The sequence below is a fragment of the Macrosteles quadrilineatus genome, unplaced genomic scaffold (genome assembly GCF_028750875.1).
Source record: "Macrosteles quadrilineatus isolate MER2022 unplaced genomic scaffold, UCM_ALF_1.0 Scaffold_8__2_contigs__length_117827958, whole genome shotgun sequence".
Lineage (NCBI taxonomy): Eukaryota > Metazoa > Arthropoda > Insecta > Hemiptera > Cicadellidae > Macrosteles > Macrosteles quadrilineatus.
Window position 1 is genome coordinate 89717248 of NW_026542601.1, and position 144179 is coordinate 89861426.

At 35.5% G+C, this 144179-nt stretch overlaps 6 protein-coding genes and 2 long non-coding RNA genes across 8 annotated transcripts; 4 read left to right on the forward strand and 4 right to left on the reverse strand.

The window, feature by feature from the left end:
* Positions 1-4338: 4338 nt before the first annotated feature.
* Positions 4339-53561, reverse strand: LOC128999700 (leucine-rich repeat and calponin homology domain-containing protein). The gene is made up of 13 exons (XM_054426335.1): positions 53067-53561; positions 25401-25545; positions 19479-19711; positions 18047-18183; positions 15356-15556; positions 14783-14889; positions 13255-13386; positions 12626-12746; positions 11527-11661; positions 10727-10942; positions 8134-8271; positions 6902-6979; positions 4339-5431 (listed from the first exon to the last, which is right to left on the reverse strand). The coding sequence occupies exons 1-13, from the start codon at positions 53239-53241 to the stop codon at positions 5243-5245; spliced, it is 2007 nt and encodes a 668-aa protein (XP_054282310.1). The 5' UTR covers positions 53242-53561; the 3' UTR covers positions 4339-5242.
* Positions 53562-59412: 5851 nt separating this feature from the next.
* LOC129000893 (26S proteasome non-ATPase regulatory subunit 7) lies at positions 59413-66639 on the forward strand. Its single transcript, XM_054427968.1, has 5 exons — positions 59413-59783; positions 62643-62735; positions 63966-64144; positions 64694-64897; positions 66287-66639. Exons 1-5 carry the CDS (start codon positions 59615-59617, stop codon positions 66575-66577), a joined length of 936 nt encoding a protein of 311 aa, XP_054283943.1. The 5' UTR covers positions 59413-59614; the 3' UTR covers positions 66578-66639.
* A 476-nt stretch (positions 66640-67115) lies between these two features.
* On the reverse strand, positions 67116-78720 carry LOC129000892 (DNA primase large subunit-like). Its single transcript, XM_054427967.1, has 9 exons — positions 78378-78720; positions 76506-76624; positions 74332-74547; positions 73213-73425; positions 72287-72439; positions 71892-72071; positions 69320-69518; positions 68519-68707; positions 67116-67877 (listed from the first exon to the last, which is right to left on the reverse strand). The coding sequence occupies exons 1-9, from the start codon at positions 78526-78528 to the stop codon at positions 67780-67782; spliced, it is 1518 nt and encodes a 505-aa protein (XP_054283942.1). The 5' UTR covers positions 78529-78720; the 3' UTR covers positions 67116-67779.
* Positions 78721-91390: 12670 nt separating this feature from the next.
* On the forward strand, positions 91391-95036 carry LOC129001767 (beta-1,3-galactosyltransferase brn). The gene has a single exon (XM_054429206.1). The coding sequence runs from the start codon at positions 91631-91633 to the stop codon at positions 92843-92845; it is 1215 nt and encodes a 404-aa protein (XP_054285181.1). The 5' UTR covers positions 91391-91630; the 3' UTR covers positions 92846-95036.
* A 4531-nt stretch (positions 95037-99567) lies between these two features.
* Positions 99568-105333, reverse strand: LOC129000091 (serine/threonine-protein kinase Nek7-like). The gene is made up of 5 exons (XM_054426970.1): positions 105098-105333; positions 102828-103047; positions 101549-101751; positions 100447-100560; positions 99568-100034 (listed from the first exon to the last, which is right to left on the reverse strand). Exons 1-5 carry the CDS (start codon positions 105320-105322, stop codon positions 99846-99848), a joined length of 951 nt encoding a protein of 316 aa, XP_054282945.1. The 5' UTR covers positions 105323-105333; the 3' UTR covers positions 99568-99845.
* Positions 105334-110251: 4918 nt separating this feature from the next.
* On the forward strand, positions 110252-138134 carry LOC129001197 (venom dipeptidyl peptidase 4-like). The gene is made up of 15 exons (XM_054428410.1): positions 110252-110437; positions 119372-119463; positions 120760-120834; positions 121320-121372; positions 124269-124453; positions 125291-125460; positions 126133-126236; positions 130162-130288; positions 131045-131262; positions 131838-132042; positions 132685-132872; positions 133225-133422; positions 134695-134855; positions 136109-136320; positions 137777-138134. The coding sequence occupies exons 1-15, from the start codon at positions 110302-110304 to the stop codon at positions 137933-137935; spliced, it is 2283 nt and encodes a 760-aa protein (XP_054284385.1). The 5' UTR covers positions 110252-110301; the 3' UTR covers positions 137936-138134.
* Positions 127664-128550, forward strand: LOC129001198 (uncharacterized). Its single transcript, XR_008491404.1, has 2 exons — positions 127664-127924; positions 128440-128550. It is a non-coding gene; the product is annotated as an uncharacterized LOC129001198 (long non-coding RNA).
* Positions 138135-139836: 1702 nt separating the features above from the next.
* LOC129001866 (uncharacterized) lies at positions 139837-143932 on the reverse strand. Its single transcript, XR_008491504.1, has 3 exons — positions 143783-143932; positions 141308-141448; positions 139837-140158 (listed from the first exon to the last, which is right to left on the reverse strand). It is a non-coding gene; the product is annotated as an uncharacterized LOC129001866 (long non-coding RNA).
* Between the last annotated feature and the right edge of the window lie 247 nt (positions 143933-144179).

Below are 144179 nucleotides of genomic sequence, written 5' to 3' on the forward strand. Positions count from 1 at the left end.
GCTTGTTTTACCACGAATTGTGACCAACATTAACACAATGTTTAAAATGGCTCGTTTGTTATTTTATCATAAAAAATTTCCATTCTTAAAACCACTTGTTCAAACACTTCTGTAAATGATAAAACTAATTAAAAGAAACATGTTGCAGAGAAAAAGTTGTCCAGGAAGAAAACTGGATTGTAACTGAGTTTCTAAAATACTGTATTTAAAAAACAGAAAGACAAATAGAACGTGCTAAGTAAGATAATGAAAAAAAAATAATGGAAACAAATTATATATAAAAAAAAAAAAAAACATAAATGACAAGAGTTTCTTTTTCCTGTTCAAATATAGGTAGGCCTAAAAGAGAAAAAAATCAATGGATTCAACGGTGTAACAAAGAAATTTCCTAACCTACATTTATTGTTCCCACAAAGGCACTTGTACGGTAAAAAAATTCATATGTAAACATTTACCTTTTTAATCTACAATTTCCTTTCTGATAGGCTATTCCTTCCTCCGATGATTAGCTATTCCTTTTACTTTTGAAGGTAAGGCACTTCTTCTATGTTACAATATAGGTTTCAACCCAATATAAAGATAAATAAAATGGTAAAAATAATTTGTAACACATTACACCAAAGTAATAGTAGGTAATCAGTTAGTTATAGCCTAGTAATATTTTTTGATAATTGTTGGGTCATTGTTAATACACATATGGTTTGAACGAAGGTGAAGATTTGAATGAGAATGAACTAAATCCAGTTTTCTTCCTTGAGAAAATCAAACAACGCTTAGAGAAAAAAAAGCACACGATTACTAGAAAAATACCGGTATGGATCATTAACATAAACAAATGACGTTGTTGGCCCGAATCCTATACTAATAGCATTGAACATATGTTTTGGCAGTTCCATTTAAGCAATGTTAAATAATGTTTATTTTCGGGCCAAAAACGTCATTTGTTTATGTTTATGATCCATACCGGTATTTTTCTGGTAATCGTGGAATAATATAATTATAAATATTTTAAATGCAGACTTAAGTCAAGTTTCATTATTATTCATTACATTCCATTCCAGAACACAGCATAATACAGACCTGACCAATATATCTAGCACCCCTACCTGACATCACCACCTAACAAAATCTATATATTTAATTTATATAGCATACTACAAACCTAATCAAGCTACGCAACAAATATATAATCTCTACCAGCAACAAATCAGATCCAAGCACCACTCACTTTCTCAGACAATAGCATTATGATTATATGGCATTATATTGTGCTACAGGACAAATTAATATGGCTGAAAAACGGTTCACCAACTTTAATTGATTATCTTATCCTAAGCAGTAGGAAAAAATAATACATAGAATGTTAAGAAAAACTGATTGGGAAAATTGTAAAAATAAATATATCAAGGAGAAAATAAATGTCATCAAAATAAATTATGGGACAAGTTCAACAACCTGCTACAACACTGTCAAAACTTAAATTTCTTTAACTTTTCCATTTAGGTTGATTATTATGCAAATTTTGGAGTAAAAAACTATTTTATTTAATGAAATTACAGTATAACTATAGACAAATCAAATAAATATAGACCGACAGCAGTGCTGCGGTAAGCATATGTTCTGGTGTCCATCGCTAGGAGTGCCGTGTAGTTACGGCGCACACTGCTGCAGTGTCTGCTGGTAGCATATGGCTCCTCGCCTGCAGCGGTGTGCGCTGTAACTACACGGCACTCCTAGCGGCACATGGTGGAACCTTCCTTTGACAATCTATATGTATTCTATTTGTCTATAATTAGACTATTCACTTTCAAAAGAATTTTGGAACTTCCTTATTATTCCTTATTATTTAATTCTTTATTGGTTTCAATCGTATTTAGAGTCTTAACAATTGGAAATCAAGTAATCAAACAATTAGTAATTAAGTAATTGAAGAAATCAAGTAATTAGTAATCAAACAATGTTTTTTGTGGTTGTGATATATTATTAAGGTGTTAAATACACTATTTAGGGAAAGATTTTATTATTTATTTTTACCTTCTGGGGGGGAAGCAGCATGTACAATAGAAATAAGAATGTACTATACAAAACAATAAAACATTGTAATAGTTGCATCATTCCTACTTGTCCGGGTTGACTATAGGTGCATGTTATAGACAACAAAACACTAACTGTCAATAATACAATTAAAAGTATCTGCCCTATAAATGTGTAAAGGCGATGTAATAAAAGTTAATATTTGGTACTGTGATGCAAAGAAAATAATTATTTCTACATCCATAAATATATTATATCATAAGGTTCTTATGCTAATTCGTAACAACTATTATACAACAATAAAAAGCATTGATAATACTGTATAATACTGTTTGTGCGTAGCAAAAAATAACATTAAGTGTAAAACATAACTGACAATTAAAACTAATAATTGTTTGTGTTTAATTTGAGCTTCAATATGATATTTGATACGCCAAAGACAAATTAAGTATAATTTTCATTCCAGAAATCTGAACAGAGTTTGCAAAAAAAAAAACAACTATTCTACAAATTTAATTTAACCAAACAGAATAATTTTCAAAGAACATTTCAGTTTATTTAAAATTACTATATGACGATTCTAGTGAAGTGTTCGTACAAGCACAGAACAAGATTTCAACGGATATAATGACTAGATTCAATTAAACTTAGATTCTAACAACAAAAAGCTGATAGTGAAAACAACTATTTTCAACATCAATGAAAATACTTCGAAAATGAAAATACCAATTATAAAATTACGATGCAATAAAAAGTAAAATAATGCACAAATATTTCAACAACCTTACCTTACTACTAAAGTATTTTAAAATAATAGCGATAAATACCACATGAAATTATTTGGTTTATGGTGTTAAGTAAATCTAAATAATATGATATAAATCAGATAAAAAGTTTAAGTACAAACCTAACTAGATTCGGTGGACAAAGTATAAGTGTTGTATAAAATAGAACCTCAAATAAATAGCGTTGTCTATATAACTAAACAGCCTTATGTTTTAGTAGACCAAATTAACTTTAATTTGCATTGAGTCATACGAATATTTACAAACTATCCATGAAACTACTGTAAGATTTACTGTAAGACACATCAACCAAGGCTTATGTAGTACATATTTTCAAAATATAGTGATGCGAAGGGGTTGTTTAACCCCCTTATGTCGTAAGACACTTACAATGTAAAGTAAACTGGATTTATTTCCAAGCAAACTACTTAGGGTTAAGCTACTTTTTGTTTTAGTATCATCACCAACATTTTCAAATAATATAGCTTGAATGAATATTATTGAGTTGGTTGCACTATAGAAACTGTTTTGAAAGTTCAATTTAATCCAAATATAAAACTGAATTTATTAAAACAAAACAACTAGCTTCTCTCGTTGGTCCCCTTGTATAATCCTCATAAATAAAAAAGTGGGAGAAAAGAGAATAACAATTCATACCCTAAGCAGACTTTTAAATCATTATCTGACAAGGTCAATTCAAAAGAACTCGATAATAATATTTTAAAGGGAAACCTGGATCCCAATTGATCTATCGTTACTAAAATGCAAGGCTTAAAAACCACCTGGTTTTTTGGAATTTACAAACATGACATTGTAAACAAATTGATCAAATAACTTTATAATTCATAAGCGTTATCATTTGAGGACTAACTACAAAACTATCATTTAACTTATGACCAAATGGAAGCAATTTCTTAGGAGCAAAGTGAAAATTCAGCCTTTGAAAACAACCAAATAATAAATGCTTTTCAGGAATGTACTTAACACAAATAAATGCTACAAATAAATCGTTGACATGAACAATTTTTAAAGAAATGCAATTATAGTTTTAAAAACTAGGCTTCGATCTCAAACTCGTAAAAATTTTACAAAGGGAAAACCCAATTAAATAGAGTAATATTATTACTTATAACTATCTTAAATACTTAACTAAATTAACGCTGATAATATTTATGTAGACATTATCCATCACACATCTCAAATTGCACTTTCTTTCCTCAGTTGACATGATTGACATCCTTAAAATCTAAATGACACTGCTAAACATCCATTAAATATATGTTTTTTTGGAAAGATAAATATAAACTTTGGATAAAACCTTAAGGTTGTACAAAAGAGAAAAAAAGTTGACTCAAAAGCCAATTTCATTATTAGAACCATGTCAAAACAAATTTTCAGGTTTTAGATTCACACAAAATACGACTCAATTTACATTCAAATGAGAAAAATCCAAAATGTGATTTAATATTTTATTACCTTTATTTTTTTCAACTAGGAATAATTTGCATAAAGACAAAAATGAACAACCTTCAGGATTCATTTTACACGTTCTTAAACAACTATCTAAATAAAGGTAGAGCACTAACAAGATAAACGATTGTTGAACATACTTTGGAAGCGTAAAAAAGTGCCTACTAAAGCCTTAATGATGGTGAAGAAATAATGAAGGTTTATTAAGAAAAGAACAAAGGAATAACTAGTTTTGTTTTAACTTAGCCTTCCACAGATAACTAAGATTGTTAAAACTGCTCTTAACACTTGACACAAACTGTGTATATTTCAGGCCCCTGATTGCTATTTTAATGTTGGAAGAAATTAGATTTTAGTTAACCTTTTTTAATTTAGTCTGTTATAAAACTAACCTTATGATCACTGATCACCGATCAGAAAATGCTACAGGAAAATTGTCTGTAAAATTAAAATTTGAAACTGATTTTTATTATTATATTCAAAAGAAAACCAAGTATCTGATTCTGCTAGCTTATTTGAGAGTTTGAGTGCAGGTTCAGAAATCAGAACGTGGTACTGCAAATTCAGAACTTCCATCTACAACTTTGATTGATAAGATTATTCAGTCCACTCGCTGAGGGAGTATATTAGGACAAAATAACAATGTAACGTTATGTGATCTTTAATTGTGTATCAATTATTTTGTGGACTTTAACTTTCTCGGCTAAGCTAGCTGAATTATCTATTTTAAAAATTCAAATTAAAAACTCCTAAAACTATTTTTAAGCACTTTCTATAAATAAACGGAATTACTAAGCTATAGTAGGCACTTTGTTAACTTAAACTCAGTAAACTCTTCAGATTCTTCAGAAGATCCTCGCTTTTCCAAATCAGATTGAAAATCCCATTTAAAAGTAAACCAAAAACATCTGATCCTCAGAGTTATTCAGATCTTTAACTCTGCATCCATCCGTCTAATCCGGTGGTGGGAACAAGTAGAGCAGTATCATGGAGATTACGAGCAACGCAACACACAGCAGTGTAGAGAGAGTGGTGGGGGGAGGTGGTGGTGTCTCGGCGACGGACAGCAGGTAGTGTACTGTGCGCGACAGTTCTAACAATCCGCCACCTTCCACGACGTCGTCTCGACTACACAATGCCGCCTGCAACCAACACAGGCGTTAGTGACACTCCACCACTCCCCACCACACCTCCACACCACCGTCTAGGCTATGTACAGTCAACACACAAAGTATACATGTACAGTCAACACGCAATATACCAGACATTTTAACTACGGGTCTAGGGGCACGCTCTTCTTCCTTTGGGTCAAAATTATTATTCTTTGGGTCTAAGGCTAAAATGAAATTGCATTGGAAGTTGTTTTTTAAATATAAGCCTAATTGTAATACTGAAAATTGGGTCTACAAAACTACTTCAATACTTTTGGGTCATATGCCAAAATAATGTTGCTTAGGAAAGTATTACTGTTTTTCATTATTAATTAATTTAATAACTATAACTCAGTTTTTTTTTACAATATTGAACATTATCTCCAGCAAATCACGGTGAAATCATGAACATTTTCTACATTAATGGAAAAAATGTGAACATCTTTTAGGGTCACAGCACAGTTGTAAATTTCTTCCAAGCTGCAGTGAAATTAAGAACGTATTTTGATTTCATGGCTATGTCACACCTACATCCGCCGCGGGAGTACCCCGCGCGGACTACTTTGAGCCATGTCACACCAAAAGTACCGTGTCCGCGGCGGTAGTTTTGATGTGTTTTCATAACAATTCGTTTATGATAACACAACATAAGAACACATCCTATTATCCTATTTAGTAAGCCGGGGGGGGGGGGGGGGGGTGTAAGTTAGATCCCCTTAGGTATTGTTGGCCTAATGTCATCAATGACCTGCAGTTTCCAGATGGCTACAAAAACTTTAAGAATTATAAGGAATTCAATACTAAACCAAAAAGGAACAGCATAATTATGTGTGGTAATACTGGTAATAGGATTGTTTATGTCATAAAGTTAAATTAAGTTACGTGAAACATCCCCAGCTTTCATTTCTGAATGATCACTACTGCTTGAAAAAGAAAGATTTATTCCTCATTTCTCACTATGTCCTCCAAACACACTTTGATCGTGTCCAATATTTTGTTGCTGTTATATCAATGACTATAGCAAGCTATAACCCTAATCAATCTACTCTAACTCTAGACTAATTCAATCGTATCAAACCAAATAGCTGACCTTAGCAAACCTTAGTGACAGCTGATGGTTTTTAGCAAGAGAATATGGAAGCAATTTTTATTTTTGGAAATAAATAATGGTAAACAATAAATAAACTTTATTTGTACATGAATTATCTTAAAAAGTGGTTCAGTATGACAAGAAGAAGTTGACCACATGGGCCAAAAGTGTATATTCGGCCCTCACTCATATTACCACTGAGACGAAACAAAAGTCTTTCAACTATTGCCATGTCGAAATGAGCTCATGTCAAAATTAAGTATACTTAGCTCGTTTTCTGATGAATTTTCTAATAATATTTTGTAAACAAATTTGTTATTAAAAGTATTTTCTTAAAAATAAAGTAAATCTTGACTGAGAAAAAAACTCACCTCTTCAACTCCAATCCTCCGACAGGCTTCTAGGAAATTGTCAACGTTTCGGCGACATCTTGGAGTAGTTAGTTTAGGCTAAAATAAACAAAAAAAGTTAAAATCTGCAAAAAATTGGACTATTTTATACTAAACAATAATAATGCTACGATACATTGTCATTGACATTAGATACCAAGATTTCTCATTACGTAACTAAGTATACAATGCTGTTATCTGCTATGTAACAATGTTGGGCAGTGAAATCATATTAATCCAATACTTTTGAGAAATGTATCTCAAATTGATTGTTTCCAATAGACTCGGGTTCACATAAATTGGATATCTACTTGCAGTATCTTAAGTAAATTGTACATAGGCTCTAATTGGTTACTTATTTTGTTGTATATTATGCTAAACGGTATTTATCCGATTACTCTTTCCTTGTTCCTTGTTTTGTTCTGTATTTGTAATGTGCTTGTTAATAAACATATGTTACGACTGACTCTTTATTTACGTTTTTAGTTGGTATCGTTAAAATGCAATACCGTCATGGCCACCAATCAACACATAACACCCACGTTAAATTTCTAAATGTTTAAAATGTTTAAATTTATGGAGGATAAAACTCTGTCTAATTTGTACAATTTCAGATTTATACTTTCTCAAAGTCGGTTACTGTGAATGTGCTAAATTTGGTCCCAATTGCTTCAGCCGTTCAAGAGGAGGTATTTGTAAAACAAAAGCAGAAATGTAGTGTAAGAGCTTCGCTCAGTTAACATCTGAAGCAGGTTGTGATATCCTAAGTTATGTGCTGCTATGTATGAGTTAATTGTATCTCTCTTGTTTAGGAAAGATATATTCAGATTAAGATATTATTGTTATAGAAAAATTTAAAATGCATACTGAAATGTTATGTTCCAAGGGATGGTACAAGTTCTACCCATAGCTTTAAGTTTGGGGAGAGTTGGAGAATCAGTCGGTAGCGCCGAGATAGCTATGTTGAGGGTTCGGAACCTGGTACCTGCCATTAGTATTTATCAGTACATTTCACCCTCGTACTGTACCGGCTCCCCCCTAGCTTTCCAGAATGCTTTCTGTGGCCTATATGGACGGGCAAACACAAGGTAAAAATGCCACCAAACTCTTATTGAAAAAATTAGGAAAGAAAACCTACCCTAAGTGCAAACTACCATATTTTGTATACTACCCTATTAATGAGACAAAAATACTGATGAAAATTATTAACTCACAACAGCAGGAGAAGGAACATGGATGCTAGCCACAGATCTAGGTCTGACATGGTTGGCTAGATGACACAAGACCACTCCATCACTAAGAGCTGGTGCTAGGTCTGCTGGTAGTGTCATCTTCAGTCTGGTCTCTATGTTCTGTCAACAACATCAGTATATTAGTGTAACATGGATGCTAGCCCATGGTGGGCACTAAGTAGAATAATAGCAAAAGAAGAAAAGAAAATAGCAATAGTGTCAGATTTAAAAGGACTGGTGCTTGAAGGGAGAATATAAGGTCCAGTTGGATCAGTGATAACATAAATATCAATCCACCTGTAAACAATGACTAGGTGTGCGGCCTCAGGTCCGCCGATTAAGCGGAGTGAACAAAATAGTTAACAAACAATAATTTATTCTTAATAAAATTTAAATAAAAAAATAAACTACAAAATAAAAACTGAAAAAAACTTTAATGGTCAATGCAATACGAGTAGATCACCTAACGTCCATTTACTGTTTGTTTATGCCTGTAACTGGCTGGCCAAAAATGGCTCAGTTAGCAATTCCTTGATATAGTTCGGCCGCTTAGAAAACGACCTGCGCGCTAATGCTAAACCAATGCTGGAGGAGGTCGCTTTCTAAGCGGCCGAACTATAGTTCCTGTTTTGATTACCTCACATACATTTTGATTGCATAATTGCAATCACAGCTGATAATTTAGTACAGCTGATTCCAAACTCTTGTCATAATTCATATGTATATAAATCAATATAATTTTCCATGCTATTAAAAATATTGGTACTTTCCTGTTAAAGGGAACATTCATTATTATCGATATTTTTTTTCGATATATCGATATTTTTGTTTCCGATCAGATCTATTACAAATTGACAACAACAACCAACTGATCTTGTTTAGGCTAAAATAGTCTATATGGATTAAGAAATGAAACTGGTCTAAGCTAACCTAACATAACCAACCAAACTTGCTGTACCATTTAAAACTTCCGTTTGGGTTTGATAATAGAAAAGGCAAGTTAAACACAGCATTTTTAAATGTTACAGCAAGTTTGGTTAGTTATGTTAGGTTATGTTTTTTTTAGAACAGTTTCATATACTGAACAATATTTATCGTAGTTGTCAGCTGATATGTTTCAATTTGTTAATATCGATATATCGAAAAAAATCATCGATAATAATGAATGTTCCCTTTAACAGGAAAGTACCAAAATATTTAATCAACACAAGCGCACATTTCCACCATGAATCATGCCTCAAAACCAGTATCTATTTACAGTCAAAAGTAAAAAAACTGTTTTCAATAGCCTATTAATTTCTAGCTTTGGATAACAATTTGCTAGTTGCCTAGTAAGTTAAAACAGCTGATTTAAATTATTTTTTTTTGTTCTAGTTGGGATTAAATAAATAAAATCAGCACGGTAGTGTACCTCAAATACAGTGGTTTTTCCAAATGCCCTGTAATACTTTCTATGTATTCTTTGATCAATGGTTTTCACCTGAGTGATTTTCCTTTGTGCTGTATTTAGATCGTATAATAGGTTGCTAATAAGCATATGGTATGATTCTTTGTTTACATCCACATTGTTATCACGTAAGCATATAGCAACTCATAAGGCTAATGCTAAAAAAAGTTAGTTTTAAATTAAAAAGACATTACCAAATTGAAATCTATTTTTATTTTAACATGAACACTGTTTGTTGAAACAACCCTGGAAAGTTTGGAATATGTTCAGCTGTTATTGAGTTAATTGATTACATAGTTGGCATAAGGTCCGATCCCAAAGAGCTTTGCTCAATAAAGCAGGTTTGTTTGCGAGTTAACTTGCACTATTAAAAAAGGTTCAAATACCTGCTATTAAGCAATCCAAATTTGTTGTTAGAACAACTTGTTTCGGTGTCTGTGTGACACCATCATCAGGCTGCACAAGGACAGTTTTCTTTCTTCATACGAAGAGCGTCATATTTACACGAAAATAAATAAACATTTACAGACGACACAAACACGAACACGAGACATTTATGGTAACTGATCAGTTAAGAAAACAGACGACCATAAATGTCTCGTGTTCGTGTTTGTGTCGTCTGTAAATGTTTATTTATTTTCGTGTAAATATGACGCTCTTCGTATGAAGAAAGAAAACTGTCCTTGTGCAGCCTGATGATGGTGTCACACAGACACCGAAACTAGTTGTTCTAACAACAAATTTGGATTGCTTAATAGCAGGTATTTGAACCTTTTTTTAATATTATTTGGCAATCCGGAGGCTAACAACTACAATGAAGTTAACTTGCACATTGATCTTGTGTTTGGTTTATTGGAATTTCTTCTGTAGGATTTGATATATCACTGGCAGAGGGAACACTACAAACCAGAGAAAGTTTTCCTGGGATACCCCATCCTCTTATATGTTCTAGATTACTGACATTACAGTTTATGGTGTTCATTTGTGTGATCTGCCAGGCTAGATGTCATGGGCTCCAATGACTAGATCGGACTTTCTATTCTGTTAAGAAAGGGCATATTTACAAGAAAACAGAGACAATAGAGAATTAACAGTGGACTTGAAATACGATAACTAATAATGACTTACAGTTCTCAGTTGTTGTATCAGCTCCGCCTCCTCCTTTGCCTTCTCAAACTCGCGTCGCATGGTGAAGCTCAGCTTGTCTGGAGGGATGTTGCGGTTCCACGCTGCGGGGCGAGGTGGAGGGGGTGTGGTGCCGACGTAACCTAGACTGGTAGTCAGCAGTTGGGGTGCTGAAGGCTTAACATAGGCAGTGCAACCATTCACACCAGCATGATTGTCCTATAAAAAGAATAAATTATTTTAATTAAAAATTTAGAAATAATAGACATTTTCAGGCACAGTTGATTATTGAACAATTGTTTTGAATATCTACAACCTTTTTTTAAGTGGTGTGTCGTTCAGCTTGACTTTGAGAAAACAAGGGAATAAACTATATCTTTTTCAATTTTCGCCATAACTATTGAACGTACAAAAATGATTCAATGTACTAATTTTTTTAAGCTCTAAAAAAATTTCAGAGAAATTGCAAAATTTAATCCTTTGGAAAAAATTTAAAACCCTATTTTTAACCCCATTAAACACCGTTTTCATGGTCGAATCATGCTGGTTTGCGAACTTGATCAAATAAATTTGTGTTTACATGTTTGTACCAATTTTCAAGAAAAATGATTAAATTAAAAAAGTTGTTATCGGACATTAGATATATGAACGTGTTTTTTTGAATCATCAAAACGAAGAAGTAAATTGGTGCCAGTCCTAGGGCTATTTCTTACTACAAGACCTACGTTAATAGCTCATTTCCTTTATGGAGATAATTCACCAAAAAGAGTTGGTACCGCTACGGTCTGATCCTCGTACATTACCTGCACTCCAGGTGGTGGTGGGGGAGGGGTATAGTTGAGGTTGCGAGATGGAATGACTTTCTGTACAGGACGTTTGTTGACCTCATGGCCTGGGCTAGGACTGCTGTCCGTCTTGTGACCAGGGGAATCAGAGTCCTACAAATGGACATCCATGGTTATCTAACATTCATTGTTGAATTTGTACATCCAGACAAAGATTATTGTTGTAAACACACTTTACTTTTGATGTCAGGGTACTTGTAACAACTTTAACTATTTTTAAAATGTGATGTAAAAATTAAGGCAAAAAATTTAAAAAAAATTGATGTATGAAAACAACATTTTTAGCTAAGTTAGCTAGCGTTTTCATAATTCATCACATTTTCAGAACAAGCATTCTTAATTATTGCCAACAAGGTTCTTGCTAGTCATGGTTTTGTAAACGTTCAGACTTCATTTTTAAATTCCCTTTCAACAAAGTCATACTCTAAGTGTTCTTTATTACAGTAGAACCTCGATAGCAAGACCCTCATAAGGATTATTAAGACTTGTTATTAAGGTTGACTTATTATCGAGGTTTGCAACAACATGTGATTAGGAATAAAATAAACTCTAGGGGATTTTAAAATGACACTTGATATCCAGGGTGGCTCGTTATCGAGGTCCCCACAATATAATTTTACGATTTATCTTTAAATTTTTAATCATTACTGTACCTCAATTCTTTCAAGGTCAAACATTTCAGTTTTGTTTTTACACTTTATATTACACTCGATATCGTCACAGACATTTTATTTTTATTTTTTAGATATTAATAACTTAGGCATTTGAGGTTTAGTTTATATTCCACTGTTTATTCATAAAATTCTAGAACTACTTTAAAATCTATGAATGCTAGTCAGGACATAAATTGATAGAAAAGTGACTCTAGACCTCGTACACATAATCAACATTAGACGCATTCTTGTTATTCAATTAAACAACCTGAACACAAAACAAAGTTTTGAATGCTTGGTTTGAAGATGACCACTTGTGAGATACTTAATACTTACTTTAATACTTTCTTATGAAATGGCGACCATACAATGTAGGTATTTTAAGCCAAGTATGAATGACTTACATTGACATGATTGTTCACATGTTGGTAGGTGGGGGAGGGTGTATGGTCTTCTGAACTGGTGTTTCTACTTTTGTAAATATTATCTGCAGCCCTCTGTGCTCTGAGTGCTTCTTTGTACTCCCTACGACAAAACATGTGTTAACTCAACAACGCTGATTTTAAATGCAAATATGTAAAAGTTTAACTTTACTTTTCAAATGTATCATTTAGTGATGTCAGGTCCTTATTAAATTACGAGACAATAATGGTTTCGGACCAAAATTAATTTTCGGTTCTCGGCACTCAATGAAATGGTACTAATTTGTTTTTTAATAGGTTGTATTTAAGCAAGATCGTAGGCATTGATCACATATGTTGCTGTGACTGCTTTTCTCATTTTTGGTAGTTTTTTTTAACAAATTCTAATAAAACACAACTTGGCCCTTGGGGACAAAATTACTGTCACGGCCTTTGCAATTCGCCTGATACCACAATGCATAGTCAATAGTCATCATTGTCAAATTGTGCCGCCAATAGGCATGTGCTCTGTAATGGTACCCCTCCCAAGTTCTTGTATGATAGATAATTGCCTGCAGGTACAAATGCATCACTACATACAACCAAAAAGTACTATAAGCTGCAATACTGACTTGTAGGACTGTATATGCTGGTAGGGTCGTGGGTCGTTGTCTTGACTGGCCTGTTCCACTGTCGGGGAGAGAGAAGCTCCGGAACCTAGCCCGTTCATTGACTGTCCACTCTTGCTGTACCTCGACCCTAGACTGTACCCACAGAGAAACAATCACATAAGTAAACGATCACAGAGAAATAATGAAAAATTGGTCCAACAGTGGTGTACACCATACAAAATTTCTATGTCCATTTATACATCCAAGTTCCACAAGAAGTTTATAAAAAAAAATATCTTCTTAAAATGCTCTTTAGTATGAAAAAAGTGGTAATTTATATTTCTAATGAAATACTGTATGAAAAACATAAAGAGCAAAGGCAATCGTTAAAAGAAAATTAAAATTGAAACATCAAAATCAAGATTCTAATTGGTACGTAAAATGTTTATTTGAAGTCTACCCAAATTCTGTTTGGATGTAGAGCCATAGAATTTTTCAAATGGTAATCGAACATTAAAGTATTTATCAAATGGATGTTTATTGGATATCCTTGCACAAAGAACTAGGAGAAGTAAAACTCACTTGATCATGAGAGCTATGAGTGGCAGGAGATATGAGAATAAACAAGTTGAGTTCTTTAAATTGAAAGATGCAACTCACACTCAATCATGTTAAATGTAAACCGTCTAAAATGAGAATGTAAAAAATTCACTATTTACGTGCTAGCACTGCTTAGAATTGTTACTTTGATTTGTACAAGAAGTACAATACATATAACACATCAGCTTTGGTTTGAATCTAAACAAAAATATCCTTAAAGCTAAAGAACATTTCGTAGAGACGTTGTCTGAACATCTGAAAATGAAGAACACTCACACAAGCCTAGAAGCTACGCACCCCTGAAGGATCACTATGCTACTGAAGTAACAGACTGTTACAGTGTATAAATAACCCTCCCTAGTGTTGACATCTGCTACCTCTCCCCTAATACCCACTTCACAGTATATATAGCCCAAGACATAAAGTGAATACAGGTTATTGTTTGTGTTAAACTGAACTTCTGAAAGGATTATTGTTAGGGTAGCAGGCTCGCCTGGGAGAGAGGACCACTGGCACAACGACACAAAAAAATTACATCAAACACAAAAATTTGAATACTTTTCTGTCGCTGAAGTCCAGTGGGGAAGTTTGAACATGAAGACATCTTTCTTCCCAACTCCATTCCTTGGTTTAAAATACTGTCAATATCAGTTATAACATTTGTATACATATTGGGAGGTTTTGGTGTTTGATGTGTCTGAAAAGGCTGGGTTTTTTCCCATTCAGGCAAGCCTGCTATTTCAACAACCCTTTCAACTTCTAAAATAGTACAGCCATTGAGCCTTTACCCTGATATTCAATATTTTTTTGCAAAACAAAAATTTTAAAATTAAAGATTCTTCGGATGTTATTAACAACTAGTATTGGACTGATGTTCACTTTTTTTAAGTATCTTTACCAAAGGCTACTTAAAACAAAGTTTTAGTGAGGAAACATCTTGATAACTTGCCTAGAACTTGACAAAGATTTGATCCCACTCTCTGAGCTGTTTTGTCGGCTTACTTCTCGTTCAGAACTTGATCTTTCTAACCTCTTTTTACCCAGTTCGTTGAGTGTCTGTAGAAAAAATACCAATTGTTACAATTAGAATAAAACATAACTATACTAAAACATTTGGTTAGTATTTATGAAAAAATACTAACAATAAAACAATTTCCATTTTCCATATTTCTTTTTATGTTGAGTAAATTGACTAAAAACATTTCAGACAACATAGAGAGAAAAAATTAGCTGGATGCCTATAACTAATACAAAAAGTTTAGTAGGCCCCCGTGTTATAGTTCAGTCTTATTTCCAAGTGGATTTTTTTGTTGAAAATTTTTAAAATTATATGTTCTCCAAGAAACCATTATAAAGTAAGTAAAATTAATTAATAACACAAAAAAAGGGAAAAACTAAACACCTTTAGTTGAATTGTAGCTTGCCCCGAAGATGGAGAGCTGGAAAAACTCCAGTAGACTTAAGGTCCAACAGTCGACAGTGGAACCAACCACTAAAGTTGACTTCAGCTAATCTACTATACCTCGTCGGAGTTGTTGATGCTAGAGTCGCCGGCGCAGGGACTGGTGTTGTGGTGTCGCCGGTGTTGTTGCTTGGCGCGCAGCTCACTCAGTTTACGACTCACTTTGCGCTCCTCTACGCCGCCGCGCCACCTCACCTTGTCTTCCTTAACACTGCGCAGCTCCAGATACTTGAATACATGCACTCTGCCTCGCACACAGATCTGCAAACACATGTTGTTATCAAATAGACGGTTCATACGTTAGTAAAATTAAATGAATAGCTTTGTATGGAACTAACTTGTAAGAGAAAGTGCTTGTATAAGATTGTAACAAAATGATCTTTATAGGTCTATTTCACATTTAGGTTAACTCTTGCTCTATGGATCATCCCTTGACTTAATCATGCTGGTATCACATTTTACTCTTCACATGAGCACAAAAATCCAAATTGATTAGAAACAAGTTTTTTTTTTTTGGGGGGGGGGGGCACACAAATGCATTAAGTTAATTTTAAAGAAGCAAGAATGTTGGATTTGAGGTACTACAAGGCAATATAGCAAGAGCGGAGACAGACACAACTTACACTAGCAGGAGGAGAGACGAGGGGATTGTGAGACAGTTCTAGACTGACGAGAGAGTTCATGGTGCAAAGTTCTACAGGCAGATTTGAGGTACTACAAGGTAACATAGCAATAGCGGAGACAGACACAACTTACACTAGCAGGAGGAGAGACAAGGGGATTGTGAGACAGTTCTAGACTGACGAGAGAGTTCATGGTGCAAAGTTCTACAGGCAGATTTGAGGTACTACAAGGTAACATAGCAATAGCGGAGACAGACACAACTTACACTAGCAGGAGGAGAGACAAGGGGATTGTGAGACAGTTCTAGACTGACGAGAGAGTTCATGGTGCAAAGTTCTACAGGCAGATTTGAGGTACTACAAGGTAACATAGCAATAGCGGAGACAGACACAACTTACACTAGCAGGAGGAGAGACAAGGGGATTGTGAGACAGTTCTAGACTGACGAGAGAGTTCATGGTGCAAAGTTCTACAGGCAGATTTGAGGTACTACAAGGTAACATAGCAATAGCGGAGACAGACACAACTTACACTAGCAGGAGGAGAGACAAGGGGATTGTGAGACAGTTCTAGACTGACGAGAGAGTTCATGGTGCAAAGTTCTACAGGCAGATTTGAGGTACTACAAGGTAACATAGCAATAGCGGAGACAGACACAACTTACACTAGCAGGAGGAGAGACAAGGGGATTGTGAGACAGTTCTAGACTGACGAGAGAGTTCATGGTGCAAAGTTCTACAGGCAGATTTGAGGTACTACAAGGTAACATAGCAATAGCGGAGACAGACACAACTTACACTAGCAGGAGGAGAGACAAGGGGATTGTGAGACAGTTCTAGACTGACGAGAGAGTTCATGGTGCAAAGTTCTACAGGCAGATTTGAGGTACTACAAGGTAACATAGCAATAGCGGAGACAGACACAACTTACACTAGCAGGAGGAGAGACAAGGGGATTGTGAGACAGTTCTAGACTGACGAGAGAGTTCATGGTGCAAAGTTCTACAGGCAGATTTGAGGTACTACAAGGTAACATAGCAATAGCGGAGACAGGCACAACTTACACTAGCAGGAGGAGAGACAAGGGGATTGTGAGACAGTTCTAGACTGACGAGAGAGTTCATGGTGCAAAGTTCTACAGGCAGATTTGAGGTACTACAAGGTAACATAGCAATAGCGGAGACAGACACAACTTACACTAGCAGGAGGAGAGACAAGGGGATTGTGAGACAGTTCTAGACTGACGAGAGAGTTCATGGTGCAAAGTTCTACAGGCAGATTTGAGGTACTACAAGGTAATATAGCAATAGCGGAGACAGACACAACTTACACTAGCAGGAGGAGAGACAAGGGGATTGTGAGACAGTTCTAGACTGACGAGAGAGTTCATGGTGCAAAGTTCTACAGGCAGATTTGAGGTACTACAAGGTAACATAGCAATAGCGGAGACAGACACAACTTACACTAGCAGGAGGAGAGACAAGGGGATTGTGAGACAGTTCTAGACTGACGAGAGAGTTCATGGTGCAAAGTTCTACAGGCAGATTTGAGGTACTACAAGGTAATATAGCAATAGCGGAGACAGACACAACTTACACTAGCAGGAGGAGAGACAAGGGGATTGTGAGACAGTTCTAGACTGACGAGAGAGTTCATGGTGCAAAGTTCTACAGGCAGATTTGAGGTACTACAAGGTAACATAGCAATAGCGGAGACAGACACAACTTACACTAGCAGGAGGAGAGACAAGGGGATTGTGAGACAGTTCTAGACTGACGAGAGAGTTCATGGTGCAAAGTTCTACAGGCAGATTTGAGGTACTACAAGGTAATATAGCAATAGCGGAGACAGACACAACTTACACTAGCAGGAGGAGAGACAAGGGGATTGTGAGACAGTTCTAGACTGACGAGAGAGTTCATGGTGCAAAGTTCTACAGGCAGATTTGAGGTACTACAAGGTAACATAGCAATAGCGGAGACAGACACAACTTACACTAGCAGGAGGAGAGACAAGGGGATTGTGAGACAGTTCTAGACTGACGAGAGAGTTCATGGTGCAAAGTTCTACAGGCAGATTTGAGGTACTACAAGGTAATATAGCAATAGCGGAGACAGACACAACTTACACTAGCAGGAGGAGAGACAAGGGGATTGTGAGACAGTTCTAGACTGACGAGAGAGTTCATGGTGCGAAGTTCTACAGGCAGCGTGGCTATTCGATTCTCACTGAGATCCATATGTAAAAGCTTCAGGTACGTCACTTCTGCAATAACACACATGTTGCTTTATTTCTTTATATTTCACTGATTTCTTTAAATAGGGCAGTAGAGGTAGTCAATTAATAAAAGAAATCTTTCTTGAAAGATAAGGTTTGGGGCATAACAATTTTGAAGTTTAAGTAATTTTTTATGAACCTTTGTTCTGCAGTGGCATTCTATAACCCTTTCATAGTTAGCTTTTGTCGTTAAATGTTCATTGCATTTCAGAAACCGATATTTAAAAAAGCAAATTAAAGAGTGTTACATCCAATATACAGTTTCTTTATGTTTTACCAACACAATGCTTTTCCATTGTTGCTTTTAATTTTAAAAATGAAAAAAAAAACTAATCAGTAGCTACAGTGAAATTACATCGAATCAGTAACAAAAGGATTTTTGAGGTAAGAATATGTCTATATGTCAAACGGGAATGTGATCTATCATCATACCAAACTTCAACCCTGTCTGTTTAGTATTTTTCCCGTTTACTTGTCACAAACATCCATACATCCAAACTTTCTCACATATAATATTAGTAGGATGAGTTAAAATAACCCCGCTGCAGCAAACCTGCCGACTAAGCGAATTTCCATTTGTCTGAATTGATTTTCAGTTAAATATATTTTAATAACATTAGGTTTAACGAGTACCTAGGTTTGCTGCTACAAGGAAACTAATAAAGTGTGTTTTTGAGTAAAATATTGATAGCTTAGTACAAAATAAATAAATTTGCCAAGTTTGATCAAAATATATCCATAAACAAGCAAACTACAACATTTGACAATATTCTCCATAAGAATAACATGGGAATTTTAAATTTACAATTTTTTTTAATTTTCTCCGTTACTAATAATCGAACAAAAATACCTTTATATACTAAATTATTTGTTTTTTTAACCTCTTTAAAAAGGTCTAAAGAGAAATCGGGAAATTTTGTGTTTTGAGGGTCAAAAGTGAGAAAAACCAATTTTTACCCCATAAAACTCCCCGTAAAGCCCCGTTCCCATTGTCCGATCGTGCTGGTTCGCGAACTCATTCAAGTTTATCCCGCTTTACACCTTTAAACCAAATTTCATCAAAATCGGACAAAAAATACTCAAGTTATCGCGTTCACGGACGTATATATATAAGTCTATATATATATATATATATATACATATATAACAATTTTAACGAATGGTGTTTTTGGCCTCTGGGGACATCAAAATGAAAAAGTAAATCGGTCCCGGGTCTAGGTCTTACCGTGCCACCTACGGTAATAGCTACTTCCCTAAAGGGAAATTCGCTAAAATGAACTTACCAATAGGTAACTCTAACAGCAGGTTGTTCCTAACATTGAGCATCCTCAATCTCGACAGTTGCCCCATCTGTGGAGGAAGGTGAGCAATCTGGTTGCAACTAACGTCAAACTCCATGAGAGAGTTGCAGCGACCGATCTCCTCCGGTAGAGAGGTCAACCTGTTGTTGGCAACCAGCAAGATCTCCAACGGTAGCTGACACAGAGCTGCTGGTAGACTTGTCAGGTGGTTGCGACTGGAACATGTCAAATGGAGGATAAAACATGATGTCAAACTTGTCAATTAGAGAGGTCAACCTGTTGTTGGCAACCAGCAAGATCTCCAACGGTAGCTGACACAGAGCTGCTGGTAGACTTGTCAGGTGGTTGCGACTGGAACATGTCAAATGTAGGATAAAACATGATGTCAAACATGTCAATTAGAGAGGTCAACCTGTTGTTGGCAACCAGCAAGATCTCCAACGGTAGCTGACACAGAGCTGCTGGTAGACTTGTCAGGTGGTTGCGACTGGAACATGTCAAACAGAGGATAATACATGATGTCAAACATGTCAATTAGAGAGGTCAACCTGTTGTTGGCAACCAACAAGATCTCCATCGGTAGCTGACACAGTGCTGCTGGTAGACTTGTCAGGTGGTTGCGACTGGAACATGTCAAACAGAGGATAATACATGATGTCAAACATGTCAATTAGAGAGGTCAACCTGTTGTTGGCAACCAACAAGATCTCCATCGGTAGCTGACACAGTGCTGCTGGTAGACTTGTCAGGTGGTTGCGACTGGAACATGTCAAACAGAGGATAATACATGATGTCAAACATGTCAATTAGAGAGGTCAACCTGTTGTTGGCAACCAACAAGATCTCCATCGGTAGCTGACACAGTGCTGCTGGTAGACTTGTCAGGTAGTTACGACAGGAACATGTCAAGTAGAGGATATTACTTATCACTTTACTTGTCAGGTAGAGCCTTCAACAACAAGGGTTGTTCGTAAATAAAGGCATCAAACGAGCTTGATATTTAAATTTTATCCATGTGAAGGCCAAACCACACAGAGCTACTGCGGCGGACGTGAAGTTTGAAAAATCGCTCACAGTGTTAACAAATGGAACAGGTCACACAGAGCAACCAAGAGGTCGACGTGGTAGTGTCCACTTGCTGAGCAATATTTTTAGACTACCAAGGGGGATACTAACCTATCAAGCGCAGAGGTTACCTTATAGGGTAGTTGGTATCATTTTTCTTTATTTATTCTTCAACTAGTGACAACACTTTATTGATCTATTCTGATTTCAGTCTGAAGTACTTAAGCTTTAAACCATTCTTCGCCGAGCTCCAACTCTGCTACAAGATTGTAGAATTCTCCGGAAGTTTCTCTCTTCTCATTTATGGGGTGAACCCTCTAAGACCTCTTGCAGGACACATAGTATTAACACGTTGACTGCGCGCGCCGACTTTACAGGCGCTCCCCAGTGGCGGGCGAAGCCCCGGCGCGCAACCGAATCAGCGAACGCAATTGGCATTCAAATATTTCAGTCTGACGAATCACAAAAGAGCAGTGGTGACTGTGCTGCGTTACCCCGAGAGTGGATGTAGTTCACTGAAACACCCAAAGGTAGCAGCACTGCATGGATCCGTATCCAGTGTCTTTGTAATGTGGGTTGAAGAGAAAAAATCCCCGAAACCGGGACAAAAGCATTGCCAGACGGGATTTTACGGGAAATTTTAGTACCAACCTACACCAAAGTAAAGCTCGCATTCTAAGCTGGCAGGCTGGCAACGATTATAACGTCTCCGTCTGAGGCTAAGCTCACACTGACTCAATATATTACTGTTGGTCTGGTGCCGACTGTAGTCGGCGCGCGCCACCTGGGAGCGCTGGCGACGCCGACTAAAGTTGGCACGCGCAGTCAACGTGTTAAAGTATCAGTCCCTTATACTACTACTAGAACCGCTGTCCACCCACGAGACACTGTTTCGTAGGATGTCACGGTTGCACCAAGTACATTGGACGACATCTTGTTTACTACAAACAGTAGCATAGATTCGAATTGACAGCATTGTGGTAGCCGAGATGAGCTTGACCCATCCCATCCCAAAACAAGTATAGGGGTTGATCAAATCATGAAACTTATAAATGTTTAAGTTTTTACCAATACTGAGGTTAGGGTATGTCACCAAACCTCTAGGAAATTCTCCATTACTCAAGTGATAAATAATGAAACTGTCTAGGCCTCCCAGATATGAGTCATAAACCCTTTCACATGTTTACGAATCAGACAAGGTATGCTGGATAAAGGAGTGGAGATAAGACAAGTCACCTGCAAACAACTAATCCCTCAGACATGATGTTCAAACAACTTGTCAAATATGTACCTGTATCTTAGGTGGTTGAACCTGTAAAGCAAATTAAATTATGTTTGTTTTGCTAGTAATATTGTAGTTTCAGAGATTTCTTGATCTCTGCACATTTGTTTACAAAGAGCATTGTCACATTGAAACACTTTAAAATAATGTATACAATGTGAGAAAACTCTCAAAAAGTTCAAATCAATGGCATGTCCTAAAAAATTTTTTTTCCAAATCATTCTCAAAGCAGGTGATCAAATTTGACATTTACGACTAGTTGTGCCTTTAAAAAAATTGGCAGAAAACGTATTCTTCCGAAGAATGTGTTTTCAGACACTTCAAATCAAAATTAACACCAGACTTCTAAAAACAAATTGAACACCATCCGGTTCAAAAGTATACCGGCTTAAGAGACATTCTAATTAAAATTATGAGAGATTCAATATTCTGCAACAGCTAAGTTTTGATTTTTAAAACAATGATTAGAAGGTGATATAGAATAAGTATGCAATAGGTCCCTTAAGAACCAAGAGACATCAAAATGTTGGCTCAATTCATAATTTATCACTAAGTATGATCATGCCATAGGAATATTAGATTAAAATCTTCATACTGTCTTTCCTTTCGAAATAACGAATGAAGTTACAGACTAAAGAGTGTTGATTCATCTTGGACGAGACTTTGATGAGAATACCAGAAACATTGTAAATGACTTTTCAACAGCTGACTCATAACAGCGTCACAACAGCTGGGAAAATAACTAAGAAAGGTAAATAAACAAGAAAACAATCCTATGTCCGCTGCCTCACTGTCTCTTTTCAAACATGTCTCTCATTTGTGAACATTTAGTTTTTATATTGGAAAGTAATTTTTTACTATCCTCTGAAAACCAACATCATGGCATTAAATAAAAATAAGTATGTTGTTAACCAATGTTTTATACCAAATTTGAAAGTGTACTTGTTACTTTTGCTAGTTCTGTGATAAATTACATTTTTCCTCTTACTTTCTAAAACTTACCCTTCTAGTTCCTTAATATAGTATACAGGAGTTAGATATATTGCAGATACCTAAAAGGACCAAATTTTGAAATGTGTTCCTTTCATTCCAGTTTAATTCAACTTCAATAGGGTCCATTTTGCAAATTTCAACATTAGTGGCATTTTATTTACTCTTTGTCAAAGAAAACATACTACTATAACCCAGAATGCCAACCGCATGGTAAAAAGCATTAAGTGTTTTGAGAGAGCTTTGCCTGTCAATCGTAGGCAGCGCCACCAGCGTTGCTATGCTGAGTGCATGGCAACGCTGGTGGCGCTGCCTACGATTGACAGGCAAAGCTCTCTCAAAACACTTAATGCTTTTTACCATGCGGTTGGCATTCTGGGTTATAGTAATATGTTTTCTGTGTCTTTGTAAAGGAATTGTCAAAACCCTGATCTTGTTACTGTCAGTATCAACCTTTATTATTATATTTTAATTAATAATAATGTTTACTGTACATAAAATAACATTTGGTAATGGTAATTATAATTTGCTGACGGGGAAATGTAGAGAATAGTTATTTGTTTTACTAGTGTGTGAAGTGGCACTTTGCACTCGTGTTACACACTACCTTTTCCCTACAGTTACTAAAACGCATATAAATAATTAGTCTTTCAAACACTGGTACAACACGTTTTTAGGTCAGGTTAAATTCATGTGCCATACGAAATGGGAAACACTGCACCAGCTGATCGTAGTCATAGTGCTTTAGTGTTACCGTACCAACTTATTTTCAAGCGTACACGTATAACGTGCCTACTAAAAGCACACAGTTTTGTGTTGTTTGGTTAGAGTACTGGAGTGCGGCAAAAGTAAGTAAATGCAACAATTAGCTACTTTGCGTGCTATAAACAGTGCATGGAAGCCCACTTTGTCAGGTGACTGTAGGTAACATTTGGATATTTTAATTTTGATTGTAAAAGTCTAAGATTGTTTAAAATAAATAATAATAATAATAAATTAATATCATCACCTACACTGATAATACTATACAGTATCAATAAATGACTCAGCCTTCAGATATGACAGTGATATCAAGCGGTCAATATGAGTCAGTCACAGAAGAGATACATAAAAAATTGATTAGCTCTTTGAGCTACTTGACTTCCACTCTTCATATCCTTATATTCGGTTCTTCATGCTTCTGACACACATTGACCTATTGACTTAAGGTTTCTTTTTTGTTTATACACACAATTTAAACGTAACCTTTATTCAGGTGGTAAACAATTTATAAAACCTTTAACCAATAGAACTATTTAGTTTTCCTAGTTGAGGCGCTGTAGCTAATTATAACTGTTAAAAATTCGTAAGATATTCAGAAGAAAATATTATGTTGGAATGCAAATCTCTTTGACGATTGCTGAACCTAAAGCTGAAACACTACGCAAACAACTAGAATAGAAAAATTCTTTGTAGATATAAAACCAGTGTGAAACGCAACAGTGTGTTGCTATTTGTAAAAGTATGTCTAATTGAACGCACAACGTGAGCCAAAATTATGTTTTGACAGCTGAATGCTGTCACGAAGCCAAGTTTGAATTCCACATTCTCAAGCAACAGCTGACCTAAACAGTCTGGGGAAATCTGCTTGTAACCTTCCATTATTACCAGGATTACGCATATTAGCTTTGAAAATAATCCAAAATGTTTAAAGAGAATAAATTAATAACACATTGTTTACACCATACTCTTAATTAAATTTTGAATTCCTTAATTATTCTTGTATGTGTTTCTACAATACAAGCAGTTTTAACTTTTTTCAAGAGAACAGTTTATAAATTCTGATTTTGATTTCTACCGTCAACACGTAGATTAGCCCTTTGGGACACTAGATTTTCTATTGGTTTAATTATTTCTATTTTTAACAGCCTTTCCCCAGACTTGTGGTTTGCATGTGATCCGCTATGGGACTCAGCGCCCCTCTAATCCTTTTGGGGGAATTTTTCTCTTCTTAGGGCCCCCTACAAATCTTAGCCTTCTTGGGCCCCTGGATCCATTTATTGAAAAGGCCCTGGTTTACCCTATCCTTTTGAACACAAAAACCTTAATCCATAGCACCAAGTTTTCGGTGGACACTCCCACACACAGTAAAGATAGGTAAAAATAACAACGACTGACAAAAAATCTAAACATCCCAACTTCTTCCACCCTGAGCTACTTATTTTGGTGGGCTAAAATTGTCAAAAGCAAGATTAATTACAAAAGGAGGTACTAAACAAAAAAAAAACAAAAAAAAACTATAAATCACTCTTTTTACAATTTGACCTTCCATGGCCAAAATGTATAGTATAACATTAAATGCATTATTGTTAACACACACAGTGCTATAAATGTTCCATTATCGAGAATTACTTTTTAAATGATTTTGCAATTTTGGGATGAGCATATTACCTGAGGAGACCATAAAATATATTTTAATGACATTTAACACAGCCATCTCTCATTTAAACAATAACCAAAGATTTTTTCCCCCAAAAATCATTGATAGGTAGGCCTATATTTTACAACTACTGATCAGTGGAACCAACCTAAGGTCCAGGTAGACTAGGGACTGCAGGAAGACTACGGACTCAGGCACTGAACGGATAGCGTTGTGGTAACATTGAAGTTTCTCCAGGGACCAGAACTTTGTCACCTCCACAGGCAACTCCCAGAAGCGGTTTTTTGACAGATCTGAAAAAAGATATTTAATTGAGTTTTGAACACATTTATAAGGGCCAGAGTTAGTAACCATCTACAAATCACACAGTCAAATAGCCCTACACTCACACTGTTGCGTTTTCATTACACTGTTAGATGACAGTGCGGGCAGCGGAATAGTTAATCTAGATGGAAGGGGGGCAGCGACTGCGAGGGAGACAGAATGAAGTGATTGTTGAGACCAAACAACAGATGATCTCTGTATCGAGCCACAGAGCGGCCGGCCACCGGAAGTAGTAAACAGCTGATAACAGACAAGTGCCGGCGGAACTAGATAAAGAGGTTAATAATATCTACGCTCTCTCTCACTCGAGGTCGACAATGATGTTATCTACCTCATTGTTGGCCACAATAACTAATGGCGCTTTTGTGGCAACTTTCACTTCCCTTTTGTCATTTTTGAAAATGAAAATTTCTGTAATACGTAAATAGTTCAAGGAATTACTGAATGTTTGAAGAGAGTCTATGTAGAATTTGGAACGAAATTAAAATTTAACAGTAGACTAAATATAAGTAACATACAATATACTGTAAATACGAAAACGACTAGGTGTGTGCTCCTCTTATACTCCTATGATTTTAAATACAGTTACAACTCAGATAATATCGTTTTTGATCCCGATATCTGTCAATTCATTATGCTGATTATTTGTTATAAAATTTAATTACTGAAAACCATCACCGAAATTGGCTTCATGCAGTGATGAATATATTACAAAGAAATTAAATCAAAACTTAACTGTAATAAAAGCAAAGATAGCTAACTTTAAAGAAATTACGGCTTCTATGAATGAAATGGGCGATATGTGAGCATTTAGATCAACAATTATTTAAATGTTTCTTTTGAAACAATATAGTTATACGTCAGTTAAAGTTGCGATACATACAGTTTGAATAATTAATTTTTTTAATAATTTTGCAACCATTTAAATTATTTATATAAAATAATATAGTAAAAGATATTTTGAAATCAAAATTTTGCACATTACTTTTTTATAGACTTAAAAAAAATATATCAAGCTGTGATGTCTAGAAGAAAGACTGCGAACATAATAATAAAAAGCTACACAAACGTAGCCAAAGATCGTTTACAAATTGTATAACAGTGGTTTCCTGTTTCACAATGGCTCGGACCGTTCGACGATAAACATTTCGAGGGACAAATAAAACAATCGTGATAGTTTGGTGAGAATAAAACAGCGAGGCGGTGCATTGGCAAACGTTCAGACTTGAGACTGTACGTGTGTGTGTGTGTGCTTGTGTGTGTACAGCTACAGCACAGCAGCCAGTATTATAAGCTGTCCGTGCAGCGTGTATGGGCGGACTTGTTTGAGAAATTACTTGGGACCTAAATGCGACAAACCAAAACGTATACTGGCTCACCGCAAAGAGCTAAAGTAGGATACGGATGCAAAAGCATACTAATAGCATAGATGAACTTCATCTATGCTAATAGCAAGTGTGTGCTGGGTTTGGTAATAATTTGATTATCAGTTAAGCCTTTTGCAGATTACCCCAGCGCGTTTCTACAGCAGGACGCTTGATTTAACTACAAATGTGCTAATTTTGTATAGACACGATTTGAATGACAACAATAGTGTGGAAAACAGCTGCGCCTAGATTCATTGTCGCGGCGAAACGCATTCCTTGAAATCAATGACGAACGCGTTTTGACTCACGTTTTGACTGCCACGATATCATCGACAGCCAATCTTGGAAACTGTCAATCCATTATCTCTACACGGCAGCTTCTTAAAACTCTCTAACGACCACCCATCCTTCATCCACATTTTCTTTGTTTAAAATTAAGGTTTGTGTGTTGCGTTAATGTGTTACTTGTGTGTTTAGTAAAAAGTGAATTATATATTTTATAATTATTATGGTTTTTCTTGAGTGACATTTACGATTGTTTGTCGTTTTCTGCTACTAAGTTGCCAGAAAATGCCCGATTCGCGTACTTATCTTGATTGTTCCCTTCTCCTCATAAAATGGAGTCAAATTCTAGATCCAGAAAAGACGTGAAACTACTTGTTTCTTATCGTCTACAAAGCCGAGGTTTTGTTTGCAAAGAGTGGGTATAACGTGCCTATTCAGTGTACATAAATAAAACATTTGCCAATTGATGGTTTCAGGCACATTTCCATTCATACTAAATCAAGGTAATTGCAATTAACCCAATAGTTACCGTATGCTTTGAAATAGAATAAAATGGCTATAGGTACCTTTTCCATTTTGATTGGAGGTTTGTACAAACTGAATAATGTCCTCTCAAAACTTAAACCACGGTTAGGTTATGCACAAATTGGGTGTGTCCCTGAACTCAAGTATTTTAAATAGCGTTCAGAGGCGCTCTCACATTACTAGGGTATGCATTTTGTGGAAATCAAAACTCGTGTTATCACATTCAACTTAAGATTCAATACCACACAGGTTCTCATCGTCGAAATTTAAATCCCCGGAGACATTTAGTTTACAGAACACGAGAACAAGTTATGTTCTAAACTGTAGGAAAACGTAAGTTGGAACAAGGCAACGATAGATGTTTTCATGGTCAAAGCCCGGCCCAGATTGGCGCTATAGCGGGAGAATGCTTCGTGTCGCTGTGAGGGGTCCGGTCCGTTGCTATTTCCGGGCCGCAATGAATGAAATATGCGAGGGACCCTCTCTGGCTCACTCGCTCTTATAACGTCTTGTGTCTTGTGTACAACCGCCGTGGTACAGACAAGAAGTACGCATTGCTGGTACCTCAATAAATAATAATGCTAAATGAAACATAATCTCTAATAGATCCATCGATCTATCGTCATTGAGGATCAGCTGAAGGAGGAATATAATTATAATATGTTTATTCGTAGGTTTGAAAACTCCATGATCCTTTGAGAAGTGTAGTTATCAGCTAACTTCAGGTTCAGGCTAGGCCCTAGAAGTTTATGCTGAGTAAATTAGATTCTGTACTTCATAATGACTTGTTTCGACAGAGCGAGAACATACTGCTCGTAATTTCTCCTAGGGCTGTTTATTAAAATATTACAAAATACCACCCATAACCTCGCTCGTTCGAACTCATCCACATACAGAAGATCTCTTCTATAGTTATACGTCAGAAGGACCATCACTTTTAAGGTATATCTTTGATATTCTCAGTCAGCTGTTGGATATTATAACCGACGAGTCCAGCAGATCCTTTTACAGACCGCTGTTGCATTATTCAAACCAACGTCGTCAACGGAAGAGCAGACGAAACACTCGAGACCTCCTCAACCGCCAACCGTCACTTGGTCAACCACAAGATTTGCTCATAGTCATAAGACACCCTACTATTACGACATTTATTCATTAGTTACAATTGTAGTGGTGATGACCACGGCCTCATGAATATAACAAACCCCAAGGATTATACAACTTGCATATATAGCTTGATACATTACAGTATTGCAATGTGTAAGTACAATGGAATGAGACGATCAATATAGCTTTGTTACTTATTATGACGAGTAAGAAGAACATGAGTAAAAGTAAATCTGACATGAAGACTGAAAGTTATTGGCTGGATAGAAACAGACTTAGAGTACAGAGCAGATTTAAAAATTAACTTGAAATAAATCAAATACAAAACAATGCTTTGTCTCTAGAATATAGATGCGATACTGAGAAACGTCTATTGGTTCGAAACTGGATCCAGCTGTCCTTGGTCATTGGACTTAAAATATGCACGTAGTAATGTATTTGTTTCTGTACTACTGTAATCTTACTAATATTATAAATGTGAAAGTTTCTGTTTGTTTGAAGTTAAATCACGCATTAACTACTGGACGGATTGGGCTGAAATTTGGCATGATGATAGGTCACATTCCCGATTCACATATAGGCATATTCTTATGTCAAAAATCCTTTCGGGCTCCACCCCAGTGGCTCCGTAGTTCCCCATGTTAACCTTTTGAGTATTCATATTAAAAGGGAATTAAAGAATAGTCAGCTGTTTCAACTAAAAAAGTTGGTTCTATGATATGCAAAGGCATTAAAAAGTTATAAGATTTACCAACAGGGAGCAGCACTATTATTTTTTTGCATTTATGAGAACAGCTAATTTGAACTAAGCAGCAACAAAATACTGTGATACGCAATGAGAACTGCCAAAGTAGCATTGTTTATGTTTTTAATTGCATGAATAACTTTTTATAATTTGCGAATTGTTTAAAGTTTATTTTTCTCTATTGTTTAGGGGAAGTGGTTGAACGTTATGGCTATGGTAGATGTGTAATACTGTATAATAAGTTACTGTAAATTTAAAGAAGCAAATTTTATCAAACTGTGTCCTCCTCATTGCAAACGCAAAGCTCGAGTATAACTACTGCAATAAGCATTTTATACAACCTTATATGCCAACCCTGTACGAAGGACGGGTACTCTGCTAGTGAGATTATAAAATTATGATAATTCAAAACAGGCGGCGCTACAAATCCAACCACACGACAGTAAACAAGATATGTTGAAGAATTTTCCTTGAAGCTCACTATTTAAGCGCATTCCTGGTTCAAGAATAATTAGCACGAATTAGTGGCAATTACAAGAAATGTCAGGAGGCCCTAGGAGGTCAATCGATGCAGTCGTTCCAGTCGCCCTTTGCTAATTGTCACACCAAATGTCACTTTTGCCGGCCAACTGGGTCACTGCAACTAAGTGCCTTTATATTTTACAATAGCAATAACAAATGGGAAGTCAAAACAACGATTTTTAAGTGTATTACACCATACAAACTGTTTATGTTCAAACTGTTCACATGTTCAAACTGCCTTATTAAATTTCAGCTAAAATATTGTGGATCATATTTTATTGTAAGATTCATCTAGACAGCGTCGTTGTTTGCAATTTATTTCTTGTTAGCTGCCTTTGAAACTTCTTGAAAAAATATCGACAATTTTATTAATGCTTGTCCTCTGGTGTTTTGACCAACTAATTAAATATTGTATATCGTAATAAAAACCATTTTTAGCATAAGTCGCTCAGATGTAACCGAAATGAAACAAAAAATAAAAAGACCTCAGACTTTATTACAACAAGAAAAGTCTTGCACTACCCAAAGTTAATATTTATACTTGTTTTGAAAAGAAAATGAATAACTTATGTGGTCAACTTTGTTTTTTTTTAGTCACCACGAAGACTGATCAAAAAAATACTTTGCTGTCCGCGGATGTATTACATACTTGAGTGATTTAAGCTCAGTCGGTTTTGTAGTTTTTGCGTTTACCCACATCTAACAGGGACTATGCTCTATTCTTTAAATACAGTACATTATAGATTGGTTTTGAATTTTACACAGAGTAAAAATAAAATAGAAAGGGTTGACTACAAAATTTTAAACCCTTGGAATGTTAGCGTCGTCACATGTTATACGAAAGAGACACAATGACGTAATTGTCGCCACCTCTGTTTTTAGGGGTGGACGGAGGGTGTATCAATATATGATGAGGTACAGTGTTGTCACTGTCTCTACACCCTGTACAGTCTGTCTTCACCACGCCAGGAGAATATAAAGAGAAGAGAGAGAATAACACACTCTATACTAAAAATTATAGATCGAAAACAAGAGTTGAATAATTGTGCAAGGGTAATCTTAGTATTTAGGTTTGCTATGGACATTTAATTTTCTCATATTGTTTGTCTTTATTAAAAAATCGACTCGCAATAAATATGTTGTATTAACTTGAATATCAACAAATTGTTTACGATGACTATAGTTTCGATGCCTCGGTACCAATCAAACCATCAAATTATAATGCTTAGGCAGTATCAAATCACTTCACACAAAACAGAGAATTACACGAGCGAGTTAATCACTATTATAATGATTGGTCTGGTTAAAAAGGCTGTATCACAAATTGATTTTGAGTTACGGCATACTTGTAACTTTAAAGTTCTGGTATGGACATTTGGAAGGTTATATAAACTAATTGCTCTATGTGGTATAAAAACTACTGATTGTATAAAATATGAAGCACTAAGTACCTTCCGTGTGTCTTTTATCAACTAAATACTAAAAGCATGTTAGTAAATAGAACAACATAATATTATGTCACATTTGCATCTAAATAACTGATTGATTTATTTCGTCTTCGAATCTTAAATTACGCAATTAAGAAAGTACAGCACTACTACAAAACTTGGTAATTCTTTGGATTCACAATGAAATCAAATGTATCTATCCTCTATGCCTGTTTAAATGAAACTGTTAAAGCAAAGCCTAGGAAATACAAGGTGTAAGATCAGGAAATAAGATTCGAGAACCGGGAAATTGGGTGCTACACTAAACAAGGGATATTGGGATTGCAAAAAGGTGAAAAGGTTATCAATTAATGCGAGTGAAAGATAATCTACCGTTTTACAGCTTTGTTCAATAAAGGTAGGATTTCGTTTAACCTGTTGGATTAATTGGGTTTTGCGTTATTAAAAAAAAAATAATCATTGCGTTGGATGAATAAAACTACTGTGTTAATGAATAAGTGGTTTGATATTTTGCTAACCAAACTTTAGTATCTGCCTAACTATTAGCCTGTCAATTTATGCAATACAAGTAGGTGTAAATGAATTTAGAATATCGGTCAAATATAAATTGACCTTCTTGCTGGTAAATAATTCATAACATCTAACACCTGGAAAAATGTTCTACCTCCGAAACTTGTATGTATGCAAATGTCAGTTTCGTTCAGACAGAACATGGCAACCCTAAACTTTGTATGTAAACAAACGGTAGATTGTAAAACAGAACTGAGCCACGGGATTGTGTAATTGCAACGCACTCGTGTTTGTGGATATGAATACGTTGAAAACTAAGCACACGATATAATTAAACACGTTTGGTGGGTCGTGCATATTTATTGTATGTGAGCTAGGTTAAGTATGACAAAGACAATAATGATCAACGGAGAAGACGAAAGATTTGACGACAATGGTGCACTTAGTCATTGCAAATCTGATAGGATTGACGGCGGTAAAAGTTGACAAACGGTAACCCATTTATTTTGCATCAGCTTTCAGTCCACAGCATGCACAATTAATCTGGTCGAGTGTGTATGGGCTCACACTGTTTTGGTTGATATAGTTGATCATTTTCTACTGTGGTCCACTGAGAGCCTTGCAGCTCTGATGGACTAGTCAGATATCGATCGGTCAGGTGGACCGTGACTGACTGGACTGACAATGACAATGACAATGCAGAGCGTGGCACAAGTCAAGGCGAGGCTCAAGTAAGCTGAGAACTGTGTGACCGCTGACGCCTCTGCTGGAATCTCGCGCTGACGTAACAAAATATGATAAGTGATAGCAGAAGAGGAAGACAACAGTAAATATATGTAACGTTTCTGTCTTTTCAAGTCCTTTTCTGCTTAGGTAGAACCCGGTTACCTTAGGATTAGGTACACAGTAACGAAAAAACTACCTTCAGCTGAGTCATAAAGATAATGAAACATAAAAAAAGGTTGAGAAGAGGCATAAACGGGATTGTTTGGGTTAAATTATAAAACAAAAACGTGTTAATCTGCTTGATCTAAAATACAGTCTGAGAAAATGATAAGACGAAGAACTTAGCTCTAAGAATTTAAACTTCACGGTTCGAAGACGGATAATTAATTTGATCTGATGTGTTGTTTAGGGTAACCTGGTACAATAAACAGTAACTGGTTTATAAGATTTAGCAATTGAACAATCAATACAAATAACATTCCAAACATTGATCAATAGCAACAAAACGCCCTAAACGTGTTTGGTAAAAATTTGTGGTAATTAATAATTCAAGATTGGCATACTGGCTTGGTCTGCGTGCCTTTCTGGAGTGATTCACGATTTTGCTGTGCATGTGTCTTATCTGTTTGTTGTGATTTGAACGGTTGTATACAATTAAAATTAATTGTTTTAAGTAAAGATATGGGTTTGCCTATGCTTGGTTAATGAACAGTTTGTGTCGATGAAAGTGAATTTAGCTGTTCCGAACAAAATTTATTTTCAGGACGGCAATGAGTAGTCTAATACCATGTCAGTAGATATTGGCCAACTTGTTTGAAAAACATCCTGAAATTTTATCGTGATTAACGAAGTTGTGGAGTTTTATGTTGCAACGTATTAGTAGACCATACTCATAAATAATTGAAGGAGAGCTTATGTAATTCGTTGATGTCATATTATGACGTCGTACTTCAACAAAAATTCTCAGCGTCCATACAGCAAAATAATTGTCATGATGAAGTTGCTCAAACGATAAAAGCTTTTCTCGAAGATGAACGTAACATTCAAATGTCCAGGCTGAAAGCACGATTACTGGTTTACTACGACTCTTGATACCGGACCCCGAGATTTCATGGTTCAAAGACAGCTATCAATATCATACGCCCAAAGGATTTTTTTCGATTTATATGCATGTGTTGTCTAGTCTAATAAACAGTCACCAACCGAACCACGATCATGCAGCCCTCAAAGTCTCTTTCAACTTCCCAATCAGATCAACTTTCTCAACGCCCCTTGTAAAATTCATCTCTTCGCTCACTTCGCTGCCTTATCGATGTCCAAAGTTCCATCTTTTGTTCGCCACCAGCACAGTCTGCGAAATACCTTTCTTTGATACAATAATTTCGTTCCCTGCCCAACTTCCTAACACTACATGTGTTATCCTTACTTTTTCTATTTCAATTCAACGTCCAAGTGATTTTCCCTCGATAGGCTACCTACCACCCCCTTATCACCGCTTTCGGACCAACGTTCAAAGTATTTTCTTTCTATGCGTCCTTTACTAAGATCAACATCAAGTAGAAGGAAGTACCATAGTTTGATTCTACTTGATCTTGTGCCTTGTCCAAGAAGAATTCGACTGTTTGCTAAAGTCCCTGCGTCTGAGAGGGGTTGCATCTTTTCAAGCACTACCGTCTCAATCTGCGATCTTCTATCCCAACTTTGGAGGTTGAGTTGAGGTAGACGAAGACAGGTGCGGGTGTGAGAACCAGACGCCATCTGACAAGCTTACTTCCGGTCTGGCCATTGTTGTGGGCGCACACACGCACACACACACCTACACTCTACTCACCGACTCACCACACCGTGAAGTGAAGCAGACGCTGTTAATTACTCACTCGTGTCCGACGAAGCGTTGTTTCATGTGATTAACGTATGCAGTATAGTTGAGTTGATAACCGTGCACTAGGTTTGTAGAACACAATACAGGTACAGTACCAGTACCAAACACGACAGTCATAGTAAGAACCATGAACCCTGAGAGGGGTTGCATCTTTTCAAGCACTACCGTCTCAATCTGCGATCTTCTATCACAAACATTGGAGGTTGAGTTGAGGTGGACGAAGACAGGTGCGGGTGTGAGAACCAGACGTGATACTACACATGACTTGATGTGTAGCAGTGGTGACGAGTTGTCGTGACGAGAGGATGATTAGCCCGAGGCTGTTCCAGGACTTGTGTCCTCTAGTGTTAGCAAAACAGGAGTGCCGATGGAGACCTGTGGGGGTGCGTGCGTTTGAAGGGACTTGACCTGGTCTCCATCGGCACTCCCGTTTTGCTAATACTGTAGCCCCAGAAAGGGTAGGAGCTTCGACGGGCTCTGTGTGTGTTATGTGTTACGAAACAATTTCGAAACATACGTTGTATCTTTCGAGTTGCGGCCTGTGGCAAGTTATTGGTGAACTCAATCATCCGGCTGCCTCGGAACTGGAAGCCCGTCCGGATTCCGAAAACTCATTATAAGTAATATGATGAAGATAAATTAGTTCAGTAACAAACAGAAAATCAATAGCATAGGTTGTGTGAGCGTCATAGGAGACTCTAGTTTAAAGAAAAATCCTCAGCTACCGTAGTCAAGATCGTAAAGATCAGTTAAAAATATATCCGTGCTTTAGCTCAAAGACTAGTTAAGGAATGGCCGATTAAACTAAGCCGGTTAAAGTGTGAATGCAAGAGTCGAAAACTTTTTATGAACACTTCTCAATCTATTGTAATTCTAATAAGAATGAGGAAGGTAGCAGAGCCAGCAGTGATGTTAATAAAGAGACTCAAATTTATTTGAGCCGTTTATTGGACAGCGATCTTATGGATAAATCGGCATGCTTATGACATACAGTCAAGACGTCAATTGCTAATCATATAGGTTAATAGGTTATAAAAAATCCCCAAAGTATGTTCTACAGTTCAATTTATAACATTTGTCCCTTAAATTACAAGTAAAAAATATAAATATAGGTGACTCATAAAATCTTAATATCGCTATACTGCAAGCGGGGATCTAGGGGAAATTAGAAATAAAGCTTTCCAGGCATAGAATAATAATTGTCCAAGTCTCAAAGCGATCGATTAGACGGATTGGTGATACAATAAGGACACAGTTACATATTATTTTCTACATACAGATTATGGGAACTCCCACAAATATATCGAATATTTGGCAAACCACGTTCCTTTTCCGCAACCTCCTACCCACATTAGCACTAGGCCCAATACTGTTCAAAGCGTGTTATAAAAACCTATTGTATACAGAATAAAAGGGGGAGATTGGATAATTAATGTGAGAGAGAAGGAAAGACGGATCAATAGAAGTGCGGGGGAGCCGGAGTCGTACTTGGGGACTCGAGCGACCACTTGTTACGGCTAGGGCTGCAGCTGCCCCTCGGCATGCTTAGGAAAACAGGGTGTTCTAACATTACAGTATATTAAAAAAGCTTTGTAATTTGCTTTACATTTACATTACACTGGTAAATAATACATAACATTAAAACGGAACTCAGAAAAGTCTGTCCAGACGCCTAAAAGTGTTCCAAGTGAGCACCATCATTGACTATATACCTCTAGTAGAGGTGTATAGTCAATGGCACAATTCTTCATAGAGTGATAGTCAAGCCGGAAGGTAAGTTTTCCCTTAACAAAGGCCTTTTGTAACACTGCCTTTTGAATAATTACAATAGTGTTCAACAACGTTCTCTATTTTCAAACGTTATACATTATTTCCAGTCCATTAAAGCACCTTATCCTATTTCCCAACACTCATTAATATTCTAGAAAGTCTTCGGAGAATTTCAACTGCAATACGTATGTTAAATAAGTGTCAAAACAGCTCCATCAGTCCTGTTACTTAGTTCAAGTAAAGACACTTTAGACATAAATCTGCCATAGTTTTTAAGAAATCTTCAAAATACCCTTATTTTAATTGTTCCTAGGTTCCATTAATATACATTGTCCCCTTTTCCTCAGTTTGTTTATGTTCTAGAAATCAGAAATGTGTTTAAGGCAATTTCAACTCGGTGAGAAAATAGTGAAGGTGAACGCAATTATTCAATCGTGTTCAAGAAATCCCCACATTCTCAACTTTCATAGCTTATTTTATTATTCCAATGCCATTAATGGACTTTCCTCTCCCCACCGTTTATTTATATTCTGGAAATGCTTTAAGCGATTTTAACTTCATCTCAGCCTGAGATATACTCTTCGTTTTCTACATACTGTACCTACAAGTGATATACGAGCGCCATTCTTCAAAGGGCACAAACCGATAAATGATTCCTTCTAAACTTAAACAATTGTCTCTTGAATAATTGTTAAAACAGCAAAATTAGTTGTTTGTTTCAAAGAGTTTAAGGTTCATGTACAGTGACAGGACGTAGGATGTGTTCACGTAATCCCTAAATCTTCCAACTGCCTTCCCTTTTTCGACTCCATACTTTCAGTCCATTAATGCACTTTATCCCCTTCCACCACCTACTTATATTCTGGAAATGCTTCTTGAGAGAATGTCAAATCCACCTGAGTATAAGTCCATATTAATGCACTTTTATCCCCTTCCACCGCATACTTATATTCTGGAAATGCTTCTTGAGAGAATGTCAAATCCACCTGAGTATAAGTCCATATTAATGCACTTTTATCCCCTTCCACCGCATACTTATATTCTGGAAATGCTTTGAGAGAATGTCAAATCCACCTGAGTATAAGTCCATATTAATGCACTTTTATCCCCTTCCACCGCATACTTATATTCTGGAAATGCTTTGAGAGAATGTCAAATCCACCTGAGTATAAGTCCATATTAATGCACTTTTATCCCCTTCCACCGCATACTTATATTCTGGAAATGCTTTGAGAGAATGTCAAATCCACCTGAGTATAAGTCCATATTAATGCACTTTTATCCCCTTCCACCGCATACTTATATTCTGGAAATGCTTTGAGAGAATGTCAAATCCACCTGAGTATAAGTCCATATTAATGCACTTTTATCCCCTTCCACCGCATACTTATATTCTGGAAATGCTTCTTGAGAGAATGTCAAATCCACCTGAGTATAAGTCCATATTAATGCACTTTTATCCCCTTCCACCGCATACTTATATTCTGGAAATGCTTCTTGAGAGAATGTCAAATCCACCTGAGCCTCGATCCATATGCCGCATTTACTTTTCCATTCCCCATTCTGTAGAGACTGTGAGGGAATTTCAAAACCAAGATCTACTGTACAACTTCCTGGTTTAGCCGAGGTTGGTCGTTAAAAACCCATATCTCCAGTAAACCGTTGCAAGGCCATAACTGTGATTTACGGTCAAAGACCTGGCTGATGCTGAGACGCAGAAGACAAACGGAGCGTGGCTATCAATGGAGAGTGACGCAGACCACTAATATCCAGTAGCAGCCAATTAGCACACATCTCATCACTCATTAACCCGTAATTGGCCTCATTCTGAGTCAATTGGATTAACTGGTGCGACCTACACATTTATTTCCCTAGTCTGATGAAATGTTTTGACAAGTGCGGAATGTTGATAATTCACCCCCTTCTTTTGAAAATAATTGGAATACACGTGCATGTGTGTGTGTATCTGAAATGTGTAAAAAAGGTTTAAAAATGTGAAATTGTTGAGCCGCCTCAAATCCAATTCGATGTTTATATGCGTTTCTTTTTTCCCGAGCCCGAGTATTGGAGCTAAACCCGGGAGATTAATACACAGTATATTAAGATAACAGGTCATCCTCCCAAAGAGACAGTTTATAATATCAATGCAATGTGTGGTGATAGCTTACCATCTGACTCATATAGGGTGAGTCTAGAAGGTATATCACCATCACCATCGTAAAAGCTATCTCTATACGATACAAAACCCGAAGATGTGTTGAATTATCTTTGCAATTACGTCTGAAAGATAAGGGTTTTTTTCAGTAGCACATTTTAGCCAGAATATATTTGTAAACCTCGAATAAGCAATGGATAAGCCGGAATAAAACAAAAGTAACCAAAACTTTGCTAACCCTCGTGTTGCTGTCTTTGTCTGGTGTGCCGCGCTACCGCTCACCAAGGTTCCCTCAAAGTTATGTAGAGAAGATTGCAGATGCCTGAAAGGTGGATTGTGCATGACACAACGTTGACGTGACGTAGCCTATGCGTGTCTCACAGACACCACAGACAGCCACTCTCTAGTCTCTACTTTAGCAGTCTCTAATGTCGTCCATCCGCCCATCTCTGTTATCAGTCTACGTCGGACTGCCTTTCACAATCCACATAAATCATCCCACTCTACATCCCACGACAGATCATTAGGGATGGAAAAGCTCACGACAATCTCCTAGGATGTATAGTGAGAACTCTCTTCATGCAGGACCAAGTCTCATATACTGTATATGGGATTCCTTCGATATTGAATATGTAATGAAAATAATACTCTCCACCCTGCAAATGAAACTCTATACTGTACTGGTAATCGGTGAAATTAGAGAAGGTTAGTACGCTTGGGTTAGCTCACGGAAACGGAAAGAGATACGTTTTGTATTTGTTAACCCGTAATTAATGTGAGTACTTCAAGCACCTATTTGATTCGAGCAATCAAAAGCAGAAATTGGTTCAGTGTAAACATTAACTGTTCTAAATTTCCAAGCCCTGATTACTAATTGAACTACTTTTACAGCTAAATTAATTTACTAATTGACAGTGCACTTCGGATATTTGAATCTTTCATTTTCTATTCAAAGATCTAGGGACTAAAATTCATGAAATCATGATTTTGGTCTTCGCATGCAGCTGTAACAAACGATACAATTTTTGTAATCGTGTTGTTCAAATTTTTAATTGCAGGTTTTGCAGGTTTAATGTGTTTTGTGATTTGCATGTTGTACAGCTACTGTGCTGTATCATGACTTGACTGCTATACAGTGCATGTTTTTTGACTGCTACCCTCTGTAGTGTATTCCATCCTAGTTGTAATGTTTTAGTTAAGTTTTCACCTGAGGAAGGGATCAGATTCCTGACCCCGAAACGTTGTGTATTGTTTTTTACAATCGTGATGGAAAATGTCAGCAATAAATCTTTGAACAACATTAACTCACCAACACCAACAATGAACTTCAAACGAAGTTTTGTAATAAATTACAATAGGGGAGAGTCCTCAGTCAAACAAATACTCCCAGCGCGAAAATATGTATCGCTAAGCATACAGACCGTCAGGTTTCCAACTACACCTAATGCAATAAAATATCGGATGAAATAACCAAGCATTTAGAATAAGCGATTTACCAAATTTTATGTACTATAGACGCAGTGATTCTAAACCCAACAAAACTTTCGTCAAACAACGATCTTCGACAAGTTTCTAGACGATGAAGTCACCGGTTCGATTCTGAAAAATCAGTAACCAACCGAACGTTCGAACCCGATCAGCTATCCTTGACCATTGGGTTTTGACGTTTTAATTAATAACCCTGGATGAAGAACCAGCTGATGTTAATTCAGTAACAAGGCTTCGCAAATCATCACACACAATGGGTTAAAATACGTGTATTTGCGTCCCTATCTAGTGCTACAGCGACAAGAACAAACCTCTGCATCGGCTCCCTCCAAGTCATAAACTTTGAGGCCCAGCGCACACGGTGTGACTGTTTTTACAGCAACCGTTGCAAACCAGTTGCGACTGCAACCAGTTTGCAACTGAAACAAAGCTTCTGTCCGCACACGGTGCAACTGTTTTACAACTACAGTTGCGTATATTCTGCAATCAGTGGAGTGTTATGTAAGTGCAGTGACGTTGTTTTTAAGGCCTTCCTTGTTTTTAAGTGTTTTTAAGTACAATAACAATGTCAGACTCAGACGAAGAAGACGTTATTAGTTATTATGAATACTGAAGACACCGTAGGGTACAGAGGGAGCATTGAGCAATAACGTCAGGCGTAGGCTGTTTGTAGCAGCTAGAGAGTTGTCACAGTCGGATAGGAAAGCTTCAAGTTGAATTCTTGATCATTCATTTTGAGATAAACAAAATACGGCCGTTTTGATACGGCCGTCAAAATATCAACAAATTTCCACCAAAACACCACAAAACACCCCGTGGTCTCGTGCAACTGGTTGCTGCAACGTCGGGCCCACCGTTGCATGTGACTGGTTTCAAACTTTTTTGAAAATCGCAAACAACCAGTTGCGTCGTGTGCGGCTCCCCACTGCAATACATTGCCGATGTCACAAAACAGTTGCACGCGCAACTGGTTTGCAACGACAGTTGTAAAACAGTCACACCGTGTGCGCTCGGCCTGACACGCATTAGTTAAGGCAACACTGCAACCGAAATAACAATAGTCCGTCTTGAATAGTCTATTAGACATGCCAGGCACGGAAATAGAGTCATAAACGTTATAATGTCTCAGCTGGAAAATGATAGTGGTATTGTTAGAAACACGAGTAGCCCTAGAGGCTAGACTATAGACAAGCTTACCATATTAACACAAAGGTCAAGCCCCCCCCCTCATAAATGAAGTATATCAATATTTTTGAGCGCAAAAGATCAGAATGCTTCGAATTGATTCAAACCACTAAAACTGAACCCAAAATGCTGATAACATTAGACTTTGTTCGAATCTTGGATTTTTTTAGTTCGATTTTATACCTGCCCAAACAATTAGGGTGCGTATTTTAATGAATTCAAAGATGAGGAGTGTTAAATGACTGGAATGATAGCTTTGTAACTGACTAAGATCAGCAGGTAATTTTCCCAAAATCATTTATTAAAATTAAGAACAGCTGTATCCAGTTAACCTTCAAAAGGCTACTGGCTCTTCTCGAGATCGGACCGGCAGCCTTCTGTTTATGGATATACTGTACTTGCTCGTATAAACATAATGATATACCGTTCAAGTCAGCTAGCAAGTTAGAAGTTACATTGTCAAAATTACATAAACATTATCATGTACATTTATTTAATTGAGTACTATCCGCAGTGGTTGCGGACATAGATAAGCCCTATAGACATAGACAGACGGGGAACCACATGGGACTGGGGCTGATAACATGTATTGATTGGGACATGCGAGAGTGTTTTATCTGCCGACTGCACTGCACCAGACCCCATCCACAATGAAGCGGTCTAAGCTTACCGATTCAAACTGAAAGCGCCACTAGAAAAGTGTTAACTACAGAATCTTTTCTCGCCATTAACTAGGCAAAACATCGACTATGAAGAGCTGCATACATTGGCATTCTCGTGTTTAAGTCTTTTAAATGAAAATAAATGTTGAATTGAGCCGGCAAAGTGAGCTGCTTGCTTTCAATTCCTATTGCTGTCGACACAGACTTCTTCACCAAGACAAACTGAAAGGACAACATGTTGTAAACTATCGCGTCTTAGGTGTCGATTTGTTAAAACATCGAAAACTGAAAGGGTATGTAATTTTTAAAGTAGATAGTCTTGCACAATCTGTAAGTGACTACTTTAATTGAGTGCTATTAAAATTATATTTTGCTGGTAAAGTTCGTCGAAATAGATAAGATATCTTCTTGGGTATCCAAAATCAACAATTGTAGACAGTAAAAAAAGATTAATTGGTAAATTAAATTAGCTAACGATCGACCTTCCTTTGTATGGTCGCCATTTCATTTGAAGTATTAAGTGTTAAAGTATGAGTGATGTTGTAAAACGTTTGCTTTCATGAATGCTTAAAATCAAATAAGATCTATCACGGAAACACCAGGGCGGCGTTCTGCAATGATGACAGAAAGTAATTGAGTGTTGAATGAAAGAGATAAAGCTAACACCTTCCACTATTAATGGCTAGATCACCAACTGTCCAATTACTGTATACTATAATCTCAGAACTATGTGTACATCGGTTACAGCATATCACTAGTCCACATGTACCCTACATTAATGGAAACCGAATAATAGATAAAGTAAACCACAAATAAAACAATCTGAATAATATTGTTGGAAAGACCTTTGAAATGTGATATCTTACATCCGCTTTCCATACATATCAGAGACGATAAGACCAGACTTGTTTTACCAATGTATCGATATCATAACCAAACTTCCTGTAACTGAAACAAAATCTAGTTTTCACATTTTTATCAGCCCCCATATCATGTAAGTGTATTTGGAGTTGAATTGTATAGATTCGAGATGTGTATAGTGGAGTGAGATGATTAGTAGCTTTAGCGCACTCACTAAGATCAGCGGTTTTTTCTTTAACCATGCAAGACCATTTTAAGCCCTTGGGCAGCTGGGTCCAGTTTTAAACAATCAAAAAGCTGTTGAGTTTTCTCAGAATCAGGCTAATAATAAGATAAGTGGGGAATCTTAGATGAAATAATTTGGTGGGAACCATACAATCAGATATTCGCTCGCAGTTCACATAGCGCTGTTACAAAAAAAAATAAACTTCCAAAAAAAGACGTAAGTGCTTGTACTATCTAGTCCAGTCCACCTGTACAACGAGAAGTAAACACAACGAAAGTGACATAGCCACTCTAATGGCCAATTAACACCGTACTGGAGTCATAAATATTCCAGGTGGGCTGGGGGGAGAGAGGCCCCCCTAGAGGTGTGAGTCTGGTCTCTATGGTAACAAATAATGTATGAGCTCTGCCCTCCATCCCTCGGCCAGCAAACCATATGATTCGGTCATCAAAATCGCACTTAACCTTTGGTTTAGAAGGGGATATATCTTGTAATACTTTAGGCCAGAAATTTGTGTACCCTAAATAATGGGTGCAAAATGTATAGGGTATGTTAATTTAAAAATAGTGTATACGTATCTTCAGAGAAAATACTAAATTTTAGGGCTAAACAAATGAAATTAAATAAAATAACTATATTATGCTTGGGTTAACTAGGTAGGCCTACTGTTCATGTTAAGTGATGTTCCAAGTACACGGCCAACTTAGGGCTTTCCTAGTAAGTGTCCCAAGTTAGTATATTAAGGAACGCGGCAGCGTTCCGCCCCGCCAAGTCCCCCAGCGGTACACAGCTGCTGCAGTGTATATATACATGACGTGACAAAGTGGCTTTTTTACTCGTCTATAGCTCTGAAGAAACAAAAGCTATTAAAATAATTGTTCATCCACTGGATAGGGGCAATCATTCTTGGCAAAATAAAAAAAAGAATTTAAAAAAAGGTTGTGTTTGAGCCAAGAAAAACTAGTTTGAAAATTCACAAATTTTCCGTGTTCTCCTTCTTCTCCTTAAATGTTGACGGACCTACAGCCCAAACCACTGGCTCAATTTTAATGTTTTTTATGTTGTTTGAAAGCCCTTAGCGTGTAGATGTGCCTTTTGAGGGTCACAAGTCGGTGCGTTGACCCATAAACCCTTGGCAAGCCCTCAAAGTACGATTTTGGCCCATTTAAATAACATGGGATTAAAATCAAAACAAAAGAAGGATCAGCTGCGATTAAATCTCAATTAATTTAAAATGTTAGAGAAATTCATAGGATCAGCTGAAAAATTATTTTAAAACTTTTATAAAGTATTTTTTTCAGGTATACCGAATGATTTGAGCTACTTACTATATAAAATTACTTAGAGCAGTGATATTCCCCGATACTTTCCATTGAAAAATGCAGTGTACCGATGGTACACTGGTACAGCAGCTCGTCATTTTTAACAGTTTAATACTACTTATCAAAACATATGAAACCTAGGAACTTGAAACTTAGTACTAGTACTAAGGTTAGTTTTAACATTGTTTCTTCATAATATTGCCAAAATTTATTTAACTAAATAAGGTTAGTTTTATGTTTTGATACACTAAAACAAATAAAACAATCGGGAAAATTCGTCTACGTATGTTAAACAAGCAAAAAAGTGAATGTAAAAAGTGATATGTAAATTTAGGATAAAAATGAGTTTTTCAATATTTGTTTTGCCTTATGCTATTTCTAACAAACCTAATCTGTTTGATTACATTTTTACTTCTCTAATAAGGGCTCAATTTACACTAGTCTTTAGATATACGGGTTTAATTATCGGAACACTTATGTAACACCAATGCATTTTATGTGTAGTTGTGCCCTGGTCTATATAAGAGAAAAGAGGATTTTTATTTTAACTGTTAATTTTCTACAAAAATAAATACAATCTAACAAAAAACCACTAAGTGGTAACACTTCCCCCGCCAAGTCAGCAACCCAAAAAAGACAATAAATCACCACTTTTCCGCCAAGTAAAACAATGTAATGTATGTAAGTTTGGCCACTTGGCGGCAGACTTTTGCTTGATCACTTTAAAAAATACCATAAAATTAGTTTCATTGAGCAAGTATCTCTCCCAATAGTACATTGCTAGATGAGAGCTTATTTTACAAAATTTGATCTTATTTGTGTCACATTTCATAAAATCATAATAGTGATGGTTTTATATTTACTGATTACCTCGAAATTATTATACTTAGTTGGACTAATTAATTAGAGAAGTTGATTTGTGAAATTATCCACCAACGTAACTTTAATGAAAAAAAAACAAGCAAAAGTCTGCCGCCAAGTTGCCAAACTTACATACATTACATTGTTTTACTTGGCGGAAAAGTGGTGATTTATTGTCTTTTTTGGGTTGCTGACTTGGCGGGGGAAGTATACCACTTAGTGGTTTTTTGTTAGATTTATTTCTACTTTGTGTAAGTGTCAAAAATAAGGGAGGGGGAAGTAGACATTGTGGCTAGGTATCGTAGTTAGCATCGTAGCAAATACTGTAGTAGCATTTTGGCTATCAATAGTAACTATGAATCGTAACATGAGCGTCGACTTTTAGTTCATCTACAATTTCTGTATAACCTAGGATACCCCCTACTTTGTACATATTCTCCCTTCATAATAGATTGAATGAAGAAAACCTACGCATGCCGACTGACTTTGTTGTGAATAAAATAAATGCTTCATTCTTTTAAAATCCGTTACTATAATGACCTCTTTTTACTACTTTACTGTCGTTTCCCACCCATTAAAAAAATTCAATTTGGCCGAAAACAGTGTAATTGGAAAGTCGCCACATGGTCAGAGATATACCTGCTTAGCCCCAACAAAAATCCATAGTACTCCACGAAAATTAGAACAGAAACTGTATGGATCATATAAACATAAACAAAATGACGTAACTGGCTATAATATAAAAACTGGTTGTGACATTTTTGACAGTTTCATTAAAATATTAATAAAACCCGTTTACTTTTGGGACAGTGACGTCATTTGTTTATAATCCATACCGTTACTCTCGTACTATTTTGAAACCATTTCCACCGATTCTTTGTTCTTTTTTCCGCAGTTCCCGTAAAGTCTAACTACTTCCGGCCATTGAAAGCCAGGTGGTATTTCAGTTTCAGCACGTCCCTGTTCTAAATAGGGAACGTTGCCGCCGCCCCTGCCCCAAAGGTTAAAGACGCCCCGCCCTGATCGATAAGCCGGTCTGGGGTAGGTTAGGCACATTGCCGTCACTACACTCGCTCGGGGCTCTGACGCTCATCGATCTCTTAAAATATAGTAATCTGATGGACATCCTGTCAGAATAGACTACTCCTAAACAATTGACACTAAACATGTCATCAATCGCTCCAATTAGACCTAAGTAATTTATGTAAACGATTATTTGAGCTCAACGCTCAACACGAATTCAAAGTGATTGGTATATTAAGATGATAGATTATTTTAACTAGAACAATTTATATGCCACTATAAAGAACAGCTGAGTTTCGAACCATCAAAAAACTACTGACATTGCGAGATCGAACCGGCGACATTATGTTGGATTAAAAATAGGAACATTTAGCAACCAAGGCATCCAATAAGCATGACCGGAAATTCGTTTAGCCACATACAAATATGTAAGTTTCACATAGAGAGAAACATCACCAATACGACCGGTCGCAAACTCATACTGTACACAGAATACATAGAACAGAATTAGTTTTGCAAAACTTTCCTGTTTCCTCTTTGCCCTCTTTCCTCCTTTTTTTCTTTACAGTCCTACAGTTATACTGCAAACATTTACTCGACGGTAAATACACAAGTAGCTACAATAGCAATCAATTGTTTAAGTCTCGGATCAAAATAAATACATAATATCAAAGTCGTCAAATCGTATCCTTAAGAGCGAGCTCTATTGGATTAGCCTATGTTTAAAACATCGCCATAGACGCTGGAAGGTACGAGAGCATCCGACGAACAATAAAACACTTGATGCACGCTTCTAACGTCGTACTTTGCCATAAGAAATTCTAGTTTTTACCGACGTTAATGGGAGTATTTTTGTCTCGGGCTCAGTCGCGTGTTGTCGAATCATTCCCACCAACGCGTCTGTTTTCTCTCCTTTCCATTTGTCATTTCTTCAGTGATGTTTTGTCACCCCATCACACTATGCTTCAAGGCTCGGCGTTCTTGTCATTTATGAGAAAACGCGTTTTACACAATACTTAGTTATAGAATATGCCTATTGCGGACTTTCACATTCAAGTGGACTATACATTATTTTAGAATCGATTCTACAATGATGAAGAAATATACAAAATTATAAGAAAACTAAACTGTTGATTTTTTTACTAGTCTACAGTTTATTTTTTATGCACTAGTGAGTAGTAATAATTTATTAAAGTCTTAATTCCAGTAGACCAAAGTGTTTGGATTTGCTGTGAGTCACACTATGGCAGATCAGAGGTCACAGATTTAAATTTTGAATAGAGTATGGTAGATGATAGGTGCACAATAAATCGAGAAACTACGACACACAATTAATTAACATCTATTTCAGGCATAGTACTGACATTTGAATAGTTTTCGGAAATTGATCCCCATACGTTCCTTTTGCATGAGGTAATGTAAGTTATCCCCGTTGTGCGCCCCTCCAACACTGATTTAAATCCACGAATCACAGTAGCTTTTTAACAACGAAAACAGCTTCACGTCTCCGTAGAATAGCCAAGAAAGAAAACTGTTTCTGCTTACCGAATATCCATTACAATTATAATTGTCGGTATTAGCAAGGGCACGTGTTCGATATAAATGTCGGTATACAAAATAATGTTGACGAGTTGCCGGGCTGCTGGCTCAGTCGATAGTGTAGGTGTGTGTGAGGTCGACCGGAATAGGAGCGATTCGTGAGTTTGCATCAAGGGACAATAACTAAAATGCATCAGAAGTAAGTTTTTATTCCTTTGTCTTTGGTACAAAAACAGTGTTTATTTTGTTCTTGTACTTTGTTGCACCGGCTCACCTCTTGCTTTGGTCAATACGATGCACGCAGAAACCCGATGCCCATCGTAGACGGCCAATGCAAGTTAAAAGAAAGAAAACAAAGAAACAATCGCGACACCCTGTTTATTGCTAATTGCTGGCAATAAATGAATGGACAGCCGCTTATGGCCATTATCCGACAGCCAGCAAGACGCGCTTCCAGATTAATACTGTAATAAGAAAAGAAATATTTTATTACAAGACTTAAAACCAAACAAAACTGGTGCTGAATTAACCAGAATTACCTGAGTAAAAGAAAAACACTCTTGTGGTAAATAAAGATAAAAAGTATACGCGTGTGACGTTTTCCGAGAAAGCAGAACTGCTGAACTGGTTAGGCCGGTGCAATAAGGTTTTGTCATCAAGTGCGAGTGACCAGTAACCATTCCAAGGTTAAGCTGTATAGACAGATACTGCTATTGTGTTATACAGTCGTTATAGTTCTGTCTCTGCCCAACAAAAACGACCTCACTACTGTGTCTTTGTTCCTCCTCTTTAGGCCCCGGGTACGATACGAGCGGTGAGCGGCGTGAGCGGCGCCGCTCTGACATTGGGTCTAATTTTCATTTAGTTGCGTGTAAGTTTGTTGAGGGTGGCCACGATCATCGACATATAAAACTAACTTTTTTTATATGTCGATGGCCACGATACGTCTGAGCGGCGAGCGGCGGTAAGCGGCACCGCTCATGGTTCCAAGTCAAAACCGATTTTCGCGAAAACGCCGCTCGCCGCTCAGGTGAGTCATGCTTCAGTTTGGCCTAAAATGACAGTTACAGCAGCAAACATGCGATACGGGTCGATACGTGAGGTGCAGTCCAGGGAATGTTGGTGGAATGACCAGCACGGAAGTTTTAAAACACTTCAGCACAGAAAACATATTACTTCAGTCACCAAAAACGTATGGGACAAAGTAAGGGTTAAGGTTTTCTAAAAACTAAGTTTTTCTTTAAAGGCAAACAAATTGTCAGATAGCAACAATAGTTTCGATACGTCTTGCAGGTAAGCATAGTTTGCCATTTTCGACTAAACTGACTCATAAAACTGGGGAAATTTGATGAGCGTTATAAAATTTGCCGCTTGTATCGTAGCCACCACAGCCGCTTACGTGCCGCTCAGGCTACCGCTCGCCGCTTGCCGCTCACCGCTCGCCGCTCGTATCGCACCCGAGGCCTTTAGGCTGTGGCTCCACTTGACGTAGATTGTCGCGCTGCAATACACCACACGCGACAGTCGGTGATTCCACTTAAAACGTACTACAATCTGCAGCGTCCTCGCATGCACCTGCACCGTGGCTCCACTAGCAGTTTAGTGTAGCACTAAGGTAGACGTAGCCCTGGATCATGCCACAAATTAACATTCGTAGTGTTGTTATCAGTGTACTTTTAGCAAGACGACGCCGATCACAACAAAGAAAATGGTGGATCCGTCCAATATTAAGCAACAGAAAGTCCGAAGAGATGTTAAACACACATTGCGTAGCAAACTAAAAAAGTATTCAGACAAGTTTTTTTTATCGAATGTCCCAAAATTCTGTTGATCGCTTAATAGAAGCACACACACGCTTAATAGAAACACGTTCGAAGAAGGATTCCAAACTGAGAGAAGGAATTGGAGTAGAGGAAAAGCTTTCTGTGACATTAAGGTAATTTTTACTGTACTGAATTTTAACTAATTAATTGTATACAGTGAAACCTCGCTTCAACAAGCCTCGGTGTGTGGAATTACTCTATTTTAATTTTTAATGGTCATTTTATCTTCATCTCTATTCTATTTGCATTTGAATTTTATAATAAAATTTAAACCTTTACACTTTTCAACCATTTTTGAGATATTTGAAATCTATTTGTGGCAACCTTCTTAAACTATGAGGGGCTACAATAATTATGGTCAATTTTGAAAACTTTGCACGTAGGGTAGCGGGGGTAGGGGGGTAGATCAAAATTTTCAAATGACAAGTATAGTCGAGTTTGGTATCATTTTACAGGTTTTGACAAAACATAAAAATCGACATAAAGAAAACCAAAATCGGCCCACTAATAACAAAATGGCGCCATAAAACGTTTAAAATCCAAATAACGATGAGTATGGTTGAAAATTAACTTGCACCCCCTTTAACTTGTTAACTATTTAATATATTTGAAATCGGTTTGCGGCAACATGTTTGGATATGACGGGCTACAATAATTATAGTCAATTTAAAAAAAATTCCCTTAGGGGTAGCGGGTTTAGGGGGTAGCCAGGGGGGTAGCTCAAAATTGTCAAATAGCAAGTATAGTCGAGTTTGGTATCATTTTACAGGTCTTGACAAAAAATAACAATTAACATAAAGAAAATAGAATTCGGACCATTAGAGTAACAAAATGGAAGCTAAAAACCATTAGGCGTAAGACAATGGTTATTAAAATCAATTTTGAGCTGCCATTTTGTTATTAACGGTCCGATTTCTATTTTCTTTATGTTAATTAGGTAATAGGGCAAAAGAGATGCCATTTCCGCCAAGTGTAGTCCGGTAAAACCGATGTCCGGTTAAAAGGTGTCCGGATAAGAGGGAGTCTACTGTATGACTCTTACGCCTTCAGTATTTCTACAACCAACCAATTGTTAAGAGTGACGTTCATGATTTGGATGGACATTGTTGACTTAAATACTCTAAACAAGCGGGTGAGGTATCTTCAAAACTGAAGAAAAAATTGAGATCAACTAAGAAACTATCTAAACTAACCTTACTATAAGAAACTATCTAAACTAACCTTACTAACCAAACTTGCTGATTATGAAAAAAATCTGGTAGGTAGTGAACAAGTCTGGTTTAGTTACTAGTTATTACGGTACTAACATTTCAAAGAAACAGGATGAACATATTGAAGCACAAGAGAACTCCTCAACCCCTAAAGAAACAAGAACTCGGAAAGAAAATAAAATCCTAAGGAAATAAGATTCGTAAACTTGAAAAAATGTAGGCCTAAATAGTTTTGTTGGAAATTTTGATAACATGCAACAAAATTCCAAGGTGGGGAGGATGTTGTAAACTGAGTTATTTTATATAATAGGCATGCATTCAAGATCAATTTCCATTAGAACTCAAGAACTCATAGTTTGTTTATCTTTGTTTGGTTATTTAACATAACTTAATATGCCTATGTTATTATTTAAAATTTATTTATGCAATGAAAGAAACCAGTTGAAGTTGAATCAATAAAAGTTAAACAACTACACATTAATTTTGTTAAATAGAAAGAGGAATGTTTAGTAGGCCTTCAGTATATATTAATGATGTATCAGAATTAAATCATTTTTGTTAATATATTCTGTATAATGTGTGGGCACTCTGCAGCATGTGAGAGAGTCCTCCTGCTCCAGAAGATTGTTTTGAGGATTATATGACAGGAGCTGAGTGAGCTGAGTATAGGCAACACTGCAAACCTTTATTAAGCCTAGTCCACACATGGAGACTGAGTCGGCCGACTGCCTGCCGACTGTGCGCGGACAGTCGGCAGACAGTCTGTCAACACAGTTTCAGATACAAGTTTCCGATATGTTTTGCGTCCACACTAGCCAGCCAGTGTTTCCATTTTTGTTGGTATGGTGACCGAGGAGGACGTAATTATATCCTGTGCGGGCTTCATTTTTCTGAGCCATGGTCCTAATGAATCTAGGAAGAGACTATGATGGACTCAACATTTTCTCGAGCAAGGTTCGTACTATGGTCGCAATCTTCTATCAGACCTTCAGATTAGGTGGAGGATTTAGGAACTTCACGAGGTTGACTTCTAAGGATTTTAAAATTTTGCTGGGCTTTAAGATTTTAAACTTGAAGAGATGAACAATTCAATAAAATGTCATATACCGTATTGATATAAATAATTGAAAACTAATTCCAAAACTTTCAAGAAACTCAATCCAGCCATTTTATTACTGCCCAAAAATCGTAATATTACCGCTTTGCAGTCCCGGTCCAACTAAATGGTCTGAATGTTGAACACCTTCGGCTTGTATCCAGTCTCATGTCTCCAGACACGTCAACACATGCAGACTTGAGACAAAAGTTTTATCTCTTGTCTCCGTGTTTCCCATTCGAACGGGAAACAGAAAACACTGTATTTTGTCTCCAGAAACACCGAAATTTGCCTGCCGACAGTCGGCTGACATACTGGAGACAAAATAGCAACATTCTGGAGACAGTCGGCAGACAATGTTTCCGCAGACAAATCGCCATGTGTGGACGAGGCTTTAAAGAGCTTGGTATCCTGAAAGTCTAAGGGAACTACATATTGAGCTCCTCTACGTAAAAGAGAATTTAGCTGTGCTGATTTTAAAATAAGAGGGCAGCTTCACGGTCACAATTTAAGAAACAACAACCTGATCTCTATTCCCAGATGCCGTACTTCTAAAGTGAAGGACAGTTTCCCACTACTGGCTTGTAAGATGTTTAATAGACTGCCTGAGAACATTAAGAACCTGGAACCCAAACTGTTCAAAAAGAAGCTTTAAGTCGTGGTGTTGCCAACAGAGCTTTTTAAGTGACCCAAGAATGTCCGTTTGAGTGAGACAGCAGTAAATTACATGCCGAGTGCATATTATTCCTTGTGAATTTTTCACGTTGATATAGTAAATCCAACATTCTTGAAGTGTGGAATTGTGTAAAATTGGCGTACGGTAACTTACATTGAGGTTTTGGAGGAACTGTTGTTAGAGTCGGTTTTATTAAATTCCAGTCAATATTTGGGACTGGAATTGCTTTTCCCCCAATTATTATCCTCCAAAACTTCATTTTAACTTATACTCTTTTTACACAATTTCACACTTCAGAAAGTGTTTTTAAGCTGGGGTCTGGGTCCTAAATTTTTACCTCCGGGGATTGAAACAGCGTTAAGCTACCTACAATTATCGCGACTCCAAGTAGGCCTAATGCTATCACTGTTTTCCTCCAAAACATTGAAATAGGTACAATTATAGAATAACGATTTTCAAATACTATGTTACTAACCTGCAATAACAGTATCCGAGAGGTCATATTTTCCACCAGTCCTTGGGAATTCCTTAAGTTTTCTTCCACTTAGTTTTAGCTCTCCTCCTAAATGAGCTTCTTCTAGTATTTTTTCTAAAGAGCGAGTCAACTGGTTCGATAAATGAGGGCTCATACTTGAGGCAACCTTCGCCATAAACCATTTCTCATTTTATTTTGTTATTAATAAGATCCAAAATAGGATGATCTAGGATCTAGTTTGTACCGACAGAGACACATACCATGCTTACGAGATTGACTCTTATTTGAATTAAAAATACTTTACTACTGATACGTCCAAAAGAAATCTAGGCTACAGTTATTTTAGGCTACGTTGAAAACAAATTGCTATTGTTTTGTTACAGATGACTCATTTCATAACTCGCCATATGAATTTGATAGCGCTCACTGAACATACACTGACACTATAAACTCACACTTTCTACTTTTATTCCAAGGAGTGACTCACTTACTAAACTCTCGTCTCGCTCATTGCACTGACTGACTGACGACAAACGAAACAACGAACGAAACGACAAAACAGAACAGAAACAGACTTCTTCTTGTTCTTACAAAGACACAGCCACAGCGCAAGCGGCAAGCGCATAGCACTAGCACCATAGATTATGTCTATACCCCTTTTATCTATGCTAGCACTGAAACAGGGGCCCTATTTTTGAAATGGTTGACTGTTGAGTTGAGTGTCGAGTCATTCTATTTCCAATCGTTTCGTATTTTTGAAACGGTTGACGGTGGACTTATACAACCAAAACTACTCAACACCTATCGAGCTGTTGAGTGGAGGTTGACTGCACTTTCTTCTTCCTCTCTTTCGGCAAAAAACTACTCTTTTTGAGACGACGCCATATTGTTTTGTTATTGCTTTAATTTACTAATTGCGATTTAGAGGTTATGTATTTGTTGTCAATGTATTAGCACCCAATTATGCGGGGTCTGACCACTGAGCTAAAATTATAACTGGAGGTAGCACTGCCATGGCAGAAGTCTGTCAAAAGCGAGTCGCTGATTTTGTTAGGTTGGTATAGCAGTAAGTTTTCTTACCATAGCAATAACATGGCTTCTTATAACTAGGTTGGTATAGCAGTGAGTATTTTTGTCATACTTGAATACTTTTAATACTTTAATAATTTTCTTTGAAATGGTGACCATACAAAGTAGGTATTTTAAGCCAAGTATAATAATAGTTATAGCAATAATATGGCTTCTTATGGACACCCACCTCACGCAAACATGGCGGCTGGCGACACGCATCTTTGACATTCAGTGCTACCTCCAGTTAGAATTATAGCTCAGTGGGCAACCATAGACTAACCAACACAAGTAGACTTCTCATCCCATTGTAAATTTTGAAGCACGTTTTTCGTGTCTAGTTCATGTAAGAGACACAAAGGCGCTAGTGTCGATGAAACTTTGTTTCCGTTATTTTAGGGTTTATTTCTTGATTTTTGCTTTACTGTTTGGTTATATAACTAGGGGACAAGTTATTGTTTATGATTAGATCGTATTATTTGGTTAAACGAGGTTTAAAATGGCTGTAATAACGGGAAACAAATTGTAAACAAAACACGACCTCTACAGAAAACCGTACAGAACTAACAATAAAATTGTCTTCAGCTGTTCCATAAGGATGGGAAATCTACTAAGGGAGTATGTTTTATCTATGGTCTGACTTAGGGGAGGTACGAATGAGGCATTTAGTTCAAAATTCCTCCGTGAACAGCGCTGTAGAAGAGAGCACTTTGGCAATGAAGGTTTACTAATCGCAAAAATAGTTCTGTTCATAAAATAAAATTATAAATGTCTCAAATTCAATTTTATTATTTTTTTAATATAAAATTAAACTATCATAACCTAACCGAACTAACCAAACTTGCTGATAAAGAAATATTATAACAAAAGTTTAGTAATCGGAAAAATAATTCTGTTTATTAAATAAAACTAGAATTTGCTCAATTAAAATTTTATGGTGACTAATAATAAAATTAAACTGTAATAACCGAACAAACCAACCAAACTTGCTGATAATAAAAAAATCTTGGACAAAAAGTTAAGGCTACCAACAGGATTCGAACCCGGGACCTACAGTATATCAGCACGGCACGCTAACCATTAGACCACCAAGGCCGATGGCTACCGACCGTTTTGTTACGGTAATGGCGTTCCCTCAGCTAATAAGAAGCCCACAGCTGTCATCGTAGCCTCTTCTATACCTCCCCTGAGTAAATACCAATTATGCGATTGTTTTCTGTAGAATAATCGCATTTTAATTTTATTTACTGTGTCAATACTAGACTATTTAATCAAAGGTTTTATTCTTGTTGGAATGTTTGAAATAGACTAGGCATACTAATTGAACTTATTATAAGATAATTATTGTTATTAGACCTATGATTTAAGGTATTAAAGATCGTGGTAGAGAGAAACAATATCATAGTTTGTTTCAATACCATTCGCCTAATAAAGGGATCAAATTAATTTAAGTTACGATATGCTTTCAGTGCAATGGCAAATAGCCGCTTTAACCTAAATAAAAAACAATTAAAAATAACATAAAACAAACCGATGAAGAAAACTAAAATAAGGTGATGTGTTCCGAAATAGAGACGAAGAAAGCAAATAATAATGTATTTAGGATGAGTGTAGGACCTAAAGTAAAGTGCAGCCTATGCCTAAACTTATAATTAGCTACACCCTAAAACAAACATCCATAGTAAATTTTATTTTTTATACTTAAGTTTATTACTTTATTTAGTTTACTTTAGTTAATTACTTAAGTTAAGGTACTTTGCAATCACTAAGATTAAGATTAAGCAAGACATAACCTCAATCTCAATCTCTCAAGAACGGAGTTGACAGTTTACCTCAGTGTCTCGAAATATGGCAGATTGAGATTAGCTGCCAGATTTTAGAGTAAGAAGAGGTTAAATCGAAGTCCGCAAGAACTCTGCATTGTGATTGGTTCAAAATGACGTCATCTAAATTTTTGACGGTCGTATGCTCTACATTTCCACCACGAGTCTCTCAACTAGTGATTCCCAACTCGCTTCCCAACTGTTGGGTTTCAAAAATACCAAATCATGTTGTTGGTTGAGTTGAGTGCTGAAGATTGACTCAACTGTCAACCATTTCAAAAATAGGGCCCCTGATACGGAACCATTCGCACGTCAAAATGACGTCATAAAGTATAAAGTCACAATCCGTTCCCGTTCCAGTATTGCAAAATAATACAAAGGGAACAGTTACTTCTAGAAGCCATTTCGAATTACTTACTTAGTCACATTAATTTCGGTGAAGATGGAGGTTCCTTTATACATTTTTGTTACTTTGAAGCGTTTAAGAATTAAAAAAAAAAAATAAAAGACGAGCATATTCAGTTGTGGCGCATCCATAACATCTTACCAGGGGCCCTATTTTTGAAATGGTTGACTGTTGAGTTGATTGTCGAGTCATTCTATTTCCAATCGTTTCGTATTTTTGAAACGGTTGACGGTGGACTTATACAACCAAAACTACTCAACACCTATCGAGCTGTTGAGTGGAGGTTGACTGCACTTTCTTCTTCCTCTCTTTCGGCAAAAAATTTCTCTTTTTGAGACGACGCCATATTGTTTTGTTATTGCTTTAATTTACTAATTGCGATTTAGAGGTTATGTATTTGTTGTCAATGTATTAGCACCCAATTATGCGATTGTTTTCTGTGGAATAACCGCATTTTAATTTTATTTACTGTGTCAATACTAGACTATTTAATCAAGGGTTTTATTCTTGTTGGAATGTTTGAAATAGACTAGGCATACTAATTGAACTTATTATAAGATAATTATTGTTATTAGACCTATGATTTAAGGTATTAAAGATTGTGGTAGAGAGAAACAATATCACAGTTTGTTTCAATACCATTCGCCTAATAAAGGGATCAAATTAATTTAAGTTACGATATGCTTTCAGTGCAATGGCAAATAGCCGCTTTAACCTAAATAAAAAACAATTAAAAATAACATAAAACAAACCGATGAAGGAAACTAAAATAAGGTGATGTGTTCCGAAATAGAGACGAAGAAAGCAAATAATAATGTATTTAGGATGAGTGTAGGACCTAAAGTAAAGTGCAGCCTATGCTTAAACTTATAATTAACTACACCCTAAAACAAACATCCATAGTAAATTTTATTTTTTATACTTACAGGGTGTCCACAGAAATTTTGTCTTTAATTTCCCTGACTTTCCATGACTATCCATGACCATTAACCATTGATTTCCATGACTCACGAACTTAACTCAAAAATTATAATATAAGTATACACACGAATAATACTGCCTAGACAAGTTATTTCACAGAAAATATTGAAATATGTAATAACAGATAACAATGGAGTACAATAGGTACAACAATGAACTAATACAAACTCAAAACCCATAAACTAAGACAACTGTATAAATTGAAATTGGCGTACATTTGTGAAAAATTCGGAAAATGCTACAATAGTTGGGGTTACGACCCACTAGAGCATTGAAAGGTCCCCTGGAATCCATCCATCATTGGGGATTTCCATGACTTTCCATGACTTTTGCCTATTTCCATGACTTTCAATGACCAGAATTTTTTTTCCATGACTTTCCATGACTATCCCTGACTTTCCAGAATGTGGACACCATGTACTTAAGTTTATTACTTTATTTAGTTTACTTTAGTTAATTACTTAAGTTAAGGTACTTTGCAATCACTAAGATTAAGCAAGACATAACCTCAATCTCAATCTCTCAAGAACGGAGTTGACAGTTTACCTCAGTGTCTCGAAATATGGCAGATTGAGATTAGCTGCCAGATTTTAGAGTAAGAAGAGGTTAAATCGAAGTCAGCAAGAACTCTGCATTGTGATTGGTTCAAAATGACGTCATCTGAATTTTTGACGGTCGTATGCTCTACATTTCCACCACGAGTCTCTCAACTAGTGATTCCCAACTCGCTTCCCAACTGTTGGGTTTCAAAAATACCAAATCATGTTGTTGGTTGAGTTGAGTGCTGACGATTGACTCAACTGTCAACCATTTCAAAAATAGGGCCCCAGGTTAGTCTATGATCTTACCAACTCCTAGCTTTAATCTTCTTCATGTTATAAGAGGACATGAAAGATGGGTTGAATACGATGGAACTACATTATTTTGTCTTATTTAAAATTAAGTTTGCTGCGTTGTATATTTTCCTGTGTTATTCCAATTGTGCGTTACAAGATCTATATAGGTCTCGTCCACTATGATTAGACTTCATAATCATAAACCACAACCTGTATATCACAGCGTTACTTTACATGGGGGGTTTAGGCTTGCGTTATGCAGCGTCACAGGGTTGAAAGAAGGGTTTAAAAATGACGAAAATGCGTTACGTAATATGAGGACGGCACCTTACCTCTAGTTTTATAGTAATTTCTCGCTATGGATGTCCCGTTGTTATTATTATCGTTTTTCCTTATTTTACTGTTCTGCTAGTTACATTGTATATTTGTATGTGATTCCTTGTAATTTCTTGTATGTAGTATTGACAATATTTCCCAGTTGGTGGTCAAATGAATAATTACATTAATTATTTTTGTGCTTTGGAGGAAATTCAGCATAAAAAGATATCGGGTCGGAGTTCATAAAGTATACAGTTTCTAGTGAGAATAGCCATTAATTAAATATACTTATGCTGTTAGGCTTTATCTATGGAATAGGCCTAACTATGACAGTACAAGCATAGATAAAACATACTCCCTTAGTAGATTTCTCATCCTAATGGAACAGCTGAAGACAATTTTATTGTTAGTTCATGTACGGTTTATGCAGAGGTCGTGTTTTGTTTACAATTTGTTTCCCGTTAATACAGTCATTTAAAACCTCGTTTAACCAAATAATACGATCTAATCATAAACAATAAATTGTCCCCTAATTATTTAACCAAACAGTAAAGCACAAATCAAGAAATTAACCCTAAAATAATAGAAGCAAAATTTCGTTGACACTAGCGCCAAGTGTGGCGTACACTGAACTAGACATGAAAAACGAGCTTCAAAATTTACAATGGGATGAGAAGTCTACTTGTGTTGGTTAGTCTATGGTACAAGCTCGCTTTCCAAGTAAATTAATAATAATATGGACTGTAATTTCCAGGTTCCTTCGTTTCAGCGCTATTGCTGAAACCATTGGAACGACTTTTCAGTGATGTCATTCAAAAACATGCTTTGTAGCTAACCCTTCATAATCTTTCAACCTTACAGTATGTTGATGACAAGCATTATACTTGTTCTTGTTCTTCATTGATATTTTGTTTGAGGCGATTTTGGTTGGAGGTTGGAGTTTACATATTTAACCTAAATTTTTTCAAGCCAGGATAACTGTGTGGTAGTCGTATTTTATTTATTTAAACTATAAGAACGTATAAGAAATTGAAAAGTTAATATTTATTTACTACTTTATCTGTAGGTACTTCTTTACTTAATTTCAGATCTATTTTTATAATACAAGTTTCCAAGATGCATGATATTGTTCCTACAAAAGTTGTTGTTCATCCTTTGGTGTTATTGAGTGTAGTAGATCATTTCAACAGAATGGGGAAGATCGGAAACCAAAAAAGAGTTGTTGGAGTACTTCTAGGGTCTTGGCGCCCAAAGGGTGTACTTGATGTATCAAACAGCTTTGCTGGTAAGTTTTTTATTAAACGCATTAAGCTTAGCCTAGGCCTACCTATGATCTACCCTAATCGGTCCCTATGCCTGGTTGACTTAGGCTATAATGTGTATGCCTACACTAGTTATAGGACTATTATTTACATTTAAGCTAAGATAGTGAAGCCAGTAATGGTTAGGGCCCATTGGTCCTGTTTGTAGTACGGTAACGGCTGCACTTTACTTGACGTCCTACACTCATTCGATTGGTTTTTTCGATTCTATATTTTCATTCGATTCTTTCATTCGATATATCGTTTGGTTAGTTAGGTTAGGTTAACCTTACCTAACTAACCAAACGATATATCGAATGAAGCAATCGATTAACCCTTTGAGTGCCAACGTCCGGGGAACCGGACGTTTTTAAAACGAGCCAAAAGTGCTGACGTCCGGCCGACCGGACATTTTTAGAACGAGCCAAAAGTGCCAACGTCCGGCTGACCGGACGTTTCGTAATGATCGAACAGTTGTCATAACAACCGAATGGATACTCGGATTCTTTTAACCCATATATTAACATTGAGTCGAAAGTTACTAGATGCGATACATCGATTTTCGTTGGTCGAAATATCGAAAATTCGATTTTTACAAAATTTTAACCTAAAAATCGCCAGATTGCGCTCGGCATTTTTAGCGCGACCTTCGGGAAAAATCATCGGCATTTTTTGAGCGTTACTTTTATTTCTCGCCTGGCACTCTAAGGGTTAATCGATATATCGATCGATATTTTCATTTGAATGAGTGTAGGACGTCAAGTAAAGTGCAGCCACGGTAACTAGTTTAGCCTAATCGCTTTTGCTACATACATGAGTTTGCCGCAATCGCGGAAAAAGATTACGATGTTTCCGTCATTGCGGGAGACAAAATCGATGTCTACAAGACCGAAGATCATTCATGATTTTGCCCATGAAGGGAAAACATTGCGTTGTTCTGTGACCGCAAAAGACGAAGATGATGTCTTTAAGACCGAAGAAGATATTCATGATGTTGCCCCGATTAAGTAAATGGATGAAGAGTTTCAATGACCGGGGGAGGCGATTAAAAAATGTCCACGAGAGTTTTTGGATTTTGCCACGATCACAGCTTTTGCAAAGATAAACGAATAAAACATAAGTGGTGATGTTCCGGTTGGTGAGGGGGGGGGGCACTCAATGTAGCCTACTTAAACGCAACTGACACCATGGACCCATCTATGAAATTTTCACAGTCAGAATACACCTAGGCTATCAACATGTGTAGGCTCTTGGCTAATTGCTTACATCGTTATAAGTTAGGTGATTTCATAATCAAACAAATATCCACCTAACTTAAATTGATCCTTCTTGCTGGCAGGTGACAGTTCCACAGAGAACCTGCGATACATTATAGGATGAAAAACTTAGTAAATCGATAACTATCCGATTCATTATATCATTCCTATTTTTCTTCACTATGTAGGCCTAAACATCAAATTGGGTTTTAAATGATTTGTTTACAATTTTATAATTGATATTTAAGTTAATCAATAAAAATGAACTACAACTAAAACCACAAACTATGATAAATTAAATAGTCAAAGCCTATTATTCTGCTTTTCATGGGAGAAAATCAACACAGAATAGAATCATTTTAAACTGTTTTTTCCCTCCATTTTTAATCGTATTTACTTAGGATACAATTAATCAAGGATAAAATAACACAAAAAAGAATCTTTAATGTTTTTGTTAATGTTTTTATTATTTATCATAGTAGGCCTATGGTTTAAAATATTCGATGCAATATTAATATTGAATTGGATATATCCTACTAGGCCTAATATTAAAGTGAGAAAGTTTGGATATATGTATAAGTTTGGATGGATGTTTGTGACAAGTAACCGCGAAAAATACTGGTCGGATTGGGCTGAAATTTGGTGTGATGATAGCTCACATTCCTGCATTCTTTTTCTTAAAAATCCTTTCGGGTTCCGCCCCAGTGGCTCTGGAGTTTCCCATGTTAACCTTAAGAGTATTCATATTAAAAAAGAATCAAAGAATTTTTCAGCTGTTTCAACTACACAAGTAGGTTCTATGATATTAAATACTGTTACCTACATTAAAAAGTTATAGGTAAGGTTAAAAATAATAAAATAGGAAATGGGGAAAACATAGCAAAAACCTGTCCAAACAGAAGAACCATGACGATTCCCCGATCTACGGATTGTGGGGAAGACATCGAAGATAGAAGGTAAAAAGGAATAGGGTGCAGCACTATTATTTATTTTAGCATTTACGTTATGACAACATCTAATTTGAACAAACCGTGTCCTCTCCCATTGCAAATGGAAAGCTTGAGTATAACTGCAATAAGCATTCTATACTTATACACCAACCCCTTATGAAGGACGGGTACTCTGCTAGTATAGACAGTATAGATATCGTAACTCATCCAATAATATATCTAAATACTACAATATGTCTCACTCCCACGCACAGGTTATCCCAGTGGGATTAATTTTTTGTTTATTTTTAGCTATACATCTTAAAACTGATTTCTATTGTACCGAACATTTTGTATTATGTATACATTGTTTATTTTCCACTAAATTAAAGATTTCTTGATTTGATTTGATCACAGGTTCTCTGCGGAACTGTACCCGACTCAAGTCCCAAACCTCTCTTGACTGATTGTCACCTTATTTTAATCAGTTTAGCTTAATTCTATGGTAATTATTGTATCATTTAAGCTTATTCACAGCAGTTGTAAAATCAAGTTAATAGTAGGCTTACTACAATCAGTGGAAAAGTGTTTAGCCTACATGATATGGATCAATTGCCAAAAGAAGATTATAAACTAAAACTTGTGTTCTATTTTGCAGTTCCATTTGATGAAGATGAAAAAGACAAAAGCGTTTGGTTTTTGGATCATGATTATTTGGAGAACATGTATGGAATGTTTAAGAAAGTCAATGGTAAGTTTACTTGTTCTTAGGTTGATATGCCTGATACATGAATGAGATTTTTTTTTATAAAAAGAAGGAGGAAGTACCTTCAAATTCAAGCAGCCTTTCTTCTTAATGAGACTATGTTGTTATCTCGTAACCATCATCAACCCATAAGGCTAATGTTACACATTAAAAATTGTAAGTCGGTCTTAAAGTATACAGGCATTTATCGAATTGAAATTTGTTTGTTTTATAACATGAAAAATGTTTGTAGAAATTACCGTGGAAAGTTTTGATTCAGTATGTTCAGCCGTTATTGAGTTAATTGATTACATAGTTTGCATAAGGTACGATCTCAAAGAGCTTCGCTCAACTAGGTATGCGGCCTCATGTCTGCCAATTGAGCGGAGTGAGCATCAATATAAACAAATAACCTTATTTAAAAATACATTTTTTTATAAAAAAATATCATAGATTACAACATAAAAACATGAGTAAATGTTATTGATCAATAAACCTCATTTTAACCCATCGTTATAAGCAATTTTCTTAAATTAAATGGTTTATATTACAGTACCTGACTGCCAGTGATCCTATTGTCGTCACTGACGGACAGGTAATATAAACCATTTAATTCAATAAGTGATCCTGGGCCACTAAGCATAACAGGGCCGCATTAAGGGTCGGTGGAGCCCTGGGCAAACCCAAGAGCAGCGCCCCCTTTTTTCCTAGTGCTGGCAGGTGGTGCCAATATCACCCAGCGGGCGCCCACAAACCACCGGCGCCCCTGGGTATATGCCCATTCTGCCCGTCTATAAAAGCGGGCCTGAAGCATAATGAAATTTTCTTAAGTCTTGTCATCTCTTTTTTCTTTACTTACTATTTGCTTCTCTTATTTATGCTTTTGACTCTTTCTATAGGCCTAGAAAATGGCTCAAAAAGCAAGCCCTCAATTGCTCTAACTCTTGGCAATGCTACGTAGGTAAAAATAAAATTCTGACTTTCCTAAGTCCACCACAGCCTGAACTACAGTACATTCTTGACTGCAATGTAGGTACCGAAATTGATAGACAAGATTTATTGGATATTGCCTTTGAGAACATTTTACACCATACTGACAGTCATTATTTAGAGATTTGCTGTAGGCCTTAACATGGTAAATGTATCAGCAAATCTATAGCTGTAATTTACTTAACTGTGTGTGTGTGGTAGCTAATGGTGTCTAATCAATAATCATGCTTCAATGTTGCTCTGCAGCCAGAGAGAAAGTGGTTGGTTGGTACCACACCGGCCCCAAGCTGCACCAGAGCGATGTGGCTATAAATGAGCTGATTCGCAGATACTGTCCCAACTCCGTGTTGGTCATTATCGACGCCAAGCCCAAGGACCTGGGGCTGCCCACCGAGGCTTATAGGGCTGTCGAGGAGGTTCATGACGTAAGTCTACACATATCTTACTGTTACCCTCGTGTTTCCCCCCTGTAGTAATGAATTTGTGTGTCAATTAAATACATCTTGTATTTTAGTTTATCACTCTTTTGAATGGGGACACTATTTATGGAGGTAAATTGAACCCAAATAGACCCACAGGCTAAATGGAATAAACGGAGTGTAAGGTAAGTGGGATGCTTTGTGTAGGTTTGTTACACCCAAAGACTGGCTCTGTTACTTCAGCCAGGATCATTTTATAACCCCACCGATTATAGCAAGTCATCAAATACTGCTGAGAACTGAATGGATCAAAAGAGTGACCTTCAGATTGTTAGGCAAGCAGGTAACCACTCAGCCACTCAGAATTTTTACTGATTGATCATAGGCTACCTTAATAATTATTAGGTTTTTTTTTTAAAATAAGTATACTTCAAATCAAAATAAGGATTACTTTGACAACCCTGATTTCGTTTTCTGGTTAATACTCAATGATACTGTGATAGTAGTAATAATCAATGCTGTCCACACAACGCTCAGTGTGCGAATGTCTTGCAGGATGGCTCCCCAACGTCAAAGACGTTCGAGCACGTCCCTAGTGAGATTGGAGCGGAGGAAGCTGAAGAGGTGGGGGTGGAACATCTGTTGAGAGACATCAAGGACACGACTGTTGGAACTCTCTCTCAGCGACTCACCAATCAGCTGTTGGGGCTGAAGGGGTTACATGTACAACTGCAGGATATGAGGGACTACTTGGTGCAGGTACTTGCATGGCCCCCACATTAGATTGTGGGCCCTGTAACCAGAATAGAGCTCGGGCCCTCATTCACTTCATTCGCGTAGTATGCTATAATAGCAATTTTTCAACAATTAAAATTTTGTTTAAATCTAAGTAAGGAATAATTATGGAGACTATGAAATCAATGGAAAAAATAAAAACCCCGTATTTGCTAAATTATTGCAAAGGTAAATTAAAGTTAATCATCCACTTTTATTTTAAGCTACTGAAAGTAAATTTCTATTTTGTGTTTGATTTCTTGTACCGACCAGGAATAAAATTCAAGTTATAAAAATAATAAGATTATAACTACCTTGGGAGCTAAACAATTAAAATTGATTTTTGGTGTGTTTATTAGCCTTAGACTCTATCTAGTGTATTTTATGTTGCTCGAAATCAAGCAATTGCAAAGTATTACAGGAATTATTTAATAACAAAAAAATTCATAATTTCCGATAAGTTTAAAAGAGTCAACTCTAAGATTATGCAACTAAAGGAAATACTCACAATGTGCATAACAGATCAATATAATCAACATTTGTTTTGTATCATTTTTCAAAAACTGATATTGGTTTTAGCGTTTTGTACAGATGTTTCCCACTCATAGCCGCATTAGGTTGTCCATGTTTACCTTCGTCATTGATAATGTAGCCTTCATGGTACTACCACAGATTACAAAAAAACTTACTTCGATGGTCTATATAATCATAGCTTTCAAAGTCAAGAGAATTTCGTTAATTCAAAACTGAACCGAAAATCTAGCATTAATTTTATTTTTAACTTTGATGTAATAACTATTATGTAGGCTAAACTTTTTGGAATTTTAAATCCGCTTTAAATTATTCTTAAAAAATTAAATACAACTGTGACCAGAGTTGCACCAGCCCCACAAGTTGGGCCACGGGTACTTGATCCCTAGGAGCATCAGCCACATGTATGTGGGCCATTTGCGATCCGACTCCGTTAAACTAGTTTTGTTTGTTAAACTGCAGCATCCTGTCTATGTGTCATTTTATGCACAACAGATTTATACAATTGTCCATTACGATTACGGTTGTCTTACTACTTGCGACAACGTTCAAACAGAACAAATAGAACACTGTCAATGAATGGACACGGCTGTAGGCTTTTGGCAATAATTATTCCATAGTTCCCAATCTCATATGAAATTCATGAAGAATCCACAGTCTTTTTCCAGGTTATAAAAATGTTGTACAATTTCACTAATTCCAGGTTTTCCAGTCAGCTGTACACCTGTTAAATGAAATTTTTGTTCTGGTTTTGTGGTTAGGAGATATATAAATTTTAAAATTGTTATTGTGGATCTCTCTAACTTAACATTGAAAGATTTACTCATGTGAATCATTTTCCAGGTAGTAGACGGAAAGTTACCCATCAACCACCAGATCGTCTATCAGCTGCAGGACATCTTCAACCAGCTGCCAGATATTGGTCACGGTAACTTTGTCGACTCTCTGTATGTCAAAACCAACGACCAAATGTTGGTCGTCTACCTCGCTGCCCTCATCAGGTCCATCATAGCTCTGCACAACCTCATCAACAACAAACTCAGCAACAGAGACGCTGAGAAGAAAGAGGGCAAGAAAGAGGAGAAACCTGCCATCAAAGAAGAGGAGGTCAAGAAGGAGGTGAAGGCGAAATAATCTCATACTTAAATTTTACTATATATGTTTCTGTACAATAAATTATTTTCATTTATTCATAATTTAGTCAACATTATTTACACTTCCTTGAGATATACCATGTCTTAGTTGCATGGTATCTTTGACTTTTAAAGTTAAAAGTAGACAACCTATCTAGGCGTATATGGAAGAGCTGAAGCCTTTATTTTATTTTGAGAGGAACTTAGTTGAACGAGGTTACTCCCAAAGCTTGTTGCAGCTTAAAATTCTGTTTTAGCGAATTTCCCAATTCCACTACGCTCTTTGCCATCCTTAAGTTGACCACGTGATGGAATGTCTAGTCAAGTCCATCCATCCATAGTCAAAGATGGTATTCAAAGTTATATTTCAAATTTAACTCGGCCAAGTAGCTGGTTGGATGTTTGTAGCTTAATGTTTGATTTCGTCCTAGTCTAGAACTTTCAATTTGCTTTAGAAGCCCATATTAGGATGAGATACTAGTGTGCACTCTAAACTCTTATGTTATTCATAGTGTGATGGAAATTTAATTTGAAAATATTTAAATGTAACTTAATATGTGTAAAAGAAAATAAGTATTGCCCAGCATAACATATAAAAACTGAAAGAGTTAGTGTGTATTTGAATCAAACAGATTTGTAACACATGTGTTAAGTAATTTATTGGTTTCAATTTGCCTTAATGGCAATCACAAATTTTATAATGGCTTACAGTAATTAATTAATATGGAAATAAAGTTAGAACCAATGATGCTTACAATCAATTAGTGGAAAAATATTGTCTAAATGTGAACATATTGATATTTTGTTTGTTATTTTCAAACAACTAAGTAAAAGTATTGTTTTTCTAAAGAATTTACAAGTAACCACAAACTGACACAACTTTTCTTTCTAAGATTGTCCTGAATCGACTACCATACAATGTACATGTTAAGGTAAAAAGATACAGCAAAGTCTTCAAAGAGAAAACATGGGCCCATTAATCAATTACAATACGGTACAAAATAATTTAAATCTATAACAACAACCTAACAAACTTATAAACAATTCTTTGCTCAGAACTCTAACAAAATATATATTGGACCATTTATGCGCATGCGCAATCAACTTTTTAATGTTTAAAGTTTGTAGGACATAATTCTAATTAACATAGATGTTGTAGTAAGACAATCACACATTACTTTCTAAATCATACAATGTATCTTTTCACTGCATGTCAACACTCATAAGATCATCATCGGCTAAGTCACCCCACACGTCCTGTTGTCCATCAGACTTTGAACTAGTAGCAGCAACTGGGGTCGCTGAAAACAAAAATTAGAAACAAAATTAAGAGTTTCTAACAACCACAAACAACTTTAAAGTACAGAAAATACTGAATGGAGAATGGAACAAAATAGGGAACTAAAGTCGGGACCACGAAAGTTTGCAGTTAAGGGAGGAGCCTATTTACCACGTGACTTCGAAGGAGCCAATGAGGACAGTGCGGTGTTGCCAAATCTAATAATACCAGCTTTTTTGAAAATATAGTTTAGTTGTTAATTAGTGTCGTCAATGATGAGGGCGATATGACAACGTTGCACTAGCCTTGTCTTGTGATTGGCTGCCGCCAACTGCAAACTTTCGTGGTCCCGACTATAGGGATCTGTTTCAAGCAACTGATATGGTTGATTTTTTTGTCTTGAAATATAATCTTGGATAAGTTTTTTTTTTTCATTTGCAAAGCTGAAGTTATTGAAGTCCAGCTTCACTCATATTTTGAAAACTGGACAATGCACTAGGGGAAATCATTGACTTAGTAATTGAGTCTGAAACTCTCAAATCTCTGAACCAATACATTGCATTTTTGCATGTATGCTGCATGCAAAGAAACAGTCACTATTACAAATTATGGAGTTTAGGGGTATGAGTATGCCCTCTTCTGGATACTCATTTAAAATATTACCTGTAATGGCTGTAATCTCTTTCTTCCGTACACCAGCCTTTCCGCTCTTCACATTTTGACTATCCTCAAAGTACTGGTTGGGATGGTTGATCAGCCGCTCTGGAGGTTGTCCGTGGGTCAGTTCAAAGTACTTGGTGCAGGCCAGCTGGTAATGTCCTCTGTTGATCAGGTCAACTGTCTCTTGGACATCTGTTTCATGATAAATTGTTAATTGTAAACAAACCCACATTACTTTATTGCTGTAACAAGAGAGTAAATATCCTTCAAAATACAAGGTTTAAAACTTTTACAAGAAAATAGCCTAATGACAACTCTTCCTATCTCCTGCAATTGTCAATAAATTGGTATTTGATTTGAAAATGAACCATTTGGTTATTTACATTTAGGTAAAAACCAGATATTGCAGGAATTTTAATTTAACCACGTTTTGATCTAAAACAACTGGTTAAAACTATTGATTTACGATCCAGAATCAAAATCACTTTAAAAGAATAGTAATTTCTGGTGAAAGGCAAAACAAAATCAATATTGCACCGACGGCGGCAGTCCAAATATTCATTGCAATTCTAGTCTTAGTTTTTACTTTGTGTGGCCATTTGTTGTAAACATAACTCTCTAAAGGTTTGTGCATCACCACCTTGCGCATCAATAATAGACACACAGAAATTAATCTACCTGACTCATTTTGGCTGTTTTTAAGATGTAACAATAACCCCAAACTTTATCCATATATTGTCATGGTACAGGCAAAACTATATTTTATAATTATAGTTATCTGTTGTAATGTAGTGGTAAACCAACCTGCAGCGGGTACGTTGCTTTGGTTAAGTTGCAGGCGGATTGTAGACACATCATTGTGTTTGAATGGACAACCGTGCTGATCACCTGTCGTCACGCTGGCATTGATAATCTTCATACAGCTATGAGGCGTGTAGTTCGTCCTCTTACCCTCCTTGCCGTAACTGTGCCTCAGAAGGTAGGCAACACCGCCTTTTTCAAACTGTAAAAGTGTAAACATATTTTAAAAACATTTAATAGTAAACCCAATATTATCTGCACCTGCCTGAACGATACTAGTGTAATTGTAGTTTTGTGCTGCTATAAATGGAGCGAGAATTGGTTGCAGCAAGAAAAAGCGATAGAAAAGTTACACTACATGATAGTTTGTGCCAAGAGCAAAACCTGTAACCTAAAGTTAACTTGATAATTCTGATGATTCGGAAGCCAATTAACCAGCAAGATTTTACAACTTTATCACAAAAATTTTTGTTACTGATGTACCTGGTTTAAACTAGTTTAAATCCTTATCAGTGCCCTTTTCCTCTTTGAGATAAACAAGTGATAGGTATGATCAATTTTTTTTTAAATGACTAGGTACCATATATAATATATATACAGGGTTAGTAAAAAGTGTGGAGACCCCCTGTTATTTTTTTAACCGCCCATACTAGAAAAACTAAACTCGGCACACCTTTATGACATGTTATGAAGTACTTTTTGGGCATAACCGTCACTTGGTGTACATCCCCAAAATGGGGGATTTTTGGGAAACTAAAAAATTTCAAATACAAAGACCCATCGAGTGACCCCTCATTTTGAAGGTCCTGGTAAAAGAAAACCAAAAACGCAAACTAGAGGTCTTCATCTCAATCCAGTAAAAAATGGCAGCCAATTAAAATTCTCAGAAGTTCAATTTAACTTACAGCTTACCAGGTCTGGAGACCTGCTGCAAATTTTGTAGCGCCTCTAACTAGGTAAAATAAACTCCACACACCTTTTTGGCATGTTATGAAGTACTTTTTAAGCCTAATAGCCACATGCTTACCAAACTCAAAATGGGGGATTTTGGGGGAAACTTAAAAGTTTTAAATGATAAGCCCCATTGAGTGACCCCTCATTTTGAAGGTCCTGGTAAACGAAAACTAACAACGCAAACTAGAGGTTTCTATCTCAATGCAGTAAAAAATAGAAGCTGATTGAAATCTTTAGAAATTGGAAATCTTATCTTACTAATATTATAAATGTGAAAGTTTGTGTGTTTGTTTGTTTGTTAGAAGTTCAATCACGCATAAACTACTGGACGGATTGGGCTGAAATTTGGCATGATGATAGCTCACATTCCCGATTAACATATAGGCATATTCTTATCTCAAAAATCCTTTTGGGCTCCGCCCCAGTGGCTTTATAGTTCCCCATGTTAACCTTATGAGTATTCGTATTTGAAGAGAATTAAAGAATTTAGTCAGCTGGTTCAACTAAAAAGTGTGTTCTATTGTATGCAAAAGCTTAAAAAGTTATAAGATTTGCCAACAGGGTGCAGCACAATCTTTGTAACATTTATGAAAACAGCTATTTTGAACTCAGTTATGTTTATATTTTTAATTTCATGAATCATGAATCATTTGTGATATTTTGCGAATGTTAATAATTTATTTTTCTATATTGTTTAGGTGAAGTGGTAGAACTATATGGCTATGGTAGATGTTTACTAACAAATAGTAGGCAGGCGTGGCTATAGTATACTGTACTGTAAATTTAAAGAAGCAAATTTTATCAAACTGTGTCCTCCCCCATTGCAAATGCAAAGCTTGAGTAGGGAATTGCAATAAGCATTCAAACTTATATTCCAACCCCGTACGAAGGACGGTTACTCTGCTAGTAACTTATATTTTATATTCAATTAGCTGCCATATTTCACTGTGTTAAGATAGAGACCTATAGTTTGCGTTGTTACTTTTCTTTTATTATGACCTTCAGAATGAGCGGTCACTCGATGGGTCTTTGTATTTGAAATGTTTTAGTTTCCCCCAAAATCCCCCATCTTGGGGATGAACGCCAAGTGCCAGTTATGCCTAAAAAGTACTTCATAACATGCCATAAAGGTGTGCCGAGTTTAGTTTTTCTAGTATGGGCTGTTAAAAAAATAACAGGGGGTCTCCACACTTTTTACTATCCCTGTATATATATATAATATAAAGACATGTTTTATGTAAAACCCAATGTTTCAAAATATTTTCTTAGGATATTCAAGCCGTGGATATGTGGTGTTTTACTAGATTACATTCACACCCTGACAGACAATACACCAGAGTGTGTATTAGATTTTTTTTTTAAGTGAAGGTTAAGTATTGAACGAATGAGACGACTGTTATTAAGATCAGTGGGGTTTCCAGCCAGAACCATTTATTAAAAATCCAAGGACAGATGGGTCCAGTTTTGAAGTATTTAAGATTTTCTAGCTTTGCACAGTACCAAACTGGCGACCTTCTAATTACAAGGCAAGTATTATATAAACTCAGCTACCCAGCTATCTACACCCTGGCAGGGGAACGGGGAACTGTAACCGTTTAGCTACCAACAATCTGAAAGTCACCTTTTCCGGTTCCACTTTGGCCCACTCCTCGCGCCACATGGTGGTGATGTCTTCCAACGTGACTCCAATACCTTTGAGGAACATAGCGTACTGTAGCCGACCGTGATGACGCAACTTGTGATCCTGGCGCAGTCTGTAGTGCAACTGCCGCATACAAAGTGGGAAGCTCTGCCTCGCAAGCTAAAAATACAACAAATTTTAACTGATTTAGTTTTAGTATGTAAAAAAATTATGACTTCCTCGGTCACTGTACAAACTAGCGTAACAGACATAAAGACTGGAAAAGATGTGTTGTAGGCTGTAGCACCACACGTATAATAACCCCAAGTAAGCTTTATTATTGGAAGCTTGTTGGATTGAATCAATCATTTAACGTTGAATAATTTCATACTCACAGAATCAATACACTCTATTGGAACTTTGTCTCCAGATTTCCTGGTTGAATAGTCTTCACCAATGTATGCATGAGGGAGGGACTTCAAATATCTAAAGATTCTGTCTTGGTCTTCCCCAGTAGCTTCCATGGATGGAAGTAGTCGTGCAGTCCTCTGTAAAATATATAATGGCATTATTTTACTTACGAGATTCAAAGAATTTGGTAAATAATACATTCTGTTCACTGTTAAAAACTGCAAACCTGAGTTATCACTGGTTAACAATCAAACTAATGGTAAAACAGCCCTGAACCAGCTAATCCTCCAGTATAGGAACTATGATATTTTATAGGAAAAATCACAAAAGTTGCAATAACTTTTGAACCGTAATTTTTACAGCATTGGGGGTCGCACTATTTTATTTAGAACTATAAAGACCATAACATACCACTAATTTTAATCAAAACCGGTTCTTTTAAAATTCAATTTTCTGTTATTTTATGGAAAAACTAAATAGGTTACAATAATTTTTTAACCGAATGGAGTCATACCATTTTCACAATTCAAAGGGCTAATATAACATAGGCCCTACTAAATGAAATTTTTATCAAAATTGTTCGGGCCATTTTTGAGAAAATGGGATTTTTCCGCTATTTGATGAGTTTATATAAGTAAAATCATCATTAAAAATGAAAATGAAAGAAAAACGCCTGGGAGATACCATGAATTAATAGTATTAATACTGTACCTACATACCAAATTTCATCTAAGTCGGACTACTGGTGTGGTCTGTAGCTCTGTACACATCCACACATATACAGACAGACACACACATACATACATACATACATACACACAAGAACAGATTTAGGTTATTACATACAAATATTAGATTTAGGTCTTTAAGGTTAAGACTTCTCAAACACTGCAAATATTTATTTACTTACCGATAACTCGTTTGAAAGCCTGTTTCTAACCATAGTAAGTATAACTGAAATAATCTCGTTGTTTGTGATGTAAGCATATCCCAAGTGTAAGAACACTTTGCGACTTCTCACCAAGTCCAATACTGTAGTGAAAGACACCTTGTAGTAATCCAATGAACTGGAAATCACCCCGTACGACATCTCAACAATTTGACTCAAATCTTCAGACGGTATCTGAAAAAGAAAGTTATTTCATTACAAAGGGGCATATTTAAATGGGATTTTTTACATAGCGGGACCACGCTGTCTAGAATCAGACTGACTAAGCAACAAGTGGGTCTCTTATTATGGCACTTTTTTAACAATTGCGGGTCTCTTATTATGGCACTTAACAAATGTGGTGCGTACACATACTCTACTCACTCTGTGTTAATTAAGTTAATCACTTTATCAAGAAAATTATGTACTTTGTTATTTTAAGCTTAACATAAATGCAGGATGGGTAATAAGAGTAGGGTGGGATAACAATGTTGCTTTGTTACTGACACAAATCAGCTGTTTCTTTTTAGCCAAGACCATTTATTAAAACCAATGATCAAGGACAGCTGAATCCTGTTTCAAACCATCAAAAGCTACAGTAGTGTCTTTTTTATTGATCTGCGGACATTGTGGTTAATAGACTCGACTCAGCTACTGAGTTGATCACGTAAGTTTCAATATAAACACGCTTAGCATTCACCGCTTATTTGATTCCCAGTTAAAAACAAACTAGACCTGCAAAAACTGCAAATTTAGAACTGCTGTGCAAAACTAGATCCTGTTTCAAATCTCTGGAGGTAAAAGATAGTAGACACGATGGCACTAAGAGTATGGAAATACCTAATAGCAAATTTATTATCCTAAACACTACATTTATAACAGCATTTATTTGTTTTTTATTTTTGGAAACGTTTCCTAGCAGAACACAACAGTTTATTGATGATGCTACTACTTTTAAGTATTGAGTAAACTTTGAGCCGATTTAAGTTTAACAAAATAGTAGGCTATATGATACATTTACTAAAGAAGAACAACATATTTTAAACTTAAGTTAATTTGTGCACTGAATTCTTATACTATCAACAAGTTTAACAGACTTACTGGTTTGTAGTTGAGATTGTTAATCCGAATAAATTCTGCTTTCCCTTCATTTGACAAATTAAGCCATCTCAACTTAAATAAATCCAACTCCCTACTGATGAACCATCTTTTCAACTCCTCAGTGCGACAGAAAGCGAGACGAAGTACAAAGTGTGAAATATGGTCAGCTTTCCTCGCTGAGTAGTCTGGCTCTTTAGAAGTACCATGGCTTGTAATCTAAAAGAATCACAGAAATGTCAATTTTTTTAAATGTGATTGTACAGATTTAGTATCCATAAAGATTTTAATAGAAACTACAGTAGAAAACCCATCATCCGAATCACTTTTAACCAAAACACCGATTACCCGAATCGGCCTAAGAAAATAAAAACAGCGAAGCATGTCTTAGATAAAGAAAGAGAAAGTAATTGAGGAAGGGTGGCAAAGGATTCTAGATTGAGGCGATTGACTACTACAATATAAAACTACAAGAACACTACCCCCTACAGTGTGATTTACAGTATTTGAATCCTGGACGGGACTGGTGTCTGACACGTTTCTAATAAAGCAATGGCAAGAAGTGCTACTAGATAACATATTTTAAATGTATAGTATAAATGTTCTAAATGTACCGATATATTTGTATCTAGGCTATATTAGGTCTTAGTTTGAATTAATTTTAAGTGTTATGGTATAACCTAAAAAAAATATGCTTTAGTTACCATTATCACATCTTCAATGCTAAAAAACAATCTTCCTTTTTAACAGGTATTTTTGTTATCAGGTACGACCCCTCCCTTTTTTTTGGTAAATAGAGGTTCTACTGTACACCCTTACAGAATAACGTTTTAGAGACCTGATTTATGATGTACCTAATCAAAGAATTGTACTATTTAGGCTTGGGCAGTCTTCACTGAGATTTTAGTGTTGTTAGTCTTGTCATTATGTCTTTATTAGCTGTTTACTTTTCAGTTCATCTGTAGCGTTTCCAGTCAGGGTAACCACAGAACTACTGGAAAAAAATCTACTCATTTTTCTCAGTTTCCCAACAGCAAAACCTGGGGAGTTTTTCAGCCCAACTTGGGTTGAGTCGAGCCAAGCGTTTGGGAAGCTGTGTGATCAATAATTGACAAATTCATTGCGACTGTGAGTGATGATCACACTTTAGCCATAATCATGCCAAGATGATGATTTCGCCGTGATTGCTGATGTTTTTGACCATAGATGTTTTGCTGATGTTTTGTATTTTCCTGTGACCATAGAAGATACTCACAACCATGCGGAGACTGCTGAAGATGTTCTCGACTTTTACTGCGACCGCAGACAATGATATCGATTTCACCTTGACCGTGAAAGGTGTTTAAATGATTTTGCAAAGATCATGGAAGTTTTTTATGATTTCGCTGTGACCTCGGAATATGTAGGTACATAATTCTTCAGATACGATAGAATATGTTCTCAATTTTGCTGTTACCCAGAAGTTGTTGGAATCATTTTGCTGTAACCTTGGAAGATGTTCGAACAATGTCTTAACAGTGGGGGTTTTCATGCGCTACTGAAGTTTTGAGCGTTCAAACAAGCAGTTCATAGCTGGGTGTTTAACATTTCTAAACTCGTCTTAAAATCCATATTAGCCTATAACAAAAATCCAGGCACTAACATAAGATTTTTTTTTCGGTTTTAAATTTCTGAATTCTCGCATAATTCCCGGATTTCTTTGCCTGTGACCCCCCAGTGTTAACACTAATAATTTGTATAACAAGTTGGATAAGGCTTACAGATCATTTTGTAAATCTAGTTATACTCAGACTCTGGCACTAGCACGTCTGACACTTAGTAGTGATACTAAATATTCATCAGTAAGGTACTGTTCATTCAAAGGTTCCAGCTAACCCCTTGCTTTACTTAACAAGCTCCAAGCACAGTCCTGAGGTGCCCAAATGGTTGTGCTAATAATGAAAGTTTTAAAGAATACACCAACCTCTTAGAAAAAACATGATTATGGCTTGGTAAAACCTGTTGATAACATTTTATCATCGCAATCAAGTCTCACTAATGTCCTAAATTGTCACCTTTTTTAAACATTAGTAATTTACTTATTTATGGCCTTATAAGTTAAAAATGTATTGCATAAAACTACTAATTTTCAGCCAACACCCTTAATTTAGTATTATGAAATAAAAATTTTCATTTACCAATTTGTGAAAGAATTTAAGTCCAGGGTGTTTCTTGATTTCATCAGCAACTGCTTTCTTCCACTCATCTGAGTTTTTTGCCAATCCTCGGGAACTTACTTGCTCTATGATTCGCAGAACTGTAAAGTAGTCTGAGTTAATATTAAAATGGAGACTAAAATGTAAACTAATAATGTATATTTTTATTACACATATTTAAAATCTCCCTGGAAATTTTTTTTATTACAATTTTATTTACAACCTGTTCAGTTTTTTTTTAACATTCAGCAAATACAATATTACGCTACAATATTACAATATTACAATATTAGCTATTAATAAAACGTTAGTTAGTCTTTGTCCATCGACAGATCTAACTTAAAAATATTTCTATGAAAAAATAATTAAGTAAATAAACAAGAGAAAATTAATTTGTAATACCAGTTTTTTTGATCACTTAAAAACAGATTGCTGACTGTTATATAACTGTTATTGTTTGACAAAGTATAGAAATTATGTAGTGACATTAGTATGTGTTTGATTATGAAGTTTTGGTCAACTCTGTATGTTCAAAAACCTCTCTCCAGAGATCAGGTACCTACATATTTTAAGTAACCTAACTGGTTCAAATATTCAATTCATATTTGAAGCTATTTTACTTGATCATAAGTTTTGAGCTTCATAACTTGTAGCTTGAGAGGGAGGGAGGCATGGGTTCAGTTTCATAAAAACTGGTATACCAATTGATGTAGTCAGCACTGAACGTGATAAGGCCCAGCGCACACGGTGTAAGTGTTTTGCAACTTCTGTTGTAAACCATTTGCGTCTGAAACCAGTTTGCAACTGAAACAAAGCTTTGGTCCGCACATGGTGTGACTGTTTTACAATCAGTTGCGTCTATCGTGCAATCAGTGGAGTGTTAATATAAGTGCTCAGTTAAAGTGTTGTTTTAAGGCCTTAAGTGCGCTTATTATGTCAGACTCGGGCAAAGAAGATGTTATTAGCTATTATCAATAACGAAGACAGCGAAGAGTAAGTTACAGAGAGAGCATTGGGTTCACCCTTATTTGAGTAAGAATGTGAATTCTAGTTTGTAGCAGCTAGGGAGCTGTCACAGTCGGATAGGAAATTTGAATCTTTTTCAAATTTGAAATGAGAAAGCTTCAAGCTGAATTCTTGATCATTCATTTTACGATCGACACTATACGGTCGTCAAAATACCACCAAAACACCACGTGGTCTCGTGCAACTAAAGTCTGCAACACAACTGCAACTGCACGGTTGTATAGAACTGGTTTCAAACTGTTTTTGATATCGTGAACAACTAGGTAGTCGTTTCGTGTGCGCCTCCCCACTGCAATACATTGCCGAGGTCAAAAAACGGCTGTTGTTTAACTTAAAGCAGCCACATCGTGTGCCCTGGGCCTTAACTGAACTGACGGATGTGACTTTTTTTGGGAAGGCAAGTTGCTTGTCAAACAGTTCTTTTATTGAATACAAGGGCCTGCTGGGTAGGCTCTGGCAAAGAGTGTATTTGAATTGCTTTGGGTTTAGAGCTCGGATATTTGTTGGTAGCGTGTTGAGTAGTTTTATCGCTATTAAGGGGTATGACTTAAGTGTGTGACAAGGCCGACAACGAGATAGTTCAAGGTCACAAGGAATGTGCAAGCTTGAAAAAATGCATGAACCTAAAATTAAATTGTATAACTTGATCACAATTTAAGCTTGGGTAAGGTACTTAGGGTCTACATGGTAATTTTACATGTTTTAAGTTATTAAGTAGGCTAGTCGAATCTATATGTAGGCTACAGGAAGTGGGAAAAACATCTTTGATCTATAAGCAGCTTTGAGTCTAGGCTAGGTCTTTGTTAAGGGATGTGAACATAGGCCTACCTGTCAGTCTAGAAACCGCAAGTTCCTGAAATTCTGAAAGAGAAATATCATTGATAGGTGGTACAATGTACATTTGAAGATCGTGTGGGTATAATTCAGCCAAAGCTCCTTGTTCAGGTGTAAGCACGACTCTCCTTCTGCTAAAATCCATGATTTAGGCTACTAATATCACAAGGCCTCCTTGAATTATTTTAAAGAACGCGATAAAATCTATTGATTTACTATGAGACCCTACGCATATATATTATGTTATTTACATTGTATCACTTCACAAAACAAATGTAAGCTATTTCAAGCAGAACCGTATTGACGAAGACATAGGTAAGGCTAAATTTATAGAAGCAAAGCAGAATAGCAGATTAGCAGAAAGCAGAAGTAGCAAGTAGAGTCAATATTCACCAGGCTGAAGTTAGCTGTCGAGCATCTGACGAATGCTAGGTCATAAAACTGTCAGGAGGGAACAATAGGAACACTCGCTTCAACTTACAACAGACCAGTGCTTGGTCCTGGTTCTGTCCATGGTTCAGTCTTAGTGTGAGTAGACTGGTGATAATATTGACCCGAAAAATGTTTGTCTTACAATAACTTAAACAGACTTATTGGAAAAGTTATTAATAACTAGCCTATTCAGTACAAAAGTCATAGACAAACACTTAATTTTAATGTACAAGACTTCGGAGTTTCGTGAAAAATTCTAATGCCAGATCAACTGGACTAGCTGCTTTCACTTTACCATTTTACACTTTTAAATCTATCAGTTTCGATTTGTTGATATGTGACTATCACACAATTAGATATATCAGTGTTTACTACTGATATATATTATCAAAACTCTTGACACTTTCCAGGAAGTTGATTTATCAAGCGTTGAAAATAGGTTTTAGCCGGCGATACGTCATGTGCGGGTCTCGGGATCTGCGAGTTAAAAAGTTGTCATTTTCGATTTGTTATTACGTAAGAAAAAACAATGGTACCAATATGTGACTATCACACAATTGTAGATATCAGTGTTTACTACTGATATATATAATCAAAACTCTTGACACTTTCCAGAAAATTGATTTGTCAAGCGTCGAAAATTAGGTTTTGGCTCGTAATCCGACATGTGCGGGTCTCGGGATCTGCGAGTTAAAAAGTTGTCATTTTCGATTTGTTATTACGTAAGAACAAACAATGGTACCAATATGTGACTATCACACAATTGTAGATATCAGTGTTTACTACTGATATATATTATCAAAACTCTTGACACTTTCCAGGAAGTTGATTTATCAATCGTTGAAAATAGGTTTTAGCCGGCGATACGGCATGTGCGGGTCTCGGGATCTGCGAGTTAAAAAGTTGCCATTTTCGATTTGTTATTACGTAAGAACAAACAATGGTACCAATATGTGACTATCACACAATTGGAGATATCAGTGTTTACTACTGATATATATTATCAAAACTCTTGACACTTTCCAGAAAATTGATTTGTCAAGCGTTGAAAATTAGGTTTTGGCTCGTGATCCGACATGTGCGGGTCTCGGGAGCTGCGAGTTAAAAAGTTGTCATTTCCGATTTGTTATTACGTAAGAAAAAACAATGGTACCAATATGTGACTATCACACAATTGTAGATATCAGTGTTTACTACTGATATATATAATCAAAACTCTTGACACTTTCCAAAAAATTGATTTGTCAAGCGTCGAAAATTAGGTTTTGGCTCGTAATCCGACATGTGGGTGTCTCGGGATCTGCGAGTTAAAAAGTTGTCATTTTCGATTTGTTATTACGTAAGAACAAACAATGGTACCAATATGTGACTATCACACAATTGTAGATATCAGTGTTTACTACTGATATATATTATCAAAACTCTTGACACTTTCCAAAAAATTGATTTGTCAAGCGTCGAAAATTAGGTTTAGGCTCGTGATCCGACATGTGCGGGTCTCGGGATCTGCGAGTTAAAAAGTTGCCATTTTCGATTTGTTATTACGTAAGAACAAACAATGGTACCAATATGTGACTATCACACAATTGGAGATATCAGTGTTTACTACTGATATATATTATCAAAACTCTTGACACTTTCCAGGAAGTTGATTTATCAAGCGTTGAAAATAGGTTTTAGCCGGCGATACGGCATGTGCGGGTCTCGGGATCTGCGAGTTAAAAAGTTGTCATTTTCGATTTGTTATTACGTAAGAAAAAACAATGGTACCAATATGTGACTATCACACAATTGGAGATATCAGTATTTACTACTGATATATATTATGAAAACTCTTGACACTTTCCAGAAAGTTGATTTATCAAGCGTTGAAAATTAGGATTTGGCTCGTGATCCAACATGTGCGGGTCTCGGGATCTGCGAGTTAAAAAGTTGTCATTTTCGATTTGTTATTACGTAAGAAAAAACAATGGTACCAATATGTGACTATCACACAATTTGAGATATCAGTGTTTATAACTGTTATATATAATCAAAACTCTTGACACTTTTCTGAAAGTTGAATGATCAAGCGTTGAAAAGTAGTTTTTAGCTCGTGATTCGACGGTTGCGGGTCTCGGGCTGTGAGTTAAAAATTGCTAGTTTCGATTTGTTATTGCGTAAAAACAAACGATGGTACCAATATTTGACTATAACAATATTAGAGATATCAGTGTTTATTACTGTTATATATAATCAAAACTCTTGACACTTTTCTGAAAGTTGAATGATCAAGCGTTGAAAAGTAGTTTTTAGCTCGTGATTCGACGGTTGCGGGTCTCGGGCTGTGAGTTAAAAATTGATAGTTTCGATTTGTTATTGCGTAAAAACAAACGATGGTACCAATATTTGACTATAACAATATTAGAGATATCAGTGTTTATTACTGTTATATATAATCAAAACTGTTGACACTTTTCAGAAAGTGTAATTTATCAAGCGTTGAAAATTAAATTGATGATGATTTTAAAGAACAGTGTTTGATGTGTTTTGGTTTACAGTTAGAAGATAATTTCACTGATTCTTATGGTAGATGTCAAAATTTGTTCGGCTAACAAATATAATGAATGGATTCAATATACTGAAGGACATTCCTAACCAAATACGTCTATATTTACAAATTGTAGTGCAGTATTTTAGAATGAAATATAGATATTTCAACTATGCTAGAGTGGTAAACAGGTTACTTATTTGCGCCCGTAATAGTCGTGTCGTAATAGCTTGGCCATTTCAGTATGAAACAACTAGATTCGACAATAAACACAAACCTGGTTGTTCATACATAAATGGCCTCTCGGGTGAGAGGCACTAGGTATCTGAAACATAAAATCAATTAATATGTTCACACAAGGGTGTAGGCATTCTTATATAAATATTTTTTTTTTATTTTTTATTTTATTATTTTTTTTGTTTTTTTTTGTTTTTTCATTCATCTAAAAGCTATGGTTTGATCAATCAAACCGCGCACCGCACTTATGCCACCAGGCTGCTGTTAGCCCCTCCCCGGAAGCTTTGCCTCCGAAGTCGGTCTCCCCAGGGGCCGTCAAAGCTAACTGCATACAATGCATAGTCCCTGCGTGGCACAGCCCTCCAAAGTGCGCCCTTATATAAACTTAATAATATATTAATACACTGCTCTTGATTAAGGCAGTGCTATCGGTGGATAATCATGCAGGAAAGAAGGTTACAATAAAGCAAAATGTTGCAGTTGGAAGATTTTTGAATTATGATTATAGTTGAAAGTTTGGATTACAGTTTTAATGTTATTATACTTGTTTTTTTAGCAATTTCTTTTAGTAAACAAATCAAAGCAATGCATTTCAAAACAGAGACCTTCATACGCAAGGTGACTAGGATTGTTTCCGCTCTTAAAAACATCACTATAATATGTAAGACATGTGAAGTTTTAATGTTTTTATACTTGATTTTTTAGCAATTTCTTTTAGTAAACAAATCAAAGCAATGCATTTCAAAACAGAGACCTTCATACGCAAGGTGACTAGGATTGTTTCCGCTCTTAAAAACATCACTATAATATGTAAGACATGTGAAGTTTTAATGTTTTTATACTTGATTTTTTAGCAATTTCTTTTAGTAAACAAATCAAAGCAATGCATTTAAAACAGAAACCTTCATACGCAAGGTGACTAGGATTGTTTCCGTTATTAAAAACATTACTATAATATGTAAGACATATGAAGTATTAATGTTCTTATACTTGATTTTCAGCAATTTCTTTTAGTAAACAAATCAAAGCAATGCATTTAAAACAGAAACCTTCATACGCAAGGGGACTAGGATTGTTTCCGTTATTAAAAACCTTACTATAATATGTAAGACATATGAAGTTTTAATGTTCTTATACTTGATTTTTAGCAATTTCTTTTAGTAAACAAATCAAAGCAATGCATTTAAAACAGAAACCTTCATACGCAAGGTGACTAGGATTGTTTCCGTTATTAAAACCATTACTAATATTTAAGACATATGAAAGCAATAAATACAATAAATGGCAATTAAAAGTGTGATTTATATTTAAATTGAATAAAAATTGCTAACTCAATATGGCTCAATGTAGCTGACTGATTGTTTTTAATTAAACTTTTTCGAATATAACAAAAATTCACAACTGTAATCCAAACTATGTTCGATGTTGTGTTGTATTACACATGTGAACAAAGAGGGCAGTAAAACTCAAAGCCCTCTGACTGGATCACGTCAAATGTCACTTCGGTTGCCAGGCAGGGATAATGGAGCCAGCGTTTACATTGATGGCATTGGCACCAATCGTGACGTTTTTTTTTACCTGACCCACACAAAAAACATAAGTCTTTCATGTCAGAGGACTTCTGAAGAACACGGAGCGTAATTTAAAAAATTATAAAATAATATTTTAATATCTGTGTAAATGTTAATTTCTTATATCTGTTAACATAGAATTATTTTAATTTGTCTCATTGTCTGTATGAAATATGATTTATTGTGTTGTCCCACTTTACGTGTATAGTTACTTAAATGGATTCTGTAATCTAACACAATTTTTAATGTCCTGTTAATGATATTTTGTTCTTCCACATTTTGCCCTATTTTACTTACTTCTGAAAAGTGTCAAGAGTTATGTTTAAATATAATAATAATCACTAATATCTAAAATTGTGTGATATACACATGTTGGAACCGTCGTTGGATTGTGCGCAATCACAAATCGAAACAGACAACTCTGAAACAGGCAGCCGCACGCGTCGGACTTTTTAACTTGCAGATCCCGAGACCCGCACGTGTCGGATCACGAGCCAAAACCTAATTTTCAACGCTTGATAAATCAGCTTTCTGGAAAGTGTCAAGCGTTTTGATTATATATAACAGTATTAAACACTGATATCTACAATTGTGTGATAGTCACATATTGGTACCATTGTTTGTTCTTACGTAATAACTAATCGAAAATGACAACTTTTTAACTCGCAGATCCCGAGACCCGCACATGCCGTATCGCCGGCTAAAACCTATTTTCAACGATTGATAAATCAACTTCCTGGAAAGTGTCAAAAGTTTTGATTATATATATCAGTAGTAAACACTGATATCTACAATTGTGTGATAGTCACATATTGGTACCATTGTTTGTTCTTACGTAACAACAAATCGAAAATGACAACTTTTTAACTCGCAGATCCTGAGACCCGCACATGTCGGATCACGAGCCAAATCCTAATTTTCAACGCTTGATAAATCAACTTTCTGGAAAGTGTCAAGAGTTTTGATAATATATATCCGTAGTAAACACTGATATCTACAATTGTGTGAAAGTCACATATTGGTACCATTGTTAGTTCTTACGTAATAACTAATCGAAAATGACAACTTTTTAACTCGCAGATCCCAAAACCCGCACATGCCGGATCACGAGCCAAAACCTAATTTTCATCGCTTCATAAATCAACTTTCTGGAAAGTGTCAAGAGTTTTGATAATATATATCAGTAGTAAACACTGATATCTATAATTGTGTGATAGTCACATATTGGTACCATTGTTTGTTCTTGCGTAATAACTAATCGAAAATGACAACTTTTTAAATCGCAGATCCCAAAACCCGCACATGCCGGATCACGAGCCAAAACCTAATTTTCATCGCTTCATAAATCAGCTTTCTGGAAAGTGTCAAGAGTTTTGATTATATATAACAGTATTAAACACTGATATCAACAATTGTGTGATAGTCACATATTGGTACCATTGTTTGTTCTTACGTAATAAAAAATCGAAAATGACAACTTTTTAACTCGCAGATCCCGAGACCCGCACATGCCGTATCGCCGGCTAAAACCTATTTTCAACGCTTGATAAATCAACTTCCTGGAAAGTGTCAAGAGTTTTGATTATATATAACAGTATTAAACACTGATATCTACAATTGTGTGATAGTCACATATTGGTACCATTGTTTGTTCTTACGTAATAACTAATCGAAAATGACAACTTTTTAACTCGCAGATCCTGAGACCCGCACATGTCGGATCACGAGCCAAATCCTAATTTTCAACGCTTGATAAATCAACTTTCTGGAAAGTGTCAAGAGTTTTGATAATATATATCAGTAGTAAACACTGATATCTATAATTGTGTGATAGTCACATATTGGTACCATTGTTTGTTCTTACGTAATAACTAATCGAAAATGACAACTTTTTAACTCGCAGATCCCGAGACCCGCACATGCCCTATCGCCGGCTAAAACCTTTTTTTAACGCTTGATAAATCAACTTTCTGGAAAGTGTTAAGAGTTTTGATTATATATAACAGTATTAAACACTGATATCAACAATTGTGTGATAGTCACATATTGGTACCATTGTTTGTTCTTACGTAATAACAAATCGAAAATGACAACTTTTTAACTCGCAGATCCCGAGACCCGCACATGCCCTATCGCCGGCTAAAACCTATTTTCAACGCTTGATAAATCAACTTCCTGGAAAGTGTCAAGAGTTTTGATTATATATATCAGTAGTAAACACTGATATCTATAATTGTGAGATAGTCACATATTGGTACCATTGTTTGTTCTTGCGTAATAACTAATCGAAAATGACAACTTTTTAACTCGCAGATCCCGAGACCCGCACATGCCCTATACCCAGCTAAAACCTATTTTCAACGCTTGATAAATCAACTTTCTGGAAAGTGTCAAGAGTTTTGATTATATATAACAGTATTAAACACTGATATCTACAATTGTGTGATAGTCACATATTGGTACCATTGTTTGTTCTTACGTAATAACTAATCGAAAATGACAACTTTTTAACTCGCAGATCCCGGGACCCGCACATGTCGGATCACGAGTCAAAACCTAATTTTCAACGCTTGATAAATCAACTTTCTGGAAAGTGTCAAGAGTTTTTATTATATATAACAGTATTAAACACTGATATCTATAATTGTGTGATAGTCACATATTGGTACCATTGTTTGTTCTTGCGCAATATCTAATCGAAAATGACAACTTTTTAACTCGCAGATCCCGAGACCCGCACATGCCGTATCGCCGGCTAAAACCTATTTTCAACGATTGATAAATCAACTTCCTGGAAAGTGTCAAGAGTTTTGATAATATATATCCGTAGTAAACACTGATATCTACAATTGTGTGAAAGTCACATATTGGTACCATTGTTAGTTCTTACGTAATAACTAATCGAAAATGACAACTTTTTAACTCGCAGATCCCAAAACCCGCACATGCCGGATCACGAGCCAAAACCTAATTTTCATCGCTTCATAAATCAACTTTCTGGAAAGTGTCAAGAGTTTTGATAATATCAGTAGTAAACACTGATATCTATAATTGTGTGATAGTCACATATTGGTACCATTGTTTGTTCTTGCGTAATAACTAATCGAAAATGACAACTTTTTAAATCGCAGATCCCAAAACCCGCACATGCCGGATCACGAGCCAAAACCTAATTTTCATCGCTTCATAAATCAGCTTTCTGGAAAGTGTCAAGAGTTTTGATTATATATAACAGTATTAAACACTGATATCAACAATTGTGTGATAGTCACATATTGGTACCATTGTTTGTTCTTACGTAATAAAAAATCGAAAATGACAACTTTTTAACTCGCAGATCCCGAGACCCGCACATGCCGTATCGCCGGCTAAAACCTATTTTCAACGCTTGATAAATCAACTTCCTGGAAAGTGTCAAGAGTTTTGATTATATATAACAGTATTAAACACTGATATCTACAATTGTGTGATAGTCACATATTGGTACCATAGTTTGTTCTTACGTAATAACTAATCGAAAATGACAACTTTTTAACTCGCAGATCCTGAGACCCGCACATGTCGGATCACGAGCCAAATCCTAATTTTCAACGCTTGATAAATCAACTTTCTGGAAAGTGTCAAGAGTTTTGATAATATATATCAGTAGTAAACACTGATATCTATAATTGTGTGATAGTCACATATTGGTACCATTGTTTGTTCTTACGTAATAACTAATCGAAAATGACAACTTTTTAACTCGCAGATCCCGAGACCCGCACATGCCCTATCGCCGGCTAAAACCTTTTTTTAACGCTTGATAAATCAACTTTCTGGAAAGTGTTAAGAGTTTTGATTATATATAACAGTATTAAACACTGATATCAACAATTGTGTGATAGTCACATATTGGTACCATTGTTTGTTCTTACGTAATAACAAATCGAAAATGACAACTTTTTAACTCGCAGATCCCGAGACCCGCACATGCCCTATCGCCGGCTAAAACCTATTTTCAACGCTTGATAAATCAACTTCCTGGAAAGTGTCAAGAGTTTTGATTATATATATCAGTAGTAAACACTGATATCTATAATTGTGAGATAGTCACATATTGGTACCATTGTTTGTTCTTGCGTAATAACTAATCGAAAATGACAACTTTTTAACTCGCAGATCCCGAGACCCGCACATGCCCTATACCCAGCTAAAACCTATTTTCAACGCTTGATAAATCAACTTTCTGGAAAGTGTCAAGAGTTTTGATTATATATAACAGTATTAAACACTGATATCTACAATTGTGTGATAGTCACATATTGGTACCATTGTTTGTTCTTACGTAATAACTAATCGAAAATGACAACTTTTTAACTCGCAGATCCCGGGACCCGCACATGTCGGATCACGAGTCAAAACCTAATTTTCAACGCTTGATAAATCAACTTTCTGGAAAGTGTCAAGAGTTTTTATTATATATAACAGTATTAAACACTGATATCTATAATTGTGTGATAGTCACATATTGGTACCATTGTTTGTTCTTGCGCAATATCTAATCGAAAATGACAACTTTTTAACTCGCAGATCCCGAGACCCGCACATGCCGTATCGCCGGCTAAAACCTATTTTCAACGATTGATAAATCAACTTCCTGGAAAGTGTCAAGAGTTTTGATTATATATATCAGTAGTAAACACTGATATCTACAATTGTCTGATAGTCACATATTGGTACCATTGTTTGTTCTTACGTAACAACAAATCGAAAATGAAAACTTTTTAACTCGCAGATCCTGAGACCCGCACATGTCGGATCACGAGCCAAATCCTAATTTTCAACGCTTGATAAATCAACTTTCTGGAAAGTGTCAAGAGTTTTGATAATATATATCCGTAGTAAACACTGATATCTACAATTGTGTGATAGTCACATATTGGTACCATTGTTTGTTCTTACGTAATAACAAATCGAAAATGACAACTTTTTAACTCGCAGATCCCAAAACCCGCACATGCCGTATCGCCGGCTAAAACCTATTTTCAACGCTTGATAAATCAACTTCCTGGAAAGTGTCAAGAGTTTTGATTATATATAACAGTATTAAACACTGATATCTATAATTGTGTGATAGTCACATATTGGTACCATTGTTTGTTCTTACGTAATAACAAATCGAAAATGACAACTTTAACTCGCAGATCCCGAGACCCGCACATGTCGGATCACGAGCCAAAACCTAATTTTCATCGCTTCATAAATCAACTTTCTGGAAAGTGTCAAGAGTTTTGATAATATATATCAGTAGTAAACACTGATATCTATAATTGTGTGATAGTCACATATTGGTACCATTGTTTGTTCTTGCGTAATAACTAATCGAAAATGACAACTTTTTAACTCGCAGATCCCGAGACCCGCACATGTCGGATCACGAGTCAAAACCTAATTTTCAACGCTTGATAAATCAACTTTCTGGAAAGTGTCAAGGGTTTTGATAATATATATCAGTAGTAAACACTGATATCTATAATATTGTGATAGTCACATATTGGTACCATTGTTTGTTATTTAATACATAAATTCTTTTACATATAATAATAATGTCACACATAATGTAATAGTAATCATAATGTAATTTACATACAATAATAATTGTAATACATTTTTTTTTACTTATTTACTGGTAGCCAAAAACAATACCCGTATCGACTTAAAATACCAAAATTAAGAATGCTAAATAATATTTTAGTTAGTTGGGAGGTGTACGTTTATAATTTATGTTCAAGCTAATTTTCAGTTCTGGGTGAATTTCAATAAAGCCATCCACCTTTCCATGTAAATTCTTACTCATATGTTTTGGGAGTTCAGCGTTCACCTAAGTGGTATGCATCTCGAGTTGGATGTTTTGAATCTTTACATTCCACTTAGGCTTAGGGCGCATTGCAATTTCTACTCCCTACTCTACCTGGGACCTGGATTCTTTTGAATACCAAATGTATTTCATCATTTCTAATATAAATAATAAACGGTATCAGCATTGTGACACATACTTTCTCCCATAAGTTTCTAATATAAATAATAATATCTGAATTATTATGTAGAAGTGAAGTAGTCCTAAACAATTTACCGGTACATATTTAACACGAAAACGTACATCAGTTTTACAGATACATACATACAACGTGGTCTAACCGATGAAATTAATAATGTTTATTTTAATCAAAATATAAAATAGCAAACTACATTTCCAAAGGTATCCACATGGAGGTCTACTATATTTTGAATTCCATCCAGTTACCACTCGGCCTGTCATAAATCAAATGGGCAAAAAAACAGGCCGTCAGATGGAACGTCAGCTATCTTCAGCTACCATTTCCCGCCAACTTGATATTTTTTTTCAAAGTATCCAGGAACCCAGTTTAGGTAGCGGCATAAGCAAAGGCCCACAAAGTGCAATGAATTTTTAGTAAATTTAATATTATTAGTGTTATTACAACAGTGTTATTGTTACTGTTTTTTGTAAAAGTACATAATCCTGGGCCTTGTTACTGTGAAAAATTAATCTGTTAGTCAATAAGCGTTATGCTTAATGGCAATCATAAACTATTATTAGACAATAGAAAAAGATAATAAGGTGGAACAATAACAAATCGTAAAACCAATTTTAGAAATATATGTATTGGAGGCACGGCCACCTATAACTTCAGGCCGCGGCCTGTTAGAATTGGCAAGGTCGCAAGTAGGGTTGTTTTGTTTAGTGTCAGACGTCCCATAAGATAAAGATAACATGGCAGACAGGTGACATCAGCTCATTAATCAATATTATCAATCATTGAGATATGGACGCCACCTAGGTGCGTATTTTAACCCAAATATGAGTGAAGGATGAGTGTAAAATGGCGTGAGTTGATTTGTGTAGCATGTAGCTTTGTTACTGACTAAGATCAGCTGTTTCATTAGCCAGGATCATTTATTTAAAGCCCAATGATCAGGAACAGCTGGGCCCAGTTTCGGCCAACAAAAAGCTACCGACTTTATCATACTTAATTGATTTTAATTTAATTATTTTAACATAAATTTACTAAAATATTGAAAATAAAATATACAGAATTGAAAAACAAAACCATATGAATTGAAACTATATCCGTACATTTAAATCGGAGGCAGGCAAATGGGAATTCACTTAGTCTGCAGGTTTGCTGCAGGGGTGTGATAAATTTGTCACACTTTACATAACAAAGCTATGATCAAACCTTTTTGGACGTACGGGATTCAGCTTTGAGGAACGGCAAGCAAATTCAACTTAGGAATAATTCAAAGATTTCAGTCAAAGGAGCTACAAAGAATAGTTTGATGTCCCGTGGTTTGTCTCGAATCAGTCAATCCATGAAGATTTCAAAATACCTACAGCGATTGAAGAAATAACAAGAGTTAGCAAGAAATATAAAGGAAAACTTAATTGAAACCCATCCGAATAATTTAACCGTTAACTTGCTGGACAACAGTGAATTTATCAATATACTGAAAACTGTGAAAGTGCTTGAACTGGCATGCAGATTTGTTTAGTTTTATAGTTACCTGACATGACTATTTTTGCAAGATCTGGAGATATTCTTGCCCAAGTCATTTATTTATATAATGCCTTTTACTAACTGTTCATAGTTATTCTGATATGATTGTAAAATAAAATAAAGTTAAATTAATTTGTTAAATTAAAGTTAAAAAAGGTAAATTATAAAATATGTCTGTTTATGATATTATTGTTTGTTTTGACTATCTAATCTATGGTGATGATTACTGGAATCATAAAAAGAGTATTTAATTTATGATCAAACCTTTGTCTTTTAAGGAGGAATTAATTGACCTAATCAAAGCACATTCACCAATCCTCTTATATCCAATTCAAACTTTGTCACCAGCTTTTATCCCGCACGCAATTAATCAGCTTATATAACGCTCATATTACAATACTTATATAGTTTATAACCAGCATTAATTGAATTGAATGCATATGGTCATTAAATAAATGTCAAGGACGTATAGTCGTTTTTGACAACGCTGTTATTAATGAACAATGACTATTAATGTTATAATCAAGAATATATATTTGATTTAATAAAATAGTGCAGCTTCATGCATGTAGCCAAACTAGCTTTCAAGAGCTAGAAAGAAAAATCTGTTTCTGTATTTTTTCTGTCTGACTGAATGTAATTTGTAAATTCTAAATTCTTCAATTGTCAAGTAAAGTAAGTTAGTACCAATGTTGAGGTTAGGTTTTCTTCTTTGTTATGTTTCCCCATTTTAATTTTAAACAAGCTTAATGTATAGATTGTATGTCAATGTTGAGAGCTAGTTTTTCGTGGATTTCTGGACATAAACGGTTTTAATATTCAGGAAATATCAAAAACCTCTTGTTAAGATTGCAGCATATTGGCACTGTACACTAACTAGGCCTTGGCTGAAGTTAGGATATAATTGTGTGTGATAGATAAATGGTGGAAGTATGGTTTATTGACCAATTTTTAAAAGCCAAGTTAATTATTATTGAAATAATGTTATATTTGCGGAGAAGAAAGGTTATAGTTGTAGGTTTTATTATATTCTTTGTTTTGGTTTACATGGGAGTGTTTACACATTTGTTTGAAAGGGATTTTTATACCGAATTTGAATATCCCTTAGAAGGTGATGTATCTGTATATGTGCAAGAAATGCGCGATGGACATAAACCGTCTCATGAACCTATCAACGAATACAATTTTCCCTTTATCCATGACTGTAAGTTCAAGTGCAGCAATGAAATTACTCCATTACGAGTTGTTTACTTAGTAAAATCAGCATTAAAACATTTCAATAATCGATTAGCTATTAGAAACTCATGGGGATTTGAGAAAAGATTTTCCGATGTACCTATTCGTACAGTGTTTGTTCTTGGTGCGGACAACAGTGATGAAAAACTGCAAGCTAAAATTAATGAAGAAAGTAAAAAATTTGGTGACATCGTTCAAGCAAATTTTACAGACGCCTATTTCAACAACACTATTAAAACCATGATAGCTTTTAAGTGGGCTGTTACATTTTGTAACAATTCAAAATTTTACTTTTTTGTTGATGATGACTTTTATGTGTCCACAAGAAATGTTTTGCAGTTTTTAAGAAATCCTGTTCATTATCCTGCTTATTTAGAAACTCCAATCGACTCTATAGATTCAAAGTCAGGAAAAACGAACACAAGAGATATACTGAACAAGCCTTATGATAATCCTCAATCTGCAACTATGAAAACAAGAAAGCTTTCCCAAGTTATGGACTTTGAACTTCCTGAAAAAGTCAAGCTTTTTACAGGATACGTATTTGTTTCCTCTCCTCACAGACACAGGTCAGGTACGTGGTATGTTTCTCTGGATGAGTATCCATTCCATCTGTGGCCTCCCTATGTCACGGCTGGTGCGTATGTTGTTTCCAAGGAAGTTTTATTGGATCTATACTATGGCAGCTTATTCACAAAGCACTTCAGATTCGACGACATATTTGTGGGATTAGTTGCCTATAAGTTACACATTGAACCTTTGCATTGTGACGAGTTTTACTTTTACAAGAAAGAGTATAGTGTTCATAATTACCATTATGTTGTGGCTTCACATGGTTACAATGACCCGAACGAGCTTCTCAAAGTCTGGAATGAACAAAGATCTATCGGAAATGCTTAGGTAAGCCTCCTGTGTTCATAATTTTGCCAAAACTACCAGAAATCAAACATTCTTTTCTTCTAGATGGGTTCAAAGTTTAATCTAGCCCATGAATTCAAATTGATACTAAGTTATCATTATCCATATTATTTGCAAATTTAGTTTGTAAATTAATTATGATCTTTGCTTTTCCCACTGTAAACTAGACCAATATAGGCTAATATTATGATAGGCTTAAAGAAAGTAACCTACACTGTAAGCTTGCACTCTCCAGCTGATTATCTCCCCTATTTACAATGCTTACAAAAGTAATTAGTTATTTGTTTAACCAATGAATACAAACCATTTAGGAAGCAAAATTTTTATGGAGATACTCTACCTCTCTCTCTAAGCCAATTCTTTGTACCACTCAGTCAGCTTACTTGGCCGTGCACTCACGATAGTTTACTAGCGGCCGCTGCAGGAACTGTCCAAAATTCAAATATTTCCAGACTGAATATTTTACAAAGGCATTTCTTATATTTTTTATAGCCTATTCATTGGTCTAACGGACATATAAACTAATTTTTTTTATGCTCATTTTGTCATCCCAAGAAGCAATAGTCACGTTTAAGCTACTGTCAGGCTACTTTAGGTCTTGTGCCTTAACAAAGACTTGGTCTGAGTAATGTTACTCCAAATAATGTTTGTAGAGCTGCATGGAGTGTCATTTAAACTTATTACCATAATTTATGAATATACAATACAAAAATATGCTTTGCATTTAGGCCTAATGTTATATTTTACAAAGAGTTTTGAACAATAATAATTAACACATGGTTTTAATGATTAATTGCTTCAGGTAGGCTAATCACAGAGCATAGAATAAATATAGAGCCGCCACTCCTATACCTACAGCTATACCAGTAGTGAAGCCGATTTCCGCCATCTTGGTAAGAGAGTCGGGCTTGGAACTTTGAAAACACGGCGTCATTACCACTGTGTTATTCTATGCTACTTTATGAATTAAATGAAGCTACCGCTTTGAGGATACATATAGAACTATCCGCCCTTCGATATTGACCTAGGACTCTGCCCCGTGGGCTTTCAAAGTTCTGAGGTGAGAGTTTTAAAAGTAAATATTGATTAGTGGTTTCCATGGTAACAATATAATGGTTTAAATGTAAATGCAGACCGGGCCGGCCGCCATCTTGGTACGAGAAGCCTGCTTCACTCCAGACGGCAAGTGCCGCCTCTATATTTATTCTATGCTCTGTGCAGGTAATGAACAAATGATTTGATTTTATATTGATTATCCTTGTTGAATATTTTATTTAATGTTTTCCTTTTCTTAAAGTACTGTAATTACGGATGTTTACACATTTACTTTTAATGTAATTTTTGTAGATCTAAGGTCTGATGTAACACAATGAACACATTTGTGATGGTAAAATTTCATCAAATTTGCAATACAATTACTTTTTAACAATAGGCCTATTTAGTTAAGATATAGATTATTCAGCCCATGGATACGGCCCCACAGGCGTTTTTTCACACACTAATGCAGCGTGAAAACACATTAGAGAAATATGAGCAGCATTAAATGTAATGTGGTACTGCCATATGCAGCGTGTTTTCCCACAGTAGCATGTCTTCAAGGTCGTCCACCGCGGGCTGGGGAATGACCTGTGGTCCATTTTTGAAGGTTTTTTATGCTTATTCCCTGGCCAAAAAGCGAGGGAGTCAACAAAGTCAAAATTTTTTTTCAGAAAAGCGTAAAATATTTTTGGGTTAGGCCTACTATACACGTTTCGGTCCCAAACATGTCAACCTTACTGAAAGAACTCAATAGTTTGTTACGACAATGACAGAAATTTACCAAAACTAGGCTACTTAAAGAATTTGAAAAGGCATTGTGCAAGTAAAAGCAAAAATAACAAGTGATCAAACTCTCACTATGACCAACATGAAACATTAATCCCAGCAACAGATGCAAGTCCCACATGGTTAGGAGCTTGCTTAGCACATCTATCTATCTATCTATATATTAATAGGCAAGCATGTTTCTTTAAAACCTTTTTTCTCAGCTCGTGTGTATCGTAGGGAAAATCTACGCATACCGTTAGAAAGCTATTTTCCTGTAGGTGTGCAGAATCCCTTTATAAATTAAAATAGGCTCAAAAATAAGCACAAAAAATGAATTTGAAATTTAAAAAAATTAACATGGGTCTTATGGGTTGTTATGGTGATGACGAAATAACAACACAATATAAACAGAAAATCAAAACAAATGGAAGACATTCCAATCACATGTTTTATTTACAGTGTGGGGTGAAAATAGAGAAGTTTGTACAAAACATACTTTTGGTCGATTTTTCGACCACGGGGCGTGCTCTCGTATATATTAATAGGCAAGCATGTTTCTTTAAAACCTTTTTTCTCAGCCCGTGTTCATCATAGGTAAAATCTGATCATATCGTTAGAAAGCTATTTTCCTGTAGGTGTACACAATCCCTTTATAAATTAAAATAGGCTCCAAGATAAGCACAAAAAATGAGTTTAAAAATTTGAAAAAATTAACATGGATCTTATGGGTTGCCATGCTGGTGACGAAATAACAACAAAATATAAACAGAAAATCAAAACAAATGGAAGAAACTCCAATCACATGTTTTATTTAGCCGTGTGGGGTGAAAATAGAGACGTCTGTACATTACATTTTTTTGGTCGAGTTTCGACCACTGGACGACCTCTCGTATACATATAAAGATGGGTCTGAGAAGCCCATTGCATTTGCATCATGATTGCTTACAAAGCAGTTAAGTGCTTAAAACATGTAGGTACTTCATTTTCATTTTTGTTTGGATTTTGTTTGAATGGATTCATGATTCTGATGAGCGAAAAAAGTTTGAGGGAGAATTAATTTTGAGAAAAGATTATAAAGAATAATATTGGTCTTCTTTGCAATAATACTTTACTTACTAATTGCCATAGCCTATACGTTATAAAAAATTTATACATCTTGTAATACCATGTTATTTTACTAATGTCTCAATTTCATTTCATATTTGCCTATAGATTGGTATTTCCAAAGAATAAACTTGGCTGTGATTTTAGATGTGTAGTTTTGAAAGGGTATTTTTATAAAACTAGTTTTTTTTAAGATTGATGAAAAAAGTGAGTTTAACTGTGAGTTAGCAGAAACATTAAGTGGCCCGGTTTTTTCGACCATTGTTTTTACCATAGTTATTAAGTATTATGTTCAGGTAAAGAAGCACCGAACCTCACACACCAGAAAATTATGTTGTCTAATTGTTAAAAGCTTGTCAGTTTTTTCTTTTGTGGTGGAATTATTCAATACGTTCGCTCCGACTCCGACGTGGCCACCGGTGGCGGACAAATTAAATTTCAGTCAAAAGTAAATTTGTGTGCAAATTACCATAGACAAAAAAAAATGAAATCGTGTTTATAGGAATAATTAGATATAATTTATTATTTATCAACTGTACACTACTTGTACAGTTTCAGTAACAAAATAAGATAACAATTATGCTAATTACCTACACAGTTTAATTAGCATACTGTAATTATTATCTTATTTATCTTATTATCTCATACGGTACCTGTAATCATGTTGAAAACAAGTACATTCATTGAACTTATAAACTTTGAGCAGTGAAAAATAATGTTTTATATACAGTACCGTAACTTAAGATATTTTGAAAGTTTTGTTGTTGAAATAAATTAATAATTCTTTGTCTAACTAGAGTGTGAAGTGGCACTTTGCTGCACCTTAGAGAAATGTTCACGCACAAGCCGCAGGCGAGTGTGGAATGTTTCTCGAGTGCAGCTAAGGAACTTTGCACTCCTGTTACACATTATATTTTTCCTACAGTTACTATAAAGCGTATACATAATTAGTAGGCCTAAATAATTTTCAAACACTATACAACACGTTTAGGTTAGGTTAAATCTAAACATTGGAATTTGAAACACTGCCAGCTGATCGTAGTTGTAGGATCTTTAAGTGTTGCAAACTTATTTTCAAGCGTACGTGTATTACCTGCCTAATAAAAGCACAGTTTTGTGTTGTTTGGTTGGAATACTGGAGTGCGGCAAAAGTCAAATGAGTTCAGCAAAAGTAAGTAAATCCCACACAGCACAGGATATTCCCAGGATATCCTGACCAGTCCCTCATATCCCACAGAGGTCCCAGGATTTGAAAAATGTCCCTAGGATCACTCTAGGATATTACACATATGCCACACAAAAATTCATTTTGAGGGTTTCCTTGGGACTTCCTATTGATATTCTCGGTCCCAGTTGGCTACATTAAAACATATTTTTTAGTATTGAATGTATTTTTTCAAGTGAAAAGTGTTTGAGAAAAGTAATTAAAAAGGAATTCAATCTTATTTCAAAGTAACAATAACATTGCCATTGATTTATACAAATTAATCAAGTTTTTCTGATCATATCCATAGGACATACTTTGGAGATCGGTAGGAAATTCCCGTGGGGCAGAGCTCTGCAGAATACAGTGTTGGAACACCTGCTTAACATATACAGTAATAATGCAACAAATATGGTTTTTTATAACAATTCTTTTAACTTATTTGAGTAAATTTTTAATAGCTAAACAATTTAAGGGGAAAGATTAATTAATCATATAACAATTATAATAATAACATTACTAATTGGTAATCAATTAATCTATATTCAAATCTTCTCCAACTCTTAGAAAAAACAATTCAACAACAGTATTGATGAATACTGTAAATCGAATCATAGTATCACAAATATTTTAAGTATTGCAACCATTGCAGTTGTCGGCTCCTCTTTAACTGCTTGAAAACACATAATATTAACCATTACAGAAAGCTCAGAGGTTCATAAGTTCAAGGTGTCAGGTTCAAAACCCATTTGGTGATGGTATTTTTGTTCTATGTTTTTTCAAAATTTGTTTTTATTAACTATTTTATCAAAATACTTAACTGATAAATGCACTTTTCTGACTAAATCATTATTGTTTTGTGTTTTGATGTACCCAGGATATGGGGATATGTCCTGGGGATATTCTTTATATCCTGATGGGACATTCTGGGAATATTCCTAGGATACCCTTGTGCCGTGTGGGATGCAGCAATTAGCTACTTTTATATGCTATAATCAGTGCAAGGAAGCCCACTATGTCAGGTAACTGTAGGAAAAACACGTTTTCTTTTGTATCTCGCTATTTTTTAATGTACCGTTCATGTACCACCCACGCACACGTTTCATGTGGCTTCTACAAACACGAATATAATTATATTTAGTAAAAACACTCACAAAGACTCTGACTGAAATGCCGTTTTGATGTGTACAATCACCATAGTCACGGGGTCCACTGGTGGCGCATGTCGGAGATTTGGGGACTACTGCGTGTACCACTGGTGGAACACGGCAGGGTTTTGGGGACCACCAATGGTACACGTAAGAGAAAACCTTAATAAATTGCTAAAAAAGTTAACGGAGCGAACGTGTTAAATTGACATTAGGAGGAGAAGGTTGCCAAAGTTGAAAATGTGGGTATAATTCCCATCTAGAATACGTTGATAATTGTATGGTTTCTGTAAAATTTGTGAAAATGTACAATTTTAACAACTTTTATTCCCTCCCATCCCAAAAATCAAGCCATCAATAGTAACTTTTTACTACAAATTTGGAAAATGGTAGGAAACATCTTTTGGCAGTCATAACTCTTTAGGGTACTTTTCTGTTAAATTTTTCTGTACTATAGTAGTAAAATACCTCTTTAAATTTTTAATTTTTTCAGTCCAACATTTTTTTGTAGCCTATATTATTTGGAATATTTATTTCCTCTTAAAATTGTAACAGAATGGAAATAAATTATTTTTGTCCGACTAATAAAAAGTAATTAACTTAAAGCAGCGAAGCGTCTGTATTTGTATTTATCTAATTTAATTTGAAAGTCAAAATATTATCATGTTTATATGTATATTATGTTGTAGTTATAGAACAATAAAATAAATTTAGCTTTAAAATTATTATAAAAAATGAATACATAGACTAGGTATGTGTTTTTTAAATTTTATTTTATAGGTTTGCAAACAGTGTTATGTTGTAAGTTTCTTTTTTGTTTTGAATCAAGTGTATCTATTTTTACGTTTAATAAATAATATTTCTTCAGTTAAATGGATTTTTGTTTTAAGTTACCGATACCTGTTTAAAATAAAATATTGGAATCTTTTAAATTTCTCTTAGTTCATTCTGTTCAGTTATACCATAGGCCTATTCAGATACAATTGAGCCCATCACAAAGGAGTAAGATAGAGAGGATACAAGTAGCTTATGGGACATCTGTGTGCTTTTAGCTCTGGTATGTTGTATTGTAAATGTACAGTACTTGTACTGAAGGAAGAGCCCGAACAGCGATGGACACACAGCATTGTTGTACAGCAGTTGTAGCGCACAGGGTCTTCCTACAGCATGAGCGCTGTAGTACGTGATGACGAGGGGGAAAGGAGAGCGGGAGGGAACGATGAATTGAATTTGCTCTAGATACCAGCGACTGGTGCTAGACTTTACTTAAGTGTACCATTGAATGTATCCTCTGTTTCTTACTTCTCTGTGAAAACATTAACAACTTGACACAGCATAATAACCTTTTAGGTAAAATATTGATACGTTAAATATTTATTTGCAAAAAGGTTTTATACAATTTTAAAACATTAATCTTAATGCAACTCTAAAAGCTAGCAAAAGCATAGTTAAAGTAATTAAATTTTACACTACCTATATTTAACATTTTCACTTTTTCTCTACAAAAATAATTTACATTGCATTCCTTCAAACAGTAAAATAATTTACAGTAGTAATGATTACACTAAAAACAACAGCTTTTGGTAGCAACACTTTCTCCCAGAAAGTCTTCTCAGCACCAACACTCAACAGAACACTTGCGCAAAACCAACATTGTTTGACTGAAGTGCAAAAAATTGGTGACAGGAGACATCAGTTAGGCCTTACGATCAAATGAGAATCATTTGTTAGAACATCGAGACTGAAGAACTCGTCTGATGGAGACAGAGGAAGGCGGGAGGGAGTGAGGAGCGGCCGGGTGTCTAAAAATGTTTTTCTCGTGCATCGTCTGTGCAACTCCGTGAACATGAGAAATGTCTGGCCGTCTAGATGGGTCAGCTGTTATACACTCTTTGATTAGCTTCTGCATCTAGAAAGGTGTAAATTTACATCAGGAAACATTTGATTTGTTTTAACGGTAGTTTTTGATACATTGTATGCTAAAGCCAAAACCCTATGTAGATAATCAAATGCTATGCTGTCTAGGTCTAGGTAGAGTGCTGTGTTCTAGTCAAATGTAATAACAACTGAATTGACTGTGCTAACATTTTATACCAAGTTTATATACGTGGTCACTAGACCTATTCATGTTACAACAAGGAATTGTAATATGCGTTCCATTTTAAAGTGACAACCAGGGCCAGGAACTGAGAATATATATGTCTGACTGGTTCTTAAATAATGAATAATAGATCTGCATAAATAATCTCTTAAATAATTTTTCTACATGTATCTGGAATTCCTTAAATAATATATAACCCTTGAAATTTTCAATTACGCACCTGCATAGAATATACAACTGATGGGATTGGAGCGTATTCACATCTTTCAATTTTTTTGCATAGCGTAAACAAATTCATTTTATTCCCGTAAAACGGCGATTGAAGTGCAGCCATCTGCAAAACAAATTTACATTTTGTTCAAAGGTTTATTGCGGACATTTTCCATCATGATTGTAAAAAACAATACATTTCGGGATCTGGAATCTGATCCCGTCCTCAGGTGAAAAAACTTAACTACCTAACACATTACAACTAACAATACACAAATGCCCAACCTAAGTTGGAATACACTACAGAAGGTAGCAGTAAAAAAATGCATTAAAATTTTACATTTAATTTAATTTCAATCCACTGCTAAACAGATCTAAACCCTTTTTGACTTTTTTTATTCATTGACTGAAATTTCACACTCAAATTTAAATTAAATTTATAGTACCAACTTTTGTTTGCCAAAAGTTTGATACAGTTTAACTGTATCAATGCAGTATAAGGCCTAAAACGTTTTATTCTGTTTGATAAAATTTGCTGGTTAATTTTGGAATCATGTTTACTAGATAAAAATGTTCATTATACACATTTTAAAATATCATTTAATAAATAATCTCTGCACAAATTCATAAGAAAAAAAACTTAACAAGATTTTAATATTTACATGATGTTTTTATTAGGTCATTATTATTCATCATCTTCTGACTCCAAGCTGGTAAATTCAATACCACATTGTTTTTACACTGAACAGTTTATCTGACGTCTCATTTTACAATGTTAGTATTACAGACCTCTCTCCATACCTATTAGTAATTTCTCTCAAGAAGCTATGTTGTGACTGTAGGAAAAATATTATGTGTAACACTAGTGCAAAAGGCCTTTGCTGCACTCGAGATCATTCCGCACTCGCCTGCGGCTCGTGTAAACATTGCTCTCGTGTGCAGCAAAGTGCCACTTTACCCACTAGTTACACAAAAAACTATTGAATGGGAAGTTAAGTATATGAGGTTATTTGTTTAAGAAAGATTTTATCCTGAAATGTTCTGCCAGTCCTCCTCGGAGAGCTTTATTTCTGCAACTGCACCTAACAAATCTAAAACAATCTCCAGGTTACCTCATACAGTAAGCAACCCAAGGACCATATGTCGCTAGAGAAGGTGTAACCACACTCCTGCATTCGCTCAGGACTCATGTAGTACGGAGTTCCAACCATAGAGTGTGCTGCCATAGTCTTGGCACTGAAGTAGCGACCGAGACCTAGGTCACCGAGCTTAACTGTGCCATCTGCGGTGATGAAAACGTTTGCTGGTTTTATGTCTGAAAGAGAAATGTTCAGTTCAGTTTAGGATCTTGTAGAATAGTTATTTGTGCAACTAGTGAGAAAAGTGAGCAATTGACTCACTCGAGAGAAATCCTTACTCACGAGCCGTAGGCGAGTGAGGAATGGTTTCTCGAGTGAGGCAATTGTACTTTGAACTCGAGTTGCACATTATACTTTTCCTACAGTTACCATAAAACAAATAAATTGGTGAAGAAACATAACCTATTTTTACACAGAAGTGAACTTTTAATATAACATTTAATGTGTTGTGACAAATACAACAGTACAACAGCTGACCAGCTGATTTACAGCCAGTGCTGCCAACGTATATCGCGCGCATACGACGTTGCCTGCATGTTACACGCTCACTATTTCGTGCCTTCTCGTTGCAAATCTGGAGTGAGACAAAGTAGTTAGAGTGAGACAATGTTAACATTGTCTCACTGATGAGCGAATTGGCCACTTTGCTTTCTCAAATCAGTGAGGGAACATGTACATTGTTAGGTAACTGTAGGAAAAAGTAATAGTTATGGTTGAAGATGGAAAAATCTTAGAAGTGATAAATAATCTGATTGTATGCTGTAGAGTGTTGAAGAAATAACTATAGTTATAGAAATTTGCGAATTTGGGGGATATGAAAAAGAGTGCAATTTTCATAAGCTAAACATTTAGCATCTGGTTATGATATCTTTGATATTGGAGGTTTGAATTTCAGCATGCCCATGTGAAAAATGGGTCTGAATTTATATGTTTTAAAATTATTTGAGTGATCTCTCCTCTTTATAGGGTGGCTGGTGGGTTTATAGTGAAGGGAAAGTGGCCAATAAGAAGAGAGAGGTTTCTGGATATTTCCAATCTCCATGCAGAGCAAACAAGGGAGAGTTTATTGTTCATGATTCTTTATTGTTTGATTACAAGGTGCAGTTTTGCTCAATGTTGAGTAACGGGTTATCTAGTGATATTTAAATAGCAAATAAATCTGACAATTTTAAAGGAATAATTCAGTTGAATTCCAGCCAGGCGGAAATTGACTAAATCTGCAGGTTTCCTGTGGAGGGGGTATATGTTTTACCTCTGTGCATGATCCTCTTGGAGTGCATGTGGGAGACCGCACTGCAGATCTGTACAAAGTATTTCCAGATAGTTCTCTCTGGGATGAGCCGCCGTTGTCTTCGGAAGTACTTGATCATCCGAGCCAAGTCCCCGGCCTCTGCTAGCTCCAAGACAATCACCAGCTCGTTGTTCTTTATCAGGGATGCGTAGTACTTGATGATGTTGGGGTGGTCCATTTGCTGCCAAGGAAAATTACAAAATAGTAATAAGTATTTCTTATCATATCAATGTGAAAATACCTTTTTCCGACATCCACGAGGCCACATATTCTCTACAATACTCTTTGGCCGTTCTCATTGATTGGTTCTACAAGTAGAAATTTCAACTAAATTCAACTAATTAGACCAAAATATTTTCCTTGAAAAAAACCTACATTGCCACATGAAGTTCAAATATATGGTAACTTTCTACCGTGGAACCCTGATGACCAGACCATAAAATATCTTGGAGTATGGCTGGACAAAGAACTTAATTGGAACTACCACGTTAATAAAAAAAACTGTCCCAAGGTTATGTACGCCTTGTAAAGCTTTTTTCCTTTGATAAATAGAAAATCTACTCTAAAACCAGCTTATGCAGTTTTAATCTATACATAAATAATTCAGCCGTTAATAACATATGGATCACCTTTCTGGGGATCAGCTATTTCAAAAAATGAACAGTTCAAAATTCAAGTAATCTAAAATAAAATTCTTAGAATAGCAGTGAATGCTCCTTGGTTTTAGTTAGAAATAAACACATACTCGAAGAGATTGGAATAGAGTCTGTCTCGACCTTCATTGAAACATCCACCAAATTTCTAAATTCTCTGTTCAATGTTACTGGAGCACTGGCATTCAATCTTTGCAAAACAAAAGAAAATAGAAGATTGCGCCGAAGGCTTCCCGAGGACTTCTTGTTGGACGAAGCCTAAAGAAAGTTGAACATGTGACCTGCATCTAACTTTACTATGTTACAGGCTGTCTCAAGTTTGAGCGAACCCGCAATGTTATTATTTGTGTTATTTTATTTTTTATTTTGTTAAAACTTCTGTGACTAATGTAATATTGAACCAGAAATAAATGTTGTAAAAAAAAGAAGAAAAAGGCTGTTGTCCGAATTAAAATAAATGGCATCAGCAAACTGACACATGCTTTCTCTCCCATTAGCCGAATTTTAATGGGTAAGCAGGAGAAACTACGAGTTTATATAACGAAAATCACAAAAATCTTCATAAATTTTGAAATGTAACTTAAAATTACCAGCGTTGGGAGTTGTGCTATTTTGTTTACGGTTAAAGGGACTTATATCTAACCACAAAAATGTTCTAAATTTTAATCAAAATCATTATACCCCTTTTTATGAAATCAGACTATTTTTATAAGAAAATTTAACACAAAAATGTTAAAAAAAGGAAAAAGAGTAATGAGATAATAGATAAGTATCCACATACCAAATTAAGTAAATAATAAAAAAACATACTACATGGGTGTCTGTAGATCCTGTACAAATCCACACACACAAACACACACCCTACTATAGATTGTCTGATGATGAACTGAAATTCGCTCATGAATAAAGACCTTATTTATTTATTGTTCCTGAACCTTTTAAAACCGGTTTGGATTTGAATCAAGTTATGTCATTGTTTTACACCATTAATTTAATACTAAAGATGAACATGTCATGATTACAACTTAACCACACTTTTACTTAAGCAAAATGTTGGAAGTATAGTTGGTTTTATATTAAATTAATTGTTGTTACTTGTATAAGGATAATTATTACAATTCCTAAATAATATAATTAAAACCTATGACTATTTCCAATTTAGTTATTGAATAAAATATGAAAAACATCGCCTTTTCTTTCAATTTTGTGGGGAAATAATGAGGTGTCTTAGTTATCTTAATGTAGATAGTTATCAGTAGGAAAATTAATTTGCTCATAGTTATATTCGTAGTTATAACTATGACTAGTATTTAACTCTATATATTAATGTATTTATATTCGTAGAATGTAATCAAGTGTCTTAGTAAAATTTTACTTTGAGAAATCTACAAGAAAACTATTTGTTGACAAAATGAAGCGATAAACGCAGTATTCAATTATTAATACTATTTCATTCGAACTTAGTTCTTAACTCAAAAAGTTCCAGCGATTTAGTTTCTAGCAAATCTAGTTATAAACAATTTTTTGCTGAACGCCGTACAAGCTGTAGGTTTATAAACAAGCGACGAAACTTTATACCTGCAATAAATTTATCTCCTTCATGCAGTCCAATCTAGCCTTAACATCCACCATGTCAAATATCTGTATTTTCTTAAGCGCCACCGTCCTATGTTCACCAGTCTTCACTTTGGCTTTGTAAACACAGCTGAACTGTCCCTTGCCTATCAACTTTTCTACGACGAAGTTGTCCATGTTGAAAATACTTTCTTGCATAGCGGTGTATTCCGTCACTTCGTCGGCCATATTTACAACCTCCTAACGTTCACTGAGGCTGCATAGGTAAATAAGCGCCTGCCGTGCAGTGTACAGCAATCGCGGAAGGAGTGACCACTGACCAATGGTCGATGACAGCAATGCAACTTTGCCGTGTTTGGTCGTGTCGCGTGTCCTCATAGCGTGTATGGTCTACGAGCAAAGGTCGTCGGTAATCGATTGGATATCACATATCAAGGGAAGCGTTTTACATTTGTTTTGACCGTGTGTTTGGCCCACTTGAAATGTGTTCAATAGTGTTGAGCTGCTAGAGGTGGGCCTTGAACATGAATTAGCTTAGTTTAAGGAGCAAGAGATGAAATAAAAAAGTAATAAGATTTTTTTAACTCCTAGAAAAAATAACGTTAAAAATTAATAATACCCCCGCCGCAGCAAACCTGCAGACGAAATGAATTTCCATTAGCCTGATTGGATTTACACTAAAATGCCTCCCTACAAATATCACATTTATTCCCTATTTAAATAGAATCCGGTTTAACGAGTACTTAGGTTTGCTGCAACAGGGAGGGTAAAAAAAGGGTTTTTTATTGTAAAAAGTTAATAGTTTAGTAACAAATGAATGTATTTTCCAAATTCTATCAAAACATGTTCATAAACAAGCAAACTACAACTGTTGACTTATTCTCCATAAGAATAACGTAGGGATTTTAAATTTACAATTTTTTTTGAATTTTCTCCGTAAGCATTAAAGGCGCACAACAACGCTTCACTATACTAAATTAATTGTTTTTGTAAGCTCTACAAAACGGTTTGGAAAGAAATTGTGAAATTTTGTGTTTTTAGGGTCGAAAATGGGAAAAAGCTATTTTTACCCCATAACCCCCCCCCATAAACCCCCGTTCCCATAGTCCGATCATGCTAGTTCGCGAATAAAAGTAGGTTTACACGTTTATACCAAATTTCATCAAAATCGGACCATTTTTGTTCGAGTTATCGTCCCAACGGACACACATATATAAATATACAGTATATTTTTAAGTTATGTTCACAATAATTCATAAATATATATATGAGTTTGAACGGACGGTGTTTTAGGCCTCTCTCTTTTAGGACCTCAAAACGAAAATGTAAATCGGCCCCGGGTCCAGGTCTTACCATGAGTACTACGGTAATCAACATGGACAGCTATTCAAGCTGCTAGATTTTGGAAGAAGATTATTTAATCAGTCAGTCCGGACACGGAAAGTAAGTACTACGGTAATAGCTTATTCCCTACATGGGAAATTCGCTATAAAATAAGTTGGCTCCCTGGGATGAAATGCCCTTTATTATCTTGTTTTGTCTTTCTGATACGGTAAAAAATACTGTAACCCTTAAACATCATGGGTCGTTGAGTTATTTAACTATATTTATGATATGATATTTTCGTTCATTTTTTAAAATACAAAAATCCAAAAATATTGTTTAAACACGTTTTTGTTGCCGCACTACATTCGCACATACGGTGTATCACGTATGTCATTGTTAACGTGAATGGTCCGTGAGCAAAGGCCATCAAATCATCTCAAATTGAATGGATATCAGATATCAACGAAAGCGTCAATTTGTTTTGACCATGTGTATAACCACTTGTTCAATTATTTATGACAAATTTCGTATTGTTCGGCACAAGTTATACTGTAGTTTCATTTGCGAATAAGTTTGTGTTGTTTTTAACAATCTATACTATACAGTAACAAACAATCTATATTAATAGGCAAGCATGTTTCTCGGCAACCTTTTTTCTCAGCTCGCGTGCATCGTTTTTCGTAAAAAAAAACACGAAAAATGAATTAAAAAATTATAAAAAATTAACTTGGGTCTTATTTATGGGTTGCCATGCTCGTGACGAAATAACTATGAAATATAAACAGAAAATCAAAACAAATGGAAGAAATTCTAATCACATGTTTTATTAAGGGGTTGGAAATAGTGACTGTTTATTACATATATTTTGGACGAGTTTTCGACCACTGGACGACCTCTAGTTTATATTATTGTTATCGATGAAATGTCTTTTTAACGGTGTATTAGTTAAATAAATATGAATAAACATTTTTTCTAAAAATCGGTCACAGTTTACTCCGTAAGTTTTGCATAGGAAGCAAATGACTCCTAAATTAAAAGTATGAAAGAGAAAGTTTAACACAACTTCTTGCTTGGTTATCAATCTATAAAGATAAACGGATTAATTGTATCTTATGATAACTTACATCTCTTAATGTAGGTCAAAAAAATAAATAATGCCAGAAACGGTGCGAGCCCTGTGGGCTTAGGTCACATGTTGGCCTGACTTGAAGTAATGTGACAAACAATTCCAGGTCTGTGTCCAACAGAGTAGAGGGGGTTTTTTAGTGAGTAGTCTGTGATAAACTCAGGAGTCTCACACTACAGGCTGGCCACCTATGTGCGTAAAAGCATTTTCCCTCCTCACCCTAAAAAAAAACATCTCTTAATAAACTAATACAACATGGAAAAACTAGTTTTAAAATGCTGGTTGGGGTACTTATTTTTACCCTGGTTGGTATTATGTTCAATTTTATAATACAATATGGCTATTTAATATTAAAAGCTTAAAAATATTTTTAATTTGGTATATAAGTATCTAAGTACGATTTTGCAGAAAAGCTGCATATTTTTTACTAAAAAAATGTTATTCTAGTCGATAATTAATTTAAATGTAAAGTTGGGCTCCTTAACTAGTAAATCTCCCGTAATTTATTTTTCACACGATTTGTTTGGTGATGAATAATGATAACTAGGATAGAGTGGCAACATCTTCGCTTTCGACAGTTCTCCCAACGATTAAACATGCTCTCTTTTAAATGATCGTCCTTGTGGATCCACTAAAACAATTTCAAGTTTGCTACTATCCGGTAAATGTGGACGGAGATTTGATGTCTAATACTGGTCTTGTGGTTATTAAAACAAATTTATAATAGTGTAACTAAATATAGCAATTCATTAATCACCATTGCTTGTCTCTTGGTCTAGGATCAAATAGTTAGTCAGAAATCACTCTAAAACATTGCAGAGATGAAAAATAACAGGCCTTGTGCTGCTCATAAAGATGAGAATTTGTATGACGTGTATTTAAGCCAATGGCATTGTTCAGTTTCAGTAAATGGTTTTACGTGAGAGTCTAAACTCAATTGGAAAAGAAGATTGGGCACGGCACGGGCGAGTACCTTACAGTTGTAACGCAACTATATGATTATTTCTCAACATGTTTATAGTATTTTAAACTTGACAGTATTCTAATAAAGCAGCTAATTATAATTTGTTAAATTAGTTTAAACATAATCGAACGTCAATTGGTATGATATTAATATTATTATGTTTTACATAATAAAAATAGCTATTGTAAATACATATGGATGGTTTCGAAGATGCAAAAATACATAGTTAGACATGGACTATTTGTTAATAAAGACTTTGAACATAAATCTAGTTAAATTTCACTATTTCGTATTTCGTGTTTGATGCATTATGAAAAATCATACTATGTTGAGCAATGTATGAGTATATGGAGTGTTAACATAATCTATAATTTAACAATTTTTTAAATTATTTATATTGTTAAGCATATATTTAGGAAAAAATAAAGCTATAATCACTCACTCCGAATAATAACACATAAACAATATGACCAATTTACAACCGTTGTAAGGCTTCAATAAATTGTCAAAAATATCTAAAGGCCAAGATAAATCTCGTTATCTTGGACTTATTATAAAGAAATAAAGTTATTGAGTTTACTAATTTAAACAACATTGTTTAGATTTGTGTTATTATACTAGAACTTTTAGCGAATTTCTCTTTATTAAGTAGCTATTACTTAGGTGGCACGGTAAGACCTAAATCCGGGACCGATTTACTATTTCATTTTGATGTCCCCAGAGGCCAAAAACACTGTTCGTTCAAAAGTTTATGGGGTAAAATTGGTTCTCTAGTTTTTGACCCTCAAAACATAAAATTTTCTAATTTCTCTTTAAACCTTTTTAAAGAGATTAAAACACAAATAATTTAGTATATTGAATTGTTTTTAGAGTTATTGGTTCGCGGAGAAAATTTGAGAAATTTGAAATTCTCATGTCATTCTTATGGAGGATAAATAAACTGTTGTAGTTTGCTTGTATATGGATATATTTTGATTAGAAGTGGCAAACATATGTATTTTATACTAAGCTATATTTTACTAAACACACACTTTATTTCCCTCCCTGTAACAGAAATCATTGGTACTTGTTAAACCTAATGTTATTTAAATATATTTAAATGAAAATCCAATCAGGTAGACTAAATGCAAATTCGCTTAGTCTGCAGGTTTGATGCGGTGGGGGCGTCGTTTAATGTATGAGATGTATAAAATCCACCCACATGTTGTAAAAATCAAAATATTTGTTATAAAAACTACGGTACAAATTACTGATCACTGTAAGAAGAGAAACACCATATGTATTTTCTCGGCTATACGGGTACAACAGGTGTTCCCAATTCACTTTAAAATGTAGAAGAACCATACAGCAAACTTCAAGTGGTTTTTCGCATATCTCTATTTAACTTTACATGATTGTCAAGAGACTGCCGAACAAATAGCTTGTTGGACGCAGATCGGACAGTGTAGTAGTTTAGACTTCCAGGACTAAACAAAAAAAAAAAACAAACATAAATTCATCCCAAACATTTATTTACGCAAATATAACTAACTCATAACTCAAAGTTAAATTGAAAATCTTGTTTGCGAAGCTCAAAATAGATTTACAGGTTTCCAATAAATATTGACAATAAGTCAATCTGTAAAACGTCGTGTGACATTTGAGAGTTACGCCACAGTCGAGAGTTAGGTTATGTCACCGATCAGCTGACCAACAGCACTAGCGCGGCATGGCGGGAAATATCAGCTGGTCAGTTCCAGCTGTCAGTAACTCAGTGTGTTAGCGTTAGCGCGCCGATTCACTCGCTAAAACATGAAGATCCATGCGGTGATTTTTTTGTGTTGTGTTTTTGGGACAGTGTTCTCTGAGAAAAAATACCCAGTCTCCTTTGAGGACGCTCTCCACCACCGTTTTTCACCCGATGTGTTCAACGGCACATGGATATCAAGTTAGTTATTTTTTTAAAGACTGTTAACACAGAAAAATCATAAGGAATTAAATTTAATTAAGTACAGCCTGTTTTGGTATACTGTACTTCCGTTTTTATATTTATAACTGTATATTAAGAACTTCCCATTAAGTTTATCCAACGGGTTAGCCTAAATAAACAGATTAAAATACGCCAGTACCTAATATTAACATGTGTATTATTTCAAACGAATTAACGAATGACCGTTTGAGATCCAGCATTAAAGTGTAAAAACGTCTCGATTTTGTGGCAAATAAAGTATCTTGTAATTTTTAATGCCCATCCAACTTATAGAGATTTAATTTGTTAACAGTTTAGCCTTCACAGATGGTTTGTTTTGTTTATAAGAATTTGACAGTTACATTAACTTATCAACTTACATCTAAACAATTAAGGGATCGAGGGTAGTATCGAAGTTGAAAAATCAAGTTCTATAATTTTGTTACGGCATCGTATTGACGGTGTATGTTATATCTATGCTTTAAGTCAGTCAATGTATTACTTCAATATAGTTATTTGCATATGGTGTTAATAACATCTAACATCTATATAAATATATACTTTAACTAGCAGAGTAGGCCTACCCGTCCTTCGCACGGGGTTGGCATATAAGTATAAAACTCTTAATGCAGTTATACTCAAGCTTTGCGCTTGCAATGGGAGAGGACACAGTTTGGTGACATTTGGTTCTCTAAATTTACGGTATGCTAATAGTATAATTAAATAGTAAAATAGGAAATTTACCATAGCCATAATGTTCTATTGCGCCTAAACAATAGAAAAATAAATTATCAAACATTCGTATAATATCACAAGTTATTCATAAAATTAAAACATAAACACAACTGTAAACAATCCAACTTTGATAGTTCTCATTGTGTATCACAGCTTTGGCTGTTGCCATAAATGCCAAAAAATAATAGTGGTGCACTCTGTTGGCAAGCCTTATAACTTTTTAATGCTATTGCATATCATAGAACCAACTTTTTGAGTTGAAACAGCTGACTAAATTCTTTAATTCCTTTTCAATATGGGGAACAACTACAGAGCCACTGGGGGCAGTAGCTCGAAAGGACTTTTGAGATAAGAATAGGAATATGTTAATCGGGAATGTGAGCTATCATCATGCACAATTTCAACCCAATCCGTCCAGTAGTTAGTCCTATTGCGTGATTGAACTTGAAACAAGCAAATTGCACAAATGAGGTGTCAGTTAAAAGCTTTTTTTACAACTACCCTAGAAAAGTATACTAATCACATCATTTTCCAGTATTTTTTCGTAAAAACGACATTATTATATCATTCTGCAAGTAATTTAAACTTGAAATTTTTATTTACGTTATTCGATCAGCTGAAACACGAGAGTTAAATTAATCAAAACAAACAAATATTTATTTCTCAAATCCGAGTGATTTGTTTTTACTTCATCCATAATGACCAACAAACTTATTCTGTGCTTTCTACGATAAATAATCCTGGAGATGAAATAAGATTATAATAATAGGAAATAAGATTTCACTTTAAAGAAGTGTACGGTAAGTAAGAAAAAGTCAAAAGTAAGTACCGGTACCGCTTGGATTCCTTAGGTTATATTTCTTATAGGTACATAATCAATTCTTTACTTTTGTGGATTTATTGAGCACTTTCTTATTAACAACTGAAGCTAAACAGCTGCTAAGTACGTAACAACAACTTAGAGATAAGACACCGTTCTATTTCTCTTTATCGTTTAAGCCCTGCTAATTTGAGTACAAGCAAATATCCGATTTAAAATGATGGGCCTAATTTTGTACTTTACTGAGGTCAAACCCGTAATTTCAATAACTTTAGGCAAAGCGTAATATACGAGTTAATGTTTTATTGCATCATTTTAAGACGCACGAGAGTGATTTTTCAACGCACGAATTAGGATGGCTGTACTTAGATAAAATAATATCATGTTCAATGTTATAAACCAGTGCAACAGAGGAGTCCAATATCTTAAAGCCAGTGCTATATTGTCCAATTATAAAATCCAGTTATATAATTTCCTATGTCAAAAGCCAGTTGTAAAATGCATTTCCAAAATGGGCTACGCTATTACTATAGGCAAATTCCACAGTTTCCAATCTTAAGAAGCCAGTTCGACAATTTCCTATTTGAAAAGCCACACAGTGTTCAATGTTAAAATTTAGTGCCACAATGCCCAATGTCAAAAAACATTACAGTTTATACTATTTTGGTATATTGATTTAGTCAAGAGAGAGTAAATTATTTTTATGATCCATATACGGTAAATGATCAAATTTGTTACATGTAAATTAATACTGTACACGGTCTCCGTTCGGCCATTGGGCCATTCAATATATTTTATTTTTTGGAAAAATACTTTATTGTAAACTGAATGCACTGTTTGCTATCAAATACACTACCATTATTTCATTGATATACCTGATTGGTTTGGAACCTTGATCCTTTAGAGCAGGGAGTTCAAATTTGAACAAAGTTAATTCTCTTCTGCAATAGTGCGGTATATAGTAAATAGTTCCTGAGTGTATTTGTGATTCTAGACATTTTCACCTACAACTAAAATTAATACCGATATAATCTGTCTACAGAATAGAAGTTCTTAAAGTTATGGACGACATTTTAAGTGTATTCAAGACTAGATTAAAGTAATATTGGTCTTACAACAATTTTATTGAAGTTCTTAATACTTTCCAATATTGAGGGGCGCAGCTGATGAAGTCTAAACTTTGCATTTGTATGTTATGATTTTGTTCAAGATTCTAATTTAAATCGATTAATTTAAACTGAGATTGAGTTTTGTGAGACTCGTTTTCTTGCGAAACTCATTTTCTTGCGAAAACAATATGGTTAGTTTGAATATTTACATCCTTCCTTTAATAAATTATTTACCTACTCATCTTAAACTCCTATCCAATTAAGTTATTTCTAGAGCAATAGAAACTGTTAAAATTTCCGCGTGAGTCAGGATTATGCAAACTTGTTATTTTATGAGGCTAAAATAAGTTATAGACCACCAGATCAGAAGTATGATTAACATAGATATTTTTGCATCTGAGTATTTGTTTAAAAGATATATATTTACTGTTAAATGTTACCATTGATAAAACGGTCAAAGTGTTTAATTACTTTCAATTTCTCACTTTAGATGAAAGGTTTAAGGTAAAATCTTCCATAATATTTCAAATTTTCCATAATTTGCTATCTGCTCTTTTGCTTATCTAAATCACTTTCGATATTTTCCGGGAATTTCCGCGAGGTAAAGACTAAATGTTCTCACTATTCTACCAAAGCACAGTTAAACATACATAGTATTGGATCAGGTAAGTTAACTGTATTTTTTACTACCAATGCCCAACGTCAATTGGTTAAAACATGCCATATGTATTTTTTTATTTCTTGATATGATAAACTTACCATTTGTGCTTGGATACAATTAGCAAACCCTTATATTGTATATGGTTTACCTTAACTATAGTTTAAGTATATAAGAAAGACATGTTCAATATAAGAGAAAATGATTCATAAATAAATAATATTACGCAACAATTTTATTGTTGGTAAAATGTTTTTCTTTCAAATTGTCTTTATATCGACTGATTATTTAAATGATTTAGATTAGTCATCTGCAAATGTTTTGGTTTAGGTTTTATCCAAACAATTCTGTTCTGTTCATGAAATAAAATAAAGTTACAGGTTTTTGTTAACATAATATGTTAACAATATTATTGTGTTAAAAAAATAAGCTTTCAACATGAATAATTTCTTATTTTAAAACCAATGCTGATTTCAGGTAAAGTTGACACAGATAAAATATTAAGATTATTTAGCACGTTCATGGTACTGTATGAATTAAATGGGGAAAATACGTGTACTACCAAATCTTACAGCTATGGTACAACCCATTTGACAAATTCCTTTAACCAAATTCTTTCTAAATCCCCCTAAATTACGTGACATTGTCAGTTTTGCTCAACATAAACAAGTTGAACTCGCCGCTGATAATGTGTCTAAACAATCTACATTATAATCTGATATTGCTCAAGTGTGTGTTAATTAAGCCACTTCTTATGTTTCTACTGTCTTATATTGACAGTCTACTGTTGCAACCTCGAGAACTAAATATAAACTATATCGTGAGTAGTTATTGCATATTTTAGATTTAAATAACTGTAGGTAACATTGATATGAAAATAATTGTTCTACCTTTCAATTCATATGAGATAATTTTTGCCGCACTGTAGCAAAAGGGTTGTTTTAATGCTGCTGGGCTTAATTAATTACATTTACTGTATTTCTAGCGTTAGGAAACAATCAGTTAGATGAAATCAGAAAATGTTATAACTTGTGAAATACAGTGGTTGAATAGATCGCAGTAACAGACAACAGTTGTAAGTTTGTATAGCAAATAAGATTAAAATTAACTATTATGGGAACTAAGTTATAAAGATAGATCCAAAAATACACAATTTTAGTTTTGAGAATTAGTTGGCTTAAAGAATAGTGCAGTGTGAGAGTGATAGAAAATGTGGTTCATCACACGGGCCAAGAGTGCCTTTTCGACATGAGCTCAGAGCAGAGTTTGTCAATATATTATGGGAGACGATTTCAACTACTCTTTCGTTTAGTAATCGAATGGAAATAGTAGAATGCTTTAACGTATCAAAACTATCAACATAGCCTAGGTTTGAAAAGTTGGATGTTTATGTCATCGAAAAGATTGTGGCTAAAATACACATCTATCCTGACAAAGCCTGAACAATGTACACTTTTGGTATCGCAACTAGTTACTTAGTGCAATTTACCATTACCGTAAGCAACTATATTCACACAGTTTTCAATCGTCTTTGGTAATCCACAGACCATAACCATTATAAAGTTCAATAAATTCCTATCATAACTTAAAAATAAAGACAGATAGACGTAAAGTAAAATAACTTGTAATCTTTCCAGCTTACAACTCAAAGAGCTGTTTCTAACGAAAACATCCTACAGAGTATTCTTGTTAGAACCATTGACTGCATGGCAACAAGATGGCAGTAAACATTAGTATCGGTGACAAGGAAAACGGTGCTGAAGAAGGCGATAAAGTACAACTTGACCTTGAGGCTATTAACGTTACGAGAGGTGTGGGCTGCATGACAACAGTGGGACATGGTCAATGTTAAACATCAACGACCTCTGAGAACATAATCAATGCTTCTACTTCAATTCCCCTCCTCGTTGTTGATAAGGTTGAACATTTGTAGGCTATAACGTGTTTGGGAGGTCAGCGATGCAGTGGGGTTTGGCTCTTATCGCAGATTAAAGAAAAGAGTAGACTCCTACCATAGAAGTAATATTACTACATAATCTATGCTTCTACTCTACTCTTTAATCTGTGCTCTTATGAAAATTGATTACTATTTATACTATAGCATGGAAATAGTTTGAATTTTGGTTCTTTCTACGATCAAACCTCTTGCTTCTTGGTTGCTAAGCGAGCACTATAGCTATTCAAATCAAAACCTTGGCCTTGGTTTTGGTTACAAGCTTCATTCGCAACAATGTCTTTGAGTTACCACCTTGCTCACCGGAAGCAGTAGGTCCTAGACCTGCACCGGAAACAGTCAGTGATACAAGTCAAGCATTAAGCAGTGAAAGTGGACGTGTTCATGGCCACGTGACGTCAGAGTTTCGCCGTCTCGCACTCGCGCTTATCCGACCTGACCGGGACGGATAACTGGGAGTTATATTTGACAAAGCAAGCGGTAAACCAGGCAGATAAGGGAGTAACTAGATAAACTACGAAAAAAATCGTTTCCCTCTACACTCTGTCAAATTTAATGTCAATTTAATCGTTAAAGTAAAGCAAGTGGAAAGGTTTTTGGAAGGTTATATAGTACAGCATGTATAGGCCCAATCCTGAATACACAGGCAAATATCAATTATTTAAGATGGGGACCCCACTATGAGCGTATTAACCCAAATACGAGTGAAGGATGAGTGAAGGATGAGTGGCGCGATCTTGTAGTCTTGTTAGTGACTAAGGCCGACACGTTCCGGCCTGGGGCCTAGGGTATGAAGATGCAGATGCAATTTGATAAAACGGAATGATTATAGGCATAAAAGTTATTATAGGTCTTAAGGCATTCACGGTCGGTGTCGAGATGGTATGCGGGGGAATTTCGGTGCACCGGTTACGTTTACCATGTCGCGCGACTGTTCACAAGTAATGTAATATGTCTCAATTTAACGTGTGTAAAAATTTTAAGACAATTTTAATCGGGATCACGGTGTCACTTTTGTAGTGTAAAATACACCTTTGTATCTTATCAAAGAGAAAATAATATTTTACTCATATTTGGTCTATTTTTAAGAATGTCAAGTATGAAGATAATTCGATTGGTTTATTCACATGGAAAATATACAATGAATATTAATTAAAGAATTATCCACGGGCGTATATAGAATGAAAGTGCATTGCCTCGTTACTGATCCGTGCAGCCGAGCAAACGATTCAACGACAAAGTATTTTTAACCATGGTTGCTATTTAAGGGTTTGCCTTATATTATAAATTGTCCATAAAAAATCAATTATGCATGTAAAAATTGTTTTTTTTTTATATACCAAAGTCATGAGTCCAGTAAATGATCGATATCATGCCAGTGAATGACCAGTCCTGTGCCAGTGAATGACCAGTCCTATGCCAGTCAATGACCGACTTCGGAAGATTTTGTAAATCACTTATAAAATCAGTAATATACACAAAAGGGGGATTTATATTGTTTAAAAGTATTAACAAAGCTTAAAAGAAAAAGCCTAATGCTATATAAAAACATTATCAGAAGTATATAACATTTTACATGTAATGTAAAAGGAAAACATAGGCAGGCCTGATTAGCTGATGGAAAAAAACCTAATGCTAAATAAAAACATTATCAGAAGTATATAACATTTTACATGTAATGTAAAAGGAAAACATAGGCAGGCCTGATTAGCTGATGGAAAAAACCTAATGCTAAATAAATACATTATCAGGAGTATATAACATTTTACATGTAATGTAAAAGGAAAACATAGGCAGGCCTGATTAGCTGATGGAAAAAAAACCTAATGCTAAATAAAAACATTATCAGAAGTATATAACATTTTACATGTAATGTAAAAGAAAACATAGGCAGGCCTGATTAGCTGATGGAAAAAAACCTAATGCTAAATAAAAACATTATCAGAAGTATATAACGTTTTACATGTAATGTAAAAGAAAACATAGGCAGGCCTGCTGATGGAAAAAACCCTGTTTACCCTTTGTACTGTGTTTAGGTCGTATATTGCCTTGATTTTAAACACATACTATGATTCTTTGTTTTGTTTACATTTACATATTGTTATTTTGTAACCACAATGGCCATTGACCGTCAAAGGCCAATGTAAAAATTTAAAAACTGAGCTACTTTTATTATATTTAGGCACTATCAAAAATTGAAATTGTCCAACTATTTTTCGAAACAACCTTGGTACGTTTGGCTAAAATATGTTCAGCCGTTATTGAGTGATATTGTTAGAAAGTTTGTATTCAAGTAGATCCCTAAGAGCTTCGCTCAACTCAAAGAGCTACTTTAGAGGTTGCCAATCAGTATAATTTAAGTAAATTAATATGATAACATCTCTATTGTGTCATTAGTCTATCTGTTGAACAAAAGGTAGTTTTAAATACAAACAAGATCAGAATTCTAACCGTTCCCTTATGAAATACTTTAAAATACAAATGACACTTAAAAACATATAATTATTGTATCACACATATAGTAACTGTAGCGTGGCGGGCCAGGGAGTGGTGCCGAGGACACACCCTGACCTGTCCCAGGCTTTATTGGTGCTTCCTGTGACCTTAGCGACCCTGCACTACTCCCGACCTTAGGTCATCAATCAGGCAAATCGCGACATGACTTGCTTGGTTTAGGTAAAACTTTCAATAAATAAAAACTTTGTCTTGTAATGCATCCTGGGGCTATATAAATTACTTATTACTTTATGTTAAGTTGTAGGGCCTACAGGGGTTTTTTTAACACAACACAAATTAATTACTTTGACACATGTTAACGAAAAACAAGCTCATACGTTGGCATTACTGTTTACTTTACTTTTTTGTCGATCGGCTTGTATGCATTGTTGTATAGTTATCTGTTTAGTTATTGGGAATTTATTTTAAATAAGACTCAACATGGTGCTTTCAAAAGCTCAAATAGAGCAACTGTATTGTGGGTCTAAGGTCTACATTTTATTGTTTTCTACGGATCCAGTTTTCTTCAGTTTTTGCAAAGTTTATAAATATTTGATTCTTTAGGTCCTGGAACCACATTTGGAAACTTAACTAAGGTTATGTTTTTATGTGTACACTTTTATTGTTTAACTGATAGGTACCGACACTTGTTTTGTATATCGCCAAAGATTCTATTACATATTTAATTACAAGCACGATCTTGTAAACACTTACTGAAAACAACATAATAAATGATCACAACATACCAGAGACAAATCACGACATATCAAATGAGCCAGTGAAACAAGCTTCCGTCAATACTACATTGAGACGTTTACCTCAATACCTTCCCTGTAGCAGCAAACCTAAGTACAGTTTACCGTACTCATTAAAATTAATGCTATTTAAATAGGAAATAAATCTGATAACTTTTTAGTGAAAATATTTAGACCGGAAAATGGAAATTCACTTAGTCTGCAGGTTTGCTGCGGCGGGGGCAAATTGTGTGTTGGTTGAATAAAGTCGGTTATTAATTATTTTACTTTGGTAATAATATTTAATTTGTTCTAATATAAAGAACAATGTACCTATATGGATTAAGTGGATATAGTTTTTTGCATAATTATTATCTTTTATGTATCAACCATTATAACATTTTCAGGTAATGAATACATCTATGAAGACGAGGGGAGTATTGTCAAATACAATGTGGAAACCAAAGACACAAGTGTCCTCCTCAGCAAAAGTACATACGTGAGTAATTTTTTGGTATTTAATGAAAAAAAAAGATTCCAAGTCAGAATAAATCTAAATATATAAAAGGCAAAGCCCTTACTGACTCACTGACTGGCTCACTCACTCACTCACTCATCACTAATTCTCCCACTTCCCATTTACCTAGGAGGCTGAAATTCGGTACACCGATTCTTTGGGCATTAAATAGGAAAACTAAGTAGTTTTTATTCTGATCGGGCTTTCGTGCTCCGCCCCATTGGCTCTGGAGTTTCCCATGTTAACCTTATGATTTTTCATATTTAAAAGGAATTAATGAATCTTAACAGCTGTTTCAATTAAACAAGTTGGTTCTGTTCTATGATGTTCAATAGCATTAAAGTTACAAGGATAACCAATTAACAGGGTGCAGCACTATTATTTTTTTAATTATTTATGACAACAGCTAATTTGCAACCAAAAGGTGAGTGAGCGTAGCGAACGAACTTCAACCTGGACTGGAGGCAAGTTAGCGTAGCGAACGAGCTAACCCGAAGGCAAGTGAGCCAGTGAGCGCAGCGAACGAGCCCCAACCTAAAGGTGAATGAGCGTAGCGAACGAACTTCAACCAGGACGTGATTGAGCCATGCGAACGAGCTCATCTTGAAAATTAAGAAGTTAAACGGGGCAAAGCCCGCGGGTACAGCTAGTAGTAGTATAATGCAGCAGTTGTCTGCCTGCAATATTTAGCGGAGCTAGCATATTAATCCCATACTTTTCCAAAGTAAATGCTACATCTGTTTCTCGTAAATGTACATTACATGTTACATGTATACTTGCAGTATTTGAAGTCAATCTGGCTATTTTTATTCAGAAAATCGACCCCTAAATATATTTATTTTTGTAGACATATTGGGTATCAATTTAAAGCTCTTATCCTCTAGATGTGCCTTTTGTTTTTGACCTCTATAGGTTTTTAAAATTTCAGAGTTTGTCCTGAATTTTGTTGTCAATCATCTGAACTTTTTCAAGTTCATAGTTGTTTACATAAAAACAGATGACTATGATACAATTTTGTTTACATCCATACGAAAATGGGTTACCATTACAGTTGGTGATGTTTTAGTGAATTCAAGTAAAATATTGTAATGTTACTTGTATAACGGTGAGTTTGTAAAGAAGAAAATTCATTAGATTTTGTGTTTTGATAGAATTTGCATAGAATTTGAATAGAAAATTTTACTTCCATTTGGTAAGTTTTAATTTCTAGTTAGTCTGAATGGTAAACATTTACTTCCGCCCCGCATACAATAATCTTCAGCAGTGTTGATGTTTTAGGACACGTTTAACTTGACTGATGTGACTGTATCAGCGGACGGCAAATGGATAGCTGTGGAACATGATGAACAATCGGTAAGTTGGCTATAAAATATTGAAACAATACCTCACAGTTAAACTATTAAAGTTGTATCTTGTTAATCACCTTACTCAATGCAACTGTTGAACTCAGAGTGAAAATCTTAAAGCACAAAATATTTTCTGTCTTGCTGCAGTAGTTGTGATTAGTGAGGGTAAAGCACATAATTATCCATTCGGCCATATAAATATGGTAGTTACAGAAATTATAGACATAGCGGAGTGTATAGGATTTTTTTCCGATAGGATTATACTTTATTCTGAAATGATGACCATACGAATGTAGGTATTTTAAGTATGAATGGGTATAAACAATATAAATTATAGCCATAAAACATCATTTTGGCAAATTTGTTAAGTTGAACAACTGCATTATTTTATACTAAATAACTATGTAAATAAAAAATCTAGTTGAAAATGTACTAAACGGTATTTTTTAGAAAATAGAATGTACAGGAATTTAACATAAAATGTGTTTGCAGATTTTCAGGCACTCTACCACATCTCTGTACACATTAATTGAAGCTGAAACTGGGTAAGGAAAGTTTTATTAGTTAAGATTATAAAGAACTATATTCTACATGTTTTTACATGAAGACATTTTAAAATAACAAAAGATACTTAATTATACTTTTAAGACAACATTATACTCCGCGCCAAAGCTGGTGGCGGCTGAGGGATTAGGACGGCCAGGTAGGACTATATAAGTTGGACCTGCTCACCGACCTGGCCGTCCTAATCCCTCAGCCGCCACCAGCTTTGGCGCGGAGTATAAAAAGTTGCAGAAATTCATCTTTATAGAAAATTAATAGCTGGGTAATCCAAGTGTAGAGTGTGCTTAGCAATAAAGTAGGATGCAGATTCAATCCTGAGAAAAGTCTGACCTCACATGGGGGGGGGGGGGGTTTCTGAGGAAGGTAGTATTTTGCATCCCCCCCCCTTGATTCTTGGGGTTTTTTAATGTTCCTGGGGCAAAGAAACAGCTGATCTTGGTCAAGGTATTTTACTCACCCATGAGGTATTCACTCATGATAATAATGAGTAAATATTGGGCGCAACCATAGTAGCTGCAACCAATGAATACAAGTGCAACTCACTAGTTGTTATGAATGGTTTTAAATTACCTCAGATTAATCAATTGACCTTTATCATTTCAGTCATGGACAATCTTTTGCATAATACATTGAGTTTTGTTTGACAACATGGCAAAACCACATGTTTTGACCCTGGGATGCTTCTGCCCTACTTGGCATTCGTTTGTGACATACTTAATCCACCATCTTGACTGGTAATCCTTAAATGTCCAAAGTAAACTTCCCAACCTTGAATGGAGATTTTGAAATTGCTGTGCTTTGATCTGGTGGTTTGCTATTTAAATAGTTTTTGCAAATACCAACCCATGTAGCACAGATGGTTGGGCCAACGTTGGCCAACTGTGGGACAGTTGGTCGATGGTTGGTTGGAGCTTCCACAACCAACCAACCGTTGTCCAACTGTATATCTCGTAGTTGGGCCAACCAATATTTACAACTGTGGACCAACATCGGTTCATTGTTAATGAAATACATTAATATGCATTGTTGGGTATCATACATCAAGCCAACCGTTGTCCAACCGTTTTTCACTCCGTTGGACCAACAAAAGATACTTTTGTTGGACCAACGATGGTCCATAGTTGAGTTTACACGACTTTCATTCTCTGGGTCTAGCTTTCACAACATAATTATAATAAAATATCTGGTTTTACAATACCTTTATCAGTTCAAAAAGTTTTCAAAAGTTTTTGGAACTGATAAAGGTATTGTAAAACCAGATATTTTATATATTACAGTTCCGGGGCTACAACAATGAATTTTAATAATTATAATAATGCAAATATTTTTTAAATTAATATTCTTTAACTTATTTGCAACAATTTAAGGGGAAAGAGTAATTAATCATATACCTAACAGTCAATTATAATAGCATTAATAATCTAACGGTAATTAATTAATCTATATTCAAATACCAGTATCCTCTCTAACTCCAAAAAAAAAATAAACTACTTATGATGCCTTAACAGATTAACAGAATCATATTATACTGTGTAGTATCAAAAATGTTTGAAGTATTGCGACCATTGCAACTGTCGGCTACTCTTTCACCACTTGAAAACTCTCTGTATCAACAATCACAGATAGCTCAGTGGTAAGGTAAGAGGCTCATAAGTCGAAGGACCCGGGTTCGAGACCCGTCTGGGCCAAAAAATTTTGTTCCAGCTTTTTTTCAAAATTTGTTTTTATGAACTATTTAATCAATTTACTCAACTAATAATTATGCTTTTCGTACTAAATCTTTATTATTTTGTGTGAAATAATTTTGGTTGGGCCATTGTTGGACAAAGGTTGGCTGGAAAACAGTTTAAAGAGGTGACATTTCTACCGTTGGCCAACTGTGTGGCTCCACAATTTACCAACGTTGGCCCAACCATCTGTGCTACATGGGAAAATGTATAAATTTACATAAATTTCAGTTGACTCCAAATAAAATAAAATATAGAGTTGTAAGGTTGGCTACAACATAAAAATAAGAATTTACCTCCATCACAACAGACATGTAGACTAAAATTTCCATTGGTCTGAACTCTGAATGGATTTTTACTTAAATATCTCTATAGCCTCAAATCCTACAAGTCCTACAACAATGCTTCAATACTCAAAATTATTTGTACTTTTAATCCCTACACAACGGCCATCGGCCATAATGAAAATTAAAATTTTTTCATCCTTAATAGTAATAATTTTAAGAAAAAAATTTTTGAACAGTTTAAAAACCCCATAACATTTTGTTCCGACCTTGCTGATTCACAAACTTAATCAAGTTTATCGAGCCCTACACAATTATGCCAAATGTAATAAACATTGAACCTTAATCAAGTTATCGTGTGTTTATGGACATTTATAAATATGTATAAACATGTGAAGGAATAGTGTTTTTGACCTCTGGGGACATCTAAATGAAATACCACGAATGGCAATAATAGTTTCTCCCCTACAGGAAAAATTCAACATCCACCGGCGCCTGTCTCGTGTGTTTGTCACTTAGCCAAGTTCGTAAATTCGTGTATTTAAATGTTTTTTGTGTATTTCGTGTATATAGACATATTTATTTCGTCAAGTTCATCTATGAATGAATGCTGTTTTATCTAACGTTCTACCAACAACCTGAAGATGTACCATAGTGGTATGAAACAGCTGTAGTTGCACTAACTACACACGGATTGTTTGACGCAAAAAGGTAAAATAAACCATTTTTAGACTTAATAATGCCCAAATGGGGGAAATGGCAGTACTGCAAGTTACAACTGAGCCGTAGACAAAACTATAGTATATTTAAAGCTCAGGAGTTGGACAAATTTTCATTTTGTTTGGCAACAATTTTCTTTTTCGCAGGACACAATACAAGTTTGGCCGTGTACAGCTGCTTGTATGGGCTCCTGTAGGTTCTGGGCTGGTGTTTGTGAAGGACAACAATATCTTCTACCAAAGTGAGGACCTTCGACGCAACAACACCTTCAAGAGGATCACAAACTCTACCAAGGATGTATACAATGGGGTGGCAGACTGGGTATATGAAGGTAAGTTGTTTCTTTTAAGTACAGTAGACTCCCTCTTATCCAGACACCTTTTAACATGACATTGGTTAACCGGACCACACTCGGTATTAGTGACATCTCTTTATCCGGATAATTTTTATCAGCACATTGTTCAACCGGACTAGATCAGCAGGAAGTGGGCGGTACTGAAACGACTGTTCTCGTGGGAAAGATTTGAGACTAGTGATTACGTGTCTAAATACAATGCTCTCCTAATTTTAAGTCAAATACCGTATAGAGTATGCATTTAAATGGTCCGTTTTAATGAGATTTTGGGGATGTCGGTTTAAAAACGTTGAAAAACCGTTATCCGGACTGGCCTCAGTCCCGAGGAGTCTGGATAAGAGGGAGTCTACTGTAAGTTGTTATCATATTTTAACTTATTTTTAAAAGTATTGCTATTATTGATCCCTGCAAAATTGCACCTAAGCACAACTATTTATTAAGCTATATATAAAAAAAAACTTTAAGTAGGTAATGTTTTCATATAATTCTATGTGTTTTCATGTTTTAGTGTTTTTGAGTTTTTTTTTTTTGCAAAGCAACAGTTTAAATACTAATCTTTTTAACACCTTTAGTTGATGGCCCATTGACAAAAGCAATTGCAACCTTCAGGTTTGAGGGCAAGTAAGTATAACCGCCTTAAGTCTACCCAGGAAATATTGTGTACTATCATCATGAATTTGTCTTTTGCATTTTTATCAGATATTAGAACAGAAACTTTTTAATCGTTACATTTTTGCTCCAAATTTACAACCTTAGTTTTTAAGTTGTTCCAAAGTATAATAAAAATTAATCGTTATGTAACTTGCGGTACAGAGGAAGTACTAGAAGACACAAAAGCTCTTTGGTTCTCTCCAAATGGAACAAGACTTGTGTTCGCAACAATGAACGACACAAATGTTCGCAACGTTACCTTCTGGAAGTACGGAGATCCAGGCAGTTTGAACTCACAGTACGTTCAACAAGTGGTGATCAAGTACCCCAAGGTAAAATAGTCATATAATGCTGCTATTAATTATTTAAAAACATTGGTTTGCATAGCATGTCTCGCTATGAATATTTAACCAGCCAAAGCCAACTTATTACCCAAGTAAACTAAACTAAGAAAGTAATAATTATTTTCAACTATTTTATATAAAAACTTACATTAAATACCACAGAAAGAAAAACTAAGGGTGAAAATTGAATTTTTTAATAACAAATTCACCCTGCGAGTGGATCATTCAGCAATTTTATTTTTTCGATAAAGCAATAAAGCATTGGCTTGTCATTATAGGTGTGTTGCCTAGTTCAGTATCCAAAAAGTAAAAAACACAGTACTATAGCTACTGTAACAAAAACGCCATATCAATATAAAAACTGATTTTTAAATCTATGGTTTCTAGTTTAGGTTTAAAAACCTAAACAAACTTATTTTTAAGAATAAAATATTAAAAAAACGTTTTTTTTGTGCATTTTGATGAAAATAATCTTACTACTCATAAAAAAAAACAATGACAACCCTATACTGCTGTACAACTAACTGTAACAGTGTAACTAAAGGTAGCTATTATCAACAAACAATTTTATGTACCAAGCGATAAAGTCCAAGTTCTATCTTTTTGTAACACTTAAGTACCTATTTAAGTATTAATTGTATGTTAATTAATGTGTTTCAGGTTGGCACAAGAAACCCGGTTGCATACTTGAACTATATTGATCTTGTTGAAACAAAAGATTGGGTCCCACAGAAAATAAAGGCTCCAGAAGATCTGGTAACTAGGTGAGCTTTTAATATTACTTTCATTTGATACATTTACACATTTTGCTGTGTACTTGAGATTTGTTCCTACCATCCAAGTTTTTGTTTGACCAAAAAAGTTGTTGACAGTTTATGACACCTGTTTTAGTTCATTTATATTTTTTAGATGACAACAATTTTACAAAAATATCTTTGAACAAGTACATCAATCCTAAAAGAATTCTTAGGAGCTTTTCTAAGGACTGGACCAGCTTGTCCTTAATTTGGGCTGTTAGTAAATGACGAGGGGACCTGTGCGCAAATTGCCCAGGTTCCCACTCTGTTTTCCCCAAAACTCTAATACTATCAGGTGATCCATGTTTTTTTTCAAAAGAATGCGAGCTTTCCCGTACTGGAAAATTTATTTATTTATTTAAACCTATTAAGTATACAGATCATAGCTTAAGGAACAGCTGATGTTGCAGTCAAAGCATCAACAAGACAGTTTACTCACCCTGCACTTATCTCCCACTAGTGGCTTTTAGGGGCAATAGCCCCTATATATATATATTATATTCTAGTAATTATTTTGTACCCTACCTTGAATTATCGTTTAACATATTTGTATATTATAATATGTATAATATGCCTACTTATTGCATACCTGCATAATGCATTTTGATGTCTGCTCTGTTTAAAATAAAAATTTTAAAGAACATGCGGTGTGATTATAATATAAACTTTCTAATCATAATACAACTAACAACTAAGGAACATTTCCCAATAATAATCTTCATTACAATTAATTATATCTATATAGATTTCTTTTAATATAGACAAATTCACTTAGAAAAAACATAGAGATAATGTTATCATCCAAATTGTAAAGTGCTGCTATAACAAAATCTCTCTGAAAACAACATTTGTTGTATAGTATCCTTTTTGCTCGATTCCTTGGTCTTTATTTGGTTCTAGTACTATTTTAACATCATCTGGCCGCTTACCCGGCTGAACACAACATAAAGTTGACCATGGGTAGTGGGGTTTTAAAATAAATGCCAACTTTTGTGAAGATTTGGCCTTGCGTCACAATTTCACCAAATCAAAGTGGTAATCTATACACGGGAATAACTTAATGTTCATCCGATGCTCATCGTGCCAAATCTGGGGCCTGTTGTTTTAATTTCGAGGAACAATACCTCTACGTGGTGGTCTTCCAACATTGTACATTATTACTGTGCAAAAGAACAATCCCAGACAGCACGTGAGCTTGGACTAAACTTGGTTTTTACATATTTCTGAATTGGTATGACAAACTTGGAGTTTGGAACCCACTACAAATTTAAAACAGCTTTGGTTAAGTGAACTTGTGTGAATGAGCCAAAACTAAACTTGTTTTATTTACATATATAACCTGGTTGGCCAAGTCCACAATTTAAACACCAAACCAGACCCACGGCAAGCTTGTTCATGTGAGTCTAAAGTGAGCAGTGCCATATGACAAAAGAATTTTCCCTCCACCCCTACCCAGAACGCTCCTAAAACCTGTTTCTTTGTGCTGAACCACCATTTTTGTTGGATTTAGACTTCCTCACTCTCAGTTAGTTGTCAGTTCTCACTTATCTAGTTCTGGTGTTGTGAGTGGTACTCGTTTCGTTACTAGTTGTGAGTTTTGTTTATGGTTTTGATACCAAGACGAAGCAAAGAAGAATTAAGGGATTCCTGTAAAGGTAAGATTTAAACTCCATTGATAAAAAATATACTTGTGTTGGTTAGTCTATGATGATATAAGTAAGCTAAGTTAAGCAAACAATTAATTTCATAGCATCAAGAACCCGTAAAATTTTGTTTATAGCCTAAATCTTTTGTGCTTTAACCTTTGACATACTCAGCGCTTCACGGAATCGACGTCACTCACTATACTATACTCTATAGTCTACTGCTGAACTCAACAGAACAGTGCCAAAATTTGTGTTTAACCTAAACCATTATTACGTTGTTTGTATTCAGTAGCCTTATTGATGTGTAAGTTCCATCACACGCTGTAATCATTATAAAAGTAAAATAGTAAGAAATAAAAGTTCGATAACAATTTTAAAAACAAAGGTAAGTTAACACCCTGTGTTTGCAACACCAACAAATTCCAAATAATCAAATAATTATAACAAATAAAAATAATGAAAAATGATTTTAATAATAAATTTTAATAAACCAAATAATTCCAATGCAATTGTATTTTTTATAGATCTTCTGAAGCAGGCGGTGGAGTTGATGGGTTCAGAAAAGAAGTTGAAGGTGAAGTGGAAGATAGTGGGCATTGTATTTATTATATTAATAAATTGTCTTGAAATGTGAATGTCTTGCTTTCTAAACCTCATATATAACCAATATTTTTTCAAGATCACTCATAAAGTAGGCTTCATTTTATCATAAATCTTTCTTGGTAAAAAACAAATTATAAGAAAAAATGTGGGCTAGCAAATGAATGGTGTGAAACAGCTTATATGTTAAATAGGTATAAATTATATTACTATTACTATAGCCTATTATAATAATAATTATTATTATCTCTGATCATGACAGTAATTGAAGTATATAAAACTTCGTACCAAGTTCTGAGTGAGTCTATAGGTGTGAGCTTGTTTGCCCAAGTCTAAAATGTGCTAAAACCAATTCCAATATGAGTCTAGGCCAAGTCCAATATGAGCCTACTAAAAGTGGGCTTGGGTCTCCAAGTCCATAATGAGCCTGTTTAATTTATCAGTGTGAGCTTGTTTGCCCAAGTCTAAAATGTGCTAAAACCAATTCCAATATGAGTCTAAGCCAAGTCCAATATGAGCCTACTAAAATTGGGCTTGGGTCCCCAAGTCCCGAACAAGTCCATAATGAGCCTGCTTAATCCACCAGACCCGTTTTGTATCCATCATTCCAAGCTTAGAGTGGGTTTGTGCCCATGAGTTCACTGTAGGTTTGGGGTTGGGACTTGGGTTGGACTTGGGGAGCCAAACCCATAACAAGTTGAACAACTGCCAACTTCGGTCTCTAAAACAAGTCAAAACCAAGCCTACAGACTTTGGTCCCTGAGTCTAAACCAGGCTTGGGGACTTGGGCCAATGGACTTGGAACAAGTTCCCAGCAAGCCCATTGTGCTGTTGGGGATACATTGTAAAGTATTAAGTTTAAAAGTATCAAATTGTTTGTTCAAAAGATTTTATCTCATTTACACTTTGTGCTAACAATTTTACAATAACAAAATAATGCACATTCAGGTGTGGTTATAATTTTTTCAATTTATATAATCACAGCTGTGTTTACACTAAATAAAAATACATACAATTAGATTCCCATGCTATTTAAATGTGAATTATTTTATTCCCTAACAACCGTTTGGTGCATAATTAAGAAAAATGAATAATTTTCCCCAAAATTTCACGACCAGACCTTTAAAATGAGACCTCTCCCAACTTTCTACGGCCTCCCGTTCGCTCACAATTTCATTGTAAAATTTTGGGCTTACGGAATTAGATATATAGATTGATATTTGGATTAAAATACATAATACACATATTTAGTTTAACCTATCTCATAATAGTGATACAGGGTCTGTACTCAGACCAGCGGCTTATTCAGTCAAGACCATTCATTAAAAGCCCATTGATCATTGACAGTTATGTCCAGTTTGAACCATCAAAAAAACCATCCTTTCAACAAAAATAAAATAAAAACAACATGATGAGCTCTCTATATGTCTATGTACTCTTCAGTTCTGTCAGAAGTTCTGATGTGAAAAATAATAGCTATGACACAAATGAATGATAAACCTGATCCAAGAAATTTTCCACAACGATCTCTTCAATACAATGCACTGTTAACTAAATTGCCTGTGGCTAACACACATTGGTTACCAGTACAGATAGATAGTTAACTATAATTTTTTTGGATTCATAATTATTTTGATCGGTTTCAGTGACAATATTTTGAGCAGTGTCAGCTGGGTAGATGAGAGTCATTTCTCCATGACTTGGCTAGAACGCCTACAGACCTGGGGGAACACTCTAGTGTGTGATGTCAACAACTTAGCCTCCTGTCAAGTGGTAAGTCTATGGTTAGCCACATTGCGTCAAACACGACAAGATGATTTGTCTTGTTCTATTTGAATGATTCCTAAGGTGTCTAAAGACTTCCACTGGTATGGTCACCTGATTAGAAGTGGATGTACCATGAGGGATCTTGGGTTTTTGTTCATACAATAGTGTTTTGTCATATCAAAATTAGCCAAACCTAAGTCTTGTTGTGACTGATGCAGTGTGTGTCAGCCACAATCAACCAAACTCATGCTAACTATTGTTATTGTGTATCATGCCTTAGACAAAACGTCTCAAGATGTTTTTTCAGAATGCAGGGAGAGGCAGGTAGGCAGGTAGAAGGCTTACTAGATGATAAGCTTCCACGGTCACTGTAGATTGTCAAATCTTGGTCTTTGGGTGCTGACCGCGTAGAAGGCTTACTAGTTACCAGTTAGCGGGTGCCACATTATTGCTCAACTAGTAGACGGATGCAGTTTACCACATTGTGAGGATTCTATCAGTCTGTAAAACTTTTTTAAAATGTGTCCAGTTTAGTGTTGTATCTTGAAAACGTTCAGATTTTCCCATTAAGACAAGAATAATTAGATTATTGTTGTATCAACTGGACTCAACTATCCTTTATCAGGCTTTTAATCAATAAATGGTTGTGACTATATAAACATTCTTTTGGCACTAAGTGTTCAGAAGGCTGAATATCTAAACAGATCATACTTTAATACCCTTCTCACTTACAATCTAAAACATAACTTACACTTCACCCAGGTTTACTCGTACCGAGAGCCCAATGGATGGCTCAGCATAGAAGAGCCAGTGTGGGTAAACAGCTCGGCTTTCCTCACAGTTCTACCTCAGGAACAGGGTGGAGACCTCGGAAACTACCGTCAGCTGAGCTTGGTGGAAGGGGGAGACAGTCGGCCGCTGACGTCTGGACTCAGCGTAGTCACGAGTATAGAGTGCTATGACAAACAGAACGGACTAGTGTGAGTAAAGTGGCGTATAAATGTCGTTCAGTTGATTTGCTTATCCAGAATTTTACTGAGGTATTTAATCTGAAACCTTTGAAAAACATCAAGGTATGTCTTTTTTAGTTGATTAAGAGTAGTATCGGTTTAAGTTAACAAAGCTATCATCTCATTCATTTCACATTATCCTTCACTCATCTTCACATTTATGAGTGGTGGGGACTGAGTTGTATGTATCAGGTATCAAATATTGTTAGAATAAATTATTTGAATGAAGATTAAGGAGTATTAAAAACTATTTTCTTTTAATTCTTTTAAATTCAACTCACTATTGACTAAAGTCACAATGCAATTCCTGGTCACCTAATGTACTCGTCTTCATTTTACTTGATTACTGTACCTACTTGTTACTTTTACAAATTCCATTAATATTTTAGTCAAATTTATGAACAAAGCTGCCTAATCTGACTTAAATATGAAACGCAAGGATGTTGAAGATGAAGAATGTTTATCTTAGAGCATTTTCTTGATCATGTCATCATGTGCGTTGAACAATCCATAGTAAAGATTTTCTACTTTCTGACTGTTCCCAGGTACTTTACATCAACAGTGAATGGTGACTCAGCGAAAAAGTTGGTCTACAAGATGGACGTGAACAACCCAGTTAGAAAAGAATGTTTTAGCTGCAGAGTTCAAGAGGACTGTGCCTATGGAACAGCATCTTTCAGCAGGGATTGTGCTTACGCCATGCTTACCTGCCAAGGACCCAATGTTCCGCAGTTTCATATATACAACAAAGTACTCCAATTCAGTTACATTTATGTATCAATAGCTTTAATATGAAATGGTAGTTTTTTTTAATTTGCATAAACTGTGACGAGTTCTTGTAATCTGTTGCACATTTAACTTAAACTGTATAAAACCTATAGGTTTTAGCTCTGGCACCTCAATATTCACTCACGGCCTGGTTACTAGAACTAACTCAGTTCCAGTTCCTAATATAAGTTTTAAAAGACTCGATAAGCTGGAAAGTAAGCAATATCGGAAAAATATTACATATACTTTCTCCCATTAGCTTGACTTAAAGTTGAGCATCCTATAGACATACCAGAAACAAAAGAACCCTGGGCCATTTCGAGCCGCGCAGGTTTGAATGGTACGCCACACCTACCGGCGCGAACCACGTGATCTTTTCGTTTCTGCGCAGGTTGTTTTGTTCTTGGGATGTCTATAATACTTTTAAAAGCAAACAATTTAACTTAAATTCATTTGAGTTGAAATATCAAATTGATTGTAAAAAATGTGCAATTTTGGTGTGCTGTAAAATAGAACTCTTTTCTTTGGTAAGTTAGTCGTGAATCTTATTTCCCTAGTGTTTTTCTGAGCCAAGTGCTTTTTTCTTCAAAATACAATTCTCAAAATTCTGTGATTCCCATACAGGAAGGGACGTTGGTCCAGCACCTGAGTAACAACAGCGAACTGGCCGAAGCGATGGAGAAGATAGATCTGCCGACCAAGTTGGACTTCTTAGTTCCAGTGCCAGGCAACTTTACAGCGAGAGTCCGTCTACTTCTGCCTCCCAACATAGACAAAACTGGACGTACCAAGTACCCTGTGCTGTTCTATGTGTAAGCTGCTTTCTATTTCTATGTCACTTGGAGACTCCTTTATTACTTTTACTATCAGCAGCATCGACATTGAAGATGATGTTTAACTGCATCGACAAAACTTAATAAACACTACTCAATGCTACCTTTATGTTGTGTGGGGAGAGAGCAGGTCTAATGGTAGAGGGCAGGGCTTCAGTCACTGAGGTCCTTAGCTGAAATCTTGTCCATTAATATAATAGTTACATCCATCCAGCTATGTGACTCTCTAGGCCCAACATGAAGGGTTGTGTATAACGTTTTCAGGCTAGAGCGTAGCGTCATAAAATTGTGAAGGAAAGACAAGAAAACAATTATTTTCTATTTGTTCCAGCTATTCGGGTCCAGACTCCAACAAGTTGAGTGATGCGTGGAGTATCCCAGGGTACGAGGAGTATCTCTCTACACAGAGACATGTTGTGATGGCCTACCTGGATGGACGGGGTTCAGGTCTGCGAGGTGACAAGCTCAAGTTCGCCATCTACCACAAACTTGGCGGCCCTGAGATAGAGGATATACTCATCGTGGGAAGGTAGAGTGAAATTCATAAAACATACTGGTATGAGTGGAGAGATGTCTCAAAACATAACAATACAACATAGTTTTGATGGTTTGATCTTCGATTACTCAAACTTCTTATCAATCTCAATCTGCATACTATTCACACATTCTATTCTCAGATGTCTATGTAAACCGTAGCAGGTATGTCGAGAAAACGTCTTTTTTGCTATCCCTGTCTGTATTCGTAAGATACTTGCTAGTCTTTATGGACCACTAGACTGTGTGATTTCTTATTGTTTAGCATGCTGTACACTATCTTTGACTATTGATAGATTTAGAAATGTTAATCCCATCTTGAAGTTTTGAAATAAAATGAACATTGAACATAGTTGAATCGAGCTACCAACGGTCCAACAGAGCATGCTGATGTATTACTGATATCTGTGGAATGTACCGGCTTTGAATTAAGCCGAACTGAAAGTACAACTTATTGTAAGCTATATCATAATTTATTTTTTCTACATACATTTTTTACAAAGACTAAGTGTCAAAAAATTGAATTTTAGAGTCTAACACACTCTGTGAGTAGTTCACCCAACTACAGTATGTTATTTTTTGGTAAAATATTGGCTTCTGCTAGTCAATATGTATGTCATGTCTTCAGGTATCCAAAACTTAATAATACTCGTACTAAACAGTTTGTCGCTTGTCAGATCCACCTGCATACCTTTCTGCAACCTCTCACATTTTAAGCCGGGTTTACACGATGCCAGTTGGTGAGATAGTAGTCTTTGCCAATTGTTATCACAAGCAAGATTACTGGATTGTCGGAGCCCAGTTGACCTCCTTGTTGTCCTCAGTCTACTCCAGCAGACAACTGAATTTCAGGGCAATTTTGTGAGGGCAGTTGGCAAGGCAATTGTCAGCAGTTATTTAACAATACTCTAATGCTTTAAATAACTGGCAACATGACAGTTTTTTAATAAATAGTACCATGTACAAAATGGTTGCGGTATGTCGTTGTCTGACCTTTCCACTTATCCAACACATTACCATGGCCAGATTAAAATAATCAGGAGTACTGTATAACCAATGAGATAGATAGTATACAGGGCTAGTGTAGATTTGCATTTCATTGTTGCTGAAGTAGTTTTTTTCCACACTTCACCATTTTTATGCCGTAAAAGATACTTAAGCGTACCCATTGTAAGATTTATGATTGTAATCATATACTGCAAATGTCACCTGTTTTATAGCAAGGTTAAAAATGTAACATAATTGTATAATTTGATTTGATCTGTAGATACCTGCAGCAGCATTTCCCGTTTGTGGACCCCCTGAGGACAGGCATCTGGGGGTGGAGCTATGGAGGCTATGCTGCTGCGATGGCACTCGCCAAGGACGAGTTGAACATCTTCCGCTGCGGAATATCTGTGGCTCCAGTCACTAATTGGATCTACTACGGTTAGTGGAAGAAAATTGATATTTCAAAGTTACAGTAGCAAAAATGAGAAATTAAATAATACTATTATTCAAAATTATCGGTGGACAAAATATTTCCAAATTGTAATAGTTAGCCAGCTTATAGCTGAGTGGTTAAAGTGCTTACCGTAAAATCAAATTTAATTTACTAATTAAAGAATGTTAGAATATGTTAAGGTGAAGAAGTTAAATTGTGTTAAATTATGTTTATGCTAATGTTTAGGATTAATTGACGAGTTAGGAGATACTAATGTACCACATTATGTATTTTACTAACAATAAAGTTCTTGTATCTTGTATCTTGTATCTTGTAAATGGGAACCAGATCAATCCTGAAAAAGTCATCAGCTGATGGTTTAATGGTTCAAAACTGGTCCAGTGTTGTCCTTGATTATTGGTCTTTTAATAGAAGGTCTAGGCTAAAGAAACTGCTGGTTTTTGTGATAAAGCTACCCAAAGCATCTCACAAATTCCACATTAATCTTCCAAAATGAGTTCATACACACTAATATCACCACAGTATAGCACTATTATTTTAACTCTTTGAGCTCTGAGGGCACAAGATTATCGTAACTAAACCTTCACTCACATCTAACTATCTATGAGAGTATGACATGTGCAGCAATCTGGTGGTTCAGTTCACTACTACAACACTTGTGCTCTTGGTGGACCAGTGTTGTTACAAGTTGTTATTGCGGTAGACAGTGAGGTCTGATCAATAGCCAAGTGATCCCAGGTTTTGTCACCCTGACCAGTAGATGGCACTGGTGAGGTCAGGGTCTGGAGTGCAACTGACGAAGAGTTCACCCGTTTGTAGAAAAGCATTGCGGGAGAGGTCCAGCTAAACTATATGGTGGGTGGCTTAGGTGGAAGTTGATGGGATTCCTAAATTCTTTTTGAGGAACATCTAATGTTTGGGGGTGTGTGTGTGTCCACTTTTTTCAAACATTTAAGTCTAGATTTTTAATCGATAAAATTATAGAAAACATGATAGTTAAAACACTGATCAATCCATGGAGATCAAAGCATCAACCCTTAGCTTTTATGGTAGACTATGAGTGTGATTATCTGTGTAGCTTTGTTACTGACTATAACCTGGCATTTATTTAGCAGATTTATTGCTAGTCCAATGATCAAAGACAACACTATGTCTAGTTTACAATCCCCAAACAGCTACATGTTCACAAATAGTTTTGTATCCTGAACATTCAAACATTTCTACATTCCTCCCGCAGACACAGTGTACACGGAAAGGTACATGGGGCTTCCAACCAATGAGAGCAACCTTGCGGGCTACAAAGCTAGTGATGTCACTGCCAGGGTGGCCAACTTCCGACACAAGCTGTACTACCTGATACACGGCAACGCAGATGACAACGTACATTACCAGCAGAGCATGATGTTGTCCCGAGCACTGGAACTTGCGGACATCATGTTCTTTCAGCAGGTATTTAAAATAATTATAATGGCATTTATTTGGTGTCCCATGAAATAGTCAAAACAAAATAATTAGCTTAATTTTTGCCACTATATTATAGCTTTGACTACCGATGAAACTAACAAAACTTTCAATTCCATTTTAAATTTCTAGCCATTTGTTATTGAATGATAATTAAGTACAGTAGCCAGTTGTTATAGAATGATAATTAAGAGTCCTTGGAGGCTAGCGACCATCTTGGATAGTTTCAAACATCTATCTGCTGAAGAGTTAATTATCATTCAAAAATATTTTTTCAAACACCAAAGTGGTGATGAATGACTATCTTCTTAATAATGATATCTAGAAAAAGGTTTATGTTGGATGGTAAACAAGACTCGGTCCTAGACAGTTCCCATACAAAAAAGTCTTGGCAGATTGGTACCTATATTTTATATGAATGTTGCAATGAAATTGGTGACACAATAATTGTGTTAATAATTTAATTTCAACATTCTTAATTATTAAGGAAGCAATAGAAATTCCAATTGCGACAAAGGTAGATAATTTATTCACACTTTTTCCATCTGGTCATAATTTATGTGGCTAGCTTCACATCCAAACTTGAAATACTTGTTTACCAGGAAAAGGTGAGAAAGTAATGCTTTAGACTTTCTCAATTTGTCCGTTTGTCTTCAAGTTTTGACAAACATGCTAGAGTTTGACATACAAAAACTCGGTAAGACTCGGTAAGGTTGTTTTCATTGCAGATTACCAAGCATGGTTGGTTATTAGTATTTTTTTTTACAGAATTAGACCTGCATATTTGTAAAAAGGATTGATACTAAATTACACAGATTATGTTTTAATTGACTGATGCTAATATGTGAGTTGTTTTAATTACAAGATCGACAACATAGGTACCTATACCTACTACTATTATATGGATGAGACAATATTTGTCCAGAGTCAATGAATAGGTAATGTAAAAGATATTGGAGTTGAAAACATGAGACTACACTGCCTTAGCAAAATGTTATTAAGGGGCTGACAATTTTCTAACAGACTGGCTTAGTGGTGAAGTAAAATTATATAGGGTTTACAATATTTTCCTTAGAATTAAATTTTTGAAAGGAAACAGATAAAGATGAGTAATATTATTTTTAGCACTAGCAAATAGCATTCCTCTTTATTTGTTTACTAAAACCTTCCATTTACTTATGTACCAATCCCTGTGGTGAATTAAATTCAAGAACCTCACCTACGGAAACTGCCTCCACTTCCTTTCATCCTCTGTGTCTCCTTTGTAGGCTGTCAACCTATTGTTTTTTTTTAATCTTTCAACCTCTCCTTTAAGGTCTTCTTCCAGCTTTTCCATCCATATTTGTTTTATCATATCTTCATCCCCCCTCCTTATTACATGACCGGTCATCTCAAACATTTGTATGTTTTGAATCATTATAAATCGGCCCACGTTATGTTACAGAGTTACCCAGACGAGACCCATGCTCTTAGCCATGTCCGCAGACATCTTTACCACTCGATGGATAGGTTCTGGACTCGATGTTTCCACCTAAACAGTTCTGACTACCTCGATCCAGGAATGTCGAGTGACCTATCTGTCGAGTATTCTGGCTCCGAGTAACAAAACTTTAACTCATATGCGACCTCCTTGAAATTATCCCAATGTTTCTGGCTAAGTATCCACAATGTCTGCTGCAAATTATGTTGCTCTGTTGTTGTTGTTGTGTCTGTTTCATTTTTATATCCAAACTTGTATTGCTCTTCATTGACGCTTATTAACGTAGTTGTACATTTATGCAATAAAGCTTTATATCTGTGAATTGAAGTTAGGTTTTTCAGACCCTAGTGTGATTCTATAATATTTCCGTATCCATTGTTCCCTTTTTTAAAAGGGAGTGGAGGTTCGTTTATCCTTTCAATTGCCGAATTACCCATACCTGTGTGAAATATAAGCTTTACAAAATGAGTACGGAGGTGAAAGGCGACATTAATGTGCCAACTTTAATGGGAATAATTTTCATCATATAATTGGTATTTTTATTAGACCTACTACAATTTTTTGTTGCATACTTACTTTAATACTTTTCAATGAAATGGCGACAATACAAAGTAGGTACCGGTATTTCAAGCCAACTAAGAATGGAGATGAATGTAGGATGAGTGGCGCGATTTTGTAGTCTTGTTAGTGACTAAGGCCAACGTTCCTTAGACCGTTTGACTCTTTGCGACCATACAAAGTAGGTATTTTAAGCTAAAGTATGAATGGAGATGAGTGTAGGATGAGTGGCGCCTTGTAGTCTTGTTAGTGACTAAGGCCGACATATTCCTTAGACACAGCTGTTTAATAGCCTATACCTACAGCTATAATGGCAACTAAGGGACCTACCCCAGATAGCAATTTTTTCCTGATTCAGTATTAAATCAAGGTTAAACTTTCAAAGATGCAAGCCTGAATTAATCTTAAAATATCAAGCCATCAAGCCTAATTCAGGGCTAATTCAAGGGTCCTACTGAACACTTGTGAAACCTGAATCAACCCTGAAAATTTTAGGTTGATTCAAGGTAAACGTTTCTGGCAGTAATGCATAATCAAGGCTGAATTGAGGTTGAATTAAGGTATAAGTATGTTTAAATTAAGGTAAAATCATGGTCAATTCAGGACTCATAACCTGAAAATTTAAGGTTAATTCAAGGTAAAGATTTTTGGCTGAAATCAAAATATATTGTTGAATTCGGGTTAAATAAAAGCATAATCATGATCAACTCAGTACATACAGTAACAAGTGATTGACTGACAAGGAATTTTACTTGACTTACGGCATTCTTACGGTCTTAAAGTAGTCCAATATCTTAATGTCCTAGTGGATAGCCTAGCTGTTTTGTCTTTGTGAACTCAAGAACTTTAATGATGCCTACTAAGCGCGGGGACAGCTATCTATTAGGACATCAAAATATTGGTTGCTTTATGGCAGTAAGTTAAGCCTTAAAATATTAAACGCAAGGTACATTACCTTAAGCTTTAATCTACGCAGAAAACTTTGGGTGGATACATAATTTGACCTTATAATCTATATTATAATACAGTTACCACTCACTCACTCATTGATCACTATTCCTCAAAAACTACCATGCATATGTACTCAGAACTTGGTGGCATGGAGGTTTCACTTAACCTCCATAATAGGTTTCACTTAATATGTACAAGAAGTAGCTTTGAGAGATTCCATCAGGGCTCTGGCTCACTGGCTTTAAAATTACAATGTTAACATATTTTTCTTTTGACAGAACTTTCGTTTAATTGTATTAGCTACCAAACCGCTGTTAGGAAAATTCTAAGCAAAACCAATGCAAAACAACTGTTTGTAGCAAAGAAAATTTTTCAATTCTGTTGTGAAGCCCAAGGGGAGGGGCAGCTAGAAACCTATAAATGATTCTATAACACTTTATTTAAATGTTGTATAGGATAACTGAGTTAGGTTAAAAATAATAAGCCTATTCTGCCAAGCTTGTGAGTGAAGGGTGAGAGCATTTAATTTTTAATAAGGCCTCATCAAATTACACCAGACCCTGCTTTAGAAAAGACATCTCAGTGATCAACAAAAAGTTTAAAAGTTCAAAACAGTTCTTCAAACATAGCCAAAATATCACTATTTGTGGGGGTATAAATAAAATGTAGCAAGTGACATTGGTTATAGTAAATTTATTTTATGAAAATATAAAGTATAAAACAAACTTGAAAATTAGAACATGAGTTAAATTAAGTGACATTTTACTTATACATTATTTACTGTCGCATAACCTCAGCCTGATGTTCCTATTCTGTGCACCAATAACTCCTCTTTTCCTGCAACAAAAAAAAATCATAAAGTATCGACTAAGGGAGTATGTTTTATCTAATTTTTTTTTAATTTTTTCTGTACGGTAATCTGCTTGAGTTAAAAATTTCAGCATGGTTTTCCAGTTCACTAAGTAATTTTTTACTTGAATTGTTTTGACTGTGATTAAAGCTGAAACTGTGAGCAAACATTTATTAATATAGTTATTTGTGTGACAAAACGGCACGGAGACGGCTGGACACTAAATCAAGTAAATAGGGGGCCCGGGATCGCTGAGCCCAGGGGCCCATGATGGCTCTCTCCGGCCCTGATTATCATTGACATTATCAATAGTCTAAAAAATTGGGGAGCGAGCAGGTCTAGTGGTTAGAGCGCGGTCATTCCGGTTCCTGGGGTCCAGGGTTCAAATCCCGCCAAATCACCAATGGATTTTAACTAAGTGATAATGCCGTAACCCCTAGGTCTAGCCTGAAGTAATGTGAAAAACAATCCCGGGCTCCAGCCTAGCGTACGGGGACAAAAAGTCTAAAAAATTGTTGAAACACACAGCGAAATGTAGGTACATGTCAGCTACAGAGCTGCAAATTGTGTCATTCTGTTCACAAATGATACCAGCAAGTGGCGAGGAGCCTTGCTGCAGCGTACTTAAGCGAATTATGGATTTATACGCAGAAACTGGCTCTTACTTGAAAAACCACCCTTGTATGTTCCTTATACTAATAAACCAAATTAACAAACCCGAGACTTGTTATTAGAATTCTAAAACCCGTTGTTGCAACAGTTTAAACGAGTAGGTAGTTTTATCGAATTGGCCAGGGTAGAGTACTCGTCTGTCCTACAGTTATTCTAAAAGTTAGGCAAAATTTGCAATAACATTTTAACAAAGGCGAGGATGATATTGCTCTCCTCCTGGGCGTCTGCAGGATCTTTTGAGCGCTTCTAGAGCTCTGAACCTTAGATTAAATTAAAATAATTAATCAGTCAAAACCGTGAATCCTTCTCAGCACCCCGGGGAAGAAATTTGAGCGTGGCTGGTACTAGGGGTAGGCTGCTCAGTAAATACAATCTTATTCGCCCCTCATAATTTACGTCACATGCTTTTTACACTTTGGATCTTAGAAAAAATGTAAGTTAATGGGATATTTTAAGTAGGCTACCTATTGAGTTTTTCCATGCACGAAAACACTAAGAATGCTCTAGTTTTTAACCTTGGTGAACCCGTCATCGGCCACTGATGCCATGTCTTGTCATCACGGCCTGTGTCGAACTACAGGGAGTGTCGAACTATCGAGGTTCTACTGTAACAACAAAAGTAAACCTTATGAAATAAACAGTTCTATAACTAATATGCTCTACAAACCTTTTAGGTACTGGCCCTAAATTTGGCTTGTCACAGCCATGCACGGATGCAGTTTTTTTTTACTTTCAATTCAGTGGCTTCAGCCAACAGTCTCTTGGCTACAACTGAAACAGTTTAAGTGAAACGCCTCATAATAGATAACAATAACAAAAGAATTTGTTATGCAAATCTATATAAAGCTCAAATACCACTGACTCATTCATTCACTCACTCATCACGAAATCTCAGAAACCATAAGACCTAGGAACCTGAATCTTGGCAGGCATCATCCTTTTGGGTAGTAGACGATCACTAAGAAAGGATTTTACCCTCCGACCTCTGGGCTCCGCCCCAGTGGCTCTGGAGTTTCCCATGTTAACCTTATGAGAAATGGAATTAATGAATCTTAACAGCTGTTTCAATTAAACAAGTTGGTTCTGTTCTATGATGTTTAATAGCATTAAAGTTACAAGGATTACCAACAGGGTGCAGCACTATTATTTCTTTTACATTTATGACAACAGCTAATTTGCAACCAAAAGGTGAGTGAGCGTAGCGAACGAACTTCAACCTGGAGGCGAGTTAGCGTAGCGAACGAGCTAACCTGAAGGCAAGTGAGCGCAGCGAACGAGCTCCAACCTAAAGGTGAGTGAGCGTAGCGAACGAGCTCCAATCTAAAGGTGAGTGAGCGTAGCGAACAAACTTCAACCAGGACGTGATTGAGCCATGCGAACGAGATCATCTTGAAAATTAAGAAGTTAAACGGGGCAAAGCCCGCGGGTTACAGCTAGTATTGGAAGAAAAATACAAAACAATCAGCTTTTAGAGAGAATATGCCATGTATTTGTATTTAACAAACTAGCTTTGACAATCTCACTTCTGTAGTAAAGTACAGAATAGACATAATTGGTCAGTGTGTGTTTTCAGGGGTGTACAGTGGGATTTACCAAATGAATCAAGTACAAAAAATTTAGTTTAGACTCGTTCAATGGTCTTGCTTCTCTGTTCAACCTGAAATTCTGGCTAAATTAAGCAAGATGGAAAAAGAAGTAAACCATAAGTCTGGCTTTAATTTTTTTTAAACAACTTTCTTCCAAGTGAATTTTTGTTTGACCAACAAACGAAAGTTTTAGTAAGTTTAACCTACTAACTTTCTTACTCTAAGGTTTTAATAATATTAAGTTATGATTTAGGCTATTAATATTTTTTGTTTTAAATTACAAATCATCAATAAAATTTAAAAACTATAATAGGCCTACAAATGGTAAGGTTTATTTAAAGCAGAAAATTTCAGAATTTTTCCAAAATTGTTAATACCGGTACCGTAAGTTAAATTGCAGCACACAGACCAAGTTATTCATAATAATGTCTAAATTACAGTTCTAAATTCTGCAAATTTCGATGCAAAGCAAGATGGCAACTCATCTTGTAACGTTTGTTCAAACGGCAAGCCACTTGTTTTAAATCTGTGTTCGCTGAAGCTAATTAGTTAATTTGAAAAATAACACAGCAGCCTAGGTAACCTTGTTACAATAACTTTACAACTTACAGCATGGGCAATATACATCTTTAGTAACTTAAATAGGCACAAGTTACCAGGATATGATTTAAAGTTAACAGCTACATAAAACCAAAATGGCAGGTCTCCAGTCAAGTGACATTTTGTAGAAGGTTGTTTTAAATTAGTTCATTACGGTAGCCTACCTTTACTTAGTTTAATCAATGGGTATGGCGTACAAACATAGGACTAGGATAAGCCCTTAGACCTAGGCTACAGTACCAAGTCTATAACTTAAGACATAGGCCTAAGCTAAATTAAAATATTTTTCTATAGGCCTAGGTCTATTTATCCAATCCATCGAAAATCATTTCTTCATTCTTAAATGAAACTTCATAACTTCGGCCTATGATAACTTAAGACAATCTACGCTGATAAAAAACTGCATCATTAAGTTACATATTGGCTTGTGTGTTCATAATATTGTAGCCCACCGGATTTGGCAAAAATAAGTAACTAGGTCTTGAACAATTCCAGATACAATATTCCAACGGATCACAATACTTTCTAGGCAAACTATAAAACAATTCACCAGTCATGTGGCCTAGGGCAAGCACAGGCCTAGAATTATCCTGGATCCTAGTCCAAATTTGGCAGTTTATTGTTGTAAGATAATTTTCAGAGCATTTGTAACTTGAGGTTCTAATGTCAGTATGATTAGCATTCTAACACACGTATCTTATCATAAGAATGGAAAAAATATTATGAATACAATGAAAAGATTAGCTGACTCACCTTTATGTTTCGTTGGCTCACAAGCACTTTTGTTGCAGTTAGTCTTCTAAAATCGAACACTATGGAATTAACTATGAACAAAGAAATTGAAAATTGACAAAAACTAACTTCAATATGAATACTTTATGTCTAAAAACTCTGATATAGTATTAACGCGAGAAACAAACGTCGCAGAAAGACAAACTGACAAGACACACAAAGACAAAGAGGTTAGGATTGTTTAGGGGTGGATCCTGGCGTCTGGCTGGCGTCGCTTGGTCGAACTGCATCATGGGAATTCACGCTGTTTTGTTGACTCTGTTTCAGGGCGGAATCTATGAACTCAAAAAGGGCAGTATTTTGTTGTCCTTGAATCCAGCCATAATGTTCCTAATATTTGCAACCTTGAATTGTGAAT

Bases quoted from the DNA above. Each gene is read 5' to 3' on its own strand.
- LOC129000892 (XM_054427967.1), bottom strand. From the start codon at position 78,528: ATGGATTTTAGCAGAAGGAGAGTCGTGCTTACACCTGAACAAGGAGCT. The intron at 74,548-76,505 runs GTAAATGAAAAT...TGATTCTTTTAG, and splicing joins TTAAATTCTTTCACAAATTG to ATTACAAGCCATGGTACTTC. The intron at 68,708-69,319 runs GTTGGTTTACCA...ATCATGAAACAG, and splicing joins AAGCAACGTACCCGCTGCAG to ATGTCCAAGAGACAGTTGAC.
- LOC129001767 (XM_054429206.1), top strand. From the start codon at position 91,631: ATGGTGGAAGTATGGTTTATTGACCAATTTTTAAAAGCCAAGTTAATT.
- LOC129001197 (XM_054428410.1), top strand. From the start codon at position 110,302: ATGAAGATCCATGCGGTGATTTTTTTGTGTTGTGTTTTTGGGACAGTG. The intron at 121,373-124,268 runs GTAAGGAAAGTT...TCTTTTTCGCAG, and splicing joins TTAATTGAAGCTGAAACTGG to GACACAATACAAGTTTGGCC. The intron at 132,043-132,684 runs GTACTCCAATTC...ATTCCCATACAG, and splicing joins AGTTTCATATATACAACAAA to GAAGGGACGTTGGTCCAGCA.
- LOC129000893 (XM_054427968.1), top strand. From the start codon at position 59,615: ATGCATGATATTGTTCCTACAAAAGTTGTTGTTCATCCTTTGGTGTTA. The intron at 59,784-62,642 runs GTAAGTTTTTTA...TCTATTTTGCAG, and splicing joins TGTATCAAACAGCTTTGCTG to TTCCATTTGATGAAGATGAA. The intron at 62,736-63,965 runs GTAAGTTTACTT...GTTGCTCTGCAG, and splicing joins AATGTTTAAGAAAGTCAATG to CCAGAGAGAAAGTGGTTGGT.
- LOC128999700 (XM_054426335.1), bottom strand. From the start codon at position 53,241: ATGGCGAAGGTTGCCTCAAGTATGAGCCCTCATTTATCGAACCAGTTG. The intron at 14,890-15,355 runs GTATAGTAGATT...TTTTTTCTACAG, and splicing joins GCATCAACAACTCCGACGAG to ACACTCAACGAACTGGGTAA. The intron at 10,943-11,526 runs GTAATGTACGAG...TTCTTTTTATAG, and splicing joins CACCACCACCTGGAGTGCAG to GACAATCATGCTGGTGTGAA.
- LOC129000091 (XM_054426970.1), bottom strand. From the start codon at position 105,322: ATGGCCGACGAAGTGACGGAATACACCGCTATGCAAGAAAGTATTTTC. The intron at 103,048-105,097 runs GTATAAAGTTTC...TTTCCTTGGCAG, and splicing joins AGGAGATAAATTTATTGCAG to CAAATGGACCACCCCAACAT. The intron at 101,752-102,827 runs GTAAAACATATA...TTTCTCTTTCAG, and splicing joins CAAGAGGATCATGCACAGAG to ACATAAAACCAGCAAACGTT.